General features: G+C 42.9%; 1 protein-coding gene and 1 long non-coding RNA gene across 3 annotated transcripts; one reads left to right on the top strand and one right to left on the bottom strand.

Moving 5' to 3' along the window:
• The first annotated feature begins 38,847 nt into the window (after window positions 1–38,847).
• On the top strand, window positions 38,848–112,141 carry CDHR3 (cadherin related family member 3). Of its 2 annotated transcripts, XM_037057047.1 has the most exons (20): window positions 38,848–38,992; window positions 48,489–48,691; window positions 60,812–60,977; window positions 62,440–62,616; window positions 64,450–64,547; window positions 77,208–77,302; window positions 78,096–78,200; window positions 83,669–83,817; window positions 85,110–85,299; window positions 91,856–92,027; window positions 93,315–93,417; window positions 94,310–94,408; window positions 96,281–96,507; window positions 98,470–98,641; window positions 100,172–100,422; window positions 102,303–102,484; window positions 104,542–104,555; window positions 105,775–105,806; window positions 107,550–107,598; window positions 109,083–112,141. In XM_037057047.1, the coding sequence occupies exons 1-20, from the start codon at window positions 38,947–38,949 to the stop codon at window positions 109,385–109,387; spliced, it is 2,835 nt and encodes a 944-aa protein (XP_036912942.1). In that variant the 5' UTR covers window positions 38,848–38,946; the 3' UTR covers window positions 109,388–112,141. The 2 variants fall into 2 exon arrangements, with proteins under 2 accessions (XP_036912942.1, XP_036912943.1); XM_037057048.1 differs by lacking the exon at window positions 62,440–62,616.
• On the bottom strand, window positions 65,227–78,591 carry LOC118994418 (uncharacterized). Its single transcript, XR_005068042.1, has 3 exons — window positions 78,533–78,591; window positions 71,511–71,517; window positions 65,227–65,238 (listed from the first exon to the last, which is right to left on the bottom strand). It is a non-coding gene; the product is annotated as an uncharacterized LOC118994418 (long non-coding RNA).
• Window positions 112,142–144,179: the final 32,038 nt, after the last annotated feature.

Genomic DNA, 144,179 nt, shown 5'->3' with positions numbered 1-144,179 from the left:
TCTCCTTGTCCGTCTTCAGTTTTTCTTCCCTCTCAGCCATCTGTGTTCAGCTTCACTGGTGCTGGAGAGTCTGCATCAGGGCATCAGGCACAGAAGTAAAACTGTAGGTGGGCAGTTCCACCATCTGTCCCCCATCTACTCCAGGCCATCACCTCTCTCATTCATTGATTTGCCCCAAACACCATTTTATCAGGTCTATTTTTGCTCTCTGAGTATTAGACAGGCCTGAGGCTGGAGCGGGCACAGCACCTCAGCCTCTTCTGTGACGTCTTGTCCTTCTTACGTGCCCCTCACTCCACCTCCTCATTGAGACTTTCCTTGTGCTGACACAGCAGGGTTTTAGGGTCCTCCTCCATGTTCACTTGGATTATTCCTAATTATATTTTCAGAACTTCATTTTTCTAGAGCTTTCTACATTTCAAGTCGTATTTTTTTTTAGTGCTGGGTTATTACCCCTGGCTGTGCATTGGAAGGACTTGAGCAACCTTTAAAGAGCGGCAATGCCTGGCCCTAACACAGACCGAGTGAACCAAGCCTCTGGGCTGGGCCCAGGCAGGGATATGTTATTTTAGGTGTCCCAGGTAACCATAAAAGGAAAAAGTCTTAAAATGGACTTCATTAGTTCTAGTCAAGATGGAGGTGTTGGTAAAAACCCTTCACTTCCTCACACAACCAGGAGGATAACAACCAATCTAAAATCAATAACCAAAAGGGCAGAAAAATCAAAATGCATGGAGCTCTGACAACCAAGGAATTAAAGAAACAATCAAACAGAAAAACCAGACCAGTAAGAACCCACTGTGAGGTGGTCGACCGTGTGGGCAGGGCCCACTGAGAGGAACCACAATGAGGTGGTAGACCATATAGCCAGAACTGGCTGCTGTTGGGCAGAGCTGGCTGCATTGAGGCAGTGGACTGCATGAGCGGGGCTGGCTGAACAGGAAACTGAGACTCAGACCTCACTGTGGACTACTGCGAAACTCCCAGTCTCACATGAGACTGAGTTTCAATGGAAAGTGTGCTAAAGCCAAGCCGGCAAGCTGCATTGTTCCCTCTCTGGCCCCTCCCCCACAGGCAGCAAGGAGGATTGCCCTGCCAGGGTGAATACCTAAGCTCCCCTGCCACTTACAACTTAATGGGTATGCTGAGACAAAGAAATGTGGCCCAAATGAAAGAATAGATCAAAGCTCCTGAAAGAGAGCTAAGCAGTGAGGAGATAGCCAACCTATCTGATGGAGAATTTAAAGCTCTGGTAATCAAAATGCTCACAGAACTGATTGAGCTTGGTCAAAAAATGAAAGAACACATGAAAGATACCCAAAATGAAATAAAGCAAAATGTTCAGGGAACCAACAGTGATATGAAGGGAACCAGGACTCAAATCAACTATTTGGAACAAAAGGAAGAAATAAACATCCAACTGGAACAGAATGAAGAAACAAGAATTCAAAAGAAAAGAAGAGAGGCTGAGGAACCTCTGGGACAACCTGAAACATTCCAGTATCCGAATTATAGGGGTGCCAGAAGGAGAAGAACAACAGCAAGAAACTGAACACTTCCCCAGTCAGGCAAAGGAAATAGCCTTCCAGAAGTCCAGAAAGCTCAGAGAGTTCCAAAGAAGTTGGACCCAAAGAGGAACATGCCAAGGCACATCATCATTAAGTTACCCAAGATTAAAGACAAAGAGAGATTCTTAAAAGCAACAAGAGGAAAGGAGAGAGTTGCCTACAAAAGAGTGTCCTTAAGACTCTCAGCTGATTTCTCAAAAGAAACCTTGCAGGCAGAAAGGGACTGGAGAGAAGTATTTGAAGTCATGAAAGAAAGGCAAGGACCTATATCCAAGATTACTCTATGCATCCAAGCTTTCATTTAGAATGGAAGGGCAGATAAAGTGCTTCCCAAATAAGGTCAAGTTAAAGGAGTTCATCATCAGCAAGTCCTTATTATAGGAAATGTTAAAGGCATTTATGTAAGAAAAAGAAGATTAAAAATATGAACAGTAAAATGTCAACAAACTCACCACTATCAACAAATGAACCTAAAAGAAAAGAAAAACCATGAAAACCAAAACTAAGCAAACAACTAGAATAGGAACAGAATCAGAGAAATGGACATCAAATGGAGAGATTTCAGTGGGGAGGGGGAAGGGAGGAATGGGGGAAAATGTACAGGAAAGAAGCAGCATAATTGGTAGGCATTAAAAAGATGAGGAGAGATTAACAATGGAATAGGAAACAGAGAACTCAAAGAGCATATGTGTACAGCACATGGACATGAAATAAGGCTGGTGGGAGGCGGGTGCTGGGTGGAGAATAAAGGGGAGAAAAAAATTTCCCTTTCACGTTTGTATCTTAATCTTTACAATGACTCTATGAGGTCTGATGTGAGCATGCAATGGTTTTTTGTGGTGGTAGTCATGGTTCAAAAGAAGGGATGGAGGAAGGAAGAAAGGAAGGGAGGAAGGAAAAAAGGAAGGAAGAAAGGGAGAGAGGAAGGGAGGGAGGGAGGGAGGGAGGGAGGGAGGGAAGGAAGGAGGGAAGGAGGAAGACAGTTGAAAGGAAAGAGGGGGAAAGAGAGGAAGGAAGGGAGGAGAAAGGAAGCAAAAGGAAAGGAAGGGGAGAGAAGGAAAGCTGAGCCAATGAAGGAGAAGAGAAGTTACAAAGAAAGCCAAGTTTCTGAACATTTAAGTCCCCAAATGCACAGAATTTGTGTGGGTTCAAACTTGGCAGCTTGCCTCTCTGTCATTTCAATTGTGGAACTGAATTGCAGGTGTGAGCCTCAGGGCCAGAGCTCTTCAAAGGTCAAGTACCACTTCACCTCGGCTTTTGTCCCGACTCTACAGAGTTGCCCTTAATGTTGACATTTTAAAGTTGTTCTGAATAATGTGCACCATGAAGTATGTTGGACACCAAGAGGCTGGTAAACTTGTGAGATTCTTTTTTAAGTATAACTTCCAGATAGTTTGTTTGCTGGATGAAGTTACTGAGGAAATAATTTTAGGTGGTCTTAAAATTGTTTCCTCAGTAAGAGGAGGTAAGAGGAATGTATTTTCCTTCTCCAGAGTCACATGAAAATGAGAATAAGAACTTCAGATTAGATTGTATGATATCACAGTTTCTTTTGCAACTTTTTAAATGAAGGTTTTCTAATACACACAGAGTGCATGGTCTGACGTGCTTCCATGATGACATGCGCCCATGATACTCAGCTCCCTCACTTGTCACTAGCCATCTTGTACCTTCTATGCCTTTCTTTCTTGTGTCTGATGAATCAAAAACAAATTCCAAGCATCATTTTCATTTCACCTGTAGAACTTCTGTATGCGCCACTTCTTTTCATTTCTAATTCATGGGACTGACAGATGAGCCTCAAGCTGATTTCCAGAATGAGGAGTCCTGCCCTAGAGATAACTAGGGGCTGTGGATTTGAGGCTGGAGGAGACTGAAAAGGGCAGTTGGCAGAGGCCTTGAGGAAGAAAGGCAGTGGTACTGAATAAACATTGTGAATAGCTGGTCAGAGCCATGGTTCCCAGAGCCATGCGTGAGGGCTGCAGTCTCAAGGAGGGGATTCCCTATCAAATGCCCAGAAGGGGCCATGGGCAGGTTACGGAGGAGAGCAGGGGAGGCCTGGCCCTGCTGCTGTGATCACCACCTGGGCCAATGACATCACCAGTCCCGAGCTGCCAGGGAAGAAGCTATGCCAGGAGATTCAAGGGCAGGGAAACTGAAACTTGTTTTCTTGAACTGTCAAAACATTTATTTCCACCCAGTTTGACAGAGACCTTTCTAAACCATATTACATACTTGGACTCCTTGAAGAGAGAAGCACAGGGAACATCTAGCCTGTTCTTAATGACTAAAGAAGTTATCATCAAGGGCAATTTTGTGATGACCTCAAATATGCTCATGCCTTCAGAGACTGAGAATCATTTTACTGATATGCATCTAAACCTAATGGCCACCACATTTTTCTCTCTTATTTTAACAGATTAGGGTGAATGTAGGAGGGATGGTCTCTTCTCTTCTCTTGGCTGTCCCTTTTTACACTATCAATGTACCTGAACGTAAGAGCCACCTCTGGTTTGCTTCTAACATGGTGCTTTAAACCAGGTTGAAGGATTGTTACACCTGTAACTCAGGTAAGAGTAAATTGACTCTGAGAGAAAATCCAAGGGGTTCAACTCTGGGTAAAGCGTATGGATTGTGTAACATCTATTCTGTGTTTCAGAGTCTCTTTGTGGCTTACTTTTTTAGTTATTTGCTGAGTCCTGGGCAGTTAAGACTTCTGAATGTGTGATATATTACTTCTGTATTGCTCACAGATGATTGACACAAGATTTAAAAAGAACCTAAAATCAGATCTCAGCATCGCCCAGAGATAAGAAAATATGGCAAGGCATAAGATGGGTAATCAGCACCCAGAAAATATAGACGCACTGTAGCAAACACATCCTCCTAGGTATCTGTGGGTCTTGTGGGGGAGGGGATAAGAATGGAAACAGTAATATTTAAAAAGTATGTTTCATTCAAAAGAAGTATATGTAGAGACACAAAATTTAAGTAAGAAGACATTTAAATAAGAAAACTACATCAAAATCCATCAAAATCAGTAAGTCTAGTAGAAAAAGGTACTCATCCCATGAGTGGATGCAAGATGCTGTCCCAAAAACAATATGAACTTTTGCATACAGATCAGACAGCAAAGCCAGAGGGCCTCAACTCCCCAGATATCTGCTATGAGTCTCAGTTGCTCACAAGAGCAGGTTATCTTTCCGGTTATGTTGCTGACAATTCCTTTGCTCAGTAAGGAGACCCTGTATTTTATATATCATTTTGATCAGTAAGGAGATGTAGCTGGTGTGCTGGAAATGAGGTACCTCTTAGGTGAGATGCTCATGATGTTCTAGGGTAGCTGGTGGTTGTCCCAGGCTAATCCCCTGACCTGTCCCAAGGCCCCCCTTTCTCTGACTGCCCAGTGAACTCAAGGAGCCCAGCCTAGGCTCTCCTTTTGCTTCCTCTGTGGTAAGACTTTCCTTGTCTTACTGTCCCCAGCTTTAATAAATGTACCCTCACAGTCATCTGGACTCATGCTGTGAAATCTTTCCTGCACAAAGCCAAGAACTCACACACTACAGCTGGCCCTAGGCAGACCCACTCAGGGTCAGGCCTGACCGGTAACACTAGAGGCAACCCCTGCTCTGATTTCCTTCTCTGTATCTCAATTCTGCTTCTTCTAGCACTTCTTATATGTGAGTCATATAGTAGGTACTCTTTGTGTGCAGATTCTTTCACTCAGCATAACAATTTTGAGGTCCATTCATGTTGTCATGTGAATCAGTTCTCTCCTTTTCTGCTACTGAGGAGCATCGTATTGTACAGATACACCACAATTCATTCATCCATTCCCTGGTTGAGCAACATTTGGATTTTTCCAGTTTGGTGTACATGTCTTCACTTCTCGTGGATAAAAACCTAGAAGTGGTGTTTTTGTCATTGGATGGGCATATGTTTAGTTTATGAGAACCTGCCAGGCCAATTGACAAAGTAGTCAGATCATTTCGTTCTCTTAGTGGAAACCAATGAGAGTTCTATCGTTCTGCACCCTCATGGGGTCAGGGTTTTCTTTGCTTTTTGCCATTAGTTGATTTTGGTTTTGATTTGCATTTCCCTGCTGACTACTGATGTTGAACACCCTCATGTGTTTACTGGCCATTTATATATTTTCCTTTGTGAAGTGCCTATTCAAGTTGTTGGTCAGATTTTCAATTGGGTTGTTGTTGTGCACTGCTCTGCCTGGTTCTAGGAATTATAACTCTACCCCTATGGCTAAGGACCTCTGGGATGCAAGCCCCAGGAGACAAAGCTTGTGGTAGCAAATGCTGCCTCAGTTTCTTCCCTAAGCCCAAAGCATGGTCGGAAGTCCATGGCGAGTAAGACCCCTCAGAGGAGGGGCAACCTAGGCCAGACACCACTACTTGGGAGGCCATCATGGAAGGACTAGGGGAGCTGCAACAAAGAGACTCTCACCCTCCAGCTTTGACAAAGCCTGAGTCCCCATGTTCTCTGGGAGAAGCACTTCTTGGTTCTAATCCCCTTAAGCCTGAATACCTGATGGGGAGAGGTGCAGCTTCTTGCCTTGCTAGACCATGTCCTGGGGAAAAATCTGGCATCACAAAGACTTCCTGATAAACTCATGAAATCTGCTCTGTTAAGAGTGCTTTCATTCATATGTTAAGAGTTCAAGCAGAAAAACATAAAACTCTGTTCTTGACAGACTCTGACTCAAACTAAGCCCTCAGATTTCTTTGAAATGTTTGATCTACTGTTTGATCCTTGCTGCCCTGTATTTCTGTGTATTACAACCCAATAAAAGGCCCTGGAGGAGGGGGCTCGAGGCCTTTTTCTACTCGGAGAAACTGGCCACTGCTGGCCTTTTTTTCTCCCCTAAGAAACTAGCCAATGCTCACTTCTCCTCCGCAAGCAGATCACATCGTGTCTCAGTCATATTCACTTTCATCCGTGGCGGCTGGGGGGACTTGCGAGGAAAGATGCCCCCACAGGTTGTCCTTTTATAACCAAGTTGCAGAAATTGTTAAAATATGCTGCTGGATATAAGTCCTCTGTCAGATACTTGCGTGGCCAATATTTTCTCCTAGCCTGTTTATTTTTTTCTTAGTATTATCTTTTGATGAGCAAGGATTTTGTTTTTTTGTGTGTGTGTGTTTTTTTGCATCAAATGTTCTGCATAGTTTTATTTGAATTTATTTTTGTTTTTATTTATTTTTTTCTATTCACCATTCATCACCCTCTTCCACCTTTACCCACCTGTCCCCACTATAATCACCCACCAATGGGTGGGTTCTTTCTCTTTTTTTTCTTTTGCTTAATCCCTCCACCCCTCCAGCCTGAGCAGAAGTTTTTAATTTTGAAGTCATTTTAGAAATATATTTCATTGATTATGCTATTACAGCTTTCCCAATTTTTCCCCTTTGTCCTCCTCCACCCTGCACTCCCCCAACCTCTAGCATTCCCTCCACTTATTTCATGTCCATGTGCTGTACACATATGTTCTTTGAGTTCTCTGTTTCCTATTCCATTGTTGATCTCTCCTCATCTTTTTAATGCCTACCAATTATGCTTCTTCTTTCCTGTACATTTTCCCCCATTCCTCCCTTCCTCCTCCCCACTGAAATCTCTCCATTTGATGTCCATTTCTCTGATTCTGTTCCTATTCTAGTTGTTTGCTTAGTTTTGGTTTTCATGGTTTTTCTTTTCTTTTAGGTTCATTTGTTGATAGTGGTGAGTTTGTTGACATTTTACTGTTCATATTTTTAATCTTCTTTTTCTTAGATAAGTGCCTTTAACATTTCCTATAATAAGGACTTGCTGATGCTGAACTCCTTTAACTTGACCTTATTTGGGAAGCACTTTATCTGCCCTTCCATTCTAGATGAAAGCTTGGATGCATAGAGTAATCTTGGATATAGGTCCTTGCCTTTCTTTCACAACTTGGAATACTTCTTTCCAGCCCCTTTCTGCCTGCAAGGTTTCTTTTGAGAAATCAGCTGATAGTCTTAAGGACACTCTTTTGTAGGCAACTCTCTCCTTTCCTCTTGTTGCTTTTAAGAATCTCTCTTTGTCTTTAATCTTGGGTAAGTTAATGATGATGTGCCTTGGTGTGTTCCTCTTTGGGTCCAACTTCTTTGGAACTCTCTGAGCTTTCTGGACTTCTGGAAGGCTATTTCCTTTGCCTGACTGGGGAAGTGTTCAGTTTCTTGCTGTTGTTCTTCTCCTTCTGGCACCCCTATAATTCGGATACTGGAATGTTTCAGGTTGTCCCAGAGGTTCCTCAGCCTCTCTTCTTTTCTTTTGAATTCTTGTTTCTTCATTCTGTTCCAGTTGGATGTTTATTTCTTCCTTTTGTTCCAAATAGTTGATTTGAGTCCTGGTTCCCTTCATATCACTGTTGGTTCCCTGTACATTTTCCTTTTTTCACTTTGCATAGCCTTCACTTCGTCCTCCATTATGCAACCATACTCAACCATTTCTGTGAGTATTTTGATTGCCAGGCCTTTAAAATCTTTATCAGATAGGTTGGCTATCTCCTCACTGCTTAGCTCTCTTTCAGGAGCTTTGATCTATTCTTTCATTTGGGCCATATTTTTCTTGTCTCGGCATACCTGTTATGTTGTGAGGGGCAGAGCCTTAGATGAAAGTGGAAATTTTTAATTAAGTAGAATAACTTTTATCATCAAAATTATAAAAAATGTCTTATCATGGACACTTTAAAACACACACATGTCCATCTGATATAATGAACCCTTTGTATCTATCTACCAGCTTCAATAGATATTCACATGTGGCCAATCTTCGTTTATCTGTCTTCCCCCACCCCATTCCCACTGTCCTCCCATCCCACCCCAGATTACTGAACAAGTTCAAGGCATTGAAGCAGGATAGTAAGAAACTAGAAAAATCCCTTGGTGAATGGAATAGGGAAACTGAGACAGATAGCTGAACAAAATGGCCAAGCAATTTACAACCAGATACAGAAGGTCACCTGCCTAGAGATACCATCTAGTCCTCTATTATATTTCAGCTCCAGGCCCAGAAAAGCAGCAAAACCAAGTGGGCAGAGCCAGGATCAGCTGCAATGACTAACAGTTCCTGTCCTGGCACTGACTAGTAGTGGAGACAACCCTGAAAGGGCACACCTGGAAAACTGATGAATATTCTGCTAAAACCGTCCCAAGAGATCTCCCCTAAGATTCCCACCTGCAAGAGAGAGATAAAAGCCTCAGGACAAAGAACCCAGCATCTCTCCCACGGGGAAGCAGCCTGCAACATTCCCTTTTCCCTCTTCTTCCCTCTCTTCTTCCCCCACAGCTATACATCTCCTAAACTCTAAGGGACCTCAAAATTTACAATCACAGGAGCAATGGTCCACTGCAGCTCATCCCAGGCTAATCCCTCGAACTTGTCCCCAAATCTCCCTCTTCTCTGACTGCCCAGTGAGCTCAGGCAGCCCAGTCTAGGCTCTCCTTTTGCTTCCTCTATGCTAAGCCCTTCCTTGTTTCATCGTTACCAGCTTTAATAAATGAATTCTCATAGTCACCCAGACTCTGGTTGTGAAATCTTTCCTACATGAAGTCAGGAACCCACACACTACAGCTGGCCCTAGGCAGCCTCACTCAGGGCCAGGCAGAGCCCCACTGTCCACTGTTACTGGACAGTGTCATCATCATATTGCTTCATCTATAAATAGCTCAGCAATATCTCTAAGAGATAAAGTCTATCTTCCTTTTAAAAAATGTATTCACAATGCCAAATTTCCTCAATTATCTCATGATTTCTTTTTATTCCTTGGCTTACTCAAATCAGGATTCAAATAAGATCCACATTTTGTGTTCAGTTGAAATGTCTCTTATCTTTAAAAAATTTTAAAAATATGTTTATTTATTTTAGAGAGACTAGAAGGGAGAGAGGGAGAGAGAGGGAGAGAATCCTCAGTTAGTTGCCTCACATACATGCCCTGACTGGGAATCGAACCCACAACTTTTTGGTGTATGGGAGAATGCTCCAACCGACAGCCACACTGGCCCGAGCTTTTGTCTTTTTTAATCTAAAGACCTCTTTTCCCTCTCCCCCCACACTGCCTGCCACCTTGTTATTTATTTATTTATTAAATAGTCTGGGCTACTTGCCTTGTGGGATTTTCAACATTCTTGATTTTGCTGATTGCATCCTTATGGTATTGTTTAACGTGTTCTTCTATTGCCTATAATCCCTATAAGCTGATAGTCATACCTGGAGGCCTGTCATCATTATTAGTAACATTGACTTCACTTCCAAGACCGACAATTTTCGTGTATGGCATTTTGCCACAGTGAGTGAGGTGGGTCCCAAATTCTCCTGAGGCAACAAAAAAAGGGTAATTATTTTTCAGTAATGTCAAGTCTAGTCTCTGTTGACTTGACACACACACACACACACACACAAAACTGGCTAGAATCCATCATTAGGTCCATGGTAACTGTCAGCTAGAATGTGTTGGGCCTTCCCTCTGTGCATGAGAATGAGCATAGACAGGTGGAAAGAAGGGAATCTGGGAGTCAGACAGCCCTAGGTCTGAATTTTGACTCTGTCTTGTATTAAGTACATGCATTTCTTAGTTATTTAATATTTTTTGTCTCAGATTCTTTATATATGAGGATAATATTTATCTCACCAAGCTGTGAGATGCACCTCTGGTGTGGTATGTTTATCTCTTTTCCAGCAGAAGTTAAAACTAAGAATTTATGTTTAAAACTACAAATCTGTAGGGTTTGTTTAGATCCAAAGGCAAATATGGCATTCACCAACTTCATAAATAACAGAGAAAGAAGGTTTTTATGCATATCCTTAGGAAAAGACATGCAGAAAGGGAAAGGTTGTGAGAACTGGAAATATTGCTCTCTTTCCTTCCTTCTTATAATCAGGAAATTCTTCCCAAAGAAAGCATGACCCTTTTTAACCTAAAATTTTGCTATTCTCTGGACTGTGCTAGCTTGAGAACATACTTCTTTTACCAAAAGATGAGTTCACAGTAAATGACTCAGAAACATATGGATGAAATTTCCCTTAAGCCACTCAGGGGATTAGAAATTAAGGAAAAGAGTGCTTGGCAAAATGCATTTGGGATTTTGCCAAACCTAAACCAACTGAGAAATAGTTAAGACACAAGGCAGATCTCGAATGCTGCCAAGTTTGCCCATCTTAGCAGGACAGGGATTTATAATTAGAGCTGCTCAGAAAAGCACTGCCTCACGGGTGGCAAAGGACAGAAAAGCCTTTGTCCTTAACATCTCAATGGGGCTGCGTTTCCCCAGATGGACCCTTTGCAATGTACACACCCTCTTAATCATCAGGATCTGCAAAGCAACCTCCTGGCCCCACGGTTCCACTTCCATACCAGCCGCTGACATCCTCTCCAGGTCTCCTTTGTTTCCAGGCCAGGCTGGCTGTTTCTCACAGTGAATTCCTGGATGGGGGAGAACAAATCTTGACAGCTGGTCTTGAATTACAGTGAAGAACAATTTCTTTCTCTGACACATTCTTGTTTGTTTGTTTTCTGTCTTTTTACCTTTGTCACCTTTCCACATTTCTCTGCTTTCTATGGGTTTCTTTCTCTATAAGGTGAAGAGATTGGATCAACTGTTTTTGAACTGTGCTGCCCAGGGCCCTTTAAAGGCTTGGCTTGGCCCAATGGAGAGAGTGAAGGGGCTCTTGCAGAAAGGGGCAGGGGCGGGCTCCAGCTTAACATTTCATATGATCCAAGGGGTCAAACAGTTTGAGAATCATAAGACTGGACAATGTCTCATGTCTCTTCCAATGAGATGGTTTTGGTGTCGTATGTCACACTCCTCAGTCTCCACTCCCAGCACCAAATGCCATTAAAGATGTGCACCAGCTTTTTTCTCCAGCACTCAGCAGAGTGTGACTGTGTGCCAGGCACTGTGCTAAGCACTGGGAATTTAACAGTGAGCAAAACCAACCTGGTCCCTGCCCGCATGGACCTAACAGAGTAGTTGGGGTGGCTGGTGTTAAACAAACATATGAATATGTAACTCCAAATCAAAGTATATGCTCCATGAAAAACAAAATCATGGTTGAAGTTTGAGCAGGACTGGTGTTTGAGAGATGCTATAGAATATTTCCTGTTCAAGGTCTCACCCCACCAGCCTGGCTTGCCACTTTGTAGATTTGCTGATCACTGTTAAGCCATTGAAGCTTTCCATTTAAAATATACCTCTTCCATTTGACAGGGGAGAGTCAAGAAACACAACGTGTACTGCAAAAAGCAAAGAGACCAGATCTGAGAGAATAGATGTGGAGCTTTAGGTGGGCAATGTTGGAAAGGTTTACTGTTCCGTGGTTCTGCAGGCGTTTGAGAAGTTCCAAAGGGTGGTGATGTAAAGTGCAAGCAGAGGGCATGCCACTGACTACCTTCACTTATTTCAGAGTTGCACTAGAACTATGCTGGATTTCTTTTCCCATTTCTTGCTGAGTTTAATGTTATATGCGGTGGTAACTTATTACTAAGTCTTAATCCTATTGTTATCTTTTAAAAGGGATTTTAAAAAATGTTTGTGAAGATATTTGCATTGTTCCTACAGTAGGTTAGTGGGCACTCCCCATCAGTTTTTGGCCTATTGTGTACCTAACCACTTATCTTGGCCAGAATGGGGTGGGGACTAGGCAGAGGGAGACTGGTTCATCGGCTTAAAGAGTTAAGACTCCTGTGGGGCACTGGATGGCAACATTTCTCCAAATCTAAAACTTAGCCAAAGCAAAGACCTGTTGACAGAAAGTCAACTCTGTACAGCTGCCAACCCCAACACATTCTATGAAACCTGAACTTATAGAGAAGTTTAAAACCAAAGCTAGTGGAAAGGGGATACTCAGTAGTTCATCTCTCAGTACCAATGATCCATGGGAAGGGCTTAGTAGTGCTAACTATTACTACTCTATCACCATCACCATCCTCACCATCATCACCACCACTGTCACCACTACCGTAACCACCACCATCACAATGACAATGACACCATCACCACTCTTACAGAACAAATAAAGCGGTTCATCTGCCTGACGCCACAGAAGCCAAGCTCATGAGGCATATGCTGGTGAAAAAGGAAAGCGGTTTTACTCAGGTACTACACAATCTGAGAGAATTGCTGGCTCCTGTCCCAAAGCTCCCCTCCTCAGCGAAACCATGGTGAAGGTCCAACGGTCCTCAGCACGATGAAAACAAAAGCCAGTGTCCAGGGTTCCTGCTCCACTTTAGAGTGTAGTCCTTCGGAACCTGCAGGTGGCTGCTAAGGGGTCCAGGTAGCTTAGCTTGTTTCTGGCTGCTGTCCATTTCAGGCTCCCTCCTGGAGGCCACGTGTGGAGCCAGAGGCATAGCTGTGAGCTATGAGGTAGTTGCTAGGCCTGCAAGCCTTCATGACTGCTCCAGCAAATGCATCACCTGGTTGGCAATTGAGCAAGAGAGGTTTCCTCCTGGAGGAAAGGCCAGGAGGAAGGAGAAAGGCCACGTTGCCCATGGAGAAAACAGATGAATGTGTCATGCAAAAGTGCAGGTCATGAGCAAGCCAACCACAAGCCGGGAGTGTTTCTTTGTTTCCCTGGGGCATATATTAGTTTGGGGGTGTGGGATGGACCAGGAGCTTTCTCATGCTTCACATGGGTCCACTTCCCAACTAATCTCTTCTTTCCCCAGGCTAGATTGTCCTCTTGGTCCAGCACCTCTCCCTGCCACCATTTTGACTTTTATGGTGCATGGGCTTGCCTTCCTGGGTCCTACATACAAACTGGTTCTGGAAAGTGAACTGAGGGCTTTTCCGTATATCCAATTATCTTGCTAGCCTTGCACACACTCAGTGTATGAACCTTCCCTTGACACCATGACACCATCTTAGCCAATGGGAGAGACTGTCGTGGTGCTCCATCAACTCTGTGTCCCCCATGCCCTAGTCCCTACGTGCAGTGAGTTTCCCACTGACAGAGAGTGACTGAACCAAAGCCTTAAAGAATCCTAGAAACCACACACAGCCTCTCAGTCAGCAGTAAGGGCAGCCTCAGTGGGAGCAGCGGGGCATCTGCAGCCAGGGGAAGCGTGTCTGGAATGCACTCATTTCCCTGGGCAACATAGCCTCACCCAGGGAGATCCAACCTGGCTCTGCACTTTGAAACTCAGTGTCCTCACTATGACTGTGGGTGGTTTGTCAGGGGTCTCCAACCTCTAGGCCATAGACCAGTACCAGTTTGTGGCCTGTTAGGAACCAGGCCACATAGCAGGGGGTGAGCTTGAATGTATTGTGCTTGAATCATCCCCAGTCCACGGGAAAAATGTCTTCCACAAAACTAGTCGCTGGTGCCCAAAAGGTTGGGGACCACTGGTTCATGGAGGCATTCTTTTATAGGCTACATGCCCCTCATACTCAAACCTCTGCCTTCCAGTAGCACTCTTACCACCACTCTATGTAGTTAGAGATATATATATATTTTCTTTTCTTTTTTATTTGCAAATATATACTACAACTAGATTAGCAAACTGCTACCTGGTATAGAAACTTCTGTAAGAAAGAATAATTTGTATTTGATATTAATTGTTTGGTACGTAAGTCATTTTCTATCCACTTAGGCAGTATTTGAAGACAGAGTGTCCTCCTGTGCGGACTGAAAATATCCTCTGGAGTTTTGTTTGCTTTATCAATTTATTTAGCCCACTCTTTCTGCTTGGCAGCCACCCCCACTCCCCAGGCCCTGTCCTTTTAATTAACAGCCTGTCACTGTATTTCACTGTTTGTGTTGAGGCACAGCAACTGAGCCATGAAGAGTCAAAACATATCACTTCACATAAAAACAACATTTGCTAAACTTCTCATACAATTGGGCTGGTCAGATGAACGGCTTCTTGGGGGCCAGAAATTGAACCTAGGTGAGCTTATGTGAAAGACTGGTAACAAGGTGTGCAGAGGGTGAAAATGGCAAGGGGTGAAGGTAGCAAGGCAGAGTGATGGATCAAAAGCTGATAGCTGGCCACTTATTTTACACCACCTCTTTTTGTGCCTTAAAGCCCCAGTGCCTTATAGCTGACACCTGACAAATGTAAATTTTGCATAGGTCCATTCATGTGTTCAGTCAACACACAGTAATGAACTTCTAACACATGCCCAGTATGGTTCCATGCTTTAGAAATATAGCAATTAGCAAGACATCTGCCCTAATGGTGTTAACATGCTGGCAGAGGAGAAAAACAAATAAATAAATTGTTAAATATAAGTCGGGTTTGGTAAGTGTCAGTAAGAGGAATGAAGCAGGATTTGAACGTAATAGTAATGGTGGCATGTGTGTGTGAGAGTGTGTATGTGTGTCCCTACTGGCTGGTTCAATTTGCTTCATCAGGGAAGGCTTCTCAGGAGGGATGACATACGAACAGTCAGACCTGAATGAAATGAGGAATGAGTCATGTGAGTGTCCCCGAGCTGAAATGAAACCACATATCACTATTATTATGAACTGACCTAAGTCAATTTGGTCGCGGTACATGCTGTTAGGTTGTTGACAGTTGAGGATAGCTACTGAAATGAAAACGTGGTAAATAATGGCGAACTATTCCCCTACAACTCCCCTCCAAATCTGTAAAGAAAGCAAATCCCCTATCAAACTCGACAATTCATACAGAAACTTACTGGACTAAGCAGTTTTTTTATTATCAGGCTCAGAATTACAGTGTACACAAATTGGTAAACTCAGTGGAGACCTGGAACTCTGTCCTTTTAGAAGCTCTGAGTGAGAGGGCCACTTGAAGTAGAGGCACAGTGTATCAAAGACAGGGTTCTGTTGCACTGAAACTCTGCAACAGAGGAACAGAGCTCTTCCCAACCAGTACACAGATAGTAGACTGTACTGGTCAAGCCTCAGCACCTATCTTTAAGGGTACGCACTTGTAATGGTTAATTTTATGTTTCAGCTTGGCTAGGTTATAGTGCCCAGCTACTTTGTCAAACACTAAGGTGTTACTGTTACTGTGAAAGCATTTTTAGATATGATTAACAATTAAATTAGTAAACTTCAGTAAAGCAAATAACTCTCCATAATGTGGGCGGGTCTCATCCAATCAGTTGAAGGCCTTAAGAGCCAAGACTAAGATATCTTCAAGAAGAAGGAATTCAGACTCCAGATTGCAACATAGAGATTCTTCCTGAGTTTACAGCCTTTTGACTCATGAGCTGACTCAAGAGTTGAAACAATAATCATATTTGAATTACCAGAATGCCCTTCAGATTTTGGAGTTGCTACCCACCAAAATCATGCTAGTCAATTCCTTAAAATCTCTCTCTCTCCTTCCCTTCCTCCCTATTGGTTCTATTTCTGTAGAGAACTTCGACTCATACAGCTTTTAGGACTGGGAAATAAAGTGCACCTGTATCAAATACCTAAAAATGTGGAAGTGTCTTTGGAATCGGGTAAGAATAGGGGCCAGACAAGTTTAAAGTGCATGACAGAAAAAGCCTGGATTGCCTTGAAGAGATTGTTGGCAGAAATATGAATGTTAAAGGAGATTGTGGTGAGAGCTCAGAAAGAAAGGAGCTGTAGAGAAAGTTCTCTATTGTCTTAGAGAATATATCTGTTAACACAAACAGAATGTTGCTAGAAATATGAGTGTTAATGGTACTTTGTGTGAGGATTCAGGTATTGAGACGTAGACACAATCAGGCATAGAGACCAGATGATGCAAAGAAACACAGGGAGAAGAGCCACCTACAAGCCGAGGGGAGAAGCTCGGGACAGATGCTTTCCTCACGGCTCTCAGAAGGAGCCAACTCTGCTAAGATCTTGATTTTGGACTTCTAGCTTCCAGAACTGTGTAACAATACGTATCTGCTGTTGAAGCCACCCAGTCTGTGCTGCTTTGTTCCAGCAGCCTCACACACTGAAACAGTGCTCATGGTCTCTTACACCCTCTTTGCTGCCAGTCAAGTTCTCCAGGAGCAGATGCTGAGACAATATGTGGCATGCAAAATGTTTGTTAGGGATCAAACCCTGTAAAAGGAAGGGGACGGAACCATCACCAGAGACAAATGCAAATGACAGAAAACCAGTTAACATATATGACTTGCTGGATCTGCTTTTTAAAAATATTTTATTTATTTATCTTTTTTAAAGGGGAAGAGAAGGAGAGAGGGAAAGAAACATCAATGTGTAGTTGCTTTTCACGTGCCCCATACTGGGAACTGGCCCACAACCTAGGCAAGTGCCCTGACTGGGAATCGAACTGCGACCCTTTGTTTCACAGGCTAGTGCTCAATCCACTGAGCTACAGAAGCCAAGGCTAGATCTGCTTTTTAAAAAAAGCTCAAAATAATTGAATATCAGGAAGGGTATAGATGATCTTTCAATTTCATTTATACCTATTACACTTGATTTCCCTTTCTGGTTTATGAAGTGTATGACATAATTAGGGGGTTATTTATTTACAGATGGATGGAGCTTTATAATCTATAATTTGAAGAGACTTTTTAATGCTAATAACAATATGTTATAAATGTAAGTAAGATAATAATAGTATTTGATTAGAAGAATTTAAGTTCCACAAAATTTAAAGTACCTTTTTTTTATTTTTAAAGAAGTGGGGAGGAGACAAGGTTGTGTGGAGGGAAAAGCTGAGTGATATTACACTCCGAAGGAGGCCTCAAGCAACACAGTGTTGAGCTCTGGACTGAATATTGCCCATCAAGATTGTGTTGCATCGGGTCAGAATGACTGGGATTTTACCTCTGCCTGGCTCAGTCACTGGATAAAGGCTGCCCCAGGAAGGGTGGCCTCTGGCAAGGAGACGCTGCCGCTGAAGCCAACCCTGAAGAAATGGGTGATTGGAGGTTTCTGCTGACTGCGGGTGGGCAGCAAGCCCTTCTTTGCAGGGAAAACCTGTCTACACAGCTTGTGTCTGCTGTGATGCTCGTGGAACAGAGACTAGTACAGAGCTAAATTTTTTCAGCCAATCTGTGTATCTTGAGTACCTTTAACTTTCTCAAGAGGAGTCTAGTTCTAATATTCATCATACTTATTAACAATGAACTAAATTTAACAATTAAAACTCACTTCTGGCATTCAGATGCTAATTAAGAAAGCCTCAGGTATTCAGTGAGACATGAATCACAGAAGCTCTTGAGGTGGCTGCCTCTGGACTGTGGCTGCCTCTGGAGTGTGGCTTTTCTGATAAAATACTAGCTGACTACCTTGGAGGTGAATTTTCCATCAAAGGGCTGATGGCCCTTGGAATAAGAGTTAAAGCCTAAACAAAAAGCGCATATATAATATGACTAACTGCTTACTGAAGTATTTAAAGTAAGTCACAGACATCCCCACAACTTTCACTTAGATATGCTTGTCCTTGGGTCTTTGACATCTACTTTCTCATCTTGCCCAATCAAACAGTCTTAGGGATTATTTGGTTGCAAATAACAGACCCTACTGGAATGAGTTGGAGTTTAATGGTGACTACTGTGGGGATAAAAGAATTTGACAGGTAACTCCCAGACACTGAGATTGGCAGTGAAGCCTCTTTGGACCACTCAGAATGGATCTGGGTTGTGGGAATCCCAGGTTTTCCCTGCTTCTCCTGGGCCCCTGGCTCTTCTCTCTCCTTTTCTCTGTGTGTCTGCTTCTGTCTCCTGCTTCTCTCCACTTTCAACTTGCTCATCCGCACACTTCCCCAGTCTTGACTCTATGTAACCACCATCATTTTACCATGTGTTGTAAAATGTGTTGAGAGGAAAAAAAGAAGAGAAAATGTAACCGGCACAACCCTGCCTGTGGCCTGGGGTCCCTTGAGTTAGTTGAGCACTGTGGTCCAGTCATCTGTGGCCAGGTGTATGGTATGAGCAGGGTAAACGAGGCTCCTCTTTCTAGGATGATTGGAAGACAAATTCCCCAAGAGGAGAGTGAATAAGGGGAGGCTCTGACCAGCAGCTCTGATGTGCCCACCTCAATGCTAATTACTGGCAGTGCAGTATCTTGCCAGAAAACCCTCTCACATGCACACTCCTGTATATGTGTATGTGCACATGCACATGTACTTATACACACACACACACACACACACACACACACACACCATGTATAGTGAAGGCAATCCAAGAGTTACTGCCATGTATTCAAATTATAATATTCAAGCATATACATAATGTGTCTTCCTTCATTTGTTCCATAAATAAATGTCTTGTTATCTTTCTCTGAAACCTCATCTGCTATAGGGACCACCTTCTCAGTTGTAACCCAGGGAGATCTGAATTGACTCTTCCTCACTCATGGCTACTTCTACCAACTCTGGGTGCCATCCCCATGGATAGAATGGCACAGTTTCTCCCTTGCAGATTACACACTGTCAAAGGCTGGGAGTCAAGAAGCTCATGACCAAGCCTATTCTAGAGTAGACTCTCCAAGAAAACTCTGGCCTCTGTCCCGGCTCTAACAACTAGACCTCGGCATAAACTATCAACTCAGGGATTTGATTTATAAAAGCAGAGCTGTTCATTAGCCTGGACACATAGAAACCTCAGATTGTTCTCAGGGCTTTCTTTCATGCTTGTTGCATCATTCAGAATTGCCCAGGGACACTGGTGTGTCAACTAATCTTATCAGCTAGGCATTCTTCAGCAGGCATAGCAATGAGTGGAGGAGAGCCCAGTGTACAGCTTCCTGAAGCTGCTTGCCTCTGTCTAGGGAGAGACAGGGCAGCTTCTGACCAGGCTCAATAGACTCTCTCATCCCCCATGTCCTCTTCCCTGTGCCTCATATCCCTTTAACAGGTGCAGAGCCTTTTCCCTGGTCAGAGGAAATGCAGAAAAAGTGGAGACAGCTCAGGTAGAGACAACCCTGATACATTGGTTCCTTTCCAGGCCCGCTTTGTTAAGGGTGAGAATAGAGGATACCTGAGTGAAAAACCTATACTTATCTATTTCCCCTTCCCCATCAAGTTCATATGCCTAGAGACTTCCATAAATAATTATATGTTTGTTAGAATATTCTCTCCTGAAAAGCCTCTTTGAGACTTGTCCAAATCTCAGGGCACTGAATAAAAACTTTCTTTTTTTCAATATTACCTCAACCTAGCTGCCCAGGTGAGTATTCTCAAGGTGCCAAAGAGTCCAGACCTGTGTCATTAGGCCAGTAGTGCTGCCCCTTGCTACGTGGCTCACGAGAACTTCACCAGTGATAGGGCAGGGCCACAGGGCTCTAAGCAACCAGGTGTCTTTCTAGATCTGTGGGAAATTTCACATGCCCATGTCTCCATAGAGCCCCTCACTTGAAATGGAGTCCCATGGCTCTCACATTAGCCATTGCCTTTAATTGTTGTCTTGCTGCCAAGGCCCTGGATTGGCTGGCTTAGACATCTGTATTCACAGCCTCCCTTCCCAGGCTTTTGCCTAGAGATCCACAGGGGTTGGGGCTCTTCTTATCTCCTGAAAAAAAGCCCACAGGGCATTGGTTCACTTCCCCCTTTTCCCACAGTCAATCTGGATGCTTGATTGGCAAGTACTGATGGCCCATTAGGATGATTCCTGATTTTAAAACACCAAACAGCCTGTCCCCTCTTTCTGAGAGACAGAAGCACCAAGACCCCAGAAGCTCCTTTCATTCCTTCTGAAGGAACAACTCCTTGTCACCTGCCTGCTCAGTGATTGACAGTGGGTCTTGGTATAGCTGCAAACAACAAACAAACTAAGGAAAGAACAAATCAAAACCAAACCAGGTTTACTTCTCAGTTCTGTAGATTCCCTACAGGCCACCTACAGAAAAACACCTTTTCCAGTTACTTTTCTCTCCAAAGAATACAAGAGTAGGAATAAGAGAGAAGGGTGACAGGAGAGGGGGAACATTTCTATTTAAAAGGACACATGTTTTCTACAGTCCAATGATTTGGGACAGAGGGACTACCACTGTAGCAATCTGGAACCCAGACTCTGGAGCCCAGTCGTCCAAGTTTGAATTCTGGCTCTATCACCTACCAGATTTGTAACCTTGGGCTAGTTACTGAAATTTTCTAAGTGCACTAAGGCATAGAAAAGTTCAGTAACTATTAATAACTGTCTCAAACTGTTGTTATGAGGCCCAAACAAGTTAACAAATATTCAGAATGTAGAAAAGGGTCTGGTTCACAGAAGGATTGGATAAAGTGCTGGCTCTGTTATTACAGATAGTTATAATACAGTATTTCCATTTCTATCACTATCAACTTGGTCATCACAGTATATAAACAAGGTGCAAGTCTAAATTATAGTTTATTTGTAATGGATACCTGGCTAGTTCCCAAAATGTTTTAAATTGGCTGAACAAATACAGTGACTGGACGATTCATCATTGAAGGTCTTGTTTGTAGTTCTTTTGTAAAGGATAATAATTTTTGACAAGAGGGAAAAACTGCCTTCCTTTTTGTTTGTTTATGATGGTGGGGTAGTTGAAAGCCTCCTCACCCTTAAAAGGGTAGACTTTGATAAAGTAATGGGAATGAGCAGTGCTTAATAACTCTGGTGGAGTGCAAGGATGCTGTTCTGAACAGCTATGATGTGCCAGGACTAGACACTACACAGAGGACCACTCTGATTCTCCAAATCATCTCTGCAATGGAGAACGCACTGTTATTTCCACAGATGAGGAAGCAAAGTAAGAGGGTTTAGGTAACCTACCCAGTTCACAAAACAGGTAAGTTAAGGCAAAATCCAAGACCAAATACTTTCTGCTCTACCCATGGCTCAGTGGATTGGGTGCCACCTCCTTATTGAACAAGACACTTAGCTTTTCCAGATTTTACAGATGAAAAATTAGAGGAACTTGTACTTTCTGGATCCTCCCATCTGGATGAAGAAGAATAGGTCCCATGCCTGGGTAACTGGCAGTTTAAGTTTGTGAAGTAATAATTATAAGCATACTCAACAGCATGAAAAATATATTAAAACATAAAAAAAGACCAGTCAGAAATAAAGAATGCAATATCTGAAATAAATAGTACACTGGAACAAATAAACAGTAGGTTAGATGAAGCAAAGGATTGAATCAGTTATTTGGAAGACAGGTAGAAAAAGCATGCAGGCAGAGCAGCAAAAAGAAAAAAAAGGATTTTATTTTAAAAAATGAGTAGAGCTTAAACAACATTTTAGATAACATGTAGCATGACAACATCTATATAATGTGAATACCAGAAGGAAAAGAGAGTGAGCAAGGGATTGAGAACCTACTTGAAGAAATAATTTCTGAAAACTTCCCTAATCTCGTGAAGGAAAAAGACACAAGTCCAGGAAGCTCAGAGAATCCTAAAAAAGTTGGACCCCAAAAGGCCGACACTGAGACACATCATAATTAAAATGACAAGGCTTAAAGACAAGGAGAGAATCCTAAAAGCCACAAAAGAAAAGCAGGCAGTTACATACGAAGGAGCACCAATTAGACTGATATCTGGCTTCTCAACAGAAAAATATCAGGCCAGAGAGAGTGACATGAAATATTCAAAGTGAAGAAAAGCAAGGACTTACAACCAAGGCTACTTTACACAGTAAGGTTATCATCTAAAATTGAAGGAGAAATAAGGAATGTCCCAGACAACAAAAAACTAAAGGAGTTTGTTAACCCCAAACTAGTACTGCAATAAATATTAGAGGGCTTTCTAGAAGAAGAGGAAGAAGGAGAATAATAATAAAAATAATAACAATAATAATGATGATGATGATGATGATGATGATGATAATAGTCTAAAAATAAAATGACACCAAATATGTATCTATCAATGATCACCTTCAATGTAAAGGACTTAAATGCTCCAACTAAGAGACAACGGGTAACTGAATGAAAAGAAAACATGTGTCTCCAAAAGACCCATCTTAGATTAAAAGATATACACAGGCTAAAAGTAAAGGGATGGAAAAAGATATTTCATGCGTATAGAAAGGAAAAAAAGCTGGAATAGCAGTTCTTATGAGGTATATCCAACAAAATAGACTTTAAAACCAAGGTACAGTAAGTGACAAAGAAAGATACTACATAATGATAAAGGGAACAATTCAACAACAGGATAAAACCCTAAAAAACATTTACACTCCCAACATAGGAGCACCTAAATATGTGAAGCAAATTTTGATGGGCACAGAGGGAGAGACTGAAAGAAATATAGTGATAGATTTTTAACACCCCATTGACTTCAATGGATGGATGTGGGCAGAAAATCAACAAGGAGACAGCAGCCTTAAATGACACACTAGATTGAATGAACTTAATTGATATCTTTAGAGTATTTCACCCCCAAAGAAGCAGAATGTACATACTTTTCAAGTGCACATGGAACATTTTTTATGATAGACCACATGTTAGGACACAAAACAAGTCTCAATAAGTTTAAGAAGATTGAAATCACAGAACCACAGAAATGGAGATCACATGGATGGTTATCAACAGGGGAGTTGGAGGGGGAGAGTGGGGAAAAAGGTACAGAGAATAAGTAGCATAGATGGTAGGTAGAAAGTAGACAGGGGGAGGGTAAGAATAGTATGGGAAATGTAGAAGCCAAGAACTTATGTGTATGACCCATGGACATGAACTAAAGGTGGGTAATGTGGGTGGGAGGAGGTGTGCAGAGTAAAGGGGAGTAAAGAGGGAAAAATGGGACAACTGTAATAACATAGTCAATAAAATATATTTTAAAAAATATGAAAGGAGGAAATTAATGCTAGCTCATCATAAAGTTAATTTGACAATGGATTAAGTTTTTAAATATTTACCTCCATAAATACCATTTCTGAGTCTCATGATAGCATATCTTGCACTTGCCTTAAAAAATACAAGTCTAGCCCTGGCTGGTGTGGCTCAGTGGATTGAGTGCCAGCCTACAAAACAAAGGGTCCTGATTCCCAGTCAGGGCACATGCCTGGATTTCAGACAAGGCCCCCAGTAGAGGGCGCATGAAAGGCAACCACACATTGATGTTTCCTTCTCTTTCTCCTTCCTTTCCTCTCTCTAAAAATAAATAACTAAAATATTAAAAATAAATATATACATATAAAAAAGGAGATTGAAATCATATCAAGCATCTTCTCTGACCACAGTGCTATGAAACTAGAAGTCAATCACAAGAAGAACATGGAAAACATGCAAAGACATGGAAGCTAAATAACAAGTTCTTAAACAATGAATGGGTCAACAAAAACATGAAGGAAGAAATCAAAAGATGCCTTGAAACAAAGGAAAATGAGAACAGAACACAACAATCCAAAGTCTCTGGAAAACTGGGGAAGCAATCTCAAGAGGATTAGATACCCCTGTAAATCCATAGCATTACAGGGGTATCTAAAATGCAAAAACAAAAACAAAAAACAGAAAAACAAGAAAAAGTTCAAATAAACAATCAAACTTTACCCTTAAGGAAACTTAAAGAGGAACAGCAAACAAAGCCCAAAGTAAGTAGAAGGAAGGAAAGAATAAAGATCAGAGCAGAAATAAATAAAATAGACTCTAAAAAAACATAGAAAAGATCAATGAATCCCAGAGCTTGTTCTTTGAAAAGATAAACAAGATTGACAAAACTTTAACCAGACTCATCAAGAAAAAAAGAGGCCTCAAATAAATAAAATCAGATATGAATGAGGAGAAATAGCAATTGACATTAAAGAAATACAAAAGATTGTAAGAAAATGTTATGAACAACTGTATGGTAACAAAATGGACAACCTACGTGAAATGGATAAATTCCTAGAAACATAAAATCATCCAAAAATAAGTTAGGAATAATCAGATAGGCAGATTACACCTAATGAAATTGAAGCAGTAACCAAAAAACTCCCAACCAACAAAAACCCTGGACCAGATGACTTCACAGGAGATTTTACCAAACATTCTGGGAATAACTAACGCTTCTCCTTCTCAAACCATTTCATAAAATTCAAAAGGTGGGAAGGCTCTGAAACTCACTTTATGAGGCCAGCATTATCCTAATTCCAAAACCAGATAAAGACACTACAAAAAAAGAAAATTATAGGCCAACATCCTGATGAACATAGACGCTAAAATACTTAACAAAATATTAGCAAACCAAATAAAGCAGTGCATCAAAAAGATCATACAGCAGGATGGAGTGGGATATTTCTGGGAATGCAAGTTTTGTACAACATTCACAAGTCAATGACTGTGATTCGCCACATAAAAAATGAAGGATAAAAGCCTCTTGATCATATCAATAGATGAAGGAAAAGCATTTGATAATATCCAGCACCCATTTATGATCAAAACTCTCAGCAAAGTGGGATTAGAGGAAACATACCAAAACATAATAAGAGCCATGTATGACAAATCCACTGTCAGCATCATACTCAATGGGAAAAAACTACAACTATTCCCCATTAAGATCAGGAACAACACAGGGATATCCACTTCTACCTGTCTTATGCAACATAGTACTGGAAGATTTAGCTATAGCAATCAGACAAGAAGAAGAGGCAAAAAGCATCCAAATCAGAAAAGAAGACATAAAATTGTTATTATTTGCAGATGATATGATACTGTACATAGAAAACCCCAGAGATTCCACCAAGAAACTACTAGAATTGATAAATAAATTATGCAAAGTAGCAGAATACAAAATTGATGTCCAGAAATCAGTTGTATCTTTATATGCTAATAATGAATTTACAGAAAGGGCTATTAAGAAAACAATACCATTCACAATTGCTTCAAAATGAATAAAATACCTAGAAATAAGCCTAACCAAGGATGTAACATACCTGTACTCAGAAAATTATAAGGCTGAAAAAAGAAATAGAAGATACAAATAAGTGGAAGCACATGCCTTGTTCATGGATAAGATGAATTAACATCATTAAAATGTCCATACTACCCAGAACAATCTATAGATTCAACATAATTTCTATGAAGATTCCAATAAACTAGGATATTTCAAAAATGTATATGGAACCACAAAGGAACTTGCATAGCAACAGCAATCCTGAGAAAGAAGAACAAAGTTGGAGGAATCATGCTAGCTAATATGAAACTATTCTGCAAGGTTATAGTAATCAAAACAGTATGGTACTGCCATAAAAAACAGCAACAACACATAAACCAATAGAAGACAGTAGAGAGTCCAGAAATATACCCACACCTGTACAGTCAATTAATAATGGACAGAGGAAGCAAGCACATACAATGGGCTAAAGATAGTCTATTCAATAAATGGTGCTGGGAAAATTTGACAGATATGTGCAGAAAAATAAAACTAGACAAGCTTCTTATACCACACTCAAGAATGAATTCAAAATTGACCAAAGACATAAATGTTAAACCTGAAATCATAAAAATCATAGAAGAAAACTTAGGTAGCAAAATCTCACACATTGCTTGTAGACAACCATATTTTATCAGATGTATCTCTCCAGGCAAGTGAAAGAAAAGAAAAAATAAACAAATAGGACTATATCAAACTAAAATTTTTGTGCAGCAAAAGAAATCATCAACAAAATAAAAATACAACCCACAGAATGGGAAAACATATTTGCTGATACATATGTTAAGGGGTGAACATCCAAAACTTATAAAAACTCAACACTAAACAACCCAATTTAAAAAATGGGCAAATGACCTGAATAGACATTTCTCCAATGAGGACATATGAATGGCCAATAGACATATGAAAAGATGCTCAATGTCACTAATCATCAGAGAAATGCAAATTAAAACCACAATGAGATATCATTTCATACCTGTTGGAATGGCTATCATTAATAAATGAACAAATACAAGTGCTGGCAAGGATGTGGAGAATTTTTTTTTTTAAAGACATACATTGAACTTCTTCTTTCTTTTTTTTTTTTTTTAAGATTTTATTTATTTATTTATTTATCTTTAGAGGGGAAGGAGAGGGAGAGAAACATCAATGTTTGGTTGCCTTTCGTGCGTTCCCTGCTGGGAGATGCCCTGCAGGGAACTGGCCTGCAACCCAGGCATGTACCCTGACTGGGAATCGAACCTCGATCCTCTGTGATGTGGAGAATATTGATGGTGGGAATGCAGACTGGTGCAGCCACTGTGGGAAACAGTATGGAGATACCTCAAAAAATTAAAAATGGATCTGCCTTTCAACCTAGCTACCCACCTTCTGGGAATATATCCAAAGGAACCCAAAACACTAATTTGAAAGGACATAGGCACCCCTGTGTTCATTGAAGTATTATTTACAATTGCCAAGACACGGAAGCTGTTCAAGTGTCCATTAGTGGGCAAGTGGATAAAACAACTATAGGATTTACACAATGGAATACTATTCAGCTGTAAAGAAGAAAATTGTACCCTTTGTGACAACATGGATGGAACAGGAGAACATTATGCTAAGTGAAATAATCCAGTCAGAGAAAGACATATACTATATGATTTCACTCATATATGGAATCTAATGAACAAACTGAACTAACAAGGAAAATGGGGACAGACTCGTAGATATAGAGCACAATGACAGCTATTCAGTGGGGAGTTTAGGGGGTGGAGGGATCAAGCAAAATAGAAAAAGGACTCATGGACATGGACAACAGTGTGGTGATTTCTAGGGAGCAGTGTTAGGGGACTAAATGATAATGAAAAAATACAATGAAAATTAAATTAAAAAAGAAATGTAAACAGGGATTTAATTGATTCATGTGCTTGCAATTGCTGGTTCATTTATTACCATCTTTTTAGTAATAGCCTCTGCCTGTGATCTAGGGACAGGGTTGCTACAAAGAACCTCAGCATTGGTTTGAACTCAGGTACAACCTTTCTTCATTGACTCTTTCAACTGTTTAACAAGTTAATGGTTATGTGATCTGCACTGGGCTACAGTCATGAACAAAGAAGATATGGCCCTGCTTCATGGTGCTCACAGTCTCATGGGCTATAAAATGACTCATGAAAAAATACACAGTAAAAACTGTGGTAAGAACCATGATGAAAGGAACAAAAGTGCCTGGTGGAAGAGTGATCAGGAGTGGGTGGTCAGGGAAGATCTCTTTGAAGAAGGATATTTATCAGAGATGTGCGAGTTGAAAAGGAGCCAGTTAAGGGAAAGAGAATGTGTTCTATAAAATAACATACACGTATTAGTCATTTGCTGTACTGCTCCTGCTGTTATTAACAACATTTTTTTTAGAGTAGGAGAAAGATAGCAGGGCTGAGAATCTGGAGGCCTCCACTAACTGGCTTTTTGAGCTAGCACAAAGTCATTTAAATTTTTTTCTTATCTAGAAAATGCAAAGCTTGCCTAGAACATCTCCATCGTCTGCACACCCTTGAAAATTCTATAGTTCTACAGTTTTTACATTTTCTAATTGTCTGAGGAAACCCCATGAATGTAATCACCTAGATGTCCAGAAAACTTTTCACAAAGGGTAGATATATTGCCTCAGAGGACAGAGTTTTCATGTTTTTAATATGGTAGAGGCTTTAAATGCAGGTTAGGGAAGGTCCAGGAACACAGAGGCTGTTTATATCCCAACTGCTTGAATTGGAACTTGTTTTTGAATGTGGGTTTTTCCACCATACAAACATATAAAATGCATGCACACACACAAATTAGTCTTATATCAAGAAATAATGCGTTTGAAAATATGAATCCTTTTATAAATTGAACCGTTTTGACTGCACAAAGAGTAATTAATAATGCATTTGATTACAGAAAAAAATTTAAAAGAAAGGAAATCCTAATAGGCCCTCAAAGCTAAGGAAAATCAAATAAATACAACTCTAAATTTTTGTATTGTAAAAATCTATATTATTATTTATTTGCTTTGAAAATTAAGATTTTTCTTTTGAAGATGGGTTGTTTTAATTTTTTATTTTAATTTTCTATGCTAGTAAATATGAATGACTTTATTTTTATAAATATATGTCATTGGTTATGTTATTACAGTTGTCCCATGTTCCCCGCCTTTATTCCCCTCTGACCTGCACCCCCACAACCTGAATTCCCCGCCCCCCCTTAGTTCATGTCCATGGGTCATATACACAAGTTCTTTGGTTTCTACATTTCTTATACTATTCTTAACCTCCCCCTGTCTATTTTGTACCTACCATTTATGCTACTTATTCTCTATACCTTTTCCCCTGCTTCCCTTCCCCACTGATAACCCTCCATGTGATCTGCATTTCTATAATTCTGTTCCTGCTCTAGTTGTTTGCTTAGTTTGCTTTTTTTTTTTTTAGGTTTGGTTGTTGATAGTTGTGAGTTTGTTGTCATTTTACTGTTCGCAGTTTTGATTTTCTTTTTTTTTTTCTTAGATAAAAAGGGCTTGACATTTCATATAACAAGGGCTGGGTGATGATGGACTCCTTCAACTTGACCTTATCTGGGAAGCCCTTTATCTGTCCTTTCATTCTAAGTGATAGCTTTGATAGATAGAGTAATCTTGGAAGTAGACACTTTTGCCTTTCATGACTTTGAACACTTCTTTCCAGCCCCTTCTTGCCAGTAGAGTTTCTTTTGAGGAATCAGCTGATAGTCTTATGGGAACTCCCTTGTAGGTAACTCCTTTTCTCTTGCTTTAAGATTCTCTCCTTACCTTTAATCTTGGATGGTGTAATTATGATGTGCCTTGGTGTGTGCTTCCTTGGGTCCAACTTTTTTTGGGACTCTCTGAGCTTCCTAGACCTCCTGAAAGTCTATTTCCTGTGCCAGGTGGGGGAAGTTCTGCTTCATTATGTTTTCAAATAAGTGTTCAATTTCTTGCTCTTTCTCTTCTCCTTCTGGCATCCCTATGATATGGATGTGGGAAATTTTAAAGTTGTCCTGGAGGTTCCTAAGCCTCTCCTCATATTTTTGAATTTTTCTTTCTTCATTCTGTTCTGGTTGAATATTTATTTCTTCCTTCTGGTCCAACCCATTGATTTGAGTCCTGGTTTTCTTCCCTTCATTGCTGGTTCCCTGTACATTTTTCTTTATTTCACTTTTCATAGCCTTCACCTTTTCCTCTATTTTGCAAGCACATTCAACCATTTCTGTGAATATCCTGAATACCAGAGTTTTGAACTGTGCATCTGATTGTGCATTTGAACTGTGCTTCTGAACTGTGCATCTGGTTGGCTACCTCTTCATTACTTAGTTGTATTTTTTCCTGAAGGTTTGATCTGTCTTTTCATTTGGGCCATTTTTTTTGGTCTCTGCTCACCAGTTATGTAGTAAGGGGTGGAACCTTAGGCATGGCCAAGGAGGGGCAACCCACATTGCTGCTTTGTTGTGCTGTGGGGGGGGGAGGGGTCTGAGAGGGAACAATGCTACTTGCTTGGCTCTGGGTCAGCTTTCAATCACTTCTTTTGCTATTCACAGGCAAACTGGGCCCTTCTGGTGCTGATTCCTGAGTGGGTGCTGTTGGGTATGTTTTAGGATTCTGTGGGTCTCTCCAAAAAACTCTCCTGTGAGGTTGGGAGTTTCTCCCACTGCCACAACCCCCACAGGTTTTCCTAGTCAGTTTGAGGCTTTATTTTCCCTCATTGGAACCCTGGGTTGTGTAGTCTGTCTCACTCCCCAGTTGTTTCTCCTGGTTTATCTGCACTCAAATGTGGAACTTCCCACTCCACCAGCCACTGGCTCACTCAGTCTGCTAGCCACAGGCTTGCCACATGTCTTCTCCACCCAGCTGCTCATCTCTTCCCCTTCTACTGGTCTGGATGAATGTTTCTTCTTTAACTCTTTGATTGTCTGACTTCCATACAGTTCATTTTTTCTGGCAGTTATGGTTGTTGTTTTTTTTTAAGATTTTATTTATTTATCATTAGAGGGTAAGAGAAGGAGAGAGGGAGAGAATATCAATGTATGGTTGCCTCTCATGCGTCCCCTGCTGGGAACTGGCCTGCAACCCAGGCAAGTGCCCTGACTGGGAATGGAGCTGCAATCCTTTGGTTCGCAGGCTCACGCTCAACCCACTGAGCTACAGCAGCCAGAGCTGTTTTTGTTTTTAAATTTGTTGTTGTTTTCCTTCTTTTGGTTGTGCGAGGAGGCACAGTGTATCTACCTACGCCTTCATCTTAGCTGGATTTTTTATTTTAATTTTTGATTTTAGAGAGAGGGGAAGGGAGAGAAAAAGAGAGAGATGGAAATATTAATATGAGAGAGAAACATCAGTCGGTTGCCTTTCATACACACCCTGACATGGAAGAGAACCTGAAACCCAGGCATGTGCCCTGACCAGGAATCAACTGGCAACTTTTCCATGTGCAGGACAATGCCCAACTAACTGAGCCATGACAGCTGGGGCTGGAAATCAGTTTTAATAAGACATACCTATAAATAATTATGATGAATTATAAAAATTATTTTCATATGCTATTTGTGATTTTTTTAATTTTAAAGTTATGTTTCATGTTCAGTAAGCCTGGTTATCTGACACTACTCAGCAGAATCCTGATATATAGGTATGTTTATCAAATTTATTAGTGCCTGTGATTTTGAAAATATAATATAACAAAACATCTTTGATAATAATACCATCATCTATCAGTAAATATGTGTCAGTTGACAATAGACCATATGAGCTTTGCATGATAGAAATTGTTAAAAACAAAATAAAAAATCAAATAAACTAGAAAAATATTTGCAGTGCATCTTATAGACAAATACTAATTTTCTTAACATATCAAGTCTTCCTACAAACCAGTAAGAAATATACCAATAACCCAGTAGAAAAATAGTAGAAATAAACAAAAAATTCACAGAAGAGGAAATATTATTGATTATGAAACGTTGAAAAATGATGTTCAACTTCATTCAAAAGAAGGGAAATGCAAATTGGAGGTACTGTCTTTTGTCTAACAGATTGGCAAAAAGTATAATATCTGATAACACTATGCTGGTAAGCATTTGGGAGACTATCCCACACTCTCCCATGGTATTAGTAGTAGTATAAATTGAAAAAACCTCTTTTACGTCTATTTTGGCCACATTTATAAAAAAGTGAAATGCTCATTTCCTTTGATTCAGCAATTCCATTTTTAGGAACTTAATCTACAGAATACTCTCACAGGTATGATATTATATATATTCAAGGATATTTATTACAGCATTATGTACAATAGGAAATGCTGGAAACAAAGATACATCAAAAGGGACTTGGTAAATAATACATGGCACATCCATATAAGGAACTTCTATGCAATTATGAATAAGAATGAAGCTACTCTACATGCACTGATATGTTAGAATTTCCTAAATATATTAAGACGAGAAAAGCTAGGTAAAGTACAGAGTAGATAATATGCTTCCATTTGTACTAAAGCACAGACTGTGTAGATGGCTCTATGTTTGTATGTGTACCAATTATCTCTATAAAAGTCATAAGACTCTGACGATAATGACCGCCTCACCCTGACTGGTGTGGCCCAGTTGTGCATTGTCATCCCACAAAGCTAAAGGTCGCTGGTTTGATTTCTGGTCAGGGTACATGCCTGGGTTAAGCGCTCAGTCTCCAGTTGGGGGTGTGTACAAGAGGCAACCAATCCATGTTTCTCTCCCTCTCTTTGTCCCTCCCTTCCCCTCTCTAAAAGTAACTAAATAAAATGTTTAAAAAATAATGATTTTCTCTGAGGAGGAAAATAGCTTTTGGAGAACAGGAGTGAGCAGGAAGTATATCACTTTTCATTGATTCCTTTCTTGAACGCTTGGAATTTTGTATTGTGTGCAAGTATTACCTCTCAAAAATACAGGGTTTTTTCTTCTTAAAAACTGAACATTATGAGATATCAGCTGGTAGAAGACCATGAGGTGAGCTGTGCTTTTTCATAGCTCTACACTGTTTAGCCCCTTTGCCTGGAAAGGCCTTTCCCCCACATTTCTCCATCGCACTCCTGCCCTGGAAACCTCTCCAGCAGCCCCACTTCCAGTCTGAGTTTGAGTCTATTCCCCAACTCTGCCATGCCTCGATAGCCCCATGCATGCCTCAGTCATAGCACTTGGCCCACCTGATTGTAATGGTGGGCTTTCCATTTTGTCTCTGGATTAAATTTGAACTCCTTGATGAGAGAATACCATATCAGACCTTACAGTCCTGGTGCCCAAGAAAGCGCCTGGCACACATAGGAGACTTCTACAGGAGAGATGGCTGATGGAATGGATGGAAGGAGTGGTGCTTCTAGAGTGTCAGTTCCTTGTGAGCAGGGACTTTTTCCTGTTTTATTCTGTGCTATACCTTAGCATGCACAACAGGGCTTGGCACACAGTAGATATTCAGTGTTTGTTAAATGAATACATGAATGCTCCCTGCAGGGAGAAGGGGAAATGAGCAGCTGCAGTGAAGTTGTTTGAACAAGGTGGTGAAGAGGTAAAGTAGGAGGAGGCCTATATCTTGGGGCAGGGCCTCTAAGAAGGCCAACAAAAGACACTGGGGAAGGAGCTGGCTTCAAAGCAAGGTTAGATATTTGCCCACAAGAATGGTTTAGCGGCTGCTGCCACCAAGACCAAGATGGCAGCAAGATTCCTTGCCTTCCCCAAGAATGCCTGGGCCAGTGAGCCAGTGCTGGTCATGTCTTGCATTATCAAGGGCCTCAATCTAATTCTACACCCATTCAACCCCTACACCAATCACTCCATCGTGATCAATGAGGCCACACCCTACAACTATCCAGTGCCCTCTGCTGACAGGAATGTGCCCACATGCCAGTCACCTTAGGGTTTCTAATGCCCATGCTTGGAGTGGCTAAAGAAACTGTGAGCCCTTCTGTTGACAGCAAGGAGGCCCCCTCCCCTTATGTCTCTAGTAAATATATAAAAACAACCCCCCAAAAATGCTCTGGAAGAGTTTCCATATGATCCAGCAATTATACTCCTAAGTATTTATCCAAGAGAAATAAAAACATCTGTCCATGCAAAAAGTGGTATAGGAATGTTCATAGCAGCATTATCCATAATAGCCAAAGAATAGATAAAACTCATATGTATATTAGTGATGAATGGACAAATTAAATGTGGGATATTCATGCAAAGGAACAATATTATTCAGCAATAAAAATAAATGAAGTACTGATATGTACTACAATATGGATGAACCTTGAAAACATTATGCTAAGTGAAAGAATTCAATCACATGTTGTATGATTCCATTTATATGAAATGTCCAATAGAGGGAAATAGATAGAGATAAAAAGCAGTTTAGTGGTCGCCAGAGAGTGTGGGAGAGCATCGGAAGAAAATGGGAAGTGACTCCTAAGAGGTGTGGTGTGATGAAAATGTTCTAAAATTGATTACAACAATGGTTGTACAACTGTAAATATACTTTAAAAACTCTACTGAATTGTACTATTTAAGCAGGTGCATTGTAAGGTATGTGAATTATATCTGATAAAGCTGTTATTAAAAATAAGAATGATCTGGCCTGGTGTGTGTGGCTCAGTTGGTTGGGCATCATCCTGCAAACCGCAAGGTCACTGTTCAAATCCTGGTCAGGACACACACCTGGTTGTATTTTTGGTTCCCAGTCTGGATATGTGCAAGAGGTAACCAATCGGTGTTTCTCTCTCACATCAATGTTTCTCTCCCTATCCCTTTCCTTCCTGTCCCCTCTCTCTAGAATCAATAAAAGAAAAAAAAATTAAGTAAGAATGGTCTGGAGTTTACTGGAGGTGTTAACTGGGCTTGGGCCCATGCCTACCATCATTTTAGGAGTCAGATGGGGCTAAGACCCATGAAAGTCCTCTATATACACTTCTCTAGCCCTAAAGCCAGGAGATGGGCCCTGTGAATGGGTCCTAACAGCTGGAGGATAGCAGAATATGCCACCCCAAAGTATTATTGTAGGAGTTTAAGACATGCCACTCCAGGATATGCCACTTTGGTATAAAGATAATTTTGAGCTGAGGGCACATGAAAAATAGCAAATGCAGATAAAGGCTTTCTCTGAATTTCCTTCTTGCCTAAAAACAGATCCTCAAAAAGAACTTCTCTGCCTGGGAATTTCCTCAACCAGAGGATATTCACTCTTATTACAGGAAAGGAGATTAGTAGTGGACACCACATCAAGACAAACATTGACACAAACCATCATAGCTCCATCTATTCTGCTAAGGGCCCATTCTCTTTCATAAAAGTAATTTACTCTTTCCTTAGATTGTTTACAAAGCCCCACCTCTTTCCCTATTAAGTTGGTATTTAAACCTGAATTCTAAGCAACTTCAGGGGTTACTAATTTTGTCTGGGTCTCTCCCATGTTTATATGAGGTATACACATTAATAAACTCCTATTTGTTTTTCTCTTGTTAATCTGTCTTTTAGTACACAGGTTTTAGTGCTGGGAACTGAGAAGTGCAGAGGGTAGCTACAGGGCTTGGGTTCCAAGCAGACCCTTCCATGATCCTCAGGACTAGCCAGGCAATGAGTGTTCCTGGGGTTCTGGAACTGAGGAGGGCTGTGAAACTCCATTTCCTTCCCCGCAAGAGCCAAGGAACTCTCCTTGAATAGGTGTTGGGGGCAAGGGAGAGAATGGCTCAGGACAAGGGAGTATGAAGTAAATTTATTAATTCCACAATTTTCTGAGCACTAACTATGCATCTGGCATGGTGTTACACATGAAGCAATAGGGAAACAAAGAAGTGTAAGGGCTCCACTGGCCTGGAAAAGCTTGCTGACAGTGATGTGTGAGAGAACTCACTGCATTGATGCAGGAGTGAGGTGCCAGCACAGTGGTCCACAAGGAAGACACCGGAGGGGGCGAATTTCCATTCCTCCACAAGTTTCCTACCAGAGCGAGGACTGTGGCCCTGACCCAGCGTGCTCTCTTCCTAAGGGGCGTTGTGGTGTGGGAGTGCTTGAATGGTGGAATCTAGGTGCTGTGTCCTAGGGTCTGGGTCCCTGAAGAACATTGTTCCAGCACTGCACTAATAGGAACCGTGGACAAAGATATAAAGGTGACCCCGCAGACACAAAGGTGACCAGGTTCACTGGCCAGCCCCTCAATGCCCACAGAACTTCTAAGAAAGCTTAATTTAATTCACAGCAGCACTTCTAATTTTCACCTATAGTATTTTGGGTACATTGTAGATTACGTAAGGGTTTGTAGGCTGTGAACAATCTATCTGTAGGAAGTGTGCTCCAAGTTTTAAGTCAATGAAGGTCTGGAGCACAACTCCTTCACTAGCCATTCAGACACTTGTAGTAGCAAGAATTCAGGAAAGTCCCTCTGAATACTTCAAGGGCTTGAATTACTGCTGGGCCAGATGTGATGTGGCAGAAGGCTTCCCAGGTCTTTCATGTGAAGCTGGAGGGGTGCCTGCCCCAAAGTTTCCAGCCCTGCCTTTTTGCCCCTCTTTTCTTCTCACCCAGGTAGGACCCTGGTAGAAGCAGGAGGATGCAGGATGCCAGAAGCCAGAAACAAGAGGGCAAGGGGCTTCGGGGTCCCATTCAGCCTCTGTGTGGTTCTGGCCCAGCCAGTCCTTGGTGTTGGGACCACATGCTTTCAGAAGGAGATAGGAGCTGACCAATGCACAACAGCACATAATGGCAGAAACAACCTCAGGGCTGCACACAGAAGCTGTAATTACAGAGGAAATCCCACAACAAATTCTGGACTCTGGTCCTTTTGATCCTTGGACCAGGGAAGGAAAGGAAGGTGAGACCATCCTGACCTGGTGAAAACAGGGCAACACGCAGAACGCTGTGTAGTCAGGCTGAAAATTAAACACATGTGAGTTTCTTTAATTCAAAGGTTTAATTATTCTGATGGTTACCATACCTTCATCTGAACCATCACTTCAGCTTTAATTATAAATAATGAAATGGATTATTTACAGTAACTAAGATGACAGGAAAAACCGAGGGGTGAGAAATTGGTAACTTGGCAACTGTTTATTCATCTTCGTTTTCAGCCCGTGTTTATTAAGTACCTCCTATGTTTCAGCCTTTACCATGGTCCTATGGATGTCCTATTAGGAAAAAATAGCACCACTATAGCCCATACTGTGAGCCAGTTTCTTTCACTTCATGTGCTGCTCTCAGTAATACTCTATGGCAGGTATTATTCTGCCTGATTTATAGAAGCACAACTGAGGTTCTGAAAGGACAGATAAGGTCACACAATTTGCCTAAGGTCACACAGCAAAACCTGTGCTTTTTGCCACCTAACGTACCTCACACAGGAACCTACAGATGGACATTCTGAATCATACTTCCTGCTTCATGCAGGAGAAGTCAGCTTTTCTTGAGGTAAAGATTGCTTGTTATTTTAAGCAGGCAAGACAGTGATCAACATTGTATGCTTGGGCCCTGGCTGGGTGGCTCAGTTGGTTGGAGTGTTGTCAGAGCACATACCTAGCTTGCAATTCAATTCCAGGTCAGGGTGCGTCCAGGAGGCAGCTGATCAATGTTTCTCTCTCACATCGATGTTTCTTTCTCTCCCTCTAAAAATCAGTAAACAGATTCACAGGTAAGGATTTCAAAAATGTACTTTTGGGAAATTAGCCTGACAATTTCCTGCAGGATGCATCCTGTAGGATGCATCAGATGTTACTGAGATAGTCCAGGCCAGAGGCCGGGTGGGGCCTTAGACAGAGCGGTGGCTGCAAGACTGGACAAAGGGGCTGCAGAAGGTACTGTGGAGACTACAGGAAGCTGCTGCTAAGGTTTGGATGTGATGGGCAAGGAAGGAAGAAAACCTTGTTGCCCTCCATTTGGAAAGCAGGGAACACGAAGTCCCAGTTGGCCACTGACTAGTGGCTTGACCTGGGACTGTCACTCATACTTTCTGAGCCTCACTTTCCCTGTGCCCAGAAGGTGCTATCACCAGCTTATTTAGCAGTCTCAATTTGGGAGCATATAAACTGAAACTTTTTGTTTAAAGATTTATTTATTCACACATTTTTAGAGACGGGGAAGGGAGAAAAAGAGGGAGAGAAACATCTATGTATATTTGTCTCTCATTTGCTCCCTACTGGGGGCCTGGCCCACAACATAGGCATGTGCCCCAGCTGGGAATCAAACCAGGGACCTTTGATTCACAGGCTGGCACTCAGTCCACTGAGCACAGCCAGCCAGTGCTGAAACTTTTTTTCAGTCATGTTCTCAACCTGCTTTTGTTAAATCTCCCCTAATATCTTGCTTTCAGGTTACTTTTGGTTCTTCATGGTCCATCACAGTTTTTAAGGCTTCTATCTGAAATGTGACTTAAATCTCGTTTCCTGTCATCCCCCTGCTCTCAGGCTGTTGTGTCAGGGGGAGCTGGGACAGAGATTTTGGACCCTGGGCAAGTGGTGTGGTCTGGCTGCAAGAGGCCTCTTCCCTCTTTGCCCTGGGGTGGAAGGACGAAGAGGGAGAGAAGTGATGAGTGTCGCTCTCAGCTGGCATGCATTGCTGTCTCTCTCCATTGACTGTGGCAGCTCCTGGCTTGTCCTGACTAACTGGCCAGCAGTGACCAAATGCTGGTTCACTTTGGGGCACACGTGGTCTTCAGAGCTCCTGTAGGGACTCCAGCTGCTCATGCCCTGATGCAGAGGATCTGGCTCAATGCCCCCTACTCCTTCTCCAGTCACTGGCCTGAGCTGCTGGGCTCCCCTCCCCCAGGGAGCACTTCTCGAGTGAAAGAAGCAGGAGAGAGTGTCCAAGCCCAACTTCCCTCCACTGTACCCACTGCTGTTCCCTCTGTACTGCATCAAGGGGGCGGGTCCCTCCACAGCCATCCTCTCTCTTTGCTGCCATCGCTCCTCTCCCAGTGGAGCCTGGGCTCCAGCCTAGCTGTATTTCACTCAACAGGACTGGAGCCCGGCATAGGGTTGCACAGGATAGGAAAGCATTGGATAGGGCAGTACCTGCCCTGAGGGATGTGCCACATCCCTCCCCACTGGGCAGAAGCTTGCTACTCCAATAATCTTCCTCCACAGACTCCTCTGAGGGGTAGAGTGGCAGCTGCAGTGTCATGGAGGAGTCAAGGCTGCCCTGAGGAGGTGCCTAGTCCCAGCTCTGAGTCCAACTCATCAATTCAGTCATCAGAAGAATTCCCACTTCCCCACCCCTGCTGCTGAGAAAGACAAAATGCCTGGCTGATTGAGATCATCATGGGTGACTGGGCTCATGTCCAGCTTTTTCTATCACCTCAGTGTCTCCTCTTTTTCTTTGCTCTTTGACTTCTCTTTGGGGTTCTCTTTTCACACAGTAGGTTTGGGATTTTAAGATGGATTCTGAGCCAACCAGGGTTGCTTGACTGGCCTCTTGGATACCCTGCAGTCACAGAAGCAGGTAATCAAAGAACAAACAATCTCGTGGTGTTTAGAGTCTCCCTTAGTTACCACTGAGCCTCTGTTTGATTTCTTGCATAGCAACAAAACCAGGAGGAGGAGATGAGTGGCATCTGGAATACACTTTGGGTATAAGGTGGGATTCAGCTCCTGGATAATTTGCTGGAAGTGTGCCCAGAGTTGAACTATGCAGGAAGCCGTCCTTCTTCTGGTTCTCCTGGGTGCCATCTCAGGTAGGAACTCGATTTTGCCACCCTGTTTGCAGGACTGGGTTTGCATGACAATGTTTGATAAAGTCCTAAAAGAGGAAATTGCCTCTGGGAGGCCTAGATTAACTGGGAGCTTATCTGTCCTGATGAATGAGATGATGTAGCAACAGGGAGCCCTGGGAGGCTGGGGTAGGGGTAACCCAGAGAACAGGGGTACCTAAAAAAGCCATGTTTGTACAGGCTTCACTTTTCCTCTGATGTTAACTGGCTTGAGCTGGAGGTCCTTCCAAGATTCAAAGTTGGGAAACTAGTTTTCGTAGCAGAGCCTAGTGTTATAGGAGAGGAAATATTTTTCTTTACTCTTCTAGGTCCTTTTAGCTGGTCTATTAATTAAATTGACATAAGACAGATTAACAGTAGAAAAACAAATTTAATTATGTATGTATGGGGGCCCCATAAGAATATAAAACCTACAGGTAGTCAGGCAACTGACCCTCACAATTGAGGGGACACAGAAAGGACTTTGATCTCCAGGCCCTGCTGAGCTCCCCTAGCCCACCACACTTAGCTCACATCCTTTGTAGCTATCTTTGGTGATAGCTTTCTTCCCAAACCAGGCTTTCTATCCAAATTATTTTAGAAAGGGGGAGGATTTTCTTTTTAAAAAAGCTATTCCTGAATCTTTTTGGGTCTTCAATGCTTTCAGCTCAAAATAGTCCGTATTGTCAAAGTGGCACATTCTAGGAAGACTTGTTCTGAATCCTTCAGTGTGTCAAGTCAGTCTTTGTGGAGATTCTGGCTTTTCTCTGGAGACTTTTCGGGGCAACTTGAGCTTGGCAAATCATCCTATAGAAAAACTGAGGTACAGAGGGTAGAAAAGCCACAAAGAGTCAAACTAATTCTTCTTGCACATCTTCTTCCTTATTCAAGAGCTTCAAGAATCTTGGATGATCTTTTTAATGTTTTCAGCTTGAATTATTGAAATTGAACTTTTTAAATTAAATCTTATTTTTGAATAGGTAGTATATGCATAATGTATGGAATTCAATCATATTTAATTTACAGCTTAGCTATAATTTACATCTTTGATGAATTACTTTAGTGAAACAGAGGAGTATCTGGTACATAGTGAGTCCTTGGTAAATGTTAGCCCTAAGTATGTGTGACATTGAGTCTTCCTGCCTAAGAGCAGAGTTCTAGGTACTTGTTCAATTCTTCGTTTGTTTTCCTCAGCAGTATTTTAAGATCTCCTTCATATAGATCTAGCACATTCTGATTATGCTTATTTCTAATTCTTTCTTTTGCTTTTTCTTGAAATTGTAAATGGGATTTTTCTTTACTTGTATCTTTTAACTGATATTACAATGTATGAAAGTCTATTAATAAATTATATTATTATTTGTAAGTGATTTTCAGTTGACTCTCATTCATTTTCTAGATTTGAAAATAATAAACATTTGTACTTATTCTCACCTATTTTTCTATTTCATTTCTTTTTTCTTGTCTAATTCCTCGGTCTGTACTTTCAGATTGCTGTTAAACAATGAGAAGCATGTTCATTCTTGCTTTATTCCCCATTAAGCATGACACTAGCTTTTGGTGAGAAATGTTTTATATGTTAAGAATATAGCTCATATTTTTATTTAAGATATTTAATTCTAAATCAAAATGGGATTTTGAATCAAATGCTTTTTCAAGATCTATGGAATTGACCAATTGACTTTCCCCTTTGACCTGCTAGTAGGATAAATAAATAACTGAATTTCCTAATATCGGCCATTTTTAAATCTTAGGCTTTTAGATTCAGCAGAGGGCAGGAGGAACTGTAAATATGAGGCTGGGCCTTGAGCAGCTCAGAATATCTCTTGAAGTAAACAATTTGAGATTTTCCCAGAAACATAGGCTTTTGGGATCATAATCATTTGAATAAAGAGGTGACATTTATTATTGCTGAGGGAAGAGTGAGGTTTGAAAGAACCCACTGTTTCATATTGAACACTATCATTTATAATTTTATCATCAGGTGTGTGAAAGAAACTGATCATTATGTATGTGTGTATGTATGTATGTATGTAAGATTTGCAAGAAATATTTGAAATTTCTGATAAAAACTCATATTCAGATCCCTTCTCTCCAATAGGCCATGCACTGTACCATGCTTCTGTTCCTACTGGTTAAAGTCTATTTTGGGGGGAAGGTCTGCTGCTGTGATGCGAACTGTTTCTCTCTCACCTTTTTCTGTGAGTCTCGGAATCTGACCAAACCTCTACCATTACTCTCAAACATTCGGGTTGCATAGGATTAGGAAAGGGGGACAGTCGTACCAGCATCTGCCTTCAGGGTATTGGAAGCAGGTATTACTATAATAATCTCAAATGAAGTAATACCCTCCACTATCCTCTTTCCTCTCACTAGGTCTAACTCCTATGCATCCTCCAAGGGCCAACTCAAGGCCCACCATGGAGCCTTCCCAGATTGCCCTAGCTCTTGGTCTGCACTCTTCCTACTGCACCTTGGAGCTCCTCTTGCCTGTACTTGGAATTCATGCCAAAGGTTTAGTACAGTGTGTAACACAGAATAAGTGCTCAGTGAAAGGGAGCATGAGTTATCATACTATAATTCCTCTGGTATGTTTCTGTCCTGTCTCCTCAGCTGGAATGTTAGTTCTGCAATAACAAGTTTCATATCTCCTACTGTGCTATGGTCTCCAAGTGCCACATACATACAGGGTGTCCAATAAATGTTGTTTTGTTGACCATCTTCCCTTTTGGGGACTGTCTTTTCTTTTAACATTTACTGATACCCCTCCAATGCAAAATTTTAGATCTTCTTCCTGCTTACCATTGTCATGCAAATCAGCTTCTTTCCTTTCTACCTCCTATTAAGATGAGGGAAATAAAACAGCTTCTCTGAGATGCAGTAGTGCCCCATTCCAACAACAGCTTACAAAGGAAAGCCCTGCAAGAACATAAACTAGACAAAAGCCCCAACTAGACTGGTGGAAGAGTTGAGACGGAACAAACTTCTGGCTCCATCAGTACCAAAGGACCACACGTCATTCCTAGGAGATAGAAGACTCAGCAAAGCCCCCTGAGTGTACTTAAATCCACTGTACACTGAAGTTGTCTACATTTTGAGGAAGCCTCCAGGGAACTAGCTCTTGTATAACTCTCATGGAAATTAAAGATGCCACAGTGTTGAACAAAAGAAGGAATCTCTGATAGCTGGAAGATCCACATGAACATTAAAAAGGAACCAGCTCCACTGACCTAAGTTCTGTCCACTGGCCTGAGACTCTCTGAGGTCTCTCCAGCAAGACCCCTCAATCCTGCCATCTGTGCCTAGCCCTCAGCTGGGCAGCACTAGGAAATAAAAAAGAGGCTCGAGGCTCGAGGCTCAGTTTTTCATGTTCCCCACGGACTAGGCACAACCCCTTCATCATTTGAAAAGGCAGGGAAGTGCACTCCATTTCCAGAAAGTATTCCTGTCACTGATTAATCCTATAAGTGGGGTCCAAAGAACATTGCAAAAGGTTTCTACTTTTTCTGTCACATCACTTTCCTGTTCAGAGCCAGCTCAGCACAGGAGCAGAAGGCCATATTTACTCTCCTTCTTTCTCCCTGGCAGTTCCCCATGGCAGTCCAGTTGTCCTCCTCTCACCTCTGGCTCAAGCATTTGGTCACTGGAATTCACCTTCTTCTCCACCTCTGTGGAACTGAAAGAGGTGCACAAGAAACCAGCCCTTCTCAGGCCAACACCAGACACTCTAAGACTGACACATCTTCCTTTTGCTAATTATGACCTGGTGTAGTTTACAGAGTCACTAGTAGAGTCACCATTTTTCTTCTGTGTCCCGCTAAGGGATTCCTTCTGTGAGTCTTGCCTGGCATTGATCAGACCCTGAAATGGCATGGGAGAACATCCCATCCAGGGAGGTATCTATTGTAGAAATTAAAGACTTTCATGGACATGGGTAACAGTGGGATGATGGTGGAGTAGATGGGGACTGAATGGTAATGAGAAAATATATAATCAAAATACAAATAAATTAAACATAATAAACAAGAAACTAAGAACATAGGAAGATGTTTCATATACTGAAACAACAACATTCTGTAATGTTTTACACTTTACCAAGCAAATGCATTTTCTTATATGGTACCTTTGCTATGAGAGTGAATTCCACTAGGTCTGGAATTAGCCTCAGTTGCTTTGCTAAAGTTTCTGTACAGGACTAATCAAGGCACAAAGCATGCTGATTAACAGTGCTGCTCTGTGACCATGAGTCCTGGGAGTTTGGGAATGGAGCTGCTATAGAGGATGGTTATATAACAAGATAGCACCTACTTGACCAGAAAAATATAAGTTTCCAGCAGAGATTCTATTTTGGGCTCCCTAGTTCCAAGGTATTTGTGGGTATGTTGATGATTCCTTGTCTGAGCAAGCACATTTTGTCATTGCCTTTCTAGAGAGGAGGACAACAGGAGCTGGCATCTGGCCTCTCCAGGCTTCATGCTACAAGATAGCCTTCATCTCTGATACATGTCCTCACTTTAATGCTATTGCTATACTGCTTTCTTTTTCTGTAATAAACTATAGACTTGTAAGCATTCTCACTTGGGTCCTATGAGCCTTCTTTAGCAATTGAACTCTGTTTAACAACCACTGATAGTATGGTACCATAGTCCTGAGAGATAGAGTTCACTGAGGGCCCCAGAGAAGTTGAAAGACTAGCTCAAGGTCCCACAGTCAAGTAGAGGTAAGGCTTTCTCCACAGTCTCCTCTGATTTCTATCACTACCTTCTTGATTAGTTATTAGAGAGAATGACAAGGTATTTACTATAAGCAGAGGTGTAAGTGAGAACAGCTGTATCCAGGAGGGAGCGATAGCAGCCCACATCCCCGAACCACATTATCACCTTTAGTGTCCAAGGCCCAGGGTGGACAGCTTCCTCCCTGGGGAGTAACTGAGACTGTGGAGGCCTAAGTCTTGCAACATACGCTTCAGGAGCAGGCCTTGTTGGTCTTTTTCTGGCAGGACAGCGATTTTGCACATTTTTAAACAAGTGAGGACACTATGCATCCAGATCTCAACTGCAGTGAGATATTTCAGTGGGCTCAGTGACTGATGATAAATCTTTAGTGCGCTTTTTCTTTTTTAAAGTGTATGCTTCAAGCAATTTTAATTTGATTCTTAATTCAGATGCATGTGAAAGTCAAATCCCATTAAAGCCTCTTTCTTGTTCTCCAGCACTCAGACCACCAAAGGAAGTTTGAGTGACCAGCCTCTGAAGGAAAGTGCTTAGTGTCCTAGAGAGGGTGGGCCCCCAGTGCCCAACCTTTCCTGTGCCACTGATTAGCTAGGTGCCTTTGGGCACATCCCTTAAACTTATTTTCATAATGAATGTATTAAACATTTTGTAATTTTAAAAATCTTACTAATGCTCTATTCTCAAGACGTGGCCCCCAGCCGCTACTTATTATTATTATTGCTATTACTACTGCTACTACTACTTTTTTAAACAACAAGTACACTGGAGGAAGTGGGTATTGAACTAAAAGTTGAGAAATCCCAGCTTAGCTATTATTTTTTATCAACTTACCCAGAAATTGATCATTGGTAAACTTTTGTCTACCATAAAGTTTTCTAATTCACTTGCAACACATGACCTTGCCCCGGGAAGACAGACCACCAGATGGAAGTGGAACATCACCAGCAAGAATGCCAGCAGAAAGGGCACATCGAAGGACAGTTTGACATTATCCATCACAGAACAGGCAGTTCCCAGCACAAATTGCTTGAGGGACACTGGATGGATCCACTTCTTGCTCTGAAACATCTCCCTCACTGCCATGTGAAAAGTGAGCATTCAGGGAAGCCATGTTAATACATGAAAGAAGCATGGAACTGTGAAGGATCCTGTCCTTGGAATCAGATGCCCTGGATTGAAAGGCTAGTTCTTTCATGAAATTAGTTTCTCAAACCCTAGACTTATCAAAGTTAGAATTAATGCAGTAAGATCAGTGACTATACTCCCAGCAAAGCAAACTAGGAGCTGTGACCTGAGAATATTTGGGAGGCGTAGCTGATCTAACCTCTCCAGTTCACCAGAGGAGACACACCAAGGCTGGTGGTTATAGCAATCTGCCTGTTTAGTGGGAGACTGTGGAAAGCCCCGGGTGGGGCTTAGCAAGCCTCTCATACCCAAGCCTACATCCAGTGAAATTCCAGCACAATTCCTTAAGTTGTTCCAAAAACAGCCTCTTACAGATAATATCACCCAAATATAACATCTGGGGGCCCAGTTTCATAGCAGGCCCCAGCACCATCTTGCTACACTGTTGCCTGGTCATTGAAAAAAAACTAGGATGCATCACATGTGTACAGTAGCCTGACAAGCATGGAGTGACGGCCACTGCAGTGAGTCTGTACAGCCTGTTATCTCCAAGGTTCAGATGTGGGAGGGCCCTCCACTGCCGCTTACTGAGCGTGTAATCTCGGAGGTGCGAAATGGCAGCAACACCTACATTGTGTTTAGAGTGGATGAGATCAGGCAGTAAAGTAGCTAGCACAACGTCTCGTGAGTAGGTTCTTAGTAAATGCAAGTAGTTACTTGTTTTAGCAAAGATATAACTCACCAGACTATTCTTGAGAAAAACTTAGGGAGTTAAATCTGAGCAGAGGCTTTCTTCCTTCTTAGTTGGAGGGGTACAAGTCCCTAGTGTGAATGGGAGGGGCCAAGAGAAGGTGGAAAATTGTCTGAGACAGATTGCCAGCCTTTCATTTTACTTATGACTGTCCTTCTCCTGCTGAACACGCTCATGAAGAACTCGAGAGGGTGCTCTGCTGACTCTCATTTGCGAGAAAAGAGGGCATGAGGGAATTACGCCTAAAAAACCCAGTGCACCAAAGCAATTGATTATTTTACCCATTTTGAAAAACTATTTTTGGAATCATTTTGCCTCTAAAGTCTCTAAGTATACTATTTTGCTCCTGTTTTTTAATCACAGGAATGGTATAATACTAAAGTCAATTTTTATAGATTTTTAAAAATCTATTCATATTCACATCTGCTTAAACCTCAGCTGTTTCAATTTATCTGAGTCCTTGTCCAAAAAACCTGTATAATTCAGCAAGTAAGAAAACCTTATGCACAATGCATTTTATCCTCAAATTTAAATAAAATGTTTTAGACTTATGAACATTTATCTTAATGATTCTTTATATTTTGATTTTTCCTACATTTTCATCATTCCTTCGCATCTCCAAATTTGAAATAAAAACATTTTTTCAAAAAAGCCAACATTTTTCCATGTCTTGTTTATTTCTAGACATTTTCCATCTTTCAGTAGGACAGACGCTTCTGCCACCCTGTACCTCTCCTCTCGTTCCACGTGGTTTGTCTGTAGTGTCTGATGGTGGCCAACATTGGGGCCGGACTGAGAGGTGGCAGCTCAGTGTAAACGTTGGCTTTGTTACTTACCACAGCAGCCTCCTCTTACCTGTGGTTTCACTTTCCAGAGTTTCATTTATCTGTGGTCAACAGTCAACTGTGGTCTGAAAATATTAAGTAGAAAACTCCAGAAATAAACAATTCATACGTTTTAAATTGCACACCATTCTGAGCAGAATGATGAAATTTCATGTTATCTGACATTGTCCTGCTCGGCCTCGCCTGGGTCATCCCTTTGTCCAGCATCTCCAAACTGTGGCCCTCCCCTCCCCCATTAGTTACCTACTAGCCATCTCTTGGGCTATTATTGTAGTGCTTGTGTTCAAGTAACCCTTGTTTTACCTCATAACAGCCCCAAAGCACAGGAGCAGTTACGCTGGCAATTTGGATACATGAAAGGGAAGCCAATAAAGTGCTTCCTTTAAGTGACAATGTAAGCACAGTGTAGTAAGATATGTTGAGAGAGAAACCACACTTGCATAACTTTTATTACAGAATTTTATAATTTTTCTATTTTATTATTAATTATTGTTGGTAATATCTTACTGTGCTTAATTAATAAGTTAAGCTTTATCATATGTATGTATAGGAAAATACATAGTATGTGTAGGGTTTGGACCATCTGTGGTTTCAGGCATCCACTGTGGGTCTTGGACAGAATCTCTGTGGATAAGGGGGACTACTGTATTCATTGTGTGTCCTTTAGCTCATTCCCTTATCTGTAAAATGACAACATCATTACCTACCTGAGAGGATTGTTTTGAGAAGTAAATGAGAGAAAAGTTTTATAGTATGCATCTATTTGGAACACTGGATAAATGACAGTTTTATTATTTTCCCAGTGCTGCTATAACAAATTACCACAGCCTGGAAGGTTTAGAACAATAGACGTTTATTATCTCACTGTTTAGGGGATCAGGAGTCTGAAACAAAGGTGTTGGTAGGGTCGGTTCCTTCTACAGCCTTCAAGGGAGAATCTGTTCCATGCCCACCTCCCAGCTTTTGGTAGTTGCCTGCCATTCCTTGGCTTATAGCTGCATCATTTCACTTTTTGCCTTCGTCCTAACATGGCATTTTTCCTTCTGTGTGTCTCTGTGTTCTGTCCTCATAAGGACACCAGTCGCAGGATTCAGGGCCCACCTTAATCCATCTATGACCTCCTCTTAACTGATTGTTAATACATCTTCAAATACTCTATTTCCAAGTAAGCCACATTCTAAGGTTCTGAATGAACATGAATTTTTAGGGGCACTATTCCACCCCTACAGTACCCATCATATGGAAGCATGAAGGACATGTTGCTCCCTTCCATTTTGGCTAAGTCTCACAAAGTGTCAAGGAACCCTCAGAATGTCCTGAGGTGTTCCTGGAAGACACATACTTTTTCTTACATTGTAAAAATCCTTGTCTGTAATGTTGTCCAAGGCAATTCACATGCCTTCTCTAAGTATCTCATTTCCTTCTCTGTGAAACAGGAGATAACCCATCAAACCAGAAGTACTGGTTGACTCTCTGCATGACACCTAGAACATTCAATAACAACAACTGTACCTGAGATGACTTATGAATGTGGGGAGATATACCATGATTTTGGAGTTTTTCAGTCATGCACACTCAACTCTCAGATGACCTCAGGAATGAAACACTGGCACAGAGAAGGAAAATAAGCTCTTATAAACTACCAGGCCCTTGTAAGAGAGAGAATGTCATGGCTAGACTAGATACTTCAAATGGGTATCTGTCTACCAAGGTGGTGTTTCTCTTCCCCTGGCTTTTCACAAAGATTGGGGGGAATGAGACGGGAAACAGGGAGACAAGCGAAAGCAGTAGCTTTATTTGCAGAATGACAAAAGCAGATTTCATGGTCATTTGGTGGTGATTGTTTTCTTGGCTCCAAGAAGACCTCACATTTCCATTTCCAGGCTTTGGCAAGAGGATTTGTTCTTGGGAGTGGACAGGTTCCATGCCACTCTGAGCTACAAGTTGAAGCAGAGAAAAAGCTACTAAATCCCTGTTCTTAGTGGAAGGCTTTGTGTCCATGTAATTCATCTTTTTTAAATTTATAGGAGGAGAGGCGCTATACCTAATTCACTTACCTGCTACAAGTAACGTGACAGAGAATTCTCCACCTGAGACTTCAGTGCACAGGTTTTCTGTGCAATTATCAGCATCGCTGTCACCTGTGATCCCAGGGTTTCCCATGATAATCAACTCCAGTCCCCTCACTGAAGTCTTTAGTGTCAATTGGCTGTCAGGAACCGACTTTGAGGTAAGTACCATATTACTTCCAATGGGAGTTGTCCGCAAAGAGGGAACTTGAAGTTGAGAAGCCTACGGGATTCTAGATCAGTGAGTATTTCCTCCTCTTTCCCTGTTTAATCTCCCTTCTTGTAAGATCCAGAACCTTCTGTTCAGGGCATACTAGGGCCTTCTGTGCTTTTTTCTTCATATAATCTAGTCCAACTGAACATTATGTTCAACTTGTTACAAATAAATGGCTTGTTTCTTATTGCCAACCATCTTCACATATCAGTTGTAAGATGTGTTGACAGTAACAATTCTTTGGGTGGGATAGTTTGAGTATCTTAAGAGCTGGACTCTGATGAACTTGTGTCTGTTGGTTCTGATTTCCTATAATCCTGTGATTTTTCAGAAGGAAATCTGTGAGGAGACATTTAATAATGGAAGAACATGTCCTTAGTAAAAAAACAAGCCTATGGATTGAGCTCGGGCCTGCGAACAACACAATCACGGTTCGATTCCCAGTCAGGGCACATGCCTGGGTTGCAGGCCAGTTCCCAGCAGGGGACTCACGAGAGGCAACCATACATTGCTACTTCTCTCCTTCTCTCCTTCCCTTCCCCTCTAAAAGATAAATAAATAAAATCTTAAAAAACACACACACACACAAGCCTAAATGTTCAGCCCTACTGTGTGAATGTTTCTTCTTGGATAATTCAGACCCAGTCATTCATGTTGAAGGGCCATGGTACCACTCCTCTGTTTTCTAGTTTGTCATCTGAGACTTTCCAAAATTGTCACTCCTCCTGAAGTGGCACAAATCTGTGCAATTTTGTGCATGTTTTCCCCTGGTAATCTCGAAGGCCTTCAAGGATGTCTTTAGGGTCTAGGTGTCTAGACACACTTATACACAACTATCTCCCCCATCTACCCTTCCCTCAGCAGGCATAGGAACCTCCCACAGTTGTAATCACCTCTGCCCCTTGTCCTGCCTGCCATTGCCTTGGGGTTCTGGTGGGACTCGGAATGTTCAACCTGAATGGTTTAGGCATGATCATCTCCCTGAGGTGCATACTAGGCGATCTTAAATCAGCTGATCATTAGAGTCATTGTGGAACCCATGGCTTGAGGGCCAGAGTGCAGGCATCTGGTATTCTCAGCACTCCCAGCATGGCCCTTAGGTATGTAAGGAGTATACATTAAGAAAGTCTTCACATCAGCATCTAGTGTACATCCCCAGGACCCAGATCCTGGTTCTGTGACTTACCTGCTCCATCTCTGCTCCATCCCACCCACCCACCCGTCTTTAACAGCTCTTGCTCATTGGTTCCTGTAAGCCTTATTAATTGCTTGCACTTAGAGAGCACATAATATATATTACATACTCTTAAATAGGCTTTATATGTGTTTACTTTTGATTTTTGTTTGTATTATTTTATTGGTATCATTCCATGATATTATTTGTATTACCTCCCCCTTTTTATAGATGGAAAAAATAAAACAAAATAGTAGGTTAAATAACTTGCCCTGGATTGTACAAGCTATTAGGTAGTTGAGCTGAAATTGAAACACAGGCAGTATGACTTGATAGCTCTTACCATTTTTTAAACTAGCGTTATTGAGGTATAATTCACATAGCATACAATGCATCCATTTAAAATGTCCAGTTCAGTGGTTTTTACTGCGTTCACAGACCGTCATCACAATCTAACTTTAGAACGTTTATTTCACTTCAGAATGAAACTCTGAATTCGTTAGCAGTCACTCCTCTGCCCCTATTCCCCTCAGTCCCTGACAACCAGTGGTCCGATTTCTCCTTTAATGGATTCGTCTATTGGAACACTTCATGTGAATGAAATCCTATTGCATGTGATCAATAATGAGTGACTTCTTTCCCATGAGCATAAATTTTCAGGAGTCACCAATTTTACAGCACGGAACAGCATTTCACTCCTTCTTATGACTGAATGATATTCCACTGTATGGATATACCACCCTTGTCTGTTTGTCAATTGACAAGCATTTGGGTTGTTTCCACTTGAGAGCTCTCATTCTCAGACTGTATACCTTACTGCCTTTATTGAGTATGACAACAATGCTGCTTCAAATTTGCAGAGATTTTAGCCTGACTTGGTGGCTCATTTGGTTGGGAGCTGTCTCACAAGTTGAAGGGGTTGTTGGTTCACTTCCCTGTTGGGGTACATGCCTGGATTGTGGGTTTAGTCCCAGTTAGTGGGGGCATATGGGAGGCAACTGGTCAATGTTTCCCTCTCACACCGATGTTTCTCTTCCTCTCTTGTTCCCTTCCTCCCTACTTCTCTGAAAATAAACAAGTAAATCTTTAAAAAATATTAACTTAGAACTTCCAGCCAAGATGGAGGCATAGGTAGATACACTTTGCCTCTTTGCACAACCAAAAGAAGGACAACAAATGTAAAAACAAAAAACAACCAGAAATGACAGAAAATCAAACTGTGTGGAAGTCTGAGAACCAAGGAGTTAAAGAGAAAACATTCATCCAGATCGATAAAGGGGCAGAGACAGGCATCTGGGGCAGAAAGGACTTGCAGCAAGGTGGCTGGCAGCTCACAGACTAGGTGAGGTGGCAGCTGGTGGATCAGGTGGTCCCACATTTGCATGTGGATAAATTGGGAAGAAAAACTGGAAAGCAAGACAGACAATACAACCCAGGGTTTCAGTGTGGGGAAATAAAGGCTCAAAACCTCTGAATGAAAAAAACTGTGGGCGTTAAGGTAGTGGGAAAAACTGCCAGCCTCACAGGATAGTTTGTTGGAGAGACCTACAGAATCCTAAAATGTACCCAACACCACCCACCCAGGAATCAACACCAGAAGGGCCCAATTTGCTTGTGGGTAGTGGGAAAGTGACTGAAAGCTGGTGGAGAGCTGAATAGGTGGTATTGTTCCTCCTTCACATACAGTGCCACAATGCGGCAATGTGGGTTGCCCCATCCTGATGAATACTTAAGGCTCCACCCCTTGCTACATAACAGGCACACCAAGACAGAAAAAAAATGGCCCAAATGAAAGAACAGATCAAAGTTCAAGAAAAAATACAACTAAGCAACCAAGAGATAGCTAATCTATCACATGCATAGTTCAAAACTCTGGTCATCAGGATGCTCACAGAATTGGTTGAGTATGGTTGCAAAAACAAACACAAACTAAGCAAACAACTAGAACAGGAACAGAATCACAGAAATGGAGATCACATGAGGGGTTATCAGTGGAGAAGGAGAGGGGAGATAATGAGGGAAAAGATACAGGGAATAAGAAGCATAATTGGTAGGTAAAAAATAGGCAGGGGAGGTTAAGAATAATATAGGAAATGGAGAAGCCAAGGAACTTATATAATGACCCATGGACATGAACTAGGGTGGGGGATGTTGGAGGGAAGATAGTGCGAGGAGGAGGAGGATAAAGAAGAGAAAAATAATGGGACGACAGTAATAGCATAATCAATAAAATACAGTTTTAAACAAAGTGCTCTGGAAAGCATCCCCCCGCCCCCCAAAAGAAAGTCCTGGACTGGGTGGCTTCACAAGTGAATTCTACCACACATTCAAAGAAGAACTAACACCTATCCTTCTGAAATATCCCAAAATAGTTAAGAGGAAGTTAAATGCCCATGCTGATTTTACAAGGCCTGCATTATCCTAATTCCAAAATCAGATAAAGTCACTGCAAAGTAAAAAATTATAAGCCAATATCCCTGATAAACATTGATACTAAAATCCTCAATGAAATTATTAGCAAACTGAATTCAGAAATACATTAAAAAGATCATACACCATGATCAAGTGGTGTTTATTCCTGGGATGCAAGGTTGGTACAATATCTGTACATCAATTAATGTGATAAACCATATAAACAAAATAAAGAATAAAATCATGTGTTCATATCAACAGATGAAGAAAAAGCATTTGTCAAAATGTAGCACCAATTTCTGATAAAAATTCTCAGCAAAATGGAAATGGAACATACATCAAAATAAGGCCATATATGGCAAATTCATAGCTAAAACCATATTCACCAATGAAAAGCTAAAAGACTTTTTCTTAATATCAGGAACAAGAATAAGGTGTCCACGTTCACCACTTTTATTCAATATAGTATTGGAAGTCCTAGCCACAGCAATCAGACCAAAAAAAAAAAAAGAAATAAAATATATTCAAATTGGAAAGGGAGAAGTAAAACTCATCATTTGCAGGTGACATGACACTATAAATACAGAACCCTAAGTATGCCACAAAAATACTATTAGAACTAATAAATAAAATTCAGTAAAGTAGAAGATACAAAATTAATATTCAGAAATAGATTGTACTTTTATACACCAATAATGAAGTATCATAAAGGGAAATTAGCCCTGGCTGCTGTGGCTCAGTGGATTGAGTGCTGGCCTGAGAATCAAAGGATCACCAGTTCTCTTCCCAGTAAGGGTACATGGCTGGGTTGCAAGCCGGGTCCCTAGTAAGAGGTGTGTGAGAGGCAAGCACACATTGATGCTTCTCTCCCTCCTGTCCCTCTCTCTAAAAAATAAATAAATAAGATCTTTAAAATAAAAAGAAGGGGAAATTAAGAAAACATAGACTTCAAGATGGTGGCAGAATAGGTGAAAGCTACAGTCTCAACCTCCCAGGACCAAACTAGAATTACAAATAAATTATAGAACAATCATCAGGGATAACCAACTGAAGACTAGCTGAAGAGAAGTCTTATGACCAAGGATTTACAGAAGTTACAGTGAGACTGCTTCAAACAAGTTGCCCAGGGCCAGTCACAGGAACAGACACTGGCCAGCAGTAGACCTTCCCAAGAGACTCAGAACCAACACACCCAGTGGCCAGTTTCAGGCAACATCAGAGCAGAATCTAATAAACTTTACGAGCAACATATACTGAGGGAGATCTCAGCAGGCACCAAACCCTGCTGAGGCAAATTCTGTTTCATGTGGTCAAGTAGCTGCATAACAGTTTGCACACTATGGTGGGGGTTGATCCTCATAATCAGTCAGTCTGAGGGTCTATCCCATGCACGAAAAGCCAATAGAAATCAAGATTACATTATAACAGGAAGGCCCACATAACCCAAACTAGGGGCATTAATGGAGCACCCAGCTTATGTGATCAAGAGACTGCACCACTGGACTCTGTAGGACACCTACTATATAAGTCCACCCTATGCAGACTGAAAGTCGTACCAGATTTATCTAATACATAGAAACAAACACAAAGAGTCAGCCAAAATGGGGAGACAAAACTAGCAAGCCTCAAATACACAAACAGGAGAAAGCTTCTAAAAAGTTAAATAAAATGGCAAATAACTTATCAGTAATGGTAATAAGGATGCTCAACAACATTAAAACAAACATAAAAACCATCAAAAAGTCATAAATGAAGAATACAATATATGAAATGAAGAATACATTTAAAGAAATAAACAGTAGGTCAGATAAAGCAGAGGTTCAAATTAGCAGTTTGGAAGACAAGGTAAAAAAAAAATTGAGAAAAAATTTTAAAAAGTGAGGATAGTTTAAAGAAACTTTGGGACAACGTGAAGTTTAACAACATTTGCATCATAAGATTACCAGAAGGAGGAGAGAGAAAACAAGGGATTGGGAACCTATCTGATAAAACATGCCTGAAACTTCCCTAACCCGGTGAAGGAAAAAGACACACAAGTCTGGAAACTGCAGAGTGTAGCAACAAGATGAACCCCAAAAGGCCCACACCAAGACACATAATAATTAGAATGCCAATGGTTAAAGAAAAACAGGGAATCTTAAAAACAGCAAAAGACAGTACTTACAAGGGAGCTCCCAGAGATTGTCAGCTGGTTTCTCAATAGAAGCATTTCAGGCCAGAAGAGATTGGCATGAAATATTCAAATTTATGAAAAGAAGGACCTACAACAAAGACTACTTTTTCAGCAAGGCTATCATTTAAAATTGAAGGAGAAATAAAGAGCTTTTTGATGCAGACTCTGGCCAACAGTGTCCGCAGTGTTGTGGATGAGATGAAACAAATTCACAAGGACTACCAAAGTTCCGTGGAGAAAAAGGGATGGTTCAGCCACTCTCTCAAAGGGAGAGCACCTTGGCCACTCTCTCAAGGGGAGAGCATCTCAACCCTTGCCTTGACAAGCTTTTATGGGTTTTCTAATAGCATACATCACAGAAGGTTCTCATTCATTATGCTCAGGTTTGCTTCAGGTGATTACTTTTTACAGATAACAAAGGAAAGGGTGTTACTGATTACTTCTTACAGATTAACAAGTTAAAAATGTTGCAAATGCAAGGGAACGATAGGAATGATTGGTCTGGTTACACTCTGTCCATCAGAGATTTAGCACAGATTTTAGGAAATTACTTTAAAGATATTCAGTAAGCATTTGATGCTTCAACTCAGGGTGGGGGATTTTTTAGCAAGAGCAAGTCTCAAGGCAGCCTAGATATAGTGCAGGACTGGTTTCCCACGGGAAAGCTGCTCAGTGGGTTTGGTTTCCTGTGTGCCAGCTTGTGCTTACTGGCTTTCCAATAGGGCTGGGCTACATTTGCCATTCCAAATGGATAGGTTCCCTATAGCCTTTCAGATAAAAAGCTAAAGAAATTTGTTACCATCACACCAGCATTATAAGAAACACTTAACAGCCTGTAAGAAGGAGGGGGAGGAGAAGAAGAAAGAGAAAAACCAAGAGAACATAATTAAAATTATAAAATGGCAGTAAATACAAACCTATCAATAATCACTTTAAATGTAAATGGCTTACCTGACTGGTGTAGCTCAGTGGATTGAGCACCGGCCTGTGAAGCAAAGGGTTGCTGGTTTGATTCCCAGTCAGGGCACATGCCTGGGTTGCAGGCCAGTTCCCAGCAGGGGAAACACATGAGAGGCAACCACACATTGATGTTTCTCTCCCATTCTTTCTCCTTCCCATTCCCTCTCTCTAAAAAAAAAAAATAAATAAAATATTAAAAAATATAAATGTAATAAAAATTATAGGGTAGGCCCTAGCTGGATATCTCATTTGCTAGGAGCACTTTCCCAATACATTAAGGTGGTGTGTTTGATTCCTGGTCAAGGAGGTACAACAATCAACCGATACATGGATAAACAAGTAAAACAAAAAATTGATATCTGTCTTTTTTTCTTTCTTTCTTTCTTTCTTTCTTTCTTTCTTTCTTTCTTTCTTTCTTTCTTTCTTTCTCTCTTTCTCTCTCTCTTTCTTCCTTTCCTTCCTTCCTTCCTTTCTTCCTTCTCTCCCCTCCCTCTCTCTGCCTTTCCCATCTCTCTAAAAATCACTTAAAAAAAACACAGGGTAGCTGAGTGGATAAGAAACCAGGATCTATATATATGTTGTCTAAAAGAGACCCACCACAGAAAAAAAGATACACACAGACTAAAAGTAAAGGGGTAGAGAAAGATATTTTGTGCAAATGGATATTTTTTAAAAAGCCACAGTAGCAAGACTTATATCTGAAAGAACAGACTTTTAAACAAGGCTCTAGTAAGAGACAAAGAAAGACACTGTATAATGATAAAGGGAACAATCCAGCAAGAGAATTCAACACCTGTAAACATTTATGTACCCTATAAGAGCACTTAAATGTTTAAAGTAAATCTTGACAAATGTGAAGGGAGAAACTGATGTTACTACAGTCATAGTAGGGGTTTTTTAACACTCCATTGACATCAACGGATAGATCTTCCAGACAGGAAAATCAACAAGAAAATGCTGGCCTTAAATGACACACTAGATCATACGGCTTTGATTGATCTCTTCAGAATATGTCTCCACCAAACAGCAAAATATATACTCTTTTCAAGTGCATATGAAAATTTTCTAGGATAGACCATGTGTTAAGACACAAAATAAATATCAATAGATTTAAGAAGATTAAAATCATATCAAACATTTTCCCTGATCATAATGGTTTGAAACTAGAAATCAATCACAAGAAAAACACTGAAAAACACACAAAGACATGGAAGTTAAATAACACGTTACTACACAACAACTGAATTAATAATGAGATACAAGGAAGAAATCAAAAGATACCTTAAAACAAATATAACAACACCAAATTTATGGGACATAGTGACAGCAGTCCTCAGAGGGAAATTCATCGCATTATAGGCCTATCTCAAGAAAAAAGAACAATCTCTAATAAACGATCCAACTTTACACTTCAAGGAACAAGAAAAAAAACAAAACACAAAATCCAATGTGAGTAGGAGGGACATAATAAAGATCATAACAGAAATAAATGAAATAGAGTCTAAAAATGCAATTAAAAAAGTTAATGAAACCAAGAGCTGGTTGTAAAAATAAACAATACTGACAAACCTTTAACCACACTTACCAAGAAAGAAAAGAGCCCTGGCTGATATGGCTCAGTAGATTGAGTGGCAGCCTGTGAACCAAAGAAGTCATTAGTTTGATTCCCGATCAGGGCACATGCCTTGGTTGTAGGTCAGGTCCCCAGTAGGCGGACACATGAAAGGCAACCACACATTGATATTTCTCTCCCTCTCTTTCTCTCTCCATCCCCTCTATCTAAAGAATAAATGAATAAAAAAATTTAAAAACAGAGGACCCAAATAAATCAATTCAGAAATGAAGAGAGAAATAACAACTGACACCAAAAAAATGCAAAGGATTGTAAGAAAATATTACAAATAACCATATGCCAACAATTTGGATGATGTGGAAGAAATTGGTAAATTCTTAAAAACATATAATTTTCCAAAACTTAATCAGGAAAAAATAAGAGAATCTGAATAGACAGATTACAACTAGTGAAAATGAAGCAGTTACCAAAAAACTACCAACAAAAAAAAGTCCTGGACCAGAAAGCTTCACAGGTGAATTTTATCAAACATTCAAAGATTTAACACCTATCCTTCTCAAAGTATTCCAAAAATATTAAGAGGAAGGAAGACTCCCAAGCTCATTTTACAAGGCCAGCATTATTCTAATTCCAAAACTAAATAAAGACACTACAAATAAAAATATTATAAGCCTATATCCCTGAGGAATAGAGATGCTAAAACCCTCAACAAAACATTAGCAAATCTGATCCAGGAATACATTAAAAAGATCATACACCATGATTATGTGGGATTTATTCTGGGGATGCAATGTTGGTACAATATCTACAAGTCAATAAACGTGATACACCACATACACAAAATGAAGGGAAAAAACCACATGATCATATCAATAGATGTAGAAAAGTCTTTTGAGAAAATTCAGCACCCATTTCTGAGAATAAATCTCAACAGAGTGGAAATAGAAGGAATATGCTTCACTGTAATAAAGTCTATATTTTACATACCCACAGCCAACATCATAGTCAATGGGAAAAACTACACACTTTTTTGTTGAGATTGGGAACAAGACAACAATGTGTGCTTTCACCTCTCTTATCCAACTTAGTACTGGAAGTCCTAGCCACAGCAATCAGACAAGAAGAAGAAATAAAAGACATCCAAATTGGAAAGGAAAAATTAAAACTGTTATTTTTTGCAAATGACATGATACTGTATATAGAAAACCCTGAAGATTCTGCCAAAAAACTACCAGAACTGATAATTTAGTAAAGTAGCAGGATACAAAATAAATGTCCAAAAATCAGTTGCATTTTTATACACCAATAATAAACTAACAGAAAGGGAAACTAAGAAAACAATGCCATCACGATTGCTTCAAAAAAATAAAACACCCAGGAATAAATTTAACCTATGGGGTAAGAGAACCGTGCTTGGAAAATAAGACACTGAAGAAACAAATTGAAGAATATGCAAATAAGTGAAAGCATATACCCATGTTCATGGATAGGAAGAATTAACATCATTAAAATGTCCGTACTACTCAAAAGCAATCTCTAGATTCAATGCAATTCTTATTGAGATACCAATGATGTAATTCACAGAACTATAACAAATATTCATAAAATTTATATTGAATCACAAACAATGTCAAATAGCCACAGAAGTCTTGAGAAAGAACAAAGTTAGAAGAATCACATTGCTGGACATCAAATTATACTACAGGGCCAAAACGGCACGGTACTGGCATAAAAACAAACATACAGATTAATGGAAAAGAACAGAAATCCCAGAAATAAACTCACACCTTTAATGTTTGTCAACTAACATTTGACAAAGGAGGTAAAAACATACAATGAGGTAAAGATGCTCTATTCAATAAATGATGTTTGGATAATTGGATAGATACTTGCAAAAAAATAAAATAAGACCACCTTCTTATATCACACACAAGAATAAACTCAAAATGAATTAAAGACATATATTAGACTCAAAATCATAAAAATTCTAGAAGAAAACATAAACAGTAAAATCTTGCACATTTTTCAGAGCAATATTTTTGTGACATGTTGCCTCGGGCAAGGAAAACAAAACAAAAATAAACAAATGGCACTATATTAAATGAAAAACTTTTTACACAGCAAAGAAAACAACAAAATGAGCCCTAGCTGGTGTGGCTCAGTGGATTAAGTGCCAGACTGCAAACCAAAGGGTTGCCGGTTCTATTCCTGGTCTAAGGCACATGCCTGAGTTGTGGGCCAGGTCCCCAGTGAGGGGGTACATGAGAGGCAGCCACACGTTGGTGTAAAAAAAAGGAAAAAAATTAACGAAATGAAAAGGCAACCCACTGAATGAGAGAACATATTCTCATAATCATAGATGCTTTTTTTGTACTCATTTTATAGATGGAAAAAATTGGAGCACAGAAAGGTTAAATGATGGGAAGGCTGGGCTTTAAAGCTAGTGAGTCTGGCTCTAGAGTCTACACTCTGGACCCCTGTGCTATGCCGCCTCTTATTTATCACATACTAAGCAGACACAGGTCATCTCCACTTGTGAAGATACCAAGCTGACCTGGCTCATGGGTGGAGAAAAGACTACCATGCTTTCCCTCTCAACCCTCCTCTTTCTGTTCTCCCCTCACTGCACACAGTCATTTACATCTTTAGCTGTCCTCTCTTCTCTTAACTAATCCAGATCTTGCAAAGTCAAACACAATACCCACTACCTCCTCCATGAAGCCTTCCTTGACTAAACATAGCTCATAATGAACTTACTTCCCTCTGATTTTTCCATAGTATCCTGACCTAGCTTTTGACGTGACTTTCCCAAGTCACTACAAAGTCACACAGAAGTTAGGAGGTGGAAATGCCATTGGAATTTAGTGCTCTCCTCTCTACGTAATACTGAATGTCTCACTGTCTGGCCCGAGTTGTATTGATTTCCCAAAAGTTCTATTTACATAATTAAGACAATTATGAAATTTAGTCCTTGATGCCCCAAAGGACTTAGTGCCTTTTGTGAACTCACGGGCAGGGATGTGCATACAGATATGAGAGCTCAAAGATCTTCTGAGAGCTCAGAGAGCTCCTGTTAGCCTCAGGAGGCGCCTCCCTCCAGGGAGTGCTGGGTTCCTGATGGCAATAGTCTAGATTCTGGTGATGTGTCTCAGGCCCTGTTTCTCGCTGTCCCTCCCACAACTCCAAAACGCTTGTAGTTCACAGGACAGTTTTCTGACAGTGGGAGAATGTATAGAAAGGCCTACACACAAAAACTATTTATGTTAGTAAACATCATTCATTATTTATGCAGATGTGTCCTTCTTCCCTTGATTATTCTTAGACGTGGACTTGGGAAAACTAGAATGGGGTGATGAGTCAAGATGTAACTCAACCGCAATCCCAGGAAAGTGCAGCATCTCATTCTTAGAGACTAGAAAATCCAAGTGTATTCAGGGTTGCTAAGGGACTCATCTAGGAGCCTACCCTAAGTAGTGGTAGGTTTTTTAGTTCTTGGGTTTTCCATTTCCAGTCAGCGGAACAAGAATATCTCCTGAATGTTTTCCTTTTTTTTTTACAAAAATCATGGTCATACACAGCAGTCCCTTTAGTGAAGGTGTCCTGGGGCTTTTTTTGGAAGGACAGAGGCAAAGAATTTGCTGCTCTGACAGCGTGTGAAAGTTGGTTTCAAGGATGTGGGTTGCTTTCTTCCTAATAAATATCCATTTGCAAAATGCATTCATGCAAACCAGACCTTCTTTCACATGATTAGTAAGAATTCTGCATTTACTTTTAGGTTGTCACCACTGACAAGGAACACCTGGATTTTGAGACAGGACCAAACATATTTGATTTGCAGATTTATGTTAAGGATGATGTCGGTTTCATGGACCTACAGGTTTTAACTGTCCAGGTAACAGATGTGAATGAGCCACCTCAGTTTCTAGGCAACTTGGCAAAAGGTAAGATACACAGGGGTCTGCCATGTAGTCCAGACGGTGGCATCAGGGAGGACTCTGGGGGACAGAGCAAAACAGAGAAGTAAATAAATAAACAAGCAGCTGTTTCTCTGGAAAAAGCAGCTGATCGATGAGCAGGGAGTAAATAAAATGTCCCCCAGCCCAGGATGCTCAGTAATAATGATCAACAATTTACAAAGCCCGTGGTGTCTATGGTTTCTCTTGGGCCTCTCCTAGTCCTGGGCCGGGAAAGGAGGTCAGGACCTCCACTGGATCATTCTGAAGGAAGCTAGCCCAAGCCCATCAGGCTCATCACTGTGCACTGCTGGTCACTGACTGGGTTTGTTCTCCCCATGGACATTGGCCCCTTGAGAGCAGTGTGTGCCTGTAGTCTGCTGCAGAGTAGGGACCATGCGTGGAGGGAACAGAGTAACTTCCTGCATAACCTCCCCCAGGCTCATGGCTTTGAATGCCATCCATACTGACAACTTTTAAGTTTACAGTTTTAGTCCAGGTTTCCTCCTGAACTCCACTCAAATATCCAAGCTATCTTACCTAACACCACCACTGGGATATCTAATAGGCATCTGTAATAGAAACATACATATATTTGTTTTTCATTCTGTTCCTGACACAACAGTACTAAATCCCTTGGAGTTCCAGTGATGATTGATAAACATATGCTTTGTTATGTTAATGACATGTTTGGAATACCCCTGTCACCTAAGGGTGACAATGGTGGCCGGTGGAGCCAATCTTGTTTTTAGAGTTAGAAATTTCAGTCCCCTCCACTCCTACACACTTTCCCACCCAGCCCCCCCGGGGCAGAGGGGAGAGAAGGTGGAAATTGAATTCAATAACCAATAACCAATGATTTAATTGATTGTGCCTGTATATTGAAGATTGTATAAAATCCAAAAGTGGTTCAGAGAGCTTTCAGTTGGTGGAGATCCAGGCAGAGTGGTGTGCCCAGACTGCATGGGAGATCTGTGCCCTGTGCATCTCTTCCATCTGGCTGCTCCTGAGTTATATCCTTCTGCAGGAAACCAGTAATCCAGTAGGTGAAATGTTTCCTGAGTTCTGTAAACCCTCTAGCAAATTAATTAAACTCAGTAAGGGTGTTTTGGGAACCTTAGATTTATATAGCTGGTGGGTCAGAAGCACAGGTGACAAACTGAACTTGAACTGAGTTGAATTCTCAGTTGACGTCAGAGAATTTCTTGGTGTCAGAATATAACACCTCATACTCAGAGTGCTTCCAAACCAAAGTTGTGTCCCACTTCATCCTTCAACCCCCACCATGCCCTACCCCAAAGCTGCTTTTCTGGTCTTCTCCATTTTAATTAACCGCAACTCCGTCATTCTAGCTTGGACCAAAACTTTAAATCAACCTTGACTACTTTCTGTCTCTCACACCTAATATCAAATCCATTAGGAGATGTCGTTACCTTCTAAATCTATGCAGAATCCAAGCAGTCGCTGGCCTCTCCACCACTACCTCCGTGGTGCAAGCCATGCGTCATGCCTCACCTGAGTTACTGCAATGGCTTGCTCACTGGGCTCTCGGCTCTGCCCTTGCTCCCTACGATTGATTCTCCATGCAGTGGCCAGAGAGATCCTGCTAAACATCAGTTAAATCAAGGTATTCCTCTATTGAAAATGCTACAAGAATCCCTCATCTCACCCAAAAGGAGAGCCGGTATCTTTGTAAGGCCCCATCAACTCTGTCAAGCCCTTACAACCCTCACCCCCTACCTTGCTGTCTCCCACATGTCTCCCCTTCACTCCCTCTCCTCCAGCATTCCTGGCCTCTTCACCAGTCTCTGAGTACCCCAGGCACAACCTACTTGACGTCTTAGCTTTTCCTCTTTCCTCTGTCCTTTCTGTCAAATCTCTATGGCTCCTCCTCATTTCTTTAAGGATCTTAATTCAGATGTCAGTGAACCTTTCATAACGTCTACTTAACATTGTAACCCGACTAACAACACTGCTTTCCCTGGTTTTTCTCCATGACATTGTTCAGTAACATTCACACACTTTACTAATTTATTTTATTATCTATATCTTCCCACTATAATTCAAGCTCATGAAAGCAGGGTTTTGTGTTTTGTAAACTACTGTATTCTCAGTGGGTAGATCAGTGTTTACTATGGAGAGAGAACTTAGTAAACATTTTTTTTAAATGAAAGCATGAGCAGTGATAAAGTGAATAAAAGCTGAAGCTCAGATGTAAGATGGCTTGGGTTTGAGTTTAGATTCTATTACTTACTGGCTGAGACAACCTAACAACTGAGCCTGTTTTCTTACTTATGAAGTGGAGGAAATGACAACACCTACTTTCTAGGGCTGTTGTGAAGATCAGAGGAGAAAACATACTGGGTGGAGCAAAAGTAGATTTATGGTTGTTTGTATGGAAAATAATACAATAGCTAATGAATCATAATACGAGAATCAACTATTTGGCCCTGGCTGGTGTGGCTCAGTGGATTGAGTGCCGGCCTCTGAACCAAAGGGTCACTGGTTTGATTCCTAGTCAGGGCACGTGCCTGGGTTGCAGGCCAGGTCCCCAGTAGGGACCACGTGAGAGTCAATCACCCATTGATATTTCTCTCCCTCTCTTGCTCCCTCCCTTCCCAACTAAATATAAATGAAATCTTAAAAAAATAAACTCTTCGTTTTACGTACTTACAACTGTAAACCTGGTTTTGCCCTACCCTGTACCGTATGGATTCAGCCCGGTGCCCTAAAAAAGAGTTAATGTTAGCACTCTCAGTCATATCTTGCACAGAGAGATCCTCAGAGAGACAGACACAAGAGCAGAGAACATAGTGACACTCAGGTAGGGCTGGTGGTACGAAGTGGCATGACCTGCTCCTTCCTCCTCCTGACTGCCAAGAACTCTGACGTAGATGAAACCAATTTTTGGTCCCTTTTCTCAGCCTCCCTCTTGCAGCCTTTTCTCCCCACTTATTCCATCTCCTCTGTGTTCCACTATAAGGCCTCTCACTTCAGGGACTATTTCTGCTGAGATGATAGGTACACTTCAAGGGATGACCTTAGCTCAGTTTAGGAGGAATTTATGCATTAAAGGGGATCTGGAACATGGAGTAGCCTCACCTTGCACGTCCCTGCCCATGGTTACTTTCCAACTGTCTGTCCTTATCACCTTCCTCTCTCCCACCAAACAACAGTACCCTAGGTCACCTCTCATTGCAGGAAATAAGTGAATACTTGATACTAGCTTGGCCAACCTTAATACTTTATTAATCCCCGTAAAAGAATCTACTCCTGCAAGATGACCATGGTCTAACTCATGGACTTTATTATTGCTGTGTCTATCCCACAGTGCCAATATGCTTTATTTCCTTGGCTGTGTTTGGTTTTCTTGGGCTTTCTTTGGCTGCCCTGGTTTTGGGATTTCTCACTTGTTTTATATGATAAAATGTTTTTTATTCCACGGTGGACATGGATATAGGTCTGGACCTCTACATAGTGGAAGGAACAAAGCCTGGATTCATTTACCAAGTTGAGGCCTTTGATCCGGAAGACACAAGGCAAAATGTACCCCTCAGTGTAAGTCTGCTTGCTGAACTGGAGACGGGCTGACTCCTAAGCCTGGCATCCTGCCAGGGTGGGTTCAGGCAGTGGCAGTGGGAGAAATATAGTGCCCACTGCCAAAGCATAGAACATAGGGGAGGTAGAAATGGGTAATGGGCCTCTTGAAACAGACACTCCAGATTGGATTCATGGCTCTGTGTGATCTCAGACAAGTTCTTAACCTCTCTGAGCTTCAGTTTCTTCATCTGTCAAATAAAAGCACCTACCTCATTAGGGGTATTATAAATATTAGAGAATACACATAAAGCCACTTAGCATAATGTCTGCCTGGCAGATCAAAATTGTTCAGTATTTTTTAATTCTAAGATGTTAAAAATCCAGCTACAGTATTTTTTAAAATAATCATAAAATATATTCCCCAAAGACATTAACACTCCCTTTTTAGAGATGAAGCCATGCTGTTTGGAGCCAAGTTAAGAAAAAAAAAAACTAAAAACAAGTCCTGGGAATTCCAAAGAAAAGGAGGGCTTCCATAGAGAAAAGCAGATTGGGTCTCCAGGACCCAACCTGAGGCAATTGATCTCTCTTCTCCATTAATCAGTTTCCTTGATGGAACTGTCAGTAGAGCCCTTGAAAACCTTAGTCAAAGAAGCCTCTTAGCTTAGGCAAGAATACATCAGCCCCCTGCTCTGCCCATCAAAATGGTCTTGTGCACCCAGGGAGAGAGAATAATGCCAGGTGGGAGAGAATAATGCCAGTGGACTAACTTTGGAATAGGCAACACTGCTGCAAACCCTGCCTTACATACTTTCTGAAATATGACACTCAAGGAGTAGGTAAACCAGAGGCTGTTTCTGCTGGTTGCTGCATGATTTGCAGCTTAAACAGGACTACTTTTTCTAAGAGGAGGAAATGAGCCTTAGGAATAAACTCTAGAACAAATATAATGTGGTCTACAATTGCAGAAACAAAGCTATTTAAGATTATTGGACACACATTTTAAAATTGTATTTTATTGATTATGCTATTATAGTTGTCCCAATTTTCCCCCTTTTTGCCCCTTTCCCCCAGAACCCCCTACTCCCACATGCAATCCCTACACCATTGTTTATGTCCATGGGTCATGTTTATAAGTTCTTTGGTTACTCCATTTCCTATACTATACTTTACATCCCTATGACTATTCTATAATTACCTGTTTGTGCTTCTTAATCCCCTCACCTCTTCACCCATTCCCCCACAACCTTCTCCCATATGGCAAACATAAAATGCTCTCTATATCCATGATTCTGTCTCTGTTCTTCATGTAACTTTGTTTGTTTTTTTATATTCAATTGTTGATAGATATGTATTCATTGCCATTTTATTGTTCATTGTTTTGACCTTCTGTTTTATTTGCCCTTAATTCTGAATGGCTTTGTGAGGTAGAGCAATCTTGACTGTAGGTCTCTGCTTTTCATGACTTGCCAATATTTCTTGCCAATTCCTTCTAGCCTGCAGAGTTTCTTTTGAGAAATCAGCTGACAGTCTTATGGGTACTCTACTATAGATAACTACCTGCTTTTCTCTTGCTGCTTTTAAGATTCTCTCTTTATCTTTAACTTTTAGCATTTTAATTCTGGTATGTCTTGGAGTGGGCCTCTTTGCATCCATCTCGTTTGGGACTCTCTGTGCTTCCTGGATTTGGATGTCCACTATTTTCTTCACCAAATTAGGGAAGTTTTCTTTCATTACTTTTTCAAATAGCTTTCCAGTTCCTTGCTCTTTCTCTTCTCCTTCTGGCACCCCTATAATGTGAGTGTTGGAATGCTTGAAGTTGTCCCAGAGGCTGCTTACATGATCCTAAATTTTTTTATTCCTTTTTCTTCTAGTTATTCTGATTGGTTGTTTCTTGCTTTCTTATATTCCAAATCACTAATTTGATTCTCAGCTCCATCCACTCTACTGCTTGCTATTTCCTTGTAAATTGCTTTTTATTTCAATTAGCATATCCTTCACTTATGAATGGGTTTTTTTTATGCTGTTGAGATTCTCACTAAGGTTCTTGAGCATCCTTAAAACCAGTGTCTTGAACTCTGCCTTTGACAGAATGTTTATCTCCATTTTGTTTAGTTCTTTTTCTGGAGGTTTCATATGTTCTTCTCTTTGGGCCATGTTTCTTTGTCTCCTCATTTTGGCAGCCTCCCTGTGTTTGTTTCTATGTGTCAGGTAGAGCTACTGTGACTCTCTGTCTTGGTAGCGTGGCCTAATGTAGTAGGTGTCCTGTAGGCTCCAGAGGCACAGCCTCCCCTATCACCCAAGCTGGGTACTTGAGCTGTACCATTCATGTAGGCTGAGTACTTCTTCCTCTTGTAGTTGAGACTTGACTGCTTTTGGCAGGTCAGTGAGAAGAATTTACCTAGGCCAGTCAGCTGCAAAAACTGGCTGTGACCACTGACCACCAACCTCCACTTTTCATGTAACATAAGCTGTGCAGAGGCAGGACAATGATGCTCCACTGTGGCCTGTAACTCTTCACTGGGCACACTGGCTCTGGTGTTTCCTGGATGGTGCAGGCCAAGGTCAGCCTCCACCCCCTACCCCATATTCTGTCTGGAGCCACCCTGCATGATATGTAAAGCAATCTGTGGTGGCTGCTACTTGTGCTGGGTTGGTGATTTCCCTGCGAATTCAAGCTGTTAATCTAGGGTGGTTGCTGCTAGTGCCAGGCCAGGGCCCACTTAGCAAGAGGTATGGGGACTGGGGGCTTACTGAGGCTGGTTGTTGCTTGTTTGATAGTATTTAGGAAGTTATGAAGCACCAGCTAAGATGAGTCATTCATATGAAAAAGTCACAGTTAACAGCATGGGTGGGCCCATAAGTTGGGTGGGAGGGAGTCTCAGGTGATCTCCAGAATGGGGCAAACAGTGTTAGCTAGGTTGATAGAGTCTTTGCTATGGCCCCCACCTGCTGGCTCTGTGGCTTTCTGGGGGAGGGCTCAAAAAAGGGACAATGGCCTGCCCATCTTTCTGTCTGGGTGGCAGCTTTCTACCTGATGCCTGGTACTTCAGTTTGTCCCTGTTTGCTACTAGTGCCTTTCAAGCTGCTATCCCAGTACTGGAGCTCAGAGGGGGTGAATCTGAATAAGTTCATATGTGGGTTCTTTAAGAGGAACTGATTGGGACCCTTGAAATTTCTTTCACCAACTCAACCCCCACTCGTGTTTGCAGTCAGAAGTTATGGGGACTTATCTTCCTGGTACTGGACCCCTGGACTGAGGGACCTGGTGTGGGGCTGGGATTACTTCCTAGATATCTCTCCGAAATGTTTACCCACCACATGTAAATGTGGGACCATCCTGTCCTGCATCTTTCCCCCTCCTATCAGTTTGGATGGATATGGTTTTGTAAATTCCAAAATGTCGGGCTTCCATTCAACTTGATTTGTGATGTTTCTGAGTGATTGTTGTTCTATATTTTGTTGTAATTTTCATGTAGTTACATAAGGAGGTAAGCTAACCTTACCTATGCTGCCACCTTAACTTGGAAGTCTAGACACATCTTAATTTAGGGAAATGTTGATGCTGTTATTTGAAGCTATCCTTCAGTCAAAAAAAACAAAAACAACTGTTAACAAGTCAAAAAAAAAAACACTGGAGAAAAAAGGGGAGACTATTCAGGTAATAGTTCCCAACCTGGTTCTTATTTGGTCCAATTTTATGTAAACCAGGAATCTGAATTGCACAGTAGTAATTGGTCAGCATTATGCACTCTGATTGGTCATTATGGAGTAGGTCTGATTGGCCAGTGAAGATGCAAATGAGGATATATAACGTTCCAATTGGATGGGTCAGGTCCTAGTTCATTGGTTGAAAGCCGAAACTAGGAATGGTCTTATAAGAATGGACTCAAAAAAGCAGGAGCACAGTGCAAGTGGTTGAAAGCTCAGTCTGAGATTCTTCCTGGTGTGCTTCCTGGTATGCAGAGTATGTGAGATCCTTTGTCAGCAGATGACCACTAGATTCTCATTATTTATAAATTTGAGCCCTCCACTGACTGTGGGGAGTCCATCTCAGCAGATAAATGCCTTTTCTGGGATGATATCAAATGACTCTTTCATGATCCACACAACCCATTCATTTATTTAAGATTCTATTTGAGTGAATAAGTAAATGAATACACAAACACTTAATGGGTCTGTACTATGTGGTAAGAGCAATACTAGGTCCTTTAAATGCATACTTATGAATAACATATTTGTTATATCGGTTACAAATGTCTTTGAAAATAACAGAAAACTTAACCACAGTGGCAGATAAGGGATTTTTTTCTCCTATAACAAGAAGTCCAGAGGCAGGCAGGCAGACAGTCCAGAGCTGGCATTACTGCTGCCATCAGAAACCTGGGCGCTTCCTATCTTTCTGCTCTTCCATCCAGAACATATTGAATTTGTTCTCTTTGTCTTCACTTTGTGTTTAGAAGATGGCTGTTATACCTCCAGGCTTTACCCCTAAGTTCCAGGTAAGAGGAAAAGAAGGAGAAGTTGAAGAGGAGGAAGGGGAAGAAAAGGAAAAGAGAAAGACAGGAAGACAAGAAAGAAAGAAAGAAAGAAAGAAAGAAAGAAAGAAAGAAAGAAAGAAAGAAAGAAAGGAAGGAAGGAAGGAAGGAAGGAAGGAAGGAAGGAAGGAAGGAAGGAAGGAAGGAAGAAAAGAAAGAAAGAAGTGAAGGGTGAAGAGGGCTGGTTAGGCCAGTCTGTGTTTTTCTTGGTAGGGGAAAAAAAGACCCTCCTGGAAGCCCTAACCAGAAAACTTCTGCTTACTTCTTACTGTCCAGAACTCTGTCCTATGGCCGCTATTGCTTGATGGTGACAAGGGATTTTGGTGTAGATTAGGTCAGCAACGCAAAGTGATATACTTATACATTTAGTTCATTTCAACATTTACCAAGAATCCACTATGTGCCAGGCTTTCTATTAATCTATTTAGATATCAAAATGACTAAGACACATTTTTGTAACTCAACAAGTTCAGTCTAGATAGGAGACACACATATCCCAAATAATTATAATTCTGTAAGATACTTACCATAAAGTTTGCACAAGATATAGTGGGGGCAAAGTGGAAGGAATCTCAGCTGTGAAGAAAAATATTCATTTTTAAATATCCATTTTTACTGTATTGTTCCAAATGATGCAGAAGGAACAAGGTCATGGCCCCTTTAAAAATACCTCCTAGATCAGGTCATTCCTTTTAGATGAAGGGAAACCACCCAAGTGGGGGAAATGCAGCAGGTGTTGTTCCCTTAAAAGAAAATGTATTGCCATCAAAAAAGGCCTGAGAGCAGCTGCAGGGGCGTGGAACCTGGAACTGAATGGCTTCAGCAGTGCCTTTAGGAGTTGTTGGAGAGGGAGTACTTCCAGTTGCAGCAGAAAGTGTTAATGAAGTATTTAACACCTGTGCTGGAACTAACAGTTGCACAGAAAGTTGACAGCCAGCCTGCAGGAGCAGTGAACATAATCTAGAAGGAAACTTTCTGAGACTAGAAAAAGGTAGTAAGAGTTTAGTAACATATAATGGTGGTCTTTGTACTTCACCATTGTATTTTGGGCTCTTGCGGGTACTAAATGACATTTTTGCTCTGTACAAAGAGAAAGGAGATGGGTTAATTTGCTATTGGTCAAATCTGTGCTTCTCACCCTTTCAACTGTAAACTGAAACCACCAGAGAGACTTAAAAAAAAAAAAAAACAACCCAAAACCAGATGTCTGGGTCCCACCCCGTTAAAGACCAATGTGATTGGCCTGGACTGTGGCCCAGGTATCAGGCTTTTAAAAGCCCCCAGGTGATTTCACACACATAAAGGGCTGAGAAGTCTCTCAGACTTTTAGATTCTGTGGGTCAGGGGTGGGCCCAGAAATCTGTGTATTTGCCAAATACCCTGGGCAACTCATCTGGTCAGAAAGGCCGGGAACACTGGTTTATGAACGTTTTTCAGAGGGTGTTCAGTATGGGAATGTACTGTAGGCTGCTTTAAAAATGCAGATGCTTGGACACTGCGTCAGAATGTGAATTGCAACGCATGTCCTGGGTGATTCTGTTGCACTCCATCTTTTGAGAATCACTGAACTGAACAATCAAGTACAGCTTTAATAAACACCAAAGCATGTACATGAAGCCACCTACTCTTGGTTCATGCCTGTCGTTTTACCTGGTGGGTTCCAGGAGTTACTTTGCTGGAGGCAGCAACTAGAGGAGGAAAAATGAATTAAAACTAGCTCTAGGACATCTCCAGAAACCTCAATGCCTTTAAAATGACAAACCCTACAGCCTTTATCCAGCTTAATGAAGTGAAACTGTCACAGACGATATAAAATTGGGGCTAATGCAGAAACCACTGGGACTTGCTTCCTTATTTTTGGAGACATTTGAAGAGCATGTAGTTGTGTATTGTTGGGACCAGCAGGCCCCAATAGAGCTAAAATGCAATCCAGGAAAGAGTGCCTTGTGTGTAATTTTAAATGTTCTAGTAGCCCTACTTAAAAAGTAAAATGAGACACGTGAAATTCATTTTAATATAGTTTAATCAATATATCTGAACTATTATCATTTCAACATATAATCAACATATAATCGATTCATGCAATATTTTGCATCCTTTTTGTATAGTAAGTCTTTGGACTCATTGTGTATTTACACATGCAGCTCATCTCTTTTCAGACCACCCACATTGAAAATGCTCAGCAGTCACAGGTGCCCATGGCTAGTGGCTTCTGTGTTGAATAGTGCAGGCTTTGATCCAGCGTCAGCACACTGTCCCTATGTGCCTTCTGTGTTCTGATGGGGTGCAGGTGATGCATGACCAGAACTAGGCTTTAGTGGTAGACTCAGATATAAAGATGGACAGGATGGTCTAGATGTGAATAATTGTATGTACCAGCATTTCTACCCTGGGCTTTCTCCTCAATCCTGTGGGAGGCTATATGCAACCCAGCCCCTCCCACCCACCCTCTCCCATACTCCCCCCTCTCCCTCTGCTTGGAAATGGCCACTGTAACTGCTGCACAGCCTCCTCAGAGAATGTAAGGACGTTAATCAGTTTCACAGCTGGAGGCAGAGTGATCTAGTGCAGCAATTCCTCCATTAAGGGGCTTTCTTCTGGCCTTTCCATTAGGGAAGGACTTTTGCATAAAGTGAAATGTGCTTTGTCTTCACCAGGGCAGACAAAGGATTAAATTAAAAGAACAATAACCTTGCTAGTAGCTGGGCTACCAGGAGAACAACAGGGAAAGTAATTCTCTCTCTCTCTCTCTCTCTCTCACCTCCATGCTGCTCACGTCTCTGAGAAGTGGCAGCAGGTGGTATCTTTTAATCTTCTTGAGTAAAAAGTAATTGTTGTGGATGGAACTTCTCAGATGCACTAAGCACTTCTTATTTCTGGATGAGGATGGGAAGTGAGGCCCTCACCTGGGTCAGGTAACTCTAGTGAAAACTGAGTTTTCTGACCCAACTCCTGCTTGTCCCCTTCTCCTGTGTTCTGGCAAATTTTGTCTTTGGTGTCCACCCCTCTCTTTCCTGAGTGACAGCACCCTTCCTTTATGCACTCTCCCTTCTCTGACTCCTTCCACACAAACAGATACACACACTCACTCAGCACACCCCTGGCAACTACCTGTTATTTGGGAGCCACAACTGAAGTCTTTGCCAAATGCATTCTGCTCCAGGTTTTTGTTAAAATGCTCAAGAAAGGATAACTTCCACTCCAAATCCATCACCACTGATGACTGTTCACATTGTGGGGAAGACACTTTCTTGAATAGAAGGGGTTCATTGTCCTTAAGATTAGTGACGCTTTGCCCTGGCTAGTGTGGCTTGGTTAGTTGGAGTATTGTCCTGTGACTGAAAGGTTGCTGGTTTGATTCCCCATCAGGGCACATGCCTACCTAGGTTGTGTTCAGTCCCCAGTCTGGGTGCCTACAGAAGGTAACCAATCAACATTTCTCTCTCACATAGGTGTTTTGCTATCTCTCCTTTTATCTCTCTCTCTAAAAGCAATAGGAAAAGAATGTCTTCAGGTAAGGATTAAAAAAAAAAAAGATTAGTGAAGCCTAAATCAAAGAACAGGAACCAGGCTGATTATTTTAAAAAAAAAAAGAGCCTGACTGGTGTAGCTCAGTGGATTGAGTGCGGGCCTGCAAACCAGCCGATCAAGGTTCGATTCCCAGTTAGGGCACATGCCTGGGTTGCAGGCCAATTCCCCGCAGGGGACCCAGGAGAGGCAACCATACATTGATATTTCTCTTCCTCTCTCCTTCCCTTCCCCTCTAAAGATAAATAAATGAAATGTTTTATTAAAAATAAAATAAAATATGCCCTGGCTGGCGTAGCTCAGTGGATAGAGCACAGGCCTGTGAACCAGAGGACCGCGGTTCCATTCCCAGTCAGGGCACATGCCTGGGTTGCAGGCCAGTTCCCTGCAGGCCAACTCCCAGCAGGGGACGCATGAAAGGCAACCATACATTGATGTTTCTCTCCCTCTCTCCTTCTCCTCCAAAGATAAATAAATAAAATCTTTTAAAAAAATAAAAATAAAAATAAAAAATAAAATAAAATAAATAAAATAAAATAAAAATAATGTCATACGAGAGGATAAATTCTGTAGCCTTATTAGTAAAGGAGTGCTATTTATGGCATTTTGCATTTATAAATGTGGGTCTCTTAAAAAACATTCAAATACTTGCCTATTACCCATTTCACTTACCTTCATAACAATACAACATTAATAGGCCAAGTTAAAAGTTCGAAGTAAGTTTTTTTTTTAAGTACTTTTTTTCCTTCTAAACACCCTTCCTTCCCACTCCTGGATCCACCTTCCACCTCTGAACTGGGACAGGAGTGGGAAAAGGGGAAAAGAGAGGAATTGAGGCTTTTATAAAATATTCAGCTTACAATGAAAAATATAATAGGATTGTGGTGTCATATTTATAACTTGTGACAGCTCTGTTGGAAGGCACTACACTGTGCAGCTTGTCCTCTGGTGGGTCTGGGGGTGCGTGCTCAGTGGCCCATAGCATCATTGGCACTGCCAGGATGTGGGAGGAATAAGGGTCCTTCCTTCCCTCTGGAGACTTGCCCCTGGAAGTTGACTGCTCTGTTCTTAGGAGACAGGAGGCTGGATTCTTGTTGTTCGATTCCATTTCAGGCCTGAAAGCAGCTAATGGCTGTAAACGGGCACAGGTTGACTCATCATTTGCTTGTGACTCCAACTGCAGTGGGCAAGCCAGTCCGGAGGTGGTGTGCCCTCCCCAGGGAGCCTGACATTTCAGGAAACTGGGCCAGCTCCCTCTCACTCTCCTTTCTCCCTAAACCAATGGCACCATAGAGGGTGAATGGGGCAGGAAGCATGGCTCCTCGTCTTCCACACTGAAGCTTTTGTGTCGGTGAGCAAACCGCAGCTGCCAAGGGGCTGCAAACAGAGAAACCTGGGGTGGTGGTAAAGGAATATTCCCAGCGGGGAAACTGTAGAGCTTGTCTGACAAGCATTTGTTAACCGAATTGATCTGATTACTCAGGACTTTTCTTAGCCAGTATTGGAGAGAGAAGGGCTGCAGTTGCTTTTCATTCTATTTAATTTCTGTTTTCCAAGAATGAATATCAAAGGAGTAGCTTTGATTAAACAAGCCTTTAAAAAAAGGAAAGAATGCCAGGTTTTACAGAAAGCTTTTTGAATTGCTGGCGAATGGCCACATGACATAATATTTTTAGTCAATGGATATTATCTCTGTTTTAAGTACAAAACTACTATTCCCATTAACACAAGCTCATAGTTTCAGGGATAAAGGAAATTAGCCTGGCACTAAAAGGAAAAAATCAAGATTCCAGGAAATCAAACTTTTAATAAAAATTAAGAAGAAATTCCCCATGTTCCTGGTTCTGCAGTTTCACCCTTTCTGTCCCCCGCTGCTGCTGCTTTTATTCTTGCTGAGACTGCAGACAGAATAGCAGAAGATTTCATACGAAGTCTGGCATTTCCAAATTCAAACGAATTTTTTTTTGAGTTTGGCAAGATTTTTGTATTTTCAGAGATTTTTTAAAAAGATTTTAAGATTCTTTAAGATGGGAATGCTGGTTTCAGAAGGGAAATAAACAAGAAGAAAACCCCAATATTTAACACTTAACAAATATTTATTGAGCAGCTATTATCTGTTAGGCTCTAGGGATATAGCAGTGAATAAAACGATGGATCTGACATTCTAATTGGACAGTAATAGTTAACTTATATTGAGGGCTGACCATGTACCAGGCACTGTTCTAGAACTTTATACCCCCTGAGGCACAGCCTATCTTATCACTGTTGGTTGCATGAGCTCTCACAGCTGGAAAGTGGTAGAAGCAGGACTTGGATTCAGCGGTCTAGCCCCAAAGCCACTGAACTTAACTCCAATGCCCCCCGACTTGTGCCTCTTACATTCCAGATGGGTCTAAGAATCTTCTTTCCTTCTTCTCATTACATTCTATGTTTGCCCCTTCTGGAGTACCTTTCCCACATCATCTTCCTATGTGTCCTTAGTTGACCATAAGCTTTTGGAGAGCAGGGCCTGACTGTCATCCCTGTTGCACTGTTGGGGACCAACCGGTACTAGGGACCTGTCTCCTAGAGCATTTCAGAAGACATTCCCATTTAGGTGCATGTGGTAAATGCACGCCCCCCCCTTGGGTCTATAAAGCATTGTATCGCACCCAGTGTGAGCCTCTGCTCTATGGATGCGTGAGAACTCTCCGCAGGGAAGGCTCTGCTCAAAGACATGGGGCTGCTCTGTGCGCAGGCAGCTGCAGGTCTAGGCCACTGCTGCCCAGGCTGTGAGCTGGAGAGTTGGTGGGGGCTTGGTATTTAAACATCACACCTCTGAGTGTTGCCAAGGTGCTTATGCAATTTGAAGGAGGGGCCTGGGAGAAGGGCACCTTTTGGTATTGCTCAAATATTTCCTCTCAAAAATGGGTAGGTACCACCTAAGTGACCAGCAAGCAAGATTTAGTAAAATACCCCCTACCACAGAATGCTGTGCTATCATTAACCAACCAGGTTGTAAAATAAGATTTAACACTATGGGTAAATGTTCAACCTGTGAATAAAAAGCACAAAATATAATTTTGACTATAGCATCATCCCAATTTTTTGGAGGAGGATGTATGTTTGCATAGAAAAGAACAGAAGGCTATCCAGGAAAATAATGAGATTTTACAGGTGACTATAGTTGAGTTTCTTTTTTATACTTTTTATACTTTTCTTTCCAAATTTTTGTGGAAAAGATATGTTAATTACAACTAGGAAAATGTCATTAAAAGTAAAAGGCAAGCAAACACTTTAAAAACCTTAGATTCGCCCTACAGAAGACCTTTAATGTCTTTTCTGTGCATTCCCCCTTCTCCTGTGGGGAGCTCGGCTGCAATGACAACACCAAATCTCTGGGCTGGAATCCCTGGCTGGTGTTTCCTGTGATTCTAGACTTCAGGGGCTGCGGCTGTGTTTGTAAAACCTCCACTGATGATCTTCACAGATTTTGAGTCCTGGAGGAGAGATCACCCTCATCCTCATAGGAAATACTGAAAACTTCTAACCTTAAAGCCCTTTGGAACAAATGAGGTACACATGTGAGCTTCAAGGGTGCCTGTGGCCCTTCACATTTTACAGTATGCATTGGGATTTAACCCTCACCATAACACAAACAAACAGTGGTATCATCCCTAAATCACAGACAAAGAAGGGACTTGTCCCAACCAGAACTCGGATTCTGGTGCCGGTCCTTTCTCTACATGGTTGACTTCATCATTGGAGCAAGGACTCAATCTCGATCAGCACTGTGGAGAGCACAGAGGTGGGCCTCCCATGGGCTGGCTCTTCATGCACTGGGCAAATAAGCCTAAGTTTCTGTCAGAGAAAGAGGTCCTGGACAGAGGGTCATTAGAGAGCTGGGCTGGACGCTGGACGCCAAGGAGGACAAAGACTCTCAAGTCCCTAAGACATGGGAAGACTTGACCAATGGCCATAACTCTCAGATCAGATTTTAAAACAGCCCTTCTCCATGGTATCTTTGAGATATACCAGCTTCAAACATGGGCTCTGTTAAGTTTCATTCTCTCTCACAATTGTTGTCCAATTCTCTCTCAACAATTACTGTCCAATTGTTGTCCTTCCTGTTGCCTTTCCATCATTTCCATGAATGATGCTTATGAGCATTTTTGCAGCCTCACTGTGTCATAAGTTCAGTTAAGGGTAAAGGCCAGACATCATTTATTTTATTATTGCCCTATTACCTAATGCATAGTGGCTGTGTTCAAAGAGTGTTGGTGAAAGCCAGAAGCAGTCCTGAGAAGTAGAAGTGAGAATGCAGTGACAGGGTAAGAAGACTGGACTCAGAAGCAGAGTGCCTAGACAGGCCTTTCTACGCATTCTGCAATTTAAGCAGGATCCAGTGACCAGTTTCTCAGCATGTGGCATATCAGGGTCAGAGGCTCAGACCAACAGATCCAGAAGTTTCTTGATTCAAGAACCAGTAAGTCTGAGAACTGCCCATTTGGGCCTTATCTTGATGCTTCAAGAATGTTCCATGAGTCAAGGATATAAAATGAGAACTGAACAGACTTGTCTTCTGGGGGAAGATGCATAAGTGTGCTTAGTTCTTCTTTTCCTTGTGTTTTAGTATTTCCTGATTCCTCCCTCAAACTACTTCAGCATGTCCGCTAATGGGATCCTCTTCTCCACAAAAGAATTTGACTTTGAAGAAGGACATAACAGGTAGCTTTTGCCAGTGACCTTGCTTGAAGTTCCTTTATCTGAGGATCAGGGGATAGGCATAGAGCAGCCTGAGGAAGCTGGAGAGGCCATGAGCAGTTAGCTGCCTTCCTGCCAAGGCAGTAAGCCCTGAGGGGAATAAGGCGAACACCTAGAAGGCCTCCTTCCCCATTCAAAATCTCCCTCTGCTGACGGTAAGAATGAAGGGGTGGGAGAGGGCACCTGAAGTGTTGGGAGAATTGCCTCTGATGCCCTGCTGGCTTGGGAGAAGCAGCTGCCACAGCTCTTGGCTAACATGAAAGCAGCAAGGTGGAGGTGAGCAGGCCTCCGAGAAAAGATGTGGGGAGAGGCCAGGGTTTGAGGATAAAAACACACAGGCCTTGGGATCAACGCAGTTTTGACTCCTGGCTCTGCCCAGGGTGTGACAGCCAGGGCTCGTTACTTAATCCATGGGAGCCTCCATTTCCTCACGTGGGTGTAATCCACACTTTGCAGAGATGTTGTGAGGAACGATGGAGACTGAGTGTGCAACTTGGTGGCATGAGCAGCCACTTGGTGTGGTGATGGCTGTGAATGACAAGTGCAGAACGGGAAATGCAGGAGTGGGGTTTTAGAGGCGGAGTCGGTGGGGGGAGGAGAGTGGACACACCGGGTCTGACTCTGCAGGGGCATCTGGGGGGAGTGGCAGAAAGGGAGCAGACTGTTTCCTCCCTCCCTGCACCCTATTTTTAACCACCTCATTTTGAGGTGGTGTCAGCAAAGCTTGATTCCCTTCTTTGGAATGTTGCCCTGACAGTTACCGTCTCATTGTGGAAGTGAGAGATAGCCAAGGGCTCACAGCCTCCACATTGCTGCAGGTGAACATTGTGAACATCAACGATGAAATCCCTCGCTTCACCAGGTAGGCCAGGGGCAGTCGGGCTCTTTGGGCCACAGACACATCTCTTAGGTGGCAGAGCCTACTGGAGTCTCCTCAGACACATTTAACACAAGACGGAGGGGTGTCCTGCTATATGGCCTGGAGGAGCAATGAGACTTGAGATCTTCAGTGTCCTTTGCCTGGGCCTTTGGACTTCCTCTTTCACCTTTGCTCCCCTGCTTCTGTACCCCCTTATTCACACACACCACAGGATTATGGGTATGGTTGGGGGGGGGCTGGGCACGATGCCCTTGGTTCCAGGCTTGCCACTGGGCTTATGTTCAATGTAAATATAGCAGTCCCCTCTTATCCACAGTTTGGCTTTTCATGGTTTCAGTTGCCTGGGATCAACCACAGGCTGAAAATAATAAATGGAAGACTCCAGAAATAAACAATTCATAAGTTTTTAGTTGCATACTATTCTGAGTAGTATGATGAAATCTTGTAATGTCTGCTCCATCCCACCTGGCACATGTATCATCCCTTGTCTAGCTTATCCCCGCTGTATGTGATTGATCTCCCCCACCCTCGACAGACCAATGATTTTCCACCAATGTGCTGCAAGAATGTTTAAAACATGCAAGACTTGACTATTTTTAAGACTTTGGTCAGGGGCACTGACTTCTTTCCCTTAGATTGTCAAATAGCCATCTGGTGTGAATGAATCAAAGTTATACCTATTTTTTGTTAGATTGGCAAAATATACAATTTTTGGTTTGCCCCAGAATTTTGCCATGAGATGAAAAATGTTGAAAATCACTGAGATAGACTGTCATGGTTTCCCAGTGCTGTGTTCAAGGAACTCTTATTTTACTTAACAACAGCGCCAAAGCACAAGAGTAGTGATGCTGGCAATCTGGACCTGCCAAAGAGAAGCCGTGAAAGTGCTTCCTTTAAGGGAAAAGGTGAAAGTTCTTGACTTAATAAGGAAAGAAAAACAATCGTATGCTGAGGTGGCAAAGATCTACAGTAAGAAAAATCCTTTATCTGTGAAATTGCCTAATTTATAAATTACACTTTATCATAGTTATTTATATATAGGAAAAACATTTTATATATATATATATATATATATATATATATATATATATATATAGTATTTGATACTCTCTGTGGGGGGCCTTGGAATATATTCCCCCAGATAGGGTGGGACTATTGTATAAGGCAAGTATTTTTATAATAGACCTCTCAACTCTAATAATAGCATAATCCTGGAGCCCACACCATCAGCCAAGACTCTGTAAAGCCCACTCATAGAGTGTCATCCTGAGGAGAGGTGCCTCAGGGGCCTGCCCAATGCTGGGTGCGTTGAGTGGCTTTTTGCCACCGTGGATCCAGTAAAGAGAGCTGGCTGTCTGGCAGCTTCTACATCCAGCAGAGGTGAGGAAGTAAGTGAATTTGGAAGCAGCAGCCTATGGGAATGTGCCCAGGACCAGCTCAGGCACAAAGAGGTGGCCCAAACTTGTCATAGATAAAGATTTAGGACTGGAAGATGGGATTCTGAGATAGCATATGGCCTGGCAAACAGCTTGTCTTACTGTTTAGGACTCTGCCTGCCCTAGTCACTGAGGTGGACTCAGAGGCCAGCACAGGAAACCAGCAAAATCACCCCCTTGGGGTTAACTGCATTAATGATTGTGAATAAATTCAGCTTGGGAGACCTACAACAACCAAAAGCCACAGTGCTCAGAACTACAAGAATGCTTGCAAAAGTATTATGAAATTGGGAGGTATGAGGCTACCTTATTCCCAGGCTAACTTGGTGCCATTTGGCACAACACACCACACCTGTGAAACTTCTGCATTTCAATATAGTAGCCAGCCCAGCTGCTGGGGGTTGATGTGGAGGGAACAGCAGCCGACACACTCGCATGTAATATTTCCCGTTGATGTCTGTTGCCTGGTTAAGCTTAAAAGCATGTCACAGTGCATTTTTGCTGACGGGCTCCTCCATGAGCACAGTGCATGCAGTTTATAAATAGTTATGACATCCCAGCCTGGGTCCAGACTCAAGCTTTGGCCCACACAGCACTGTGGATGCATCAGTAATCCCTAGAGAAAGGTGATGGCTGTGGGGCTGGAGCTGAAGCATTTGGTGGCCCCTCCCCATCTGTGGGGTGGGAAAATAAGCTAATGGGGTTGCAAAGGGGCAGAATTTGTAGACCATCTGGTCTGGACTATATCTTCCAAAATAAAGCAGTTGACCTCAGCAGAAAGAAAACATGACCTTGGCTGGTTGTTGGGACCCCAGAGATCAGTCTGGAGCTCTGGTTTCCACTTCTGGTTTGAGAGATGAACCTGTTAGGCTCCATTCCAGGCAGAGAGCATGGCCTATGTGACCATCTAACCATTTTACAGTGTCTATGGATGTTGGTAGGAATGGGTCTGCAAGAGCCTGTTCTAGAGGAAGACTTTGGGCAGCATGTTGCCCTGACATGGCCCAGGCTGCTCAGTCACAGACAGCCTCGTCCCTCAGCCCCCCCCCCCCCCCCGCCCATGATTTGAAAGACTTTGCTTAGTCTCAAACTAGGTGCTGACTTTGACGGCTTTTGTGCTTCAACCATGATCCTTCTTCCCCCCAAGTCAGTGTCAGGACTAACCATAAATTGCTTTTCAGTATTAACAAAATTAAATCCCTAAACTGAGTCAAATACACTGAATTTGAGTGTGAAATAAAAATATTAAATGTCTAAACAACTCTTCTATATTTACTGTTTGTTAAGGTTCCACAATTACTACAACCAAAGCAAGTCCCATATCCACTGTTGCAAGTGTCTCACCATCTTACCTCCGGGTGGTGACAAACCCCTGAATGCATTATAGGCCCGTGAGTGCATTCTAGGACTCTGCTCTTATATATTCAAGCTGAGCACTTAATTATAAAAGTACTGCGCTTATATTTGCTCTTTACATGGCAAGCACAATGCTTGCTGGTTTTGCAGAGCACTGTTTTTAGAGCACTGTTTTTAGAGCACTGTTTTTTCTCCTCTTCTGCCCATTTCTTTTGTATTTACTCACAGTTCTTTCAACCACATGCCTGGCAGTGTATGCACAATTTATGCACTTACTAAATATTTATTCATAGTGATGAAGTCATTACAGTCACCCAAGAGTCACCCTTTTCCTAAGTGTGGCCAATGGCCTGCCTACCCATTGCCCAGGCTCTGGAGATCCTATGTTATGAGGAAAAGTCACAGCGATGTAACTGGTATCACAGCTTTAGCCTGTGGGAGGCTGCAAGATCCCTGGTTCCACTGTACTTTGAATGGATCCTAACTGTGGTCTGAGGGTAATATCTTTAAGTTAAATGGTACTTTATTCATAGTTGCTTGGCTCTTCGGTCCCCAAACCAAATAAACCCCAGGTTTTATATTCTGCCAGGCTCACTGACAGATCAGCCAAGAGGACAATGTTTTACTTGAGGAGCTGTGCCATCACCAATAGCCTGACCAGTCAGTTCCCTTCACAGGGACCTGATTTCCTGGAGCATCCAGCATAAACAAGGCAAGCCTGCAGGAAAGGATGTCTCCAATGTCTGCGCTACTTCCTTGTCATGGAGGCTGTCCTGTGCACTGTGAGACGTTTAGCAGCATCCTCAGCCTCTACCCCTGAGGTGCCAATAGCAGCTTCCTCCCCTAGTATGACAACCCGGCATAATCAGCCCCTGCCTGATTGCCTCAGGGAAGGAGAGATGGTGGGAGGGAGAGAATTCTCTTTCCAAGGTGACCTGGGTCTCTCCTATGAGAGGCTGGGAGTCTGTGCTTGTCACCTCTGGCAATTCCTTATGATAGTCCTGTCAATCCCTGCACCTTTATGAAAATGCAGATTCTGATTTCATGGGTTGGAGTGAGTTGAGGTCTGCATCCACAGGGAGACTGTTAGAATGCAGGGACCGTGACTGGAGTAGCAGGGGCCAGGTTGTGATAGAAGCACAGGTGTCTTAATGATCTCTGTGTAACCAAAGAAAAAATATAACAGGTTAGAAACGGGTGCTCTCAGATGATGGACATAAGGGCTCTGTCCAGCCTTAGGAGCTGGGGCTGCCCCCCTCTCCTCCAGCTCTGGATTGGTTCCTGTCACCCCTGCCTCCCTGACTCCACCCACTTATCTAATCCTGGACCCATAAGTGGGCACACAACACAGATTCCCTGAGAAACGGGTGTGCAAGGTAAGTAAATGAACTATCAGGCTGCTGCAGTGGGACAGTGGATGGGGAGAAGTTCAGAGCCCTAAGGTGGCTTCTTGATCTGGACAAGATTCCCATCCGTGAATAACGGACTGCACTGACAGGAGGTCACTTCATGATTCGGGGCAGGCCCAGGGTGCAGGGAAGAGTCCTGGTTGGGGAGATCCTGGGCCCAGCCTTTCTCTGCCTGCCTCTGACTCTAGCTGAAGGTTCCCTCTCCTTTTTCCTCTTTGTGGCCTCACCTGCCCTGCAGGGTTGGTGAGATAGATCTGTGGAAATATTCTGAGCTCAGGAAATAAATGTCGTCATTTAGATCTAAGGTGTAGTCTTCCCTCCCAAAGAAGATCCCACGTGGGTAAATCCACACTTAGGAAACTGGCAAATGAAAGGTGACTGTTTGCCCCACTGAAATGATTTTCCCTCAGTAAAAGGACTTCCCGCAGAGTTATTTTAAACAATAAGCCTCCCTTGGTGCAGTCAGAATTACTCAATTTACCCAAGTTGTGTAGTTAAAACTTCAAACCTATCTGTCTTATTATGGGCCTTTTCCAAAAGCAGTAGAGGTCTGAGGAAAAAGGGTAAATTGGCCATTTGAGGCTGTCTGGCAGCAGCCGTCCTTGGAGGGCATTGTTCCAACCTTGGCTGCTGCCGAGGGACTCATTTCTCCATTCAGAGAGCTGACCTCATGATTAACGCTACTTGGGAAGGTACACAAGTTCTGTGCATAAATTCTGCCTCCTAAAGCAAAAAAAAAAAAAGACCAGGAAGAAATAAAAACTGAGCAGAAACCCTAGAATAAAGAGGGTTTACAATTTATCTGACTTTGGCGGCTGCCATGTGATAGGAGTCAGGAACCTATAGTTCTGGACATTATATACAGATGGATTTTAAAAATCTTTCCAGGAATTTTGCACAAGAATTGGGAGAAAGAGAGAAGATGGCTGGACAGACCACCTATCCTTGTATTTTTTAAAAGTTAATGCTGATCTGAAATGGCATCGGGTATGGGCAAGTCAAAGACCGTGGCCAGTGGAAATCATTGCAATAACGGCATGGTGCTTTCTTTGTATCTACAGGAATGTGATCTTTGGAAATACAAAAGCCAGTCTCCTGTCCTTTCAGCTGCTGAGCTCTTCCTGTGAGCATGTGGATGCAACTTCAACAGCTCAGAGCTATATTTAGCATGAACCAAAATACCCACCTCCTAGATTCTACCCCCCAGTGCCCCTGAAAATGAGCTGTGTCTGCCATATTTCTGTTCCAGCCCAACTCGAGAGTATGTGATTCCAGAAGAGCTGGGTCCAGGAACCATCGTGGCCAATATCACAGCTGAGGACCCTGATGACCAAGGCTTTACCAGTTTCCTCCTTTACAGCATCACTACTCTTAACAGCTATTTCATGATAAATCAGTGTAAGTCACTCATATTCACATCATTTACGTGCACCCTTTAACTCAGCCAGCAATTTGGATAGTTTTTCAAATATTTTGTGTGTCTTCTGATATGGGTATACATTTCTGTCTAGAATGCCATTAGTGAACAGGGTTGTAAGCATACTGAACAGAGTTGGCGTGGGGGTTGGGGAAACTAAGCAGCACACCATGTTGATAGATGTATTATCGCTTCACTGCTGAGACAGGTTCTTATGTACGGATGGGTGAGTTCGTTATACTGAGGGTACTTTGAAGTCTTCTGAAGAGAGGGTCTAGACCAGTGTTGTCCAATAGAAAGAGAATAGAAGCCATATAAGTCATTTTTAAAGTCTTTAGTGTCACATTTAAAAATTATTTATGTATTTGTTTTTAGAGAGGGAAAAGGAGGGAGAAAGAGCGGGGGAGACGCATCAATGTGAGAGAGAGACATCTATTGGTTGCCTCTCACACAATCGTGCTGGGGACCTGGCCTGCAACCCAGGCATGTGTCCTAACCAGGAATTGAACTGGTTACCTTTTGGTTTGCAGAACAGTGCCCAACCCTCTGACCCACACCAGTCAGGGCTGGTAGTCACATTTTTAGAAAGTAAAGAGAAACAAGTGAAATTCATTTTAAAGGCATTTTAGCTAACCTAACACATCCAAAATATCATTTTAACATATAGTTAATATTTAAAGTTTATGAATGAGATCATTTATATTATTGTTTCTTGTACCAAGTCTTGGTCATAGACTCCTTGGTCATAGGTAAACAGAAATTAAGGCAAGTCAAGCCAAGCAAGAGGGAAAAATAGAGATAGGGACACTTACCAATAGGACGCCAGGTATCTCGTAAGAAAGAGTGGGGCAGTCAGGACTTAGAAAGGGTGAGGCCAGGGCTGCTCCAGTGACCTCAGCAGCTAGAGCTCTGGCCTCTTACTTATAGCTCTGCTGTTCACCTGACTGGTCACCCAGCTGTTGTCTTTCAGGTACAGGTTCTCCAGTAAGGGAACCAGGGGATCAGACTGGAGTCGGCAGCATGCCAGTCACTCAACTATGAGAAAGGCTGCTGCCAAGGGTGGAAAATTCTAGAAGGGTCAGACCGGATACCCCAATTAACATCTAATGCAGGAACTTAAACATGAATTTTGAAAAATGTGTTTGTATGAGGACATTCTCTATTTAAGGCAGTCCTCATATCAGAATGTTTTTTCCAATTTACTACAAGTCTCCATCTGCCTTTACTCTTCATTTCTCTCCAAAAATTCACTTTCTAACCTTTGCCTTTCTAGTGACTGGTACCATCCAAGTGGCCCACAGGCTAGACCGAGATGCAGGTGAATTAAGACAAAATCCTGTCATTTCTCTGGAAGTTTTGGTGAAGGACAGACCCTTTGGGGGTCAGGAAAATCGCATGCAGATAACCTTCCTGGTGAAAGACATTAACGACAACCCTGCTACTTGTACCAAGTTCACCTTCAGGTATTCACATCCTGAGACACATGCTGGGCCTTTCACTTCTTCAGTGGTCCCAGCCCTTTGGCCTCTCTGGTTACTCTCAGGTGAAGCTGAAACATTATGGGCATTGGGACAGGACTCACAAAAATAAACAGATTTGAATTGTTCAATTTAGTTGATAGGTTTTTCTCCCAGTATCCTTTTTCTTGCCCCTCTTTCCTTTTCTGTCATCTTTGTTGTTTCTCTACTTCACTTTTTTACCTGATTAAAAACTATTTTTATTCTGTTCTCTTTACAACATGTTCATCTCCATGGGTGAAAAGTACCACAGGGACTTGTTAGACTCTCTGTGGATTGTGCCTTTCCTTTATTTATTGCCACTCATGGCAAGATAGTGCTGTTAGTTAGCAGCTAAAAGAGAGAGTTGAGACTTAGGACTAGTAACTAGGAGTTCCTAGAGAAACGTAGCACCAGTAATATGAATAAATCAAAAAAAGCATTTATTTAAAGCAAAACAAAGTATCTAATTCACTTTTTAGAACTCAATTGCATGTAAACAAAAGGCAATAGAAAGGGAATAGGCAGATACAAGTGGGATGCAAGTTATTTTGTGTATTTTGATGTGTTGTTTGCCTCACAATCTGTTCATCGTTGTTTAAAAATAAAGTCCCTTGTTATTCTGTGTTAATATGCCTTTTTGAAGACAGTACTGTTGCCCTGGCTGGGTGGCTCACTTGGTTGGAACATCATCCTGTGCACCGAAGGTCACCAGTTTGATTCCCTCCCAGGGCATATACCTGGATTGCGCAGGTTTAGTACCTGGTGGGGGCACACACGGAAGGTGGCCAATGGATGCTTCTCTTTCTGTCTCTGTCTCTCTCTCTTCCCCTTCCCTCTAAAAATCAATGAGCAATGAGAATTAAAATAAAAAACTCTATGTTACAGCATAAGTTTATTCAAATAGTCTTCAAAAGAAAGGAAGGAAGGAAGGTAGGAAGGGATAGAGAGGGAGAGAGAAAGAAAAAAAAAAAGAAAGAACTGTCTACTGACTAGTTGTCTAAATGCCACAAGATTAGTATTCCCTGGGTTAATTCCCTGGGTTAGATTCATCTCCATGGTCATTTCAGAATAGCTAGCTCCAGTCCGAAGTCGGCCCCTCCCGGAGAAAGGCTGAAGACCTGACCAGGTCTCATTTCTAGATATCCACATGGACAGAGTCTCCTGAGTTTATCAGTTTATCTTTGACTAGTTTTGCAAGTTGACTTTTTAAACTCCAGGTGACACTGGGCACAGATGCAATACGTAGTGTGACTATGCAGGGACAAAGGACCCTAGACAGAGATTGTCTAGGGCAAGCAATAGAAATATAAATTCCTTTATTATGTTGATGAATATCCCAATTGGCATGCCCAGCGTAATGCTGAGGTTATATGTGGCCTTGAGTCTGATAACAAAACTGTTAAAATCTGTTGTGGACACATTTCATCGCCCCTTCAGATCTCGCCTCCAGCCTCCCCACCCTCTTCTGTATGGTTACTAACTGGCTCCCTTACCCTGAAGCTTCTGGTTGACCAGTGGAAGAAGGGGGAGCATGAAATCAGGGTATCCCCCTGCTTCCCTCCCTGTCAGCTGGATGAGTCCCTCTACCTCCTAAAGGTCTCAGTTCCTATAAGGCAGCCCTCAGCACACAGCACTGTCTACCCCTAGGTTCCAGTTTCAGGAACTGCTCCCTGCACTGGCTCCTCCAGGTCCAGAAATAGTAAGAAAGCTCCACTCCTACTAGGTTGGAGATAATGCACCATCTCTTGAGATTTCCATATACCCTGTTTGTACCTCTATAATAATGCCTTGGCTAAACTTCCTCTAGAATTATCCTAATTTGCCATCTGCTTCCTGTTGAGCCCCCGGTCAAGTCGCATTGCCTTGAGCATGCGATAGGTTCCTATCCTAATCCTAACCTCAGAGACTGTTTAAAGGGTGGAGATGGTTGCCGTGAATATTTAGAATTGTAACTTCTACACTATCATATGCATAAATCACATTCATCTCTGTTCAGAGAAGATGGGGCCCTGTGGATGGAGTAGAGATGATCTGCAGAGTAATACCTCTACTTTCTTTGAAAATCTAAATCTGTGCTAGCTTCTTGGGTGGTTCTGGTGCATCCGAGGGAAGCCTCTCCTCATATGCTGCCGTTCTAGGCCCTGCTGCTCCTTTTTTGTTCTCCTGCACTGCAAGGTGGGACACAGGGATTGAGGAATAAGAACTCTTCATATCAGTGACTGGAGAGAGAGTGCTGTCTCCAACCTTCCTCCTCAGCTTTCTTCCCTTGGTGCAGTTCCGTTTAGTACCTACTGTGGCTCCTGCAGACACAGTCCTCTGATATGTGGGATGACAGTTTGCAGACTGCACTCCACGTTGGCTGGTAAAATTGTATTTCAAATACCCTAGACTGTCCAGGCAAGCCCATGCAGAATCTTACTCTTGATAATCTTCTCTCCACATTAGTCATGAAGGTCATTGCCAGAGAGTAAGTGAGCTAATTGTATTTATTACTAAAGGCAACTCTAAATAGAGTTCAAGTCCTTCCTCAGTGCTTTTTCAGTGAGAGTAACTCAGAGCCATTCTGTGAAAGCCATGATATGAGGAGGGACAACAAAAGGGCTCCTTCCCTTGCAGTCCTGGAAGAGAAGGTCCTTAGTCCAAAACCCTGCCTCATTTGCATACTCCAGTGGCTGGGAAACCCTAACTCTGCATCACCTACCACCCTCCCATCCTGACCGCCATCTCCATTCCCACCACACCACACAGGCAGGTCAAACGCACACCAAACTACAGACTGGGTGCTGCCACCATCCTCTAACAACACTCCCTGAATATTTCCTCCTTCGGGGCTCCTGGTGTGGCCCTGCACTGGAGTTTGGGAGATCGGGTAGAAGAGGGTGGGGGGAGGCAGGGCTTCGGGTGTCTGGCTGCTGCTGCCCTGTGAGTCTCTGGCTCTCAGGCGGGGCCCAGATGGAAACAGCCCTTAGGCAGAGCCCCTTACTTTTCCCAGGCTGGTGATGAATGAGCCCAGGGACCTGATGGAGGCATCAAAGGCCCATAAGAGCCACTCAACCCCTGCTCCCCTCCGCACCCCCTGCCACGCCCCCCTCCCCCGCAGCGCGCCTGCACTGGTTGTAAACTATCAGGCTGAAAGTGCTTCGAAAGCTGTTTGTAAGCCAGAGAAGGAGAAGGTTGGTTGATTCAGAATGCTGCTGGGCCAGTCACCTTTGCCTGGGGAGGGAACTCTGGTCAGATGGCTGGGAGGCGGGGCAGCCTGCCTTTGAGGCAGAGATTGATGAATGAGGGGGAGTGGTTTCCCAAGTCAAGTGTTTAGGGGAAAAAATACCAAGTGTCAGAGAAGAATGAAAAGAACATGCCAGGCAGCCCCGAGCGGCTGCATGTGGAAGCGTCTTTTGGAGTGCGTGAATCTCGAATGTCTGGCTTCAGACCCTGCATTCTTCAGATGATGCAACCTCCTGGCTCCTGAAGAGTTAGAATCAAGGCTCAGGTTCCCAAACCATCTGTGGGCCTGGCACTTCACTGATTCATGGAACTTGAAGTAATATTTACGGTGTCTAACACAGACAATAGAGAATTGTGCCTGTATGCATCGACTTTCTTGGACAGGTCTTAAAGCCTCTCTAAACCATCTTTCTTTATCTATAAAGTGGGAACAAGAATACAAACTTTTTGGAGTTGAAGGAATTGGAGAGAATATTTTTTAAATGCTTGGTGCGATACGGCATATGGTTGGTGTTTAATAAATGGCATATATTCGAAGTGCTTATGAATAAAACCATGACATTGTGTATGCAAGACAGAAATGGAAATGTTTGGGCTCCAATCCTGCTGAAACACAAAGGCAATCTTTGCCAATGAGGCATCATGGAGAGTCAGTTACACCTGTCAGAAAAGTGCTTTCCAGGAAGCAAACCAAGTTATCCTCAGCAGCCTACGACCATCCTTGCTGTCAGACTTTGCTCCATGTTTGCTGAGCCTGGAGCCCATCTCAGCTGCCACTAAGAGATGATGTGGAATACAGAAGGGAGCATAATTTGGTTGCAGAGGGAGATGATAGTACAGAGGATTAAAGAATTTAACATATGTTAGTTTGGGTGCTCTGAGAAAAAGACACCAAGACAGAATTCAGTGTTGAAGGTGTTTATTAAGGAAATGTCTGCAGGAGAAAATGAGGAAAGAGCTACACAAGGTTGGGAGAGTCCACAGACCATGATGTCTGACCTGAATGAAGGAAAGAGGGAGGGAGGGAAGGTAGAAAGAAATGTTGTAGCTTGAAGTGAAGTCTATGCAAGGTGTGGCTAGGGCCCTGGGGAGTCCAGGAGCCAAAGCCAGCTGTCATAGGACACTAATGAGCCTGTTTTAGTATCTCTGCCACACCCAGTCATGGGCACATGGCCTCGTTGAAAATATAGCAATGGATTTCAGAGCATGGCAGCTGGGATCTGTGATCACTTATGTTCCTGTGACTGAAGATCTTCCAGGCACATTCTCATGGTAGCCACAATATATTTTCGTAAGAAATTCTGCCCAGGGCAAAATATGATTGAAGGTAAGTAGAAAAAAAACATGAGGCAAAACCAGCAAACCTCGAACAAAAACACCAGCCACAAACTGCTCCCTGCCTGTATGTATGCCTCGGGGCAGTGCGATGCCACCGGTCCTCCCATCGGGAGACAGGTTTCTCTCTGCTCCTTGAGTCTGTACTCGACCGCATCAATTGCTTTGGCTGTTGGACCATTCACAAACGTGGCATAGCAGAGGCCTGAAAGGTATTGTGCACTGGGTTCTGCTGTTTTTCTACGTTTGGAAACTTGAAACATTCACGTGAAAAACCTGAACTAGTCTCCTGGAAGAGGAGAGACAACATGAAGCAGAGAATCACCACCTTCCTGCCACCAGATGCGGGAACAAGGCCATCCTAGAGCACCTAGCTCCAGCCCAGCTAGACTAGAACCAAAGGAACTAGTGGACAACCCTTAATATTGTAAGGAATAATAAATGCCTATTGTTTTAAACCACTAAGTTTTGGGCTGGTTTGTTATGTAGCAAAAACTAAATGACGTCATCTATGTCCCTTTTATAGATGGAAAAACTGAAGTCTGGAAGTACAATATGATAAAGTCTCTCAAGATGTTAGTCCCTCTTCCTCCATCTTCCGTACCAAGCGGGGCTTGACGAGATAGCTCCAGTTTGGGGGCAGCTTTACTCATTTGTGCAGTTTGCCTAGACCCTGGAGTCACTGGGGATCTGGACTCCCCAAGTTGACTCGTAATAAATGAATGACTCCATTAAGTAACTCTGTTAGATGAATGATACTAAAGTATTAATAGGCCCTTCTGTGGCATTAAGCTATTAGAACACAAGTAGAGAAATTCCCAATCTTCAAAGTATGAAAGATGAGGGGTACAGGGGTGCAGGGTTTCCCCTAACAATATTACAGAGTCCTATAGGCAGCAAAAGAAGGTATATTTCTCTTATATTCTTCTTTATATTCTTTTTCACTACTGTGCTAGTCTCATCAGCCACCAATCAGTCATTCAACAAATACTAATTGAGTGTGTCCAGAACAAAGCAAATAAAAATCTCTGTCCTCTCAGAGCTCACAGTCTAGTGGGGGATGAGATGATAAACTGGATACGTAGGTAAATGATATAATATATTACAAAATAATTAGTGCCAAGATTTAAAAATAAAGGTGCAGGGGGAGGCCTAGCTGGGTAGTTCAGTTGGTTGGAGGGTTTTCCTTGTATACCAAAAGGGTACAAGTTCGATCCTAGTCAGGGCATGTACAGGTAGCAACCAATTGATGTTTCTCTCTCACTAATGTTTCTCTTTCTCTCTCTCCCTCTCTCTGAAAAAAATCAACAAACATATCCTCAGGTGAGAATTAAAGATTACAATAATAAATTAATTAATTAATAAATTAATTAATAAAGGAGGAAATGGGAGAGGGAATGGTGGGCAGGGGTCATTCACAGGGTAGGTAGGGTAGCCAGATAGCCTTCTGAGAAGGTGACATTGGATTTGAGACTAAAGAAAGTGGAAAAGCAGCCATATGGATGTTGGTGGAAAGGGGAATCCCACAGTAAATAGAATGGCCCTGCGGCCAGAGCCTAGGGAGTGCTCAAAGAGCACCAGGGGCAGGAGTAGAGGGAACAAAAAGGGTTAGTAGGTGGTAAGTTCAGACAAGTAAGGTCAGGGCTGGTGGTGCACATCAAGAAAGGTCCTGTAGGCCAAAGTGAAGGCTTGTGTGAAATGAGGAGCCACTTGGGATTTAGGTGCAGAGGAGTGACCTGACCTGACAGCATTTTAACAGGGTGCCTCTGGCTGGTGTACTAAGAACAGTCTGAAAGGAGGCTAGGGCAGAGCTGGGACTCCAGTTAGGCAGTTACTACAGTAACCATGGACTTGCTTTGAATTGAAATTGAAGCAAAGATGTCTAGCCTGGGGTCTGCGTCAGAAGGAACACTCCATCACCATTTGTTGGGCAAAATATTGAATCATGTCTCTTTGCCAGCATTATGGTGCCTGAAAGCACAGCCAAGGGGACGTTGCTTCTGGACCTGAACTTGGTCTGCTTTGATGATGACAGTGAAGCACCAAACAGCCAATTCAACTTCACCACACCATCTGCAGTGGGGAGCCACGGCAGATTTTTACAGGATCCAGCTGGCTCTGGGAAAATTGTGGTCAGTTAATGGTCATTGCATCATTGCATGGGGGAAGCTGGTCTAACATGCATAGTGCTTTTGCTAGCCCAGAGAGAGAAAATTTCCGAGGTAACTCCCACTTTGTGTGGCTGTGACTGATGAACTTCACAGTGACTCTGTTTTCCCCATTTGCTCTTTATTTTACCCAAGTCCTGGGAACCGTTTGTTATGCATAGTTGTGCTGGGGTGGTAAGAACTGAATTCTTTCTTGCATCACTGCAGTTGGCTGTGCCTGTTTGGCTGCCTTTATAGTCACGTTAATTCCCTCTGGGCTCAGCACTCCTGTGTATTTGAGTGCTCCTTCCTGGCCCATGGAGGTGTGAGGTGAGAGAAAGCAGGTCCAGGGCCATGAGTGTGAGTGTGTCGTGCTAAACTCGTCTTGGAGAACCACTGCAGACCCAAAGGAGAATGACAGAGTGAGGCTGTTTAGGTAGCCTCACTCCACAGCATCTCCACAGGGGCAGAGTGGAACTGGAAGCAGGATGAACATGAAAAGCAGGTCTCTATATGAGACCTTTCCCTACAGGGTTCCTACTGGAGGGTATTGGGAAAGAGGAGAGAAAAATGGAAGGGCAGAGGAAGTCAGTGGTTTTGGGAAGGGGGAATCAGAGGGCAGTGGTCCTGGTTGGGAGACCTTTGCATAAGAGATCAAGCTTCATGGGGGAGAGCAGGCAGCCCACTAGGAGGCACCCTCTCACCCACCCCTTTCTCCTCCTCCCACCCCAAGCCCTTCTTGGGTCCCCAAGAAAGTCTCATCAATTTTATTCATAGTGTCAGCTAAAAAATAATTTTTCATTTTTTCTGTTTAGGAAATTAATTCATGCTCACTGTAGAAAATGTAGAAAACACAGAAAAGCATTAACATTCAGTGATAACCACTATTAATATTTTGATGTATTTCCTTCTTCTTCACTACACATAGATTTTATGTATATTCCATACATATATGCATAAGTATTTTAAATGATGGAAATATCCTTGCATATGGGATCTATATTGTGCTTCTTTTCAACTAACCGGAAGTCTTCAGCCTATGCTGTTTAGCAACAGTGCTTGATAAATATCTTTAAACATAAAATCATCTGCATAAATTCTCAAACAGTGAGCAAAGGTATGGGCATAACTTTTTAAAGCTCCTTATGCAGGCAAAATGCTTTCCAGAAAGTTTTTCCAATTTACAGGTCTACTAACAGTTATGAAAATATCTTTATTAGTTGAATTTAAAAGATTGCTTTTGTGTGTAATCTGTTATCTGTTTTAATCCAGTTGATTGGTGATCTAGATTATGAAAATCCAAGTAATCTAGCAGCCAGCAATCAATACACAGTGACAATCCAGGTGCAGGATGTGGCCCATCCTTACTATAAAAGCAAGTATCATTTTGACTTATTTCATAAGGCATATTCCTTGAGTAGCAATGACTAGACTGGTGGGCAATACTCAGTACTGGCTAGGTATCTGTGTTAAAGAGGAGACTTCAAAAAACTCAAACACTTGGGAATCAGCCCAGATTCCTCCTGTCTGTCACCAAACACATTGAATTGGTCTCCAAGTCCTTTCTTCTGTGTCACCCCCTTAAAATCTCAAGCTTCTGCTGCCCCCCAACCCCATCCCACTAATACTGTTCTAATGTAGAACCTCCTCTTTCTCGGCTGAATTACAACATTGAAGTCTAAGGATTTGACTTTAGTCTTGCGCCTTTCCAAAGCATCCTCCACATTTCTGACAGTGATTTTTAGGAAATGAATATGCCATCGTATTACTTCCTTGCTTAAAGCCCTTGAGTGTCTTGCCTTAGCTGTCAAGTTCAAGATCAAACTCTTTGGCTTGGCACATAAGGACTTTCATCATTTGGCCCTGCCTGACCCTCTAGCTTCAACTGCAGTCACTAGCTTCTAACACTGTTTTTTTTTTCCTAACTAGGCCAAACAGCTTTCAGTCGTTTTGAGTTTTCTACCTTGGTATCCATGCCCATGCCTAGAGTTGCACCCCCACATTTCCCCCTCCTCCCATTTGTCTAGCTCTGATTACCTTTGTGAGATTCAGCTTGTACTTCCCCTGGCTTCTGCAGTGAACTGTACATGTGTCCTTCATAAGGCAGCTGCCCTCAGCACCTCGAAGGCAGAAACTGGCAGGTCTTAATCACTTTGTATCCCCAATATTTTGCACAGAACCAATTACACAGAGGATGCTTTATAAACGTTTACAAGTGAATGGGAATAGAATGTTGTGATTTAATTTTTTCCTACTTCTGTTTTTAGATAACATCTACATTTATGTTCTAACAATTCCGGAAAATGAGTTTCCTCTTGTCTTTGACCAGCCGTCCTATGTATTTAACGTGTCAGAAATAAGGCCAGGTAAGTAACAGACAAGAAACAGGCCACCATGCTCTTGACAGACTCCATCCAGATGGACACTCAGCGGAGGAGAAGCTCCCTTGCAGAGGCCCTGAGTGGTGTAGTGCACAGCGATTCACAGCTGAATCATGTTTACTGCATCTCTTATATCTTTTTAAATTGTCCTCACTGCTGAGGAGCCCTTCAGGTGAACTCTAGGTTTTGAAAACTGTTGATTAAACTGCATTTCTCTGAACACCTGGTCGCTTCCCTGTCCATGTGCCTGATCCCCTAATCCCCCCTTGTTGCAGCCAGAGTTTTCCCTTGGTCTCTCCTGTGATTTTTATCTAGCTCATTCAGAGAATTGAAATTTAAAAATAGAAAAACGTTTTCCCATTTCTAGAGTTTCTCCATTTAAAAATAGAGTAAAGACATTTTCTCTCCCTTAATAAGGAGTCACTGGGGGCCTCTTTTCTTTTTTGCCCTTCAGGAAGAATGGGAGTGTTGTTTTTTTTTGTTCTTCCAGGAAGAGCCTGGATTTCTGCAGGCTCTTTCCCTTTAAACAAAAGACTCCCCACTTCCAGCTTCGGTTTCTCCCCATCTCTTCCATTTGAAAATGGTCCTGTCAACTCCAGTATAATCAGACTTCACCACAGTGTCTGATCTTTTTATCATGGGTACTTCTATATTTAAAACAAAAAACTAAAACAAACACTCCTAAAATTATCTTCTCTTCATTTTATTCTCTCTCTTTAAGGTCGTCTCCATTTTATTCTAAAGTTATCTCAACTTCATTTTATTCTCTCTTTATGATGGTCTCTATTCCCTGACATTAAGTTTTAAACAAAAGACAAAAAAAGGGTCTAAAGGCAAAGCTTTTGATTCTTTATCTCTTACCCAGTGAATAACAAATGCAATAAGAATAAGCTTTTTATAAACTCAAAGAACTTAGAGTTATTGATCACCTACTCTGAGTCAAGGTCTTAGTGCTGGGGCTACATAGTTGAATGCAAGACAGTGTCTGTTCTTGAGGAGTATAATTTATGAAAACGGGCTGCCACAAAACAAGCACACCAGCCCTCCAGCAGCCCCACCACCAAGATTTGTAAAATAAACAAAATGGAGCAGTATTTAAAAACGTATACTCTGTAATGTAATGTCTAATCACTGGCGCGTGCACCTGAAACCAATATAATATTGTCTGTCAACTAATCAAAATATAAAAAATGGTTAAAAAATTTTAGCCTTGGCTGGTGTAGCTCAGTGGATTGAGCGCAGGCCTGCAAAACAGAGGATCGCGGTTCGATTCTCAGTCAGGGCACATGCCTGGGTTGCAGGCCAGTTCCCAGCAGGGAAAGCACAAGAGGCAACCATACATTGATATTTCTCTCCCTTTCTCCTTCCCTTCCCCTCTAAAAATAAATAAATAAAATCTTTAAAAAAATGTAAATCTATACTCTAATCCTCAGTTGCTAAAATCTTACAAATTGTTTATTTTTCATCTCATGTATAAGAACAACTCATGCCCATTATAGAAAATGTGAAAAATACAAGAGACTTTTAGAAAACACTGCTGCAAAGAGATGCGTGTGTGGGAATGCTCTGTGCCGTGTGGGTGTGATAGCATAGTGATTGGTGTTGCTGGTGTCTGTATAAAGGCATGAATTGTCTTTTACGCCTTGCAGTTTGGCTTGGATCACAGGACTAATGACCTCATGGCTGCTCATTAGCATAATTTGAATTTAATAAAACTGAAGATATAAAACATACAGCGTTTTAACAGCCAAGGGGCCTCCAAAAGCCTTAACTGCCCATGGCAATGAGAATATCTGCTCCTGGATCTTCCCTGTACCCCCCAAAGCAGGACTAATCTGAGGTACTTTGTCCTCCCAGCTGGAACCCAGTTTGGAAGGGTGCGAGCCACCGATCACGACCTCCCCCAGAGCAGCATTGTGTACTCCATCTCTGCTGGAGGGGCTGGCCACCAGTACACAAACACATTTTGGATTAATCCCAAAACAGGAGAACTCAAGCTGGTGACTAAAGTGGACTACGAAACAACCCCCACCTATACTCTCAGAATCCAGGCCACCAACAATGAGGACACAGACTCGGTCACTGTGAGTGAGTCTGTTTTGGTGTAGGGTCTCTCTGGCTCCCTCCAGTTGTGGCTATAGTAATAAGAATCCTAATAGGGCACATCCCATTTCCTGTCACGTTCAAACGTGACAGGAAATGACTAGTGATGTTCAGGACAGCACACCTGGACACACAGAGCAGTGCCCAGAAAATAAAGATTGTCATCCAAGTGTGTGGGTGCCTGGGAGGAGCGCTGAGATTGATGACCACTCCGTGGGACAAGTGTCTTCTAGCTGCCCTTGAAATCTCCCTGTGCTTTCACAGTCGGCTGATGGTGACATGCACATGGCCAGAAGTGGGGTGTGGTTTTGTAGCTATGCATTCCTCCCGCCCCAGTAGCTTTGCTGTGTTCCTACACTGCCTCCATCACACCAGATGGGGTAGTTCTTAAAATGATGTGGCTTGACTGGGGTCATACTGCTTCTCAACCTTTGATGTTGAGAATCTGGTTAAATGCAGATTCTGAGTCTGCTTGGTGTGAGTAGGGCCTAGGAATCTGTTTCCGAGTGGTGTCCACGCACCTGGTCCAGGGCCACCCTTTGAGTAACAAGGTTTAACCAGCCTGTGCTGTCAGTGGTAAGGTTTATCTGAGGGTAATACGATGGCCACAGGGACAGAACGATTTCTTGCTCTTTCCCATTAGTAAAGTGAAAAAGCATAAGGCAAAATTAACTCTCTGCTAGCAGCAGGCAGCCCTGTGTGATAGATAGAATGACTGGTTCAGAATCAGGAGACAGAGTTCATTTCTCAACTTTAATCCCAAGGGGGTCTGAACCACGCTTATCTTCGCATCCCAATTTCTTGATCTCTTCAATGAAGAGTCACTCGATCACCCAACGCCTGACTAGTCCAGTTCCTCTCATGACTTGCTTTGAATTAACAGGATGATGGTTTTAATGATGTGTGAGGCTCAGCATTGCCTGCTGAGGAAGAGATGTGTTAAGTTGGAGATAATTGTAGTGTTTGTTAGGCCAGCTTTTTGAGAAAAATGAATGGACTCCACTTTGGGAGCTAACTAGAATGAACATTTCAATTTATTCCTGGGCTCAGAAATTGCTGAAATCCCCAAATTTCAAAGGTAGAATAAATACAACTCAAAATTCATAAGCTTTAAAAAAAAGGGTGATGGTCACATAAGTCCCTTTCAGGGCTGACATTCTGTGATTCTGTGCTGGCAGCTGTCCCAGTCCATATTCCAATTCACCAGGAATAAAAGACAGCAATGAAAGAGAATAGGCTGGCCCTGCTTATGACAGGTGAGCACCATGGGCTTAGTGCACTCTAATAGCCCAGGTTACAGATAAGATCCCAGCTTAGCCAGGTCCTCTTGTTCCATCCCAGTGGTTCTCGACCCTGGCTGCATATTAGAATCAGCTGGAAAACATTAAAAAATAATGCCTGTGCCCCCTTCCCCCCCTGCAGAGAGTCAAATTCATTCTGTCTGGAGTGTGCCTAAGAAAGCAGAGGCAGGATCGAGAACCATTATTCTCTAGTTCAACATTAAAGATGCAACTTCCAATTCATGGGGGCAGTGAGCAAGGAAGTACCGAGGGTCACCATAAATCCATAACTGTCACTGGAAACACAGGTCAGCATTACCTGAGGATGAGCCCCATGTGCTTGGTGCATATATGTGGGACTATGTGCCTGTGTACACATATTGTGCGCATGTGCACACACAGTACAGAAGTTAATAGCATAGGACTTAGAATAGGACAGACCTGTTTTCAAATCTCAATTCTGGTACTCACCAGCTAAATGACTTCAGACCAACTGTCTAATCTAAGCCTCAGTTTCCTTATCTGTAATATGAGAATGATCATATTATCTATCTCAGGAAAGGTTACATGAGCTAGACCAGGGAAGCACAGAGCCCAGGGCCTGGCTCAGTAAGCACTCAGTAAGTTTTAGCTACTAAAATGGCCACCTTCTTGCTGTTCTAGGTTACTGTTAACATTCTGGAAAAAAATGATGAAAAGCCAATTTGTACCCCAAACTCTTATTTCCTGGCCATCCCAGTGGATCTGAAAGTTGGCACAAATATTCAAAATTTCAAGTTGATATGTACTGATCGTGATTCCAGCCCCAGGTCTTTCCGTTACTCCATTGGCCCAGGTACAGTATCTGACATTGACTGTCTTGGCCCAGCCCTGGGGGTTGGAAGCCTCACTGCTGGTCAGGGAGAATGGGTGGGGGTTGTGTGCTCACGCCTGATCTGGGCGCAGTGTGTGTGGGTGCAGGATTGTAACTGAGGACAGCGGATGAGGGGTGGAATGGTCCCGGTGCCTTTCTGGCTTCCTCTGGGCTTCCCCTTCTTCTTACCTGGCTCCTCGCAGGTCCTCACACAAAGCTGCCCAGAGGCCCTAGGGAGAGTGCACCACGCTGATGGTGAGCCCCAAACTCCCAGACTGTCATATGATTTGTGAATCATATTAGTATAGTTTAATTTTTTTCTAGTCCAACTGCTCAACTTGCACGCTTGCAGTGGGGGCAGGGAATCCCAGTCCTTGCTCTAGGTAATAATAGATTAATTAGATTAAATGCATTTTAAAATGTATCCTCAGGAATTCTCTTCTGCTCCATTCATTTTGTCTCGTTAAAAATATGACATTGCACTAGGGGTGGGAAAGGGGAAAGAGCACCAAAAATGAGATAGAAATAGCTTATCTAATGTAGTGTTGGGGCAGAGATTTAAACCCAAACAAGCAGAGCAATTCCAAGTGAAAGACTGAAAACCCATCTTGGCTGCCTGCTGAGCCCTGGTGAGCATGAACTCTGAACAGCAGGAAGCTTCTTGAGCAGGCTGTGTGACACAACCCAGGGGCAGAGAGCACCTTGAGACTGCAGTTGTCGAAGATGGAAATAATCCATACTGAGAACCCCCAGGCCTTTATGGAGCACTTGGCTGCTAAGGGAGCAAAAATTGCATCGTCTGCTGCTCCATTTACTGGTTTTCAGTTTGGTAATGAGTCTAGAGTCACCAGAGGAATGAGCAAAGGCTGCTTGGGTGAGCAGCCTCCCTGCAGCCTTCCTGCAGCCTTACTGCCCTGTTCCCTGAGCTGTGAGCCCTGAGCCCTCAAAGACTGTGGGGGAAGGGGAATGGAGTAGATGCAGGAAGACCTGGAAATGCAATCCCCGCGAAGCCAGAAGGTACCTTTGGGGGGAACTCCAGGGAAATATGTCATTAGTTCTGCGTGATGCACCATGTTCCACAAAGGGCAAGAAGTGAGCTTGGTCTATGGCTAGTAATGTGGCCTTCTCTACTCTCTTGGGCCTACTTATTATCTGAGTGCAAGGCACACCGGGTCCAAATAAATGCTGTGTGAGAAGGACTGGGCTAGAGAGGCTGCGCCAGGATGATTAAATCTCTCTGCAAGGTACTGACCCTGCTGCTGGGACAGGTGCACTATTGTCCTATTGTGCTCTTATTCCTTTTGCAGCTACACTGGTTGTGAGCAGTTTCTTTATAGTAATGAAACTTCTGGTGCAGTTAAGGCCAGTGTTGTAACCCTGGTGCACTGGAAATATTCTACAGCAGAGGTGTGGACATTTGCAGGAAAGACTGGATGCAGTTTTCCTCTGAACCTTTATTTCTCACTCCCTTTTCTTCCTTTGCCCCAAATCCTTGTCTCAAATCTCATACAGGCAATGTCAATGGTCATTTCACCTTTTCTCCCAATGCTGGCTCCAATGTCACACGGCTGCTCCTTGCGACTCGCTTTGACTATACTGGTGGGCTTGATAAGGTCTGGGACTACAGACTGCTTGTCTACATAACTGATGACAACTTGCTGTCTGGCAGGAAGCAAGCTGACACGCTGGTTGAAACAGGGACAGTGACACTGAGTATTCGTGTCATTCCTCACCCAACTACTATCATCACCACAACCTCCAGGGTAAGGGTTTTGGGACCTGGACTCCTCAGTTACATCCTTCTGATTGACATCGATGGAGCCCTTTGACCCAGGAGAAATGTGGGATGGACCGAAAAGAATTGAGGTGTTAGGATGTTGCCAGAAATGGCAACAATAGGCTTGGTTTGGGTAGTCACTGGGTGGTAGATAGATTTGGATGAGACCCAAGACTGGTAAAACCACCAATTTTTCCTCTTCTTGTAACTTATAGGTGCGCATTTGTGGAGGAAGTTGCGATAGGTCAGGTACTGGCCAGCTGTGGTGCTTGTGGCACAGGAAACAGTTTTCGTGGGCATGCGCTGGTTACTACCTTCACAACCCCTCCTCAGTTTGCTCCAAAGAGCCATACAAAAAAACTCTGCCTGTGAAAGCAGGTAGCCGCCCGGTGCTCTTCTCTTCTTCTGAAGAGTTGTGATGCACCGAATGGTACCCAACTCCTCATCTTCACTCCATTAAACTTCATTCATGCAATCTACAAATATTGATTGAATGCCCATAATATGCCAATCATCTTGGTGAACAAACTTAAAATGATCTTTGCTCTCATGGAACTTATAATATGGGGCAGTGGTTCTCAAAGTGTGGTCCCCAGACCAATAGCATCAGCATCACCTGTACATTTGTTAAAAATGCATGTTGTTGGGCCCATTCCAGAATATTGCAGTTACACCTCACCCAATCACGATCATCACCACAACCTCATGGAAAGGATGTTGGATCCTGGAATCCCCAACTACATCCCCAGACCTAATAGATCAGAAACCCTTCAGTGGGGCCCAGCAATCTGTGTTTTTAGTAAGCGTTCCAGGGGGTTCTGATGTGTGCTAAAGTTTGAGATCCACCAATTTAGAGGGGAGACAGATTAAGTACATGCAATTTAATAAAGGTATGTAGCTTAATAAAGTAACTACAGATTGTGGTGAATGACAGGAAGAAAAATAAGCAGGTGCCAAAACAGAACCTGTGTGGTAAAGGAAGGGAGAGTCTGGGGTCCGGCAACCAGGTTACCCCCACATGCCATGGAGGAACTGGCTGTCTCTGTGCTGACTGTTTTGTCCCCTTTCCTCCTGTTCCCAGTAAAAGTTATGCCCTTGGTTTGCAGCCCCATACTTCTAGTATACTAGAGAAAAGGTAATAAAAACCTTAAAAAACCACCTATGACAGGTGGTCAGATTTTGACCTCAGGTTGATGTTCATCTTCCTGTTCTTAAGTCAGTTATCACACCAGTGAACGAAAGCATGAGGTAACCTTAAGGGTTTGCTATTGGAGTTGGAGCCAGTAATCTCCCCTGAGTAAGGAACTGCTACATTTCTGGGGCTTATAACATGACCCAGTTGTAGTATCTCCACTCCTGGAATCCCCATAAATTGTTTATCTGTCTCCCACACTAAGAAGCAAATGCTGAACTTGAGGTTTCACTGTGATATCAGCCCACTCATGTGGCAGTGCAGCTTGTAGTGAGTGAACACTGACAAACCTACAAAATGTTACAAAAACAACTTCCATGGCTCATGCCTTCCCAGTGAGAGACAATGGCTATATTAGTCCCTGGGTCATGCCATGATTTGGCAGGGAAAAAAGCCAATGGAATTTTTTAGCTTTGGGGAAGGAGAAGAAAGACAGAGAATAAAATTAGGCCTAGAGTTGCTTTTCAGTTTCCTACATTTCTGGGTTTTGATCTAATGAATGTCTGGAAAGACTATAAATAAGGTGATTAATTGAAGCATCAAGAACAGTGAGCACGCAGATGTCCAACATACAGAACAAAGACAAAGAGTGAAATAAATACTCAATACGGGAGAGTGCTGATGTCAGGAACACTACCACCCTCCATTCACCTTCCCCTTCTCTGTCATTCAAGCCCAGGGTCACCCACCAGATCCTGAGGAAAAACGTTTATTCTCCATCAGCGTGGTACGTGCCTTTTGTCATCGCTTTTGGATCCGTATTGCTTCTGATTTTCCTCGTGACTCTGATGGTTCAGTTGGCCAAAGCCATCCACAGACATTGTCCCTGCAAGACTGGGAAGCACAGGAAACCTCTGTAAGTTGCCAGTGGGCTGGGGTCCTTTCCACCACTTCCTTTGGGACACTGTTTTCAGTGATATCAGCAAAAGGAAAGGTAGAGATTTAGAATTTCTTCACGGGATACAGAGGGTGTCTGGTGTGAAGGAAGAAAAAGGACATACAGGAGAAGAATCCTCGCTCCCCTTAGTCCTGGTGTATCCTCTTCATCACCTACTGGGTCAGGAAACTGTTCCTTTGGTTTTCCTGGGCACCTGCCCTGTCCCTGATGTGTTCTCAAAGAAATTGGGGCTTCAACCTCTTGGTGACTTGCCCTGAATACATGCTTCAGAAAAAAGCTGAGTTGTGAGTAGCATTAGAATATTCTGTGCTCTTATTTGCAGAATATTTAAAGGATGGGATGCAATTAGAGGGAGCACACAAAACCAATAAGGAAATTAAACTCCAGTGATTAGGTTGGGCTTGTTCTTTTTCATCTGGCCCCGATCTCTCTCTCTCTAGGGCTGTACACACAGGCCTGTGTTCTCTCCCTCCCACTCTCTTCTGCTCAGTAACATGCCTCTTACTGTGACACCCTGCAAAGTCTTTTACCGGCTAGAGTGAGGTAGAAGAGTGAAGTGAAGAGAGCACTAAATTGTTTCAAGCTTCCCCCAGAGCTGGTGTCTTGAGTTTCAGAAATTTCAGAAGCTCTTTACATACAATGAGAGCACAATGGTTCTGAGCCTGGGCTTTGAGGTTAGACAAGGACTGAGTTCAAATCTTAGCTCTAACTTTTTCTAGGTATATATGGCTTTGGGCCTCTGTGACTTCCAATGTCCTTATTTGAAAATGAAACAACTAAATAAACAACTGCAAAGCAAGCACTTAGGATGTTCCTGATATAAATGCTTAGATAAACTATTTTTTAAATCTTGTTGCATTATTTTTCATGGTTCACTGAGCTCAGGATTTTAGATTCCCAGTTTAGTATAAGCCCAAGAATCTTGGGGTATTGGAACTTGAGTTTTAGAATTTCTCATTGGAGAAAGGAAGGGGTAATAAGACTCATGTCCCTTTTAAAGATATTTTGAAGATTAACTAGTACTTAATTCAAATAATTTAAAATTTGTGAATTAAAGACTCAATATAAAACTGTAAGGCATTAGCATAAAGATATGCTTTGCATTCTGCCATATTTATTGGGGAAGTTCGTTGCTATTGGCAACCTTGAATTCAAGGTAAGAAATCCCTGAGCATCTGTTGAAATTAAAAAAGGCATTTTTGTTTGGACTCTGCTCACAAATTGATTTTAAAAACTGGCTCCAAAAGAGTAATGCTTAAGCTCATAAGGATGGTGGTACTCTGTAATGGGATTTAGGTAAAAGTTTTTAAAGAAAGTCATTCATCCAGTAGATGTGACTCACATGCAATTTTTGCTTAAATGTTAAATATGCACCTTGAATTCGGTTGCTTTAACTTACTTCCTAAATATTAATCATTTTCAACATGGTTAACTTAAAAAAAGAAAAATCTAGTAATTCAGACTCAGACCTAGTCACTCTGGAAATTAGTTGTACCAAATGGCAGCCAACATTCGTCCAACAATAGCAAAATAGAAAACAATTAGAGCCACAATATTATAGAATCCAAGGTTATCTTGGAAAGGGTCTTAGAATCCACATATATCTCTTTATGTTACAGGAAACCAGGCTTTAACTGCCAGCCCTTGAACCTGCAGCTACGTACTAGGGAGAAAAGTGGGGCAGGCGGAATTGCTGGGCAGTGTCGTTGGGGTTCTTATACCCTCACCCAGTGTTGTCAGAGAATATGTATTATTCTCTGAAGTTCTATAAAGCAATATTCCCAACTTATCAAGCTCTCAGACCCTCCTTAGTCCCAAACCAATAGTGATGGAACTGCTCTGTTTGGAGCAAGGGTGGGAGCCCAGCCTTCAATTCAGTCCCTATCCCTGGCCCCTTTCAGTTGACTCCTGAATCCCAGGGAACACAGCTGCCCAAAGACCACCACGTTCTCATGAGTGTACAAGTGCAGTATACCCTCAGGTTAATTCTCGTCCATTCCTTTTTTTCCCTACAGAGTGAAGAAAGGAGGTATGTGTAGTGCTTGTTCCCTTTGTTTGTAGCTGTTGCTATTGTTGTTATTATTATCATTTTTGTTGCTCTGTTATATTGTATGCAAGGGCTTGAACTCAACAGAGAACTAGGATGCAGTTCCATCTTGGTGGGCTTTAGCTGCACCATCTGTGGGCAGAATCACACTGAGGACGGGTGTAGCTAAGGAAAAGGAAGATCAGGGTATGTGGTGCCATTAGCCCACTCAAATCACTCATTTTGGTCCTGCCTGTTTCCTACCCAGAGTCACCTCTAATTAGCTCAGCTTAAGCACATAGAGGTCCATTTTCCACTGAGTGGGACAGGAATGAAGAATTCTTTGTGGGCTAAAACACAGACAATATCTACTCTCTGCCGTTCACAGAGGGACTTGGCCCCTCCTGAGGACAGCTAATGCTCTGTATTGGACAAATGTCTCTTTTTAAAGAGCAAAAATACTTTATTCTGAGATTCTAGTGGTTTTGACTATTTTACAAGTTATTTAGCTCAGTCTGGTTAGACAGGGGGCTGGGTGCTGTCCGGTGGGCTGGGAGCAGTGAATGATTTTAGGGTTGTTGGTGAACTGAGCAAGTTCCATCTGACCAACTCCAAGCCTGGGGAGATGTCACACCTGGCCGAAAGTTTTGCCTTGAGGAGAATCCGCACTATGGGGTGAGAAAGTACAAGGAATCGGAAAGTGTGTTTTTAAAAATGATTGTTTTAATCACTCCAATCATAGATATGTGTGTCTGACATGCATGAGGCATATCTAAGCAGGATTAGAAATTTAATTATAATGGTTATTAATCATACCAAATAGAATGCTTTTAATAAATGAGATTTGTGCAAGCTGTCTCCTATCCTAGTTACTTTTTTTAAAAGGGTATAGGGAATAAATAGAAAGAATCCCCCCACTATGAACAAATATATCAACACAATCTTTCTGCCGTTTAAAAACTAATTTCTTAGGTTCGTAATAACAATAAGCTGGAAAAAGAACAGAAAAAAATTATTTTAGTTCTGTGTGTTGTGTGTGTGTGTGTGCTTTTCTGAGATAGAAAGCCAGCAACAAACATGTCTGCAGACAGAAATTTTTTTTTGCCATGCCTGCCATGCTGATTTAAAAATCTGTTTAAGAGAAATTCTGTTGTGGAGGTAGAATTTTAAGGTCAATTTAATGTCCAAGAAACTTAACTCCTGCCTGTTCTGTTTCCTGCAGAAATGAAGAATACAAAGAGAGAAGTTGTGGTGGTGAGTGTGGTTGGCCACGGGGCACCTGGCTTGGATGGTGGGTTGTGGGGGCTCCTGTGTCTTCTCTGAGGCAGGCCCTGCCACAGCCTCGTGGGGCTGTTTATCATTCAGGGAGGTGCTTGTATCTGGCCACTGGAACAGATTGCTGTGTGACGAGCTCCTGATAGAATTTGTTCCCTCCACTGAACATGTCCACTGATATATTTGCAGAAGAACTGGGTTTCATAAATATTGAATAGTGGTGTTTATTATCTACACAAGCTCATCAGAAGCCTGAGTTGGGGGAGAGGAGCTTGAAAACCAGAACTGAAGATTTAGCTTTCAATGGGATTTATTTTTTCTTTGCCCTTCCATAACCTTGCAGAAAAAGTGATAGAGAAAGAGCAGTGCTTGGATCTGGGATTGGCTCTGCCCACTTAGCCATAGGATCTTGCAGACTCACTCAGCCTCTTTAAGCTGCAGATTCCTCATCTGTGAAATGGGAGTGAGAACACCTGCCCTGAGATAACAGGGGGAGAGATATTTTGAAAAATATTAAGTCAAACAAATGCAAAGTGTTATAGCTGAAGAATTACTCCAACCTTACCGTCTTGTTTTTCTTTTACGGAGTGTGATCCACCCACTGGAAAGTGATGGTAGTTGAAGGGGACCCCAGCCAGCTCTCCCACCCCCCAATAATAAGACTTTGTTATAATCCAAGACCCATAACTTTGGAATGAAAAGCACAATCAGGAGGACAATTCAGTGCACTGGAATTTTTGCTTCAAGCTCATCAACTAAGTGTTTATATGTATTGGTCAGTATACAAACAAGAAGAAGGAGTCTTATTGTCTAAGGCAAGTACCCTTCATTCAGAGACTGCCTCAGAATTATGTAATGTTAAATTAATCAATCAAGGAAATAAATTTCCATGACCATAAAAAGCGGTTTTGCAGAGTTGATCAAATGGATGAAACCCATACAGTCTCCATTTCCTCTTTCTTCAGTGCTGAGGAGCTGTGGAGAAGTTAGTAGGTGATGGCTTATGTGATAAAAACCAGAAGCTGAAGGGCCCACTGAACTTCAACACTGTCCTCATTAGCATGCTGAAGAGCAGCACCATTGGAAAGCTCACTGCGAAGGAAGGGGGTGTTTCCTTGCGGTCAGAGATCAGGTCCTGGAGTGTGGCCCAGAATAGGGATCAGGGCAAGAAAAAGATATGGAGCACAGAGCTTGGATGTGACAGCCAGACCCTGATGCAACATCACTCCAGCCTAGGCAGAGGGACACAGCCAGAGCCCAGGCTGGGAGCACATTTGCGTTCCTCTGTCCCTGCCCAGCAGTGGGCTTAGGCAATACAGGTCTTAGCTGGTGGTATGTGGCATTTCTGTTCTTCCTTCTATGCAGCTTAGATACCCTGTATTCAAGGTGCTTTCCTACACCCAAGTCTGTATTACATGTCCTCTTCCCACTCCTACCTGCACCCCCAAAGCATCTTATATTCTCCCTCATAGAGCCCTTAATTATCACTCTATATTGTAGTGCCTGTGTGTCCGTGGCTTCCACTTGATTGCAAGCTCTGTGTGGGCAGTAGCCACCCTTACCTTGTTCCCTGCTGTGTCCCCAGAATCAGCGCAGTGCCTACTGAGTTAATAAATGCCAAGAAGGCCCTGGGTAAGAAACTCAGGCTGTGAGGTTGAATGGCTTTGCCTGTGAGGAGGAGCATAGGATTATGCTTGAAGCTGTCTCTTTTTTTCTCTTTAGGAAACAATCCAGACGAGCACAGTCTTTGATGGCGAAGCCACAGACCCAGGTAATTAAGTAGCAGTGCCACCCATAAGGGTGTTTCTCTCATTCGAAGCTGATGGAATCGTGAGGACCTTATCTAATTGCATGCTCTTAACTCAGTTCCAGTTCATTTGGTTATGTTGCATGTGCAGTGCTGACCCGTCTAGATTGCAATACAAAGTGAGATCAGCTCTGAACTGAGCTGGCTTGCAGATACGCATGGGCAAGTGTGAGGCCTCCGAGGGTTTCCACCTCTGGGCTCCTTCTCAAGGACTGTGCCTCTGTCTAGTCTCCCTTTCTAAACACAAACCGAGTCAAGAAAATCGCTGAATATGAGAACCCACATTTTTTCCCATTCATGGGATCCAACCCCACTCCTGATCCATTCTGAATGCTTCCACACCATCCAATTTGGTAGTGAGAAATATGGAGAAATGGCAAGCTTGGCTTCTTTTTCTCCTAGATCAGGGCCAAGAATTCCTTCTTGGTTGGCAAGATGAACATAAGGTAAAGCTGGCCTCCAGAGCTCTCATCACCCCCATGAAATCAGCTCTGAATTTAGCTCCTTTACACACATCCCTCCACTTACAAAGGCTCAATTATAGAACATGAATAAAGGGAAGGAAACCAAATTCAGGAGGCAAGTGTGTTGGCTCCTTGCCATGCTCACATGCAAACGGCTTGGTCCTCCTCGGAAGGAGGATGGCTCCTCTCCAGGAGAGGCTGCTGCTGCTGCTGCTGGAATTAAATTTCCCTCTATTATTAGGTACTTGTTACCATAATGTGCCCACATTAGCATAAGTGCTGGTAGGATCCTCAGCGGAGAGGCCACTCATGCTGCATAGAAATGGCAGGAGCCTGAAACTCTGAGGTAAAAGCGAGGGAGAACCAAGGCCGTTATTCTGCATCTGTGTGTTTGAGAGAAGAAAAAAGAAGAAATGAGTCAACTGGACAAATGTGAACAGACACATCAATTTGTGTCTGCCGGCTCTGACACAATAAAAATGGCTCCATTGCATCAACTCAACAGGGACCAGATTTGGGTGTCTGTGTCTACAAATCTCCACTAACTTACCATAAATAAAAATCAGTCTTTTCCTCCTTACTTGGTGACTTCCTTTTAATACCAGGTATTCAGGGGTCTTTTAAAACAAATCAGAACAAAATGGGTAACCCCATTAGAAATTGAACCTAATTTATCCAAGGCTCCCATAGAGTTCCAGGTATACGTGGCCTTTTAATCTTGCGATTGAGATGGTCTTGACTCTCCTGAACCTATCCATGGAGTCATGGTATTTGCTACCTGTGTGGTAGGAGCTGCACAGCTCGTGGGAAGGGCAGGCTGGTGATGACTGTTTGTAGTGTTCGCAAGCCTGCTTTCCCTGTGATTCACACCTCCTAACATGCTTCCTCTTCTCCTGAGGTGAGAATAGAGCAGGGTGGAGATGGGGAGGAGAGAATTAATTGAATTTCCTCTGTTTATATGGTCATTGTATTTTTCCCTCCTAGTTACTGGGGCAAAATATGAATTCAACTCTAAAACTGGAGCCAGAAAGTGGAAAGATCCCTTCATGCAAATGCCAAAGTGGAAAGAGTCCAGCCCCCAGGGAGCCACCCCCGGTAGAGCTGTGTCTGCAGAAGAGGCTGGGCTGCCAAGGAGCACTGACAAGGAGGGGAATGGGCTGAGTGGCACAGCACGGGCTGAGGGTGCAGGCCCAGGTTCCAGTAACCAGGATGGCAAGCCAGGCACCCAGAAGAACAGAGATGCAGCCCTCACAAGCAGGGCTTCCCCCAAGCCACACCCAGGAAAGTAAGCAGTGTCTGCTTGTCTGCAAGTCCCACGGAAGAGCACAAGAGAGGGACCTTGACTGTCCGAGAGATGCTGCCCATCCTAAATTCTCTGAGGGCAAATGAGGTGTCATAGGAGTGAAAATGTGGCCTGAAGGGACTTGGGGATCCAGGGTTCCATGTGGGATATTTAAAATAGCACAAAGGCATTTGAGTGCACAGTTGCCTTTTTCTGAGGCAGCACAGGAGAAATTTCTCTCAGGTATCTGTGCTTCTGATTAGATGGACTGTTAACTTTTGGACACAGAATTGTTGTGTTTCTTTCTGTTGACTGCTGGGAAGCTCCCTGCAGTTCACCCCTAGGAAAAACACAGAATTCCCTGACATTAATGCTGAGGACTACCCACACATCTGATTTTATCTTATTTTCCTGCCTTCATTTTAGTATCACTCAGAATTCTTCACTTATAAATACAGTTCAACACCATACACCTTCATAAGTCATGAATCTTTTTTTGAAAGAAGCCATGCAGTGAAAAAAATAGATGAATAAATAATGCTATTCTTCTGGGAAGAAGAAAACAATAAACATTTTTTTTATTTTTTAATTGAGGTATAACATATTTTAAAATGTGCACAGACCTAAGGTATTCAGCTTGGTAATAGACTCCTCCCAGAGGTGGGATGATCTTTGTCCTCGTAGACTAGTTTTGCTTTCTTGAATTTCATGTAAATGGAATCAGACAGGTGTGCTCTTCTGTGCCTGCCGCCTTTTGCTCAGCATATCCTGTCTGTGAGGTCCCCCCAGGTCGTACTGCGGATCAGTGGCAGTCCAGGTCTCTTCACTGCTGTGGTGGCTGCTAGACATTCCAGTGCTATGAACCTGCTCACGTGCGGCTTCGTGTGAGCATCCACATGTGCTTCTTCGGAGCACATTCCTAGGAGTGGGCTTGTTAGAGCCACTGCTGGAGCCGGCTGAGAATTCCAGAGTTGGTGGCTCCACTCTACACTCCCACCAGCAGTGCTTGAGGGCTCTGGTTGCTTTTCTTCCTTGTCAACACTTGATGCTGTCAGTCCTCTTCATTATAGCCATCTGGATTAAAATGTTTCTTGGAGTCAAGTCACTCTTTTTCTTAAAGCCAAAAAACACCAACCTTACAGCCTCCCTGGCCTGCTCCTCCCCTGCCTCCTGAGATTGGAGGGACCACAGGAGTCAGGTAAGAACACAGTGAGAAGTTCTATTAGCCATAAAACTGGGTGTGAGCAGTGAACAGAAAATAAACCACACCATGATGGAATAGCAAATGGAGCTTCTCAGTGTGTGCCTAGTGGAGAATGAGCGATCTTTGTTTTACCTCCATGTCCTGCTCCCCAGTTGCTGAGCCACTAGCCCAATACCCATATGGAAGGACCGGGTGAGGGTCTAAACAGCTCCTTCCCAGGTGAGAAGCCAGATAAGAACTCCTCACAATGGCCTGTAGGGGGCAGGCAAGATCCATCCTGAAAATGCAGAACTTACAGGGAGCAGCTGCTGGTTTCTTGTGTCCGGGTGTGCATGACTTCTCAAGAAAAAAGAAACATTTAAAAATGCCCTGTCCTGGCCTAGAGCAGGCAATGATTCATTAATAAGGGTTGGTTGCCAGGGAACTCCCTTGAATAGGTTTAAATTTTGCAAAAGAAGGCAGAACTGTTCATTTGTGGAGGTTCAAGTGGGTGAAGTGGCTGATTACCCATTTAAGACTCTGAAAGTCTGTGGAGCGCCGAGTAAAACACCTTCCTCAGAAGCTCTCAGCCTCAATGCAAGTAAAATGAGGCTCTGAGAAGGCTGAAGGGGGACCTGATAACTGTTTATGAGCCCATTAAGGATGATTAGAAGGAGGGTGGTGAGCAGCTGTTTTCCCTTCTTCAGTGATGACAGGGCTAGAGGGAATTGTGCTTCTCGGCCAGAAAAAGAGATTTACGTTAAGAACAGGAGGGATTTCCTGAAGGCTGGGGTCTGCTTGAACAGCTCACTCTCCTCCCTGGCAGTAGGCAGGAGGAGCTGCCTGCCTGCACAGCCCCAGGCTGTGAACCCTGAGGAACTCAAGACATGGGGCCAGGGGTGCACCAGCAGGCTTTGGCCAAGAGAAAGTCTGCCTTTCTTTTGCATGTTTGGCTATTCTATTAGTAGGAATCAGAAGTGTGAGGTCCAGGGTTGAAGCCATTGGTTTCTAACATTTACCGGGTTTGAGGGGAAAAAAAAAGGGTATCTGAATGAAATGAAGCCAAGGACCATTGTGGATCTTGTGAAAGTTTTCTGTGAAAGCTTTTCCCCAGTTGTTCCCCAAGGCCTTAAACAGGAGCAAATTTATTGTAGCTAATGCTGACCTGACTGGTTTTGAGTCATTGTAAAACTGGGGCAAGATGTTCGGGGATTAGAACACAGAGGGATCCCTGATTATTGAATTTAAAACCACGTGGTGAACTCTCAAGTTTGAGCTTTCCATTATGGTTAGTAGGCGGTGGAAACCAGGGACTACATCTCTGCCTGTCTCGAAAGCATGTGTGGCTCAGTAACAGACACTGGGCAATGACACTTTGGCTCTTCGGAGGCCTCTTTCACATTTGTAGTTCTATTGTTTGCCTTTTTATGAAATACATTTTGTGGTGGCTGAGAAAATTAAAGCAACAAAATGAGTGAATATAGAAAATGATCACTATTAAAGCAAGGTGTTTTTCATTTTAAACTTCATGTGTGTGTTTATACCTCCCATGCATTCAATGAGGATTCGTGGAGCATGCGTTGTGCGCCAGGCGTTGACTCGTTAGTAAACGCAGCAGCCCAAACCCCTGCCCTTGAGGAACTTCCACTGTCTGCTACGGCTGAATGCAGCCTGCTCAGGAGCCAAAGGTTCTATTTCCAGTTACATCCTGGCCTACTTATTTCTTGGTTCCTTGAGTGTTCTATCAGAAAGGTAAATTAACCAAAACCTGGAATCTGCTTTCTGAAAGAACAGATCATTCAGAACCATTTAAATATTTTTTAAAAACTTAATGGGGAGCCCTTATCAGAAAATAGTTGAGATGCTCAAGTAGGGGCCCCAGCCTCGGGTTATCAGTCTAGCACCCTGTTTACACGCTTCTGGGTGGCAGCTCTGACACAGGCGTGATCTCTGTGTGTGCAAGATGGAAGTATCCTGAGGTCAGTGAAACCTTGTGTCTGGAGCTCTGGGGAAAAGGTTACTAAGATCCTCCTGTACATTGCCTATACTGGGGACAAGATGTGGCTCCTCTTCGAAGGGAATATAGTCCAACTGAGAAGAGAACTGGCTCATTGACAAGATAACCAGCTACAGCACAGGCACTTTATGAGAACTAAATGAGTTTCATTGGTAGTTAGTGCTGGAGAAAGTAAAGGTGGGCCAGACCAGTCTCTGAATGTATAACGGGAGACTTAAGACCCAACAGAGGAATCTTAAAGGTAGAGATGAGGTCAAAGTGGGAGAGAAGAGAAACTTTGAGCCAAGACTAATGCACTCAGAATTCTGGTCTTTCATCCATTTTCCACCAATACTTGTTCTGTGTAACCTGGAGTGAATAGCCACAACTCAATACAGAGCCTCCTGAGTATACAACAAGTACTCAAGAGTCATTTGTAGAATTGGATTGAATTAAGCACATTTGTAGTTGGTTTTCTACTCAGGTCGTCTAGTAGAGTCACAGTTTTTCTAACCAAACCCAGAAAAACATTATGATAATCAACAACAAAAGTTACTGAGTGCCTACTAAACCAGGCATGGCTCCAGGCTCTGGGGATCCAGCAACAAATAAAAGAATGTTCTTAGTGTCTGTATCTTCATGAGGGATGAGACACTGAATATAAAAATGGACAATGGCCGGGCCATATGTAAGAACAGAACTCTGACCTACAACCTGCAGCAACCTGTGCAGGATTGCTCTCCTGGAAGGGAGACCAATCTCCTTTCCAGGAAGCTGAGCATCACTTCTGTAACAACCAGCCCCAAGTGGCCAGGACTTCATTAATATAATTAAGAGCACCCTTAATTTTTATCTCTGCTTCCAATTTAGGATTGACCAGAGAAAGCTAAATATGTACCTGTAGCCAATCACACAGCGTGCCACCTTTCCTGCTTAGCCCACCTACAGCTTCTCTGTGCCAACAGCCTCCAATCCAGCCACCACCTGAAGCCTGCTTTTTTTCCATGCTAAAGCTTTTTCACATCTGTGCCCAACTTTGAGTCTCTGCTAAAATGCAAGTGGTGGTGGCTGACTCCCTTGCTATGGTAAACTATGAATAAATTATCTTTGCTTTTCTCATATGGTTGGTCCTTGTTTACTTCTACAGGGATGATAGATTTTATCATTCATATATATATGAATGATATATATTAAGGTCCTCCATTAAGGTGAGAGGGGAGCAGTGGAAGTGGGGAAAGAGCCATGCAGTTAACTGGGAAAAACCTTCCAGCAGAATGTACAAAAGCAAGGAGGAGTCGAGAATCAGTAGAAGAAGCTCTGGCCAGTGTGGCTCAGTTGGTTGGAGCATCATCCTATATCCAAAAGGTCACAGGTTCAAACCCCAATTAGGGAGCATGTAGGAGGCCACTGATTGATACTGCTCTCTCTCCTCCTCTCTCTTGAATGAGAATAAAACACACTTTTATAAATAAGTAAAATAATAATGAAAATCAGTAGGCGGAACATAGTTATGACCCTCAGGACTGGAGAAGATGACCCCAGATGGGGAAGTGAGTGTGTATCAGGTGGTGGGACTGTGTGTTCTGTGGGGCATGAACGGTCAGGGGTGGGGGATGGGTGCTCATCCTGTAGGGCCTGGTGAGTCATTGCAAGGACTTTGGCTCCTGCTCTGAGAGTGACAGGGAGTCACCGCAGGGTTTTGAGAAGGGAGTGGCATAATTTAGGTTTTAAAAGCATTTCTCTGGGCTCTGTCTAGTTAGCTCAGTTGGTTAGAGCATTGTCCTGATACGCCAAGGTTGCAGGTTTGATACCTGGTCAGGACACATACAAATTAACCAATGAGGGCACAGGATGGGTGGAACAGCAAATCAGTGTTTCTCTCTTCCTTCTTCTCGCTTTCTCCTGTCCTCTCTCACTAAAAACTCAATAAATAACATTTTTAAAAATAAAAAATTAAAGTGTCTCTCTGCTGACTTGAGAGTAGACTACAGGGAGTCAAGGAACAGGGGTGGAAATAGAGGGACCAATTAGGTGGCTGTTGCATTAGTCTGGATATGAGATGGCAGTGGCTTAGTCCAGGCTGGTAGAGGTGGAGGATGGTGGAAGAGGGTGCATAAAAGCCATACAGGACCTTTCTGAAGGAATGCCCCAGCTATGAGAAGGGTCCTGAGTTCTCTGTGGCCCTGCAGGCTTAGCCCCTCACTCAGTGCAAGCTACCAGATACAGCTATTTCGGATGTCACTGAGCAGCTGTTCCTGAATGCGATGACCTCCCACCCCTCACCCCCCACCCCCCTCTCCTCTGGGAAATCCACTGCTCTGGGGGATGGTGGTCATGTGTGTGTTGGGGGAGTAAAGGTTTTGCTACACTGAACTTCCTGCCAAGGTTCCAAACCTGCTTCAGAGAAAAGAGGCCTGGATGGGTTTTTTTCAGTTGTTTTCAGGTGTTTCGTAGGTGCCCTGCAGTGGAACAGCTGGCAGGCCCCTCATTCGACCTGAATGGTGCATTAGATAATCTCTCAGTCTGAAAAAGTTTAGTTCTGATTAAATGCCTTGCACCAGGAGATCTGCGCTGTATGAAAAAATTGTTGCCTGTGACTCCCAGAGAGTCTAAGTTCTTAGGAAATCCCTTTGTATAGAGGGGGAAAAGGAAATGAGGTGCCCTGAAAAACTGTAGCCATGTGATCGGATTTTTGGAGTTCCTTCTTAAAGTGGCGCATTGCCATAAATACAAACTGTAATTATCAGGCCTCGTTTCTGGTTTGAAAAAAAAAAATGATCCTTGAAAGTCTTAAGACTTAAGACTTAAGACCAAGACAAGGCATGCTTGTGATCTCTGCATCTTTCCTGTGTGGTGCCTCCTTGAGGGTAAGCACCCCACTGTCCTTACCCTGGGCCCCAGCATACTCAGGAGCACTTTAATTTCAGGGACATTTCAGGGACAACAGTCTGTGGCTGCTGTAGCCCCTTCAGAACGAGGCAGAACTGAGGGAAGGAAGCTGGTTAATCGGATTTACAGGCGAGCTCGTAAGAGCTCCACGCTGCCCATTTCATTTGCTCCTCCACAGTCAGAGCATATTCCAGCTGGCATCCTAAGTGGTCTTTTTCTCCTGTAACAATTTTACTATTTGTTCTGCGATTTAATTTACATACTATAAAATTCAGTGCTTTTAGTATATCACAGAGTTGCACAGCCATCACCACTGTTGAATTCTAAAATATTTTGTCACTCCCAAATAAACTCTATATCCATTAATAGTTATTCTTCATCCTTAAGCCCTGACATCTAGTAACCTACTCTCTGTCTCTATGAATTTGTCTATTCTGGATATTTTTGTGTAAATCAAACCATACAATATTTATACCTTTGTATCTGGCTTATTTCACTTAACTTCATGTTTTCAAGATTCATCTAAGTTGTAGCAGGTATCAGTACTTCATTCCTTTTTATGGCTGAATAATGTTCTATTGTATGGATATACCTCATTTGTTTATCCATTCATCAGTTGATAGATATCTGGTTTGTTTCTGCCTTTTAGATACTCCAAATAATACTGCAGTAAACTTTCATGTACAAGTTCTCTACAAACCTCAGGACTGCAATGTATGCCTAACATGTGCTGGGCAAGCTACCTATCTCTAATCTTCATGATACTTTTCTGAGTACTGGTTATTTGCATTTTACAGATAAGAACACTGGGGCTGGAATGGTAAGGAAACTTGCCAGGGATCACAGAGCTGGGACACCAACGTGGTGTGTCTTCTGCAGCCTACGTGAGAATGGCTCAGCTATGGTCTTTGATCTGTGTTCTGGTGGAGAAAGGGGTCAGACGACTGAACCCTCAGATGACTTGTTTGATAGAATAACTCTCTTCCCTGAAAGCCCAAAGCTTCTCCTAGCTTCAGAAATCAAACTTTCGCAGGTCACAGCATTAATACCAGCTTCTGGACAAGCAGATATGCTCTGAGAATGTCCTCTTCTGCATGGCTTGTGTTTGGATCTGAAACAGCCCCTGTCCTCCTACAGCCCTGCCAAGCCCAGAGCATGTGGCTCTGAGCTGTGCAAAAGGCAAAGTTTATTTTTCTCTCTTTTCTGTACACATCCCCAATGGGTCTGCTCAACAAAACCAATCTTGTCTCAGCTCGAGTATGCAAGCACCTTTCAAAGACCTTAAATCAGACTTCTGGCCAATGTGGTAGTATAGGTAGATGTACTTTACCTCCTCACCCAACCAAAAGAGGGACAACAACAAATTTTAAAAACAAGAAACAACCAGAACAGACAGAAAACTGAACTGTATGGAAGCCCTACAACTAAGGAGTTAAAGAAGAACCATTCATCCAGTCCGGGAGGAGGGGGAGAAAGGGACAGCTTGGGTGGAGGGGAATTGTGGCAAGGCAACAGCTGGAGGACGGGGCATTCCCATATTCATGCGCGGATAAACTGGGAGGAACTGGGGAGTAAGACAGACTACGTAATCCACGGTTCCAATGTGGGAAATAAAGCCTCGAAACCTCTGGCAACAAAAATCTGTGGGAATTGTGGTGGTGCGAGACACACCCAGCCTCACAGGAGAGTTTTTCAGAGAGACCCACAGGGTCCTAGAGTGTACACAAACCCATACACCCTGGAAGCAGCACCAGAAGGGCCCAATTTGCTTGTGGATAGTGGGGAAAGTCACTGAAAACTGGTTCAGAGCTGAGCAAGCTGCATTGTTCCCTCTTGGACCCCTCCCCCACATACAGTGCCACAATGCAGCAAGGTGGGTTGCTCTGCCCTGGCCAATACCTAAGGCTCCACCCCTTAGAATGTAACAGGAACGATGAGACAAAAAATATGGCACAAATGAAAGAACACATCAAATCTCCAAAAATAGAATTAAGCGATGAAGAGATAGCCAACCTATCAGGTGTGGAATTCAAAATACTGGTAATCAAGATGCTCTCAGAAATGGTTGAGTATGGTCGCAAAATAGAGGAAAAAGTGAAGGCTATACAAAGTGAAATAAAAGAAAATATACAGGGAACCAATAGTGAAGGGAAGGAAACCAGGATTCAGAGGAACAATTTGGAATAGACGAAAGAAGTAAACATTCAACCAGAACAGAATGAAGAAACAAGAATTCAAAAAATGAGGAGAGGCTTAGGAATCTTTGGGATGACTTTCAATGTTCCAACATGTGAAATGAAGATCACATGGAAAGTTATCAGTGGGGAAGAGGAATGGGTAGAATGGGGGGGAAAGGTACAGGGGATAAGTAGCATGAATGGTAGGTACAGAATAGACAGGGGGAGGTTAAGAATAGTATATAAAATGGAAAAGCCAAAGAACTTATATGTACGACCCATGGACATGAACCAAGGGAGGAGGAATGCTGGTGGGAGGGAAGTACAGGGTGGAGGGGAATAAAGGGGAGGAAATGTGGGACAACTATAACAGCACAATCAATAAAACATATTTTTTCAATAAAATATATTTAATAAAAGAAAAAAAAACAAAGACCTGAAGTCAAGATCTGTGTCACTCACAGACAGCCCCCTCTTCCCAAAAGGGAAGGAGTTGCAGTAATTAGAGTTGGCCAGCAGGGGCTCTTTTGCTGTTTAGCTTCCACTGAGTGGTCCAGAAAGGCTTCCTTTAAAAGACAGGCTCCTTCCCACTGTTCCCCAACCTTTCCAGGGTCTGTGGTCTCAGGGCCTGCGGAGAGCAGCTGCAAGGCATCCATGATCGGGAGTACTCCTTATGGGCACCCACGAAACCTTACTGCAGCAATGTAATAGCTGGACACCAGAGAGTGCCATTCCAAACCTGGGGAATGGAGTGAATGCTGGCCCCACCCACAAGTGGCCTTTTCCCCAGAAGGCCGCAGGATAGCTGTCAGGGCACTTTGCCAAGCAAGCTATGGCTGTTGACCAAGACAGCTCCCAGCTGGGCTAAGAACAACTTTATTGCTGTTGACATAAGTGGAGTAGGTTAGAATCTGCAGTGGTACTTGGTTTCTCTGAATATAGCATATTCCGGGCTTTTGTTTCCTTAACATATCATCTTGCCACAAATTCATGAAAATGAGGCTCCCAAACTCTACACACCTCTATTTGTTTGAGTATGTGCTTATATGTCTGTAAGTGTCCATGTGTAATAATAAAAGGCACTTTGCATTTATAGAATGCTTGCAGTGTGCAAGGTTTGGTGGGGCCTTTGTATTTATAATTTTATTTAATATATACATCTGAGAGTACTGTCTCACTTAATTTATGAAGAACTGAGGCTCAGAAAGGGAGTGACCTTCCAGAGGTCCCACAGCTAGTAAGTGGCAATGGAGGTATTGTCTGAAAGCAGGTGTGGCTTCCAAGCCCCTTTATGCCAGGACTGGGGTCTGGAATTCCTGGTGAGAAGCCGGGCCTCTTGTGGCTCCAACTCTGAGACTAACCTAATCTTGCTCGGATGCTTTGAAGAAGGGCGCAAAATTGGGGATAGAATTAGAAGGGGAAGGTGAGGAGGAATTCGCTTCATGTGGGGGCAGGTTTAGGTGCCTTGAAAGTCACCGGGGTTTGGAAAAGGCTTTCTAGGATGGGGGCCTTGGCACGGAACAGATGGGGGCTTATTAGTGTCACTGGGCACCGGGAGAGAAAGATCAAAAGGGCTATGAAAAGGCAAAAAAGGAGGAGGAGAGTAAGCTAGAGGCAAGGAATGTACACAGGAAGAGCAGAGAGAGGTGGCGCTGTGGCTGCTGGCCTGAAGATGCTTGCTGGAGAGCCCTTGCTTGGGGGGCTGGTAGAGGAGCACAGCTGGAGCAGGGCCAACAAAGGGCAGCTGAATCACAGGATTTCTCAAGAAATAAAAATTCCAAGCACACCCCTGGGGCCTCAGGGAGAAAAACTGACAATGTGTTGATTGAAAACAGACCAAATTAATGTGTGTCTGCAACGTGAATCTGCGCTCTCACAGGTTCACAGCGACCCCTAGTGGTCACTGTGGGCACCTGCTGCCTCCGTGGAAACGAGGCGTGTGTTCTGCTGAAGAGAACACTTGAGGGCTAGAGCTGACTTTCCTCACTTCTCTTGCTGTCAGAGTCTATATTTTGCTTTGTCAATATTTTGCGGGGAGTTCTGCACGTCCCCAGGAGTGGGGGTGCAGGGGCTACTGGTCAAGGAGTGGACTTCCTAGTCTAACCAGTTGTATGTATCCAACTGACTGCACTGGTTAGATCTTAGGAAGTGGTTATTTCCTCTGATTTTATTCTTTTCACTTGAGTGTAACAAAATGTATTTAATGGTCATATCGCTAGAAGACTGTACACAAAAAGAATTCTCTAATTTGAGACACTTCTCTGTTAGACTACAAGTTTCAAAAATATAATGACTATACTTCTATATTAAATCAAAGACCTTGGCTTCCATAGTGACCCTGATCAATAAGTCTGCTTGAAGATGCAAACTAGGCATCTCTTTCTAGATAATGACACTTGAACATTTTTGTTCCTGCTCTTGCCTGCCTCTGCTCTACTTAAGCTTTGGCTACTTTACTTGTCTGAAGGTTCCCTGGGGGTGTAGTATGTCCAGTGTTAGTACAATGCCTGGCACACAGCTGATACTCAGAAACTATTTCTTTTTTTTAAGATTTTATTTATTTATTTTTAGAAGGGAAGGGAAGGTGAGAAGAAAAGAAATATCAATGTATGGTTGCCTCTCGTGAGTCCCCTGCTGGGAACTGGCCTGCAACCCAGGCATGTGCCCTGACTGGGAATCAAACCGCGATTGTGTGGCTCGCAGGCCCGTGCTCAATCCACTGAGCGACACCAGCCAGGGCTCAGAAACTATTTCTTAACTGACTGACTTCAACTCATGACCAGGCAGTGGGGAGCCACAGGAGGGATGTCAGATAATCCGAGCTCCTGGCAGGTGCTGCTATAGGATTCTAGAATCTGAGGAAATTTACCAAAGTGGGAAGACCCTTGCTATGGAGCCCCTGCCTGGCAACTCAACTTCTTGTCAGTGGCTAGGGGTAGTCTATGGTTAAGTGGTAGTGCGCTGTGATGTTTGTAGAGCTCTGTAAAAGGGCTGTTAAATGGTTGTGGGTTGGTACTCTTGAGAGGGCTCCATGTGGCCAGGCTTCACAAATTCCCTCAAAAGAGCCACTGAGGGTTTTTCTTTTGAAGAAGAAACCATGAGCATCTGTGATCCAGTCTCACTAGGAAGGAAACGCTACCTCCAAGCTAAATTTTACACAAATTACATTGGCCAAATTACGTGTATTAACTGGGTTTCGTTGGTTGCGAAAGTCAGAGACTCACAGGTTTGTTGGGAGGCCGCGTGTGAAAACAGGGAGACTTGGCCCCATTGCTTGATCTCTCTGGAACCCAGAAGATTCAGAACACCCAAGTATTTGAAGCATGTTATAGTGGGTGCGGGGCTTATTGGTGCCAGCCCAGCCTCATTTGAATAGCCTTCCTAAACTAGGAAAATTGGCCATGTAAGTGGCATTACCTCACCAGGTTGGCGGTCCAAACTCAGTTTCCCAGACTAACTTTGCAGCTAGGACACAAGCATATGACCTAGGCTTTGCTGATCAGGTGCAGCAAGGAAGTGACTTCCATGTGGGATTGCATCTTGGTGATGGGGGTAGAGCATGGCAAGGTGCACAGAGCCCCTGGAGGCAGCAGGGACAGAGATGCTTCCAGGAGCATGTGCCAAAGGCAGTAGAATCAAGCCTGTGCCCAGACTGGTGGAGATGTGGGTACTGTTCAAGGCTGCAGAACCTCTAGCCCCATTTCTAACTCTGCCATACATTGTGAGCTGTGAATATCCATTAATACATTCCTTTTCTGTTTAGAGAAATCAAAATGGGTTCTGTTGTTTATAAATAAGAATCCTGATAAATAAACCCATCATGAAAGTATTGTTAGGCCTCATGGAGACTGGGATCCAAAAGTCATTTGGCATTCGAGGCAGGTTTGGAGATTAGTGTCAGCAGTTCAGAATCACTACTCCAGAGGGGCTGTACTCAACTATTTTGTTTGGGGCTGAGGTGGACATCTGTTGTGTCTAATATCCCTCCAGTAACAGCCACTTTCTACCATTGGGCCCTATGTTCTGGTGGGCTGATATTCATGCTCTAGATCCGGAGCTGAGCATGTGACCTGGGCCAGGCCAATTGGATCACTGCCACAGGGACTGGTTCACAGATGGAGGCACGTCCCAAGGGCACCAAAGGGGGCTGTTTCTGGGACTAGTGCTGTATCCCTAAGGAATTATGTACTATTTTGGTGGTGTTGTCGTTGAGGCTCCTAAGCTGGAAGGAGGTAAGCATGAAACATGAAGCCAATGTTTGGCCACCACGTCAAGTGTGGGAACAGCCAGCCAAACAAAAAATAATGCCAAATGGAGGAAAATAGAGTAAGAGATAGACAAGTACTTATTTCTGATATTACACATTTGGAACCAGTCTTGACTAAATCTATTCTCAGATTTTTCAATTATGTAAGCCATCCAATTCCTTCATAAGTTAAGTTTCTGTTGTTTGAAACCAAAAGGATCCTGACTAATATAATGATGCATGTTCAAATGCTAGAGTTTTTGGCAAGCACTTAAAGGGATTAAATTACCCACCTCCTTATCACACTTTCACTGGGCTACTCTTCAAGCCCACGTCTTCAGTTGTGGATAACTGTTAAGGCACCAATTGCGTTCTCTTCCATATTCACGAGTCCGAGTATTCACGCACCCTGGCAAACACGTGGTTCCATGCACATGCTTGTCATTATACGCTACTTCTCTGTCTCCTCCAGTGTGCCAGTTTGGGATTCTCCTATTTCATGTGAAGCACTGCTCTCAACATTCTGTATGAGGAATATTGTTGTAACAATACACATCTTTCATTGCAAAAATAGGTACATCCTCCACCCTGAGCACGAGGTGGTACCCACCTCTGAGGGCATGCTGCCGGCCCCTGTGTAGAGGCCTTTGGGCTCCAAACCACTGGGGTTGGGGCTCTGGCATCAGTGTGACTCAGTGACTGCAGTCTTCACTTAATCTTCTAAGTGCATCTTCATGATTCTTGTCCTGCTACCCACTGGCTCATTTTCTCTTTATTTCTAAAATCAACTCCCAGAGTGAGAAAATGTAATTTGGTTGATCTAATTGCTAATTCTAATTCTCATGTGGACAGGGCTGATTGAACTGGGCCATGTCAGACAATATTAGCCAGTTCATGATTGGCAGGCCCTGGGCAAGGCATCCACCCCTGTCCAATCACATGTGTTCAAGAGAAGGTCACATGGTAAAAACCTGACAAAATCTGGATGAACAGGTTGGCGATACTTCCCTCCTAAAGAGTTATGAATGGGGCAGTTTTAGCCAGGAATGGTGGGTACAATAGCTTCCACGATTGATGATGTGTCTGGTACCTGCTCCTGTCCTGTACAGAATAGAATAAACTCATGATGGTGATACGGATAGGGATGTTAATAACTGTGAAGGATTGGCTTTGCCTCCAACACCTCCATTCTTCTTGTATCACACTTAATAGCTGCCTCCCTAAAAGTTCTAAACTGTTATTTAGCACCAGGCTTTTTGTGGGACTGGGAAGATAGAGGAACTGCTGAGCATTGATTTAAATGCTCCTTTTCCCTGACATACAGTGCGGGTAGAGTGGCCTTTAGAGAGCTGAGCGTTCTCAACTCCTTTCTCCAAGCCAGACAAGGGCCAATTTTCCCTGTAACTTTCCCTTGTAACTGGGAGAGGGCTATGAATATCGACAAGCTGGCATCTAGCTTGTTCCCAGTTTATTCTGTAGTGTTGCATCAATGCCCTAAGGCCAACTCCAGAACCTCCAGTTTCATGCCAGAGTACTTTCAAAATAACCAGGAGGTTTATACTTGGGAGGCTGGTCTCAGACCAGCCACACACACGGAGTGTTGGAAGCTCTGCCACTAACTCACTGTGTGATTTTTTTTTAGTAAATTGAAAGACAACAGAATGCCTACATTCTTTTTATCTTTCTTTTAAAGCTTTATGTTTTCCCATTTGAGAGAGAAGGGAAGGGAGAAAGAGAGGGAAAAAAAACATTGATGTGAGAGAAGAAGCCCAGTCAGCTCCCTCCTGCACATGCCCAAACCAGGGAGCTTTCAGTTACAGGACGATGCTCCAACCACCTGCGCCACACCGGCGGTGGGAGAATGCCTCTTTTCAAAATAAACTAACCAGGCCTGGATGGTGTGGCTCATTGGATTGAGCACTCGCCTGCAAACCAAAGGGTCGCCAGTTCAATTCCCAGTCAGGGTACATGCCTGGGTTGTGGGCCAGGTCCTCAGTGGAAGGGGGCACACCAGAGACAACCATACATTGATGTTTCTCTTCCTCTCTTCCCCTCTCTCTCAAAATAATAAATAAAATATTTAATAAATAAATGAACAAAATAGCCATAACCATCAGGGTTGGCAGTGGGGGGAATCTATTGAGGAGGGTGGGCTGGACCAGAAGTCTCCACATCAACTTGGAGTTGCCCTTAGCCTGGCATTGTCCCACTGGGGCTGGAGTATTAAACTGGGGAAGTGACCTCTCTTCCTGGGTCAAATTCTGCAGAGACCTAGAATGCCATCACTAGAGTCTAATTCTTTTGTATGTTGAAGACTCCTATAACCCTAAAGATATAACTCCTCAAACCTAAGTTGTAAGTTCTTTGTTTGAGCTTTATTTACTTAATCTACCAAATTCTGATGATTCTTGACTGTGAAATATTGTCTCAAGACATAAACCGTTCTCTAGTTTATGGGAACAACAGCAAGGCAAGCTGTTTTCACTCTGGAGAAGACATGGTCTAGAGATTAAGGGTGTGGCCTTTGATATTAGATTCACTTGGGGTCATATTTTGGCTCTTTGTGACCTTGAGTAAATTATTCAACATCTTTGTGCTTCTGTTTCCTACTGTGTAAATGGGGATGACACAAGTCTGTCTGAAGCAGAGTGTGCACATTAAATGAGATCACTTATAGAGTAAGCAGCAAACATTCTCTTTTTTCTAGCCAAGCTGGGTTTCTCTGGAAGCCATGGGACCTTTTTCCTGGAGACCTGCTGGGACTGCCTGCACTTTGGAGCCCTTCTGGGTGAGGATGGCAGAAACATCATGGCCAGGCACTATGGGATTCTCCTCACAGCTCAGTTCTTCCTGTCCTCTCTAGGGTCCTCAGGCCACATGTCACTGGTCCCAGTCAAGGCAATAGCTGATGTGGAGTGGGCAAGTCTTCTAGGGCCTAATGCTGACTGATGTCACAGGGCACAGGACTGTCAGTGCTGTGGATGGGCATGGAGAAGACCCCCCACCTCTGCCACCCACCGTGGTTTCTGAATGTCCCCTACCTTTGAGAAAGTACCTCACCAGGCCCAAGTCCAGGCTCTGAGACACCCAATCAGGGCTCAGCCAGGATGTTGTTAAATTGCTGATCTAAGTAACTGGCAAACTCATTCAGAACAGTATCTGGCACAGGCAATTCCAGGGTTCACAGACTCATCATTACTAGCAGGGCTGTTTGTGGGGGCTTTCACACACTTTGTGCTAAGCTCCAAACAATCTTGTGGGTTGGCTGAATTAGAGATGAAAAAACTCCTATGGAGTTTTAAATCTGCAGATAGCTTTGAGATCACCTGCCTCAACCCCTTTGTTATACAGATAAGAAGAGGAAAGCCCTGAGTGGGCTAGCTGACCAAGCTAATTAGGAGCAGTGCTAGACTCATCTGGGGAAGCTTGTCCTCTAGTATCCAAGGCAGGGAAGCCCTGTGCCTGCTCGAGAAAAACTGTCCTGAAAGACCAAGTAGAGAGCAGCTTTGGGCAAGAGTGCTTGGTGGTGGTGGGGTAGAAGTGGGTTGGGGAGAAGGGAGGTGGGTGAGAGGAGATAAATCCACCTTTGGAAGTTCTGTGAGTCTTTGCATGTCCTACACTAGGAATATCAGATCCTGGGCAAGAATTCTTCAACCCTGAGGATGAGTCAGCCAGGCTCAGTGAGCATTCCTTGGCCTGAAATGCTTTTCCTAGAGTCCCCTAGAATGAGAGAACTTTGGGTAGAAATGAATGATATGTCTCTGGTTTTATTTTTTAAAGTATATCTTATTGATTATGTTATTACAGTTGTCCCATTTTTTCTCCCCTTTATTCCCCTCCACCTTGTATCACTCTCCCTCCAGCATTCCCCCCTCCTCTTAGTTCATTCATGTCCATGGGTCATACATATAAGTTCCCTGGCTTCTCCATTTCCTACACTATTCTCAACTACCCTGTCCACTCTGCACCTGCCATTTATTCCTCTTATTCCTTGCATCTTTCTCCCCATTCTCCCCTTTCACCCTCCCCAATGATAATCCTCCATATGATCTCCATTTCTGTGATTCCATTCCCATTCTTATTGTTTGCTTAGTTTCTTTTTGTTTCTGTTTTTAGGTTCAGTTGTTGATAGTTGTGAGTTTGTTGTCATTTTAGTGTTCATATTTTTGATCTTCTTCTTTTTCTTAGCTAAGTCCCTTTAACATTTCACATAATAAGGACTTGGTGATGATGAACTCCTTTAAATTGATCTTATCTGGGAAGCACTTTATCTGCCCTTCCATTCTAAATGATAGTTTTGCTGGATAGAGTAATCTTGGCTGTAGGTCCTTGCCTTTCATGACTTTGAACACTTTTTTCCAGCCCCTTCTTCCCTGTAAGGTTTCTTTTAAAAAATCAGCCCATAGTCTTATGGAAACTCCTTTGTAGGTAACTGTCTCCTTTTCTCTTGCTGCTTTTAAGATTCTCTCCTTCTCTTTAATCTTGGGTAACATCATTATGATGTGTCTTGGTGTATGCTTCCTTGGGTCCAACTTCTTTGAGACTCTATGACCTTCCTGGTCTTTCTGGAAATCTATTTCCTTTGCCAAATTGAGTAAGTTCTCCTTTATTGTTTTTTCAAATAAGTTTTCAATTTCTTTCTCTTCCTCTTCTTCTGTCACCCCTGTGATTCAGATGTTGGAATGTTTAAAGTTGTCCTGGAGATTCCTAAGCCCCTCCTCATTTTTCTGAATTCTTATTTCTTCATTCTGTTCTGGTTGAACATTTATTTCTTCCTTCTGCTCCAAATTGTTGATTTGAGTCCTGGTTTCCTTCCCTTCCCTGTTGGTTCCCTGTACATTTTCCTTTATTTCACTTTGTATACACTTCATTTCTTTCTCTATTTTGCGACCATATTCAACCATTTTTGAGAGCATCCTGATTACCAGTATTTTAAACTTTGGATCAGATAGGTTGGCTACCTCTTCATCACTTAGTTCTATTTTTGGAGTTTTAGTCTATTCTTTCATTTGGGCCATATTTCTTTGTCTTGAAGCAGCTGTTATGTTGTAAGGGGTGGAGCCTTAGTTACTGGACAGAGCAGGGCAACCCACCTTGCCTCATTGTGGTGCTGTCTGTGAGGGAGGGGTCAGAGAAGAAACAATGTCACTTGCTTGGCTCTTGGCTGGCTTTCAGTCACTTCCTCCACTACCCACAAGCAAATTGGGTCCTTTTGGTGCTGATTCCCAAGTGGGTGGATTTGTGTACATTCTAGGATCCTGTGGATCTCTCTGATGAACTCTCTTGTAAGGCTGGGAGTTCCTCCCACCACTGCAACCCCCATAGGTTTTTACAGCAGGTTTTGAGACGTTCTTTTCCTGCACTGGAACCCTGGGTTATACATCTCTTTTGGTTCCCAGCTCGTCCCAGTTTATCTGCGTGCGAGTGTGGGACCACTTGGTTGGCCAGCTGCTGCCTTGCTGTATGTCCTCTCCACACCCGCTACCCATCTGTACCCCTCCTACAGGTCTGGATGAATGTTTCCTCTTTAACTCCTTGGTTGTCAGACTTCCATACAATTCAATTTCCTTCTGATTTTGATTATATTTTTTAATGTGTTGTCCTTTTGGTTGTGTGAGGAGGCAAAGTGTATCTATTTACACCTCCATCTTGGTTGGAAGTCATATCCCTGGTTTTAATCCATCAAAATTGTTGAGCAGACTATTTTCCCAGCACTGGACTAGTGTGAGGAAATCCAGGTCAGGGAGGTCCCTTCTTTAGTGAAGGACCCCAGAGTCCTTAGTGCAGTGTGGTGGGACCAGGAAGAAAGAACTTTATGGAAGGAATCAGGATGGCATTTATACTTTCACTTCCCCCACAGAGGCTTCACCATGGTAAGCCAGCGTGCCCTTGGTTTGTTTGGGTGGCAGGGCAGTCAGTTGCTTGAGGTGCCTTTCAAGTGACTTTGCCTATACAAGCACATTTCTTCAGAAACACATCTGCTCAACTGTACTAAAACAGCACCTTTGCTGACTTATTTAGCATCCAGTAAGTTCATATTCAAATGAACATGGAGGGTTGGAGAGGGGAGGGGTTACAACAACACCCACAGAGGGTGGGAGAGACATGGAGATCTATGTACCAGAAGTTAGTTTTACCTAAAAAAAAATAAAATAACAACACAGAACAAAACACTGAAACCAAATACCCTGGCTTTGAGAACAAGAAGGGCTTAGTATGTCAAAAATTCAAAATTCAATTGAGTATATTTGAAGGTCTAATTGGCTTTATTAAATGGTTCATGAATCAGGGACCAGCCCACCTAGCAACCAGAAGGGCACTCAGAGAGGTTGTACAAAATGTAAGGCTTTCATAGGAAGAAGGGTGGGGCAGGAGAAAAGCCAGAACACCTTTTGGCAGGCAGAGTAGAGAGAACAGGGAGGGTTATCAGGCAGATTGTTTTCTTCCTTCTACGGGGGATGGAGAAGGCTCACGTGACAGAACCCCTTATTGAGGTTGACCAGAAAATTCCAGTCTTATTTATCAAGATTATGGTTCTGGATGAGCTAGAAACTGCAATTAGAATAATTAAATCTAGTTTTGTAATCACAGGCTTGTAGCAGGAGTGATGCCATCTTGGGCCTGTTGTTTTCTCTTTAACAGGTACCTCTCAAGTCTTGCCTTCTCAGCCCACTGCAAGTTGACATGGGGAAGTCTGTCCAGCCCACTGGCTCTAGGCAGTCACGGGACCCTGCACTTTGTGTGAGCTCACAGCCAGTGAGTTCACTGGCTGAGGCAATCAGTGCGCACGCAACAGACCTTGCAGGATCTTAAACCACTTGGGGGGCACTTGCACATGAAGGGTCTCAGGCAACCAGCTGCCTGTTCAGAGAGCTGTGCCAGAGGCCACAGCCTCTGAGGAGCACTGCGCTCCCCCTGGATCAGCCTGGCAAAGGGCAGGAATGAGCCCCAGGGAGCTCTCTCAGCTTTGTTTGGAAGGTGACACTGGCTGGGACAAAGATCCCAGTGTCTGCCCCTAAGTTTAGTTCCTGGAGACCAGAGTCTTCCCCTCCACTCTCATTAGTGCCCAGGGAGCACTGGGATACCCCAGACAGTGTCTGTATATCCCCTCTGCTGGGAGCCAAATAGCCTAGGTATTCCTCCAGGGGCTTACCCTGCAGGCCCCACTTACCCTACCCCCAGGAAAGATGGCAGGATGGGGTTATGTGCCTGCTTGTCTCTTCATGCTCTCCTTGGACCTGTGAGTTCCCCCACCCTAAGCCTGGTCCTTAACTTATGCTACGTGATGGGTTGGAGTTGTCTCAAAACTTGTTCACTAGGGGAAGAACCCAGATAGAACCCACAGGGTGGAACATCTGGATATGGTATCTAGTTACCCCAGGGATGCCATCACCTTTAGAACCACAAAAGCTCAATGACCATGAACCTTTAATGCCACCAATGAAGTGTGACCTTTAATACCACCACCAAGGCCAAAGGCCCACAGACAAAGGAAAGGCTGGGATCTCTAATGAGCTCTGAATGGAAAACTCTTGTAAGTGGAGAACTCTTATATACCAGGCACTACACAAGGAAAAGAACTGTGGCTGCTTCTGCCATTGCTCCTAGGACAGCCCTCCTTATTTCTCCATTCTAAGAGTCCCTCCCCAGTCCAGCCCACACTGCCTGTGACCCCAACACTCAGCCCATCACTGCCTGCTCTATGACTCTCAAAGTCTCCCAGAAATGAGTACTTCTGCTGTTTGCTGTGATGTATTTCTGTATCTTTCTGAAGACTTTGACATAACCAGCTTTTCTCACTGAGTAATGTGGATGGCTGTCTTGTCCTGCCGAAGTGAGCTTTTCCAAGCATTTGCACGTAGCTTGTGTTCCTGGGAAAATCAACCTCTTTGCTCCCTGACAAAGAGGAAGAGGAGAATGATCTGCCCGAAAACCTGTTGGCCCTAACGAGCAGCATATGTCAGCTTAGGTAGGTGGGGTTGCTGGGAGATCAGCCACTAAGAGCTCTTTCACTGAGTGTCTTTCAGTGGCACAATCGTGCTGTGCTCCTGGACATCTGAGGCTCTTGTACCTGCAACCCTGCTGTCTGGAATTCAGTCATTCATTCATTCAACACACATTTGCTGAGCTTCCCTTGTATACCAGGCACTCTGTCTCCAAGGTTCTGGGTGAACTACAAGGCATGGTGGGGTGTGAAGAATGGCAGTGAGGTGTGGCCGGTGCCTTCTTAATCTCTGGTACCCCAAGGGCCACAGCATCACAGTGAAGACATCTGACCAGTGGTTCTCAGGGATGATCACCAAAGAAACCCACAAGGACACAGAGATGGAAGGAGAAATATCAGCCCCAGAGGGCAATCCTGGAGGGGTGGAATTCAACCCCTTTTCCCCAATGTTCACCAGAGCAGTGGTTCTCCAGCTTTTTCATCATGATTGACTATAAGAAATATGTCTGACATTACAATCCAGGACACATAGAGGCATATAAGTATATACATATGAATGTACACATAGCTGACAAAATTTTATATTTCCAACCTCTACTATATGTGATGAACTCTGATATATTTTATTCTATCCTGTTCTATTTTATCCAGATGTCATTATGAATTTTGCAGCCAACTAATGGATAGCAAATGCTACTTTGAAAAACACCAAAATAGGGAAAGAAAGAAAGGTGACACTGTGTGTGGCAGGAAGAAGTTACAGTCAAATCTTATTTAAAGTGTATTCGGCCCTGGCTGGTGTGTTGCAGTGGATTGGGTACCAGCTTGTGAACTAAAGGGCTGCTGGTTCAATTCCCAGTCAGGGCACATTCCTGGGTTTTGGGCAAGTTCCCCAGGAGGGGGCACACAAGAGGCAACCACACAGTGACATTTCTCTCCCTCTCTTCCCTTCCCTTCCCCTCTCTCTAAAAATACATAAATAGATAAATAAATAAATAGTATTTAGTGAACCCTTCTACTAGATTCCTCTGTAAATCAAATCAGTTTACTCTTAATTTGCATTCATGAAGACCCAACCTTTTGCTTAAAGCAAAAAAATGGCCTTCTAGTCAATCCAGCCCTCTGTCTGTTTTTGTAGCCTAGTGAGCTAAGAATGATTCCAAATGAGGAAAAAAGTCAAAAGAAGAATAATTTCACAACACATGAAAATTATATGAAATTTAAATTTCAGTGCCTGTTTATTGGCTCAGAGCTACACTCATTCATCTGCATATTGTCTGTGGCAGCTTTGGGGCTAAAAATGGAAGACTTCAGCATGGCCCATGAGATCTAAAATATTGACTCTGTGACCTTTTACAAAAAGAGTTGCCAAACTCTGCTTAAAAAGTGGCATTTTTTGTGTGTGTGTGCCCTGGCTGGTGTAGCTCAGTGGATTGAGCGTGGGCCTGTGAACCACACGATCGCGGTTCGATTCCCAGTTAGGGCACATGCCTGGGTTGCAGGCCAGTTCCCAGCAGGGGACTCACGAGAGGCAACCATATATTGATATTTTTCTCCCTCTCTCCTTCCCTTCCCCTCTAAAGATAAATAGTAAATAAAAAAATCTTTTTAAAAAAGTGGCATTTTTTTATGCTAGGGATGGGATGACCCCAATAGAAGTATTTCTATTGCTATAGGGCCTTTGAAGGACCAGCTGAATGAGAACATCTGGCTTTCCTGAGGCTTCCTTTTGGAGCCTTCTCTTTGGCCAGCAAGGGTATCCCACTGATGTGGTGGCTTTTCTTAACCACCTGCCTGGCTGAGTGAGCAGCTGTCCAAAAGCTGCCCAGAGACCCCAATAGCTCTCAGGCTCTGTGTGGCCTGGTGCAGGGAGCTGGGGCTGGGCCTAAGGGCTCAGGGAGTGCAGCTTTTGAAAAGTTAGCCCGCACTAGACTCTGACTTCTTCACTTGACCTTTCTCCTCCCACCAACACTTTTCTCTGGTCTTTTTCTATCTTTCTTTGGGCTTACATGGGCTTTGGGTCACAACTTCCCAAAAAGGTTGTGGCAAAGTCAGTTTTTTGAGATATTAATAAGTGCCTTCCTCCCCACCCTGGACTTTTTTTAAGCCCTCCTCTCCTCAAATTCCCTGCCATCTCTAATGGCCAGGCTGTTTTATGCCCTTGTCTCAAGGAAGTTGGGGTGGAGTGGGGATCCAGAACCTTTTGGCTTTAACTTGAGAATTCTCAGCAAAAATTGTTTCAGGGGACCATTAGAGAGCAAGATCCCCCACCTCAGTTCTATGGGCTGAATGGGTGAGGGAGCAGAAGGAGATGCTGTGTGCAGAGAAATCAGTGGATGAGGGAGGAAGACACATCTCCTGACGACAGAGTCCAGCACTCAGAACTTGTCAGCTGAAGGCCACCTTGACTGTCAGTTTTTACTGAAGCAAGGACCACTTAGGGCTAGCAGCTGGCTTTCCTTCATCTGGGTGGTAGGTGTCTTCTCTAGCAGCCAGCATGTCCCAAACAGGTGCTGTCCCCACCTGATCTGCTCTAAGAATCCATTGCCCTCTCTATAACTTCTCCAGATCTGAGTTAATCCCAGATGGAGAGGGACCTGGACATTTAACAGACCAGAGTCAACCTGAGGTTCCTCTTGGACTGTGGACAATCTTGGTGACTGATACAGCCTAGGTTTCCATTATTTCTATTCCCAGCTTTGAGACTGGGCAGGCCAAACTGGTGGGAATGCTACCAGAGTGTGCGTGTGTGTGCGTGTGTGCGTGTGTGCGTGCGTGTTTCCCTGTGCACTTACACAAGTTAGTTTCCCTATCGGAGTGTGTGATGGGATGGGGATTTGGTGGAGGATAAGAATGAACAGACGGGGAGCTAAGTAGCCAGACAGATGTCGGGGTGGGACAGAAACAATGTCCTCTCTTCATGCAAGTGTCCAATCTGTTGGGCCTGGAAGGGGCAGGGCTGGATGCAAGCCACCCTGACTTCTGAACAGTCTTGCTTTTCATGCACCATTCCTAATTTTGGTTCTTTCCGACACCCCACAATGGAAGGAGGTGAATAACACAGAGCAGAGGTTGAATTTCTTCATCTCCCCACATCTCTGGCCTGGACTCTTGGTAATGTTTTCTAAGTTGAGAGGTGGAGACAAGCTTTCTCCAGTGTCCCCCCTCACCCACTAATGGACAGTGGACAAACTTATTTCTCTTCATCTGTCAGGTTTAAAAGCTTGACCTGAATTTCACAAAAGTCAGTTTGAGTTCAATTACAGTACATTGCCTGATCCCATTTATTTTCTCCTATATACTTGCAGTTAGGACAGCTATAATTTGAAATGGAAATTTATGCAAATACTATGTAAATTAGGTCATTCCCAGATTAACTGGGGGAAAAATCTGGTTGCCTTAGCAGGGGCCATCTGTTCCCTCCTCATTCTTTCCATATCTGAATCCCACCCCCCTTTTCCAATCCACTTTGAAACTTGTTTTCCAGCGGCTGTGAAAGGAGATCTTTCAAGGGAAACAAATCACCCATCAACTTTCCAGGTGGGCCATTCTACTGTCCATTCTGCTGTGGGAAGAGGCTAAGGTGAGGGGCTGGGAAGAGGTTTAGGGCTAACTGCAGGCTTGTGGGTCTCTGTATGAGCAGCTGGGGCTGGCTGTGCTGGCCTGGCTTGCTCTGAGCTGAAGAAGCTTGGGATATCTGAGTAGGCTGTCACACCCACGTATCTGCCATGCCCCCCCCACCTTCCTTTCCTCCTCTTTGCCTTTGCCTGAGCCTTCACGTGGCTCCTGGAAGCTCTCCCACTCCCTATTGTGGCAATTGAAGTAGAAAGGTCTGGGTGTCGTGCAATCTTAGGAACTTCTGGGTCCAGGTGTGTTTACTAATGGGCTTCCATGCCCAGGCTGAGATAGAGTAGGTGAGAAACAGCTGCAATTGATCAGGGCTACAAAGACTATCAACTACACGGGCCACTCACAACAGATTCTTATTACTTAGAACCTGCAGGAGACCAGCTCCATCCAACACGGTGACTAATTTCACTTTATGGTAACCCTAGCCTCATTATATGTTCATTGTAGTATATTAGCATACTAAAAGATACACCCTGGGCCACCATGATTGGAAAGAAAATGGACACAAAATGGATGACAGTGCTCTTCTGAGAACTCTCCATCCTTTTTTCCAGAAAAACACTGCATACTCCTCTCCCTTATTGAATGTGCTAGCCCTCTACCGCAGGAGCCTCAAAACAGGAAGTAAGTCCCAGTAGGGAGGGGCTGATCTGCCCGTGGAGTAGCCACTCTCTGTCTTACTGCTTCTCTGATAAACTCTTTTTCACTTTAAACTCTATGCTGGAGCATTTTTAAATTCTTTCCTTCGAAGAACCCACAGAGGGTCGGTTGCAGACCTCCAGGTCCACTCAGACCCTGAAGTACCTGCATCAGGGCCTCCCGCCCCTCTCCCACAGCTGCAGCCCATCCCTGCTTCAGGGTGCTGGCAGCTTCAGTCCTGTTCTAGGAAGGCAGAGCCTAATATCCCAGTAGCTGGGAGTTTTTACTCCACAACCCTTATAACTTCCTTTCCTCCTAAAGATTAGTGATGTAAGAACAGTCCTGGGAGGTGGGCAGAGCTTTGTTCAGCATTACTCTCTTCTTTAAGGGGGTAAAATTAAGGGGACTGCCTAGCAGTTCATTCGTTCTTTCATCCAGTGATGTAAGAGGCCTTAGGGAACAGAGTCATAGCTGACTCACAGTAAATTAAGTAACTTAGCATAAACGTCTTGCTGCTGTTAGCCACTGAAATTTTGAGGTTGTTTGTTATTGCAACAAAACTTAATAAGAGTTGACTATTATGCCTTCTATAATCATCATTAACCTTTCTCCAAAGCCACTTCAAATTTCAAAAAACATTCTTTAGTGTACTCATGTGATATTTTCTCTGTCTGAGGTCAGATGAAAATAAAAGCATCTTTATAAAAATTGGCTTTTTTTCTCAAACAAAAATGAACTCACAACAACCCAAAACTTATGGGATGCACCAAAGGCAGTCCTAAGAGGGAAGTTCATAGCAATACAGGCTTACCTAAAGAAGATAGAAACATTTCAAGCAAACAAACTAACCCTACGCCTGTAAGAACTCGAGGAACAACAACAAAGATAGCCCAGAGCAAGTAGAAAGAAGGAAATAACCAAGATCAGAGCAGAATTAAATGACATAGAGACTAAAAGCACAATTCTAAGGATCAATGAATCCAGGAGCTGGTTTTTTGAAAAGATAAACAAAATAGACAAGCCTTTATGTAGGCTCATCAAGAAAAGAAGAGAGAGAGGACCCAAATAAACACAATCAGAAATGAAAGAGGAGAGATTACAACTGATACCACAGAAATAGAAGGGATTGTAAGAAACTGCTATGCAGAACTGTATGCCAAGAAATTTGAAAACCTAGGTGAAATGGACAAATTTCTAGAAAAATATAATCTTCCAAAACTCAATGAAGAAGAGGTAGAAAGCCTGAACAGACCAATAACAGCAGATGAAATTGAAGCAGTAATAAAAAAACTCCCGTCACACAAAAGCCCTGGACCAGATAGTTTCACAGGAGAATTCTACAAAGCTTTTAAGGAAGAGCTAACCCCTATTCTTCACAGACTACTCCCAAAAATCCAAAATGATGGAAGACTCCCAAACTCTTTTTATAAAGCCAGCATCATCCTAATTCCAAAACCAGATAAAGACACAACAAAGAAAGAAAACTTCAGGCCAATATTGCTGATGAACATAGATGCTAAAATCCTCAACAAAATATTGGAAAATCGCATCCAACAACACATTATAAAGATCACACACCATGACCAAGTGGGATTCATCCCAGGGATGCAAGGATGGTTCAATATTCGTAAATCAGTAAATGTATTACATCACATAAACAAAAGCAAAGACAAAAATCACATGATCATATCAATAAACGCGGAAAAAGCTTTTGGTAAGATACAATACCCATTTATGATAAAAACACTCAGCAAAGTGGGAATAGAGGGAGTATTCCTCAATATAATAAAGGCCATATATGAGAGACCTACAGCCAACATCATACTCAATGGGCAAAAACTAAAAGCTTTTCCACTAAGATCAGAAACAAGACAAGGTTGTCCACTTTCACCACTTCTATTCAATATAGTATTGGAAGTTCTAGCCACAGCAATCAGATGAGAAAGGGAAATAAAAGGCATCCAAATCGGAAAGGAGGAAACAAAACTGGCATTGTTTGCAGATGACATGATAGTGAATATGGAAAATCCTATAGACTCTACCCCCAAACAGCTCAACCTAATAAATGAATTTGGCAAAACAGCGGGATACAAAGTCAATATTCAGAAATCAAGGGCATTTGTATATACTAACAATGAATCAGCAGAAGCAGAAATCAGGAAAAGAATCCCATTCGATATAGCAAAAACAAAAATAAAATACCTGGGAGTAAACCTAACCAAGGAGGTAAAAGACCCATATACAGAAAACTACACAACACTGAAGAAAGAAATCAAGGAAGACACAAAGAAATGGAAACAAATATCGTGTTCATGGATTGGAAGAATTAACATCATCAAAATCTCCATACTATCCAAAGCAATTTGCAAATTCAATGCAATACCTATTAAAGTATCAATGGCATATTTCACAGACATAGAACAAACACTTCAAAAATTTATATGGAACCATAAAAGACCCCAAATGGCAGCTGCAATTTTGAGAAAGAAGAACAAAGTAGGAGGGATCACAATACCTGACATCAAACTGTATTACAAGGCCACTGTAATCAGAACAGCATGGTACTGGCATAAAAACAGGCACATAGACCAATGGAACAGAAGAGAGAGCCCAGAATTAAACTCAACTCTCTACAGTCAATTAATATTTGACAAAGGGGGCAATGACATAAAATGGAGTAAAAATAGCCTTTTCAACAAATGGTGCTGGGAGAACTGGACAGCTACGTGCAAAAAAATGAAACTTGAGCACCGACTTACACCAAACACCAAAATAAATTCAAGGCAGATAAAATACTTAAATATAATCCGTGACACCATTAAAGTCCTAGAGGAGAACATTGGCAGGAAAATATCAGATATTTCACGCAGCAACATTTTTACCGATATGTCCCCTAAAGCAATGAATATAAAGGAAAGAATAAACAAATGGGATCTCATCAAAATGAAAAGCTTCTGCATGGCTAAAGACAACAGTATTAAGATAAAAAGAGAACCAACCATTTGGGAAAACATATTTACCAATGATACCTCAGACAAAGGTTTAATCTCCAAAATATACAAAGAACTTCCTGGACTCCACTCTAAGAAGACAACTAACCCAATTAAAAAATGGGCAAAGGACTTGAACAGACACTTCTCCAAGGAGGACATACAGAGGATCCAGAGACATATGAAAGATGCTCAATATCGCTTGCTATCAGAGAGATGCCAATTAAAACCACAATGAGATACCACTTTACACCAGTCAGAATGGCCATCATAAACAAAGCAACAAACAAGTGTTGGAGAGGTTGTGGGGGAAAGTGAACTACAATCCCAGTTCACTGTTGGTGGGATTGCAGACTGGTACAACCATTATGGAAAACAGTGTGGAATTATCTAAGAAAACTAAAAATGAATCTGCCTTTTGACCCAGCAATTCCACTGCTAGAATTGTGTCCTAAGAACCCTAGAACACCAGTCCAAAAGAACCTATGCACCCCAATGTTCATAGCAGCACAATTTATAGTAGCTAAGAGTTGGAAGCAACTTAGATGCCCATCAATAAATGAATGGATCAAAAAACTATGGTACATTTACACAATGGAATTCTGTGCAGCAGAAAGAAAGAAGGACCTCCTACCCTTTGCAACAGTATGGATGGAACTGGAAAGCATTATGTGTTGTATTCGAATGGTGAGAAACCAAATGTCCAGGCACTTAGAGCTCTTGATGTTATTTATTGGCCAAAAGCTTTACCTGCGCAGGGGCGAACTTCCCCAACTGTGACCGGAGTCAGTAGCTCCTCAGAGCTGCAATATGGAAGTCGAGCCTGGCTTACAGACTACAGGGGTTTTATAGAGCGCAGCAAGCAAGCAGTATCCAGAAGCAGATGTGGCTGTTAGCAATTGGTGCGATTGAACACAGCTTTTTCTTTTGATTGGCGGGGTTACTCGTTGGCGGGCAGATTCTGGCGGTCTGCCTTGCTCCACATATTTACCTTATTTGGCTATTTACTTGGCTAACCACTTACCCTATCTTCCTGGGACATTCTGGGGGCGGGGAGTACAGCCTTAAGAAATAACATCCTGCTTTACACCTTGTTGCATTTTCCATTTTGTCGTAACCTTACATATGCTGAGTGAATTAAGCCAAGTGGTGAAAGACAAATACCATACAATCTCACCTTTAACAGGAACCTAAACAACAAAACAAACAAGCAAGCAAAATATGATCAAAGGCACTGAAATTCAGAACAGGCTGACAAGGACCAGAGGTGAGAGGGTAGAGAATTTCAGGGGAAAAGGGGAAGGATTCACAGAAACTAGTATAAAGGACACATGGAGAACAACTAAGGGGGGTGGAAATGGGAGGGAGGTAGGGAGCACGGGGGAGGGGGGAAGCTGGGATGGGAATGGGGGACGGAAAACTGTATTTGAACAATAATTAAATTTAAAAAATTAAAAATTATACCAAAAATAATAAAATAAATGGTTTTGATAAAAAATTGTTTGCATTTTTCTAGATTTATTCTATGACAGTAAAAACTGCACTTGTGTAAACAGTTTCTTCAAACCCTGGCCTTTAGGCCATGGAAACAGTGCACAGGCCCTGAGGCAAGAATGGAAGGAGCCCTGTGTTGCTGGAAAGGGGTGGGCTTGTGCTTGGCCCCAGAACATGTGCAATTTCAGAACCAAAACACGAGGTGGCACCATGACACTTTTCACAGTCACCCCTGCCACACCTGCTGGTGGTAAAGGAGGGGACACAGATCCCCCATCCCCAAATAAAGGGCTTTGCCAGGGAATCAAAGTGCAACAGGCTCTAAGCAAATCATAAGCCATAGACACTTAGAACTAGAAGAATTTTGAGATCTCCCAATTAAGTTAATTGCCATGCAGAGGCCTGTGTTGCCTATAGAAGGACTCTAGCATTCTGAGGATCCCCTGAATCGCAATATGAATTTCTGAGGGGAACCTCCAAAGTTTTCACTATGAGGGGTCTATGACCCCACAAGAGTAAAGAACTTCTAACTCCAACCAGTCCTCCAACCAAGGCCAGTCCTGATGAGAACTGCACAGCAGCGGACAGCCTAGGTCCGTTTTACCAGCTGTCCTGGAGACCTGGGTCTGTAAGCCCTGTTCTTTCTCCATGGAGGAGCCCAGAGAATACTCTGCCTCTTCAGGCTGAGGACATGGGGGCACCTTTCAAGAAACTAGAGCTTTTGTGATGGGCCTGCAAACTCCCACTCTTCACTGTTTTTAGACCGAACAAATGACAACGTTGCACATTGTTTTTCAAAGGTGTCTAAGTCCTTTGATAAATAAAATATTGTTGCCCATAATGTGGTTACTAAATTCACAGTCACCTTGGTCATTATGTAGTTTCTCACCTCCTGGGTGCTCTATGCAAGTCTACCATAGTGATTTTTTAAGAATTATATTTTATTGATTATGCTATAATAGTTGTCCCAATTTTCCCCCTTTGCCCACCTCCATCCAGCACCCCAACTCCATCAGGCAATCCCCACAGCACTGCTCATGTGCATGGGTCATGTGTATAAGCTCTTTGATTACTCCATTTCTTATACTGTACTTTACATCCCTATGGCTATTCTGTAATTACCAATTTGTTTTTCTTAATCTCCTCATTTCTTCACCCATTCTCCCACACCCCTCCCATCTGGTGACTATCAGAATGTTCTCCATATCCATTATTCCGTCTCTGTTCTTCTGTTTGCTTAGTTTGTTATTTAGATTCAACTGATAGTTACGTATTTATTGCCATTTTATTGTTCATAGCTTTGATCTTCTATTTCTTAAATAAGTCCCTTTAACATTTTATATAATACTAGTTTGGTGATGAAGAACTCCTTTAGCTTTTTTCTTGTCTGGGAAGCTATTTATCTGCCCTTTGATTCTAAATGATAGATTTCCTGGGTAGAGCAATCTTTGCTGTAGATACCTGCTTTTCATGATTTTGAATATTTCTTGCCAATCTCTTTTAGCCTGCAAAGTTTCTTTTGAGAAATCAGCTGATAGTCTTATGGAAATTCCTCTGTTGTTGACTAACTTCTTTTCTCTTGCTGCTTTTAAGATTCTCTCTTTATCTTTAGCATTTTAATTACGATGTGTCTTGGAATGGGTCTCTTTGCATCCATCTTGTTTGCTACTCTCTGCTTCCTGGACTTGCATGTCTATTTCCTTCACCAAAGTAGGGAAGTTTTCTTTCATTATTTTTTCAAATAGATTTCCAATTCCTTGTGCTTTCTCTTCACCTTCTGTCACCCCTATGAGGTGAATGTTGTAATACTTGAAGTTGTCCCAGAGGCTCCTTATACTATCTTCATTTTTTTTTGTATTTTTTCTTCTAGTTGTTCTGGTTGGTTGTTTGTTTTCTTCCTTTTGTTCCAAATCATTGATTTGATTCTCTGTTTCATTCTCTCTACTGTTGTTTCCCTGTAAATTGGTCTTTATTTCAACCATGTATGCTTCATTTCTGACTGGATCTTTTTTATGCTGTTGAGGTCTTAACTAAGTTCCTTCAGCATCCTCATTACCAGAGTTTTGAACTCTGCATCTAGATAGATTTCATTTGTCTCTTTCTCTGGAGTTTTGATCTGTTCTTTCATCTGGGCCATGTTTCTCTGTCTCCTTGTTTTTGCAGCCTCTCTGTGTTTGTTTCTATGTATTAGGTAGAGCTGCTATGAATCCCTGTCTTGGTAGTGTGGCCTAATGTAGTAAGTGTCCTGTAGGGTCCAGTGTCACAGCCTCCCCTATCACCCAAGCTGGGTGCTCAAGTTACACCCTTTATGTGGGCTAAGTTCGTCCTCCTTTTGTAGTTGAGATTTGGTTGCTGTTGGCAGGTCAACGGGAAAGATTTACTCAGGCCAGTCAGCTGCAATGATTGACTTTGACCACTGACCACCAATGTCTGCCCTCCATGGAGGGTCGGCTATGCAGGGGCAGGGTGCTCCAACCTCATCTGTAGCTATCCACTGAGTGTGCAGGCCCTGGGTTCTCCCGGGTGATACAGGTTGAAGTCAGCCCCACCTTTATTTTGCCTAGGGCAATCCTACTTGAGTTATAAAGCAATCTGAGATGACTGCTACTTGTGCTGAGCTTGGTGATTCCCAGGCAAAGCCAAGTTGTGAATCTAGGCTGGCTGCTGCTAGTGCTGTGCCTGGGGCCATTTAGCAAGAGGTCTTGGCTGGGGGCTCACTCAGGCTGCCTGTTGCTTATTTGAAAGGGTTTAGGAAGTTGTGAAGCATGAGGTAGGACCCATTCATGTGGAAAAGTCACTGTTAGCAGCTGTAAGTTAGTTGGGACACAGTCTCAGGGGATCTCCAGGGCATGGAAAACAATGTTATCTAGGTTAATGGAGTCAGAGATAGGGCACCTGCCTGCCAGCTCTGTGGCTTTGTTGGGGGGGATTCAGAAAAGGGACAATGACTTTTGACCTCCAGCTCTCACTTTGATGCCAGGCATTTCAGTTCCTCCTGTATACCACTGATGCCTTTCAAGCTTCTATCCCAGTGTGGGAGGTCAGAGGCGGTCAGTCTGAGTAAGTCTATTGTGTGGGTTCTTTAAGAGAAACTGCTTGGGACTCCAGAACTTTCTTCTGCTGACTCAATCCTGCTGGTTTCCACAGCCAGAAGTTATAGGGACTTATCTTCCTGGCACTGGAACCCCATGCTGGGGGACCTGGTGTGTGGTTGGGACTCCTCACTACCAAGATATCCCTCCGTAATTTTTATCCACCACATGTGGATAAAATTTTTATCCACCAGCCTGTTCCACATCTCTACCCCTCTTACAGGTCTAGGTGGATGTGGTTTCTTTAATTCTGTAGTTCACAGACTACCATTCAACTTAATTTCTGAGGTTCTGAGTGATAGTTGTTCTATATTTTAGCTGTAATTTTGATGTGGCTGTGCAAGGAGGAGAGCCATATTTACCTATGCCACCATCTTGATCAGAAGTCCTCAAGAGATTGTACCACAGTGACTTTTAACTTTTTTCATCTCATGGCACAGATAAACTAATTATTAAAAGCCTTCAGCACACCAAAAAATATATTATGTTTTTTGCCAATCTGACAAAAATAGGTATAATTTTAATTCATTCACACTGAATGACTATTGTGGTTGGCTGTTGTTATTTTTTATTTGTCAATCTAAGGGAAAAGAGGTTAGTGCCCCTGAATAAATAGTCAGGTATTGTGTGTTTTCAAAATTCTTGCAGCACACCAGCTGAAAATTGCTGGTATAATATATAATTAGTCTAATATAAGTCTAGTAAAATTGGACTCCACATAAGTTTATAATGAGGGGTGCTGCCAAATATTTTAAACTAAATGGGAATCTTTATAATCAAAGATGGCTGGGCTCTGGCTGGGTGGTTCAGTTGACTGGAGCATTGTCCTGTACAACAAAAGGTTTGTGGGTTTGATTCCTGGTTAGGACACACACCTAGGTTGTAGGCTCAAACCCTGGTTAGGGCACATACAGGAGGCAAGTGGTCAATGTTTCCCATATCGATGTTTTTTTTCTCTCTCCCTTCCTCTCTCTAAAGTCAATAATAAAAATATCCTCAGGCGAGGATCACAATTGTGGTGGGAACTGTGATCTGTGGTGAGGGAGGGGAGACCACAGTGTGGAGCAGTCTGACAACTGAGGTGGGGACTGGAGGCAGACAAATGGTGGGAAACCATGGGGCAGTGGGCAGGTGGTGACAGCAGAAGTGAGACTCAGGCCCATTCTACTCAAATAGAATCACAGGTAGAGACCAAGGCTCACTCCTCTGACAGGGAAGATGCAAATTTTTAACTTAACATCTTGTTTTTAAAAAGCCACTGTTACTAATGTACTTGTTACTGGCGTTTTAAAGGCAAATCAAATACCACATTTACCAGTGTCACTTCTGGAAGCCCGACTTCCCCTCCTCCTCCCTGAGAGAGGGGCTCCTAGAACCCAAGCACTGGCCTCGGGTGGTTAGATCTACAGGTGGGTGGTTCCCCAGGGACCCTTTCAAACCAAACCATGAGCAGAAAGAAGAGGATGAGGGATGGGGCTCCTCTTGAGTTCTTTGCTCAGTTTTTCTTCCCTTCACTGCCTAAGCATGTCCTCCAGACGTGGGCTCAGGGACCAGAGCTACTGAATATTTATCAAGGGCCTCCTGGGAGACTGAGAACAGGAAAATCAGGCTTCAGTACGTGTTTGTGGAACCTGCCTGGGTGTGGGCCAGACCTTGCAAGATTCAAGTTGCCCAGCTAGCTCTGCCGAAACACGCCCTGCCCTGCCCTCCCACTCTCTCCAGGAGGCAGGTGTGGACTTGGCCACTGCCAGGGACTTTGCTCCTTGTTGCTATTCTCTGCACTGACTTCCACTGCCTGCCCAGACCAACCGTGGCTCCATTGTCCTCAGTGGCCTGGGTTGACCAATTTGGCCTGGACCGTTGCCCTGGGAGGATGTAGGCTACTGCAGCATCACAAAGTACCGCTTTGTTGCCCTGACAGAAGGGCTTGTCATAAGCTGTGAGATGGTCCCTGGCAGATCCTGCCATGTGGTAAGCAGGCAGCTCTGTGATGGTCACAGTATTTTGAGCCCCCGAATCTGTCTGGAATGTGTTGCCTCCACTTCCATGTGGATGCCTATGGCCTCAGGTTCACTGGCACCTTTTGTGCTTTCCCAGAACAGGGGTAGGGGCAACACAGGAGTAGGAGTTGGAGCCTGGGGCCCACTGTTGTGCAGGTTGACAGCAACAATACGGTCAAGGTTGTGCAGGGCCCTTTCATGGTGGTTTTCCTGGTAGCAGGATATGCTGGAGTCTGCCCATCCCCTCCTTGGAGCAGGGCGCCTACATGGTAGCAGTGTCCTGTGGGTGTGATAGACTACCAGAAGATAATAGGACATATCTTGGGGTAGGGAATAATTTCTTAACAAACACACATACACAATCACAAACCATAATATAAAAGGTTAATAATTTTAACTACATTAAATTTGAGGATCTTGGTTCATCACAGGTACTTTAGAGAAACTCAAAAATAAGCCACAAACTGAGAAGAGATATGTGTTACTCATAAGTGGTGAAGCATTAAAATCAAGACTAT

The sequence above is a fragment of the Sturnira hondurensis genome, unplaced genomic scaffold (assembly GCF_014824575.4).
Source record: "Sturnira hondurensis isolate 20B ecotype Veracruz unplaced genomic scaffold, ASM1482457v3 Scaffold0009314, whole genome shotgun sequence".
Classification (NCBI taxonomy): domain Eukaryota; kingdom Metazoa; phylum Chordata; class Mammalia; order Chiroptera; family Phyllostomidae; genus Sturnira; species Sturnira hondurensis.
The sequence above is the reverse complement of the archived record's forward strand: the minus strand, read 5'-3'. Positions and strand labels throughout refer to the sequence as shown.

What these genes read in the sequence shown, in the direction of transcription:
- CDHR3 (XM_037057047.1), top strand. Translation starts at nt 38,947, where the DNA reads ATGCAGGAAGCCGTCCTTCTTCTGGTTCTCCTGGGTGCCATCTCAG. An exon ending in TCTAGGCAACTTGGCAAAAG is followed by an intron (nt 60,978 to 62,439) that starts GTAAGATACACA and finishes AAATCTATGCAG; the next exon opens with AATCCAAGCAGTCGCTGGCC. An exon ending in TTTGAAGAAGGACATAACAG is followed by an intron (nt 77,303 to 78,095) that starts GTAGCTTTTGCC and finishes TTGCCCTGACAG; the next exon opens with TTACCGTCTCATTGTGGAAG.